Source organism: Euprymna scolopes, chromosome 5 (genome assembly GCF_053919585.1).
Source record: "Euprymna scolopes isolate OS-2025 chromosome 5, ASM5391958v1, whole genome shotgun sequence".
Lineage (NCBI taxonomy): Eukaryota > Metazoa > Mollusca > Cephalopoda > Sepiida > Sepiolidae > Euprymna > Euprymna scolopes.
Window position 1 is genome coordinate 20669068 of NC_136486.1, and position 126399 is coordinate 20795466.

General features: G+C 33.4%; 1 protein-coding gene across 4 annotated transcripts; it reads left to right on the forward strand.

Annotated features, from left to right (window-relative positions):
* Positions 1 to 10892: 10892 nt before the first annotated feature.
* On the forward strand, positions 10893 to 102604 carry LOC145276729 (UDP-N-acetylhexosamine pyrophosphorylase-like). 4 transcript variants are annotated; one of them, XM_080127945.1, is made up of 11 exons: positions 10893 to 11630; positions 37499 to 37809; positions 61045 to 61237; positions 66369 to 66544; positions 68415 to 68587; positions 73766 to 73959; positions 79418 to 79558; positions 87720 to 87911; positions 91342 to 91377; positions 97217 to 97289; positions 101750 to 102604. In XM_080127945.1, exons 1-11 carry the CDS (start codon positions 11383 to 11385, stop codon positions 101825 to 101827), a joined length of 1815 nt encoding a protein of 604 aa, XP_079984071.1. In that variant the 5' UTR covers positions 10893 to 11382; the 3' UTR covers positions 101828 to 102604. The 4 variants fall into 4 exon arrangements, with proteins under 4 accessions (XP_079984071.1, XP_079984072.1, XP_079984074.1 ...); XM_080127946.1 differs by having other exon boundaries at positions 87726 to 87911; XM_080127948.1 differs by lacking the exon at positions 91342 to 91377.
* Positions 102605 to 126399: the final 23795 nt, after the last annotated feature.

Genomic DNA, 126399 nt, shown 5'->3' on the forward strand with positions numbered 1-126399 from the left:
TAAGAGTAAGAAACATAGTGTTTTTTTAATGTGTTACGTGTAAGATAATTGCTAGGGGTAGCTATTGAAAAAAAAAAACTAAAAGAAGTTTACAATTAGAAAATAAAAATATTCTTTGTAAGCGTTTCTGGAGAGATCTACAAATAGAACAGAAAAGTGTTCTTTTTTTTTTTTTTTGAGAGCTCCATTAGGTTTCAAAGTCGAGGTGTTCAAATTTGGAAACTGTAGAAGCTTCCAAAACACATGGTTATAAATAGACGCTAATAGTGTTATAACTTCAGTTATCAAATCAGCTCTGAGGAGGAACGCTAAGTTTGGATGATTTTTCAGCTATTTATGACTATTTATTTTCTCGGACAAAATCTGGTCGTAAGAAATTTACTGAAACAAGCATATTACAAACACTCTCTCAAAGAACTGGACTCTTGGTAAATTTTGATTTTCTGATCTTATATTCTAACCAAAGTAAAATATTATATTTTCTCAAACTCAGTTAAGACACCGCGAAAGAAAAGCTACTTTAACAAACCCTGACTTACCTCCCTTACATCCTTTTTCTTGTAAATATTTGGTTTCATTGTTAATCGGTTCAATAAATTCTTTTTTTCTCTCTAAAACTTCTTTTAGTCTTTTTGTTTTTTTCAATAGCAACCCCTAGCAGTTATCTTGCACGTAACACATTAAAAAAAAATATGCTTCTTACTCTTACGACTTGTCAGCCCAACTGGTCTTCAAAGTACGGGTCGATATGCATGGTTTAACAAGTAAATGAAGAGTTTGTTTATATTCGTGCGTTAATTACGCGCTTACTTCCGTCATATGTGAGTTTCATAATAAAAAATTTATTTATTGCATAAAAAATATTCTGGTGGTAAATGATTAAGCAAAACAAAAGTGACACTATCGAGTATCGACAATATTAAAACCCGATTTTGTGGTAAAAAACAAACAACTCGATTTTATTATATGTATGTTTACAGATGCATCGTGCGTCGAAACTCAATTGGTGTAGACCCGAAGACGTCTCTTTTGTTTTATTTATTTTGTGAGATCCTGAAAGCCTATTTGCTCCAAAGAATAAATTCACTTTTGAGCGCCAAAGATTGGTTCGAATGGGCAGATATATTTTAAGCGGGTTACGTGGTCGCTGTTTCCGTTTTTGTTATTGTTGTTGTTGTTGTTGTTGTTGTTGTTGTTAATTAGCCTCGACATGAAAATGTAATTTATTTTTTCTATAGTATTTTTGGGAGAGGACTGTGTGTGTGTGTGTGTGTGTGTGTGTGTGTGTGTGTGTGTGTTGGTGCACGTCGTTAGCCTATAACTCAGTATCCTGTACCTCTATAAGGCCACCATTCGCCCATGTATCGAGTATTGCTGTCACATTTGGGCTGGTGCATCTGCTACTAGTCTCTCGCTCCTTGACAAGGTTCAAAAGAGAGTCGGAAACCTGATAGGCCCTGAAGTGGCATCTAAGCTTCAGCCTCTGTCCCATCGACGAAATGTTGCATCCCTCTGCTTTTTCTACAAGTATTTTAGTGGTGAATGCTCTGACGAACTGCAATCACTTGTGCTCCCATGACGTGAGCACCCTCGACAGACCCGACAGGCTGCTAAATCACACCACCACACTGTAGAGATCCCTAGACGTAAAAGATCTTTCTACTCCAATAGTTTCTTCCCCAGAACTGCTAGACTTTGGAATTCCATTCCAGGTCCCTGCTTCCCCAACAGTACTGACGTGCAGAAGTTCAAGTGTAACGTGAACCGACATCTTGCTGCCCAAATCCCTACATGGTAACCCAGTAGTTGTTGCCCCTGATAGTAGCCCCCTACACCAAAGTGGCAATTTGCCTTGTTTGGGATGAAAATGTAATTAAAAAAAAGTCCTCTATTTCGTTAAAATTTTTGTTTGTTTGTTTGTTTGTTTGCTTGCTTCTTTATTTTGTTATGTCTGAATGCCGCTCTGAGTGCACGACTAATCGAATATTTATGATGAGAATGAAATTTTTGGGTAGTATTCACTTCGATAAAGATTTAAAAACAAAAGCCGAGGAGTGTAAAATGCACGGAGAATGGGAATTATGTTGTGCTCTTGTTCAACAAGGAGAAAAGCTTCTGATGTTCAAATCCATTTTTCGTGTTCACTAAGATGGCGTCTGTGATCTGATCTGTGACGCATTCACTTAAATAACTCCAATCAACAAAATAGTCCCAAGTGAGGAGGCGGTTATGGTTACGTATGATTGATCGACGGATCAATGAGCAATGTTTATTGCAACATGCAATCAACTTTAAAAACTGAAACGGAAAATAGCGAAATGTTCCATGAGTTTAATTTTTACGAATGCGCTAGCATAGATGATGATGATGATGATGGTCGTTTGTCCAGTGTACTACGATCCCCTCTATTAAAGAAAGAATAATTGAGAAAAAATGCACAGATGGAATAAGTTGAATTTAATAAACAGTGGATAAAAAACATGAATGTCATGCATGGGTCACCAGTTATTTTGCATAGTAATAATGGACGGTCTATGAATTACTACCAACTGTTTTTGCTGGTATATGTTCCCAGAACTTGCTGCTACATTCGATATTCAAATTTTATAGATGGTCCAGTGAAGATATTTACACCCTTCATTGCGTCGCATTATATAGTAGCGGTCCCCCAGCAGAACCGTACAGCTGGATGTTAGGTCATTTACTCTTCCTACTTCTGTGTGACAGAACCTGCACTTACTATCATTATTAAGGTCACTAATCTTCTTCAAAGCATTGGTCATCTTCCTCCTGGATCTTGTGCGGCCATGATAATCCTCCACTGGTCATAATAGAGCGATCCTTTTTTCTTTTTTTTTTTAGCCAGTCTGTAAAGTTTTCTTTATCTGTATAGTACTATTCTTCCAGTTTTTTTTTTTTTTTTTTTTTTTTTTTTTTTTTGCAATAGAAGGTCTTGTTATATTTTTGGCGACCCTTTTAGGCTATTTCCCTTGCAGCCTTTTTTTTTTTTTGTGTGTGTGTGATTCTGCCTAATTTTTAAGACAGTCTTCTTTATATATATATATATATATATATATATATATATATATATATATATATATATATATATATATATATATATATATATATATATATATATATATATATAATAAAATTAAAATAAGTTTATCAAGGTAATCAAAATGGTAAACTTAAAATATATTATAAATATTAAAGAGTTAATATTTACAAGTAATCTCAACCAGATGTAAAAGCTCAATAAAACCGAAAAGGAAATAGAGCTTATAATATATATTATAATAATATAATATTTTCATTTCAAGATGTCTTTTAACATGTTTTATTAATAATTTGTTCATATATATATATATATATATATATATATATATATATATATATATATATAATAAATTCCGCAGCCAAACAACGCCGCAGCTCACAAGAGCCATGACAGTCAACGAACCGGAAGTCCAAGACTCGAGTTTCGCCTCGAAACTCGAGTCTTGGACTTCCGGTTCATTGACTGTCATGGCTCTTGTGAGCTGCGGCGTTGTTTGGCTGTGGAATTTATTATACAATCTCTCACATTCTGAAAATCATATATATATATATATATATATATATATATATATATATATAGAGAGAGAGAGAGAGAGAGAGAGAGAGAGAGAAATTGCATCATATCTTTTTTAAATATATTAACGGCTATATGATGTTAAAAAGTATTACTCTCTTCAAAACAAAATAATTTCTTCTGAATTTCCAACGACTTTTTCCGTTCTGAAATAGAACAATGTCATACATTTCACAAGAAATATATTTTCAAATATTTTAATGGTATTTTATTTTCTTCAATTTAACCATCCAGAAGAAGTCTTACAATAAAGACAAAACGTTGAGGAACATATAACTTATTTCAGGTTTTAAATATTCAAAGATACGAACAAATGAATTTAACGAGGTTTGTATAATAGTGCTCAATAATAAAAAGCAATGTATACCTTTATTTATATTTAAATAAACATTATTTTAATGTCGCTACACAATTAAAATTATGCTTCGGTCTAATTCGTTATAACCCTAACCAATCGACTCTCATCAGATGACAGAAAAGGTTTTTATCTATCTTTCTAATAGTCATATTCTCAAATGAAGACGAAAAGAAACACTGAAGCTGAGAAAATTACGTGTGTTTGTGTATATATATATATATATATATATATATATATATATATATATATATATATATATATATATACACACACATAATGTACTGTTTCATCCTTTCAGGAATCTTCAGTGCAGGGACTGCAGAGTGTTACGATTAATACCAGTCGAACGATTTGAACCCCGCAACACGAGACATCTCTGGCTCGATTAGCGGAGACCTAATCCATTCGGCTACCATTAACCACGTGAAATAACGTTGAATTTAAACATCTTAATTTTAAATGTTCATTTACGTCAGTCACACAGTGATCTAATCGTTATACGATGATCTATGCATAAGAGCTAAATTGACCGACTTTAATTCAACTGAAAGTGCTCAACGATAAGAAACGAATTTCTTAAAGGGGCTTTTTTTTTTCTTTTTTTTTTACATAGGCGTCACCACTTATCAAGGCTGATAGGCCATTCAAGGATAATGGTTAAAGAGTGTAGAGTAGTCAAAAGGACAATATAGTAATCGATAGTAATGGAAGTTCGGTAAACTTGTTAACTTAAGTGGAACGGCTCATCAGAAACTTTTTCACGTTGGACTTGAAGACAACCATATTATAGACAGCTGGAAAGCAGGAAAACGGAAGACAATTCCACAGGCGTGCAGGTCTAAGAAAGAAGCTTTGATCATGGAATCTATGTTTAGGTTTAGGCACAGATAAAGAGTGGGGAAAATTATTGATAATGTGTTCAGCTAGTCTAGTGTTTCTTGTGAAAGTTTGGCGAGGGGGACCATAGATTGAAGCTCAGTCAAACACTTTCCATGAAAATAACGATACATCAGAGACAAACTTGCAACATCTCTTCTGTGAGATAGAGGTTGAAGCGAAGAGAAAAGGACATCTCCCACCAGGCCACGAAGTCTATTTTGAACCCTATCAAGGCAGGACACGTCCTTTCTAGCAGCTCCTGCCCAGATGTGGCAACAGTATTCCATCCTTGGACGTATCTGGCTCTTATATAGATAGAGAATTGCATCAGCAGTGAGATATCTACTCGATCGATAGAAGGATCCGACCATTTTTCCAGCGGCCTTGGCAACAGATTTGATGTACGTATTCCATTTAAGATCAGGAGTAAAGGTCAAGCCCAGAAGCCTGTCAAAACTTCAGGCCTCCCCAAGACGAGAGCCATTCATTTTAATTGATGCCAGATGTGGATCAGAACGTTGATGATGTAAAGATAGAAGCTTGGTTTTAGATGAATTAAAAGTAACCAGCCACTCCTTTCCCCATTGTACAACATGATCAAGATCAGAGGAGAGAGAATCGGAGAGAACTTGGTTTGTCACAATAATTAATTTTTACTATAATATATATATATATATATATATATATATATATATATATATATATATAATGTTATAAATGGAATTTTTAAAAACTTCTTAATGCTGCAATATTTTAAGTTATAAATTTATTAATATTTTTTACTAGAATATTTTGTCCTTTTCTTTTCTATTTATAACAACGAGTTCTTTATTTTTCCATGTTTAAGCTTAACCATATTACTGTTCATGCTCGCAATTTTCTATTGTAATCCATGATTTTTTCAGGCTTCCAATAAATTCACTTACTCTTTGTTTAATTTCAGTCTTATTTTTGCCCCCATAAACATAACATACGCATATGTAATAACAATGTACGGCACTCATCTGCTTCCAATAAAATCCCCCAATTATTTCCCTTTGATTCTTTCATTCTATCTGTTTCACTTGTTACTTCTCGTTTCGCGACAGCAATGAATTGGTAGCAACAGTAGTCACTGAAACGACGCAGTTGCTATGGAAACCAGTCCTAAAAAACGTCGCTCACCTTCTTAAGTTTTTACCATTTTGACACCATAAATTCATCATCACTTTTGTTTTACTGAACGAAGATTGAATTTTTTTTTCTTTTCACAATATAGCTGAGAAGGTGATAATAAATTTAATAATTATAATAAAAATAATGTAATAAATGTGATAATAATTGCTGTAATAATTATTTGAAATTTGGTCGAAAAATGAGTAAGCGGTGATGCTTTAAAGCAGTTTAAATGACTAAAACTGCTACTTAACCGTGTATTCAAGCACTACCGTGTTTAACACACACACACACACACACACACATATTTATATATATATATATATATATATATATATATATATATATTTATATATATTTATATATACATATATTTATATATTCATACATATATATTTATATATATTTATATATATTTATATATATATATATATTTATATATATATATTTATATATATATATTTATATATATATATATTTACATATATATATTTATATATATTTATATATATTTATATATATATTTATATATGTATTTATATATATTTATATATATATTTATATCTTTATTTATATATACAGTGATGATCATATTTATTGGCACGGTAAAATAAAAGATAAATTTTGTCTAATAAATTCTAAAAAAGGGATTAAATTAAAGAAAATAACAAAGTATATTATGTATTTTTAACTGGCTTTCCGATGCAGCAATCGGATTTTAGAAAAAATAAATAACAAAGGAACAACAAACATAATTGCAAAAAACCCTTGTTCAAAATTATTGGCACGATTTATTTAATAATCAATTGTATAGTCTTTGGCCTTGATTACCTTCCTCAGTCGCTTTTCATAGTTTACAACCAAGTTGTTGCACTCTTCAGTAGTAATTTTAGCCCACTCTTCCTGACAATAATCCTCCAATTGAATAAGATTCTTAGGCTTCCTTTGCATTACCCTCAATTTTAATGTTCTCCATAAATTTTCAATTGGATTAAGGTCTGGGCTTTGTGATGGCCACTCCAAAACATTAATATGATTGTCCTCAAGCCATTTCTTAGTCAGTTTAGCCGAATGCTTTGGGTCATTATCTTGCATGAACCACCAACGACGACCAAGTGAGAGCTCTTTAGCAGAGTCTTTCAGGTTTTCATCCAATATTTTAACATAATCTTCCTTTTTTATGCTACCTGTGACCTTAACAAGTCGCCCTGGTCCAGAGGCAGCAAAGGATCCCCAAAACATCAAACTGCCTCCACCGTGCTTCACTGTGGGTATGGTGTTCTTAGGCAGGAAAGCTTCGCCAGATTTTCTGTAAATATAAGACACTTTATTATGGCCAAATAACTCTATTTTCGTTTCGTCAGTCCATAGAACACGTTTCCAGAATGCAACATCTTTATCAATATGACGTTTTGCAAAGGCTAGCCTTGCTTTCAGGTGCATAGGCTTCAATAAGGGAGTCTTTCTCGGACGACATGCTTTTAAACCAGCTCTCTTCAAAACTCTACCAACTGTATGTCGAGATACATTCACTCCAGAGGTGCTCTGTTCATCAACAATCTCCCCAACAGAGATCCTTGGGTTTTGTTTTACTTGTCGAACAATTTTCCGTTCATCTCTTGGGGAAAGAATCCTTTTTCTCCCTCTACCCTCTAAACTCATAACGTGGCCTTGCGATTTGAACTTGTTTATTATGGCTCTAACAGTGGATTTGGGAAGGTTTAGCTTCTTTGAAATCTTATCATAGCCCTCCCCATTGGTATGGCATGCTACAACAAGCTTCCTGACGTCTTCGCTGTGTTCCTTAGTTTTAACCATGGCGATTGAAAATTATAATTTAGTCACTTATAATAGTTTAAATAAATCGCTATCTAAAAATTATCTGAAAAAAATTATTCACTGAATTAGCGTTAAACAAGCATAATATGGCTATAAAAAAGTTCAGAAAGCACGTAAACCGGAAATTGATTGATATTATACTGATACTAAAAGAAAAACAAAGCCGTGCCAATAATTTTGAACAAGGGTTTTTTGCAATTATGTTTGTTGTTCCTTTGTTATTTATTTTTTTATATCGGTAATTGTGTGTGTGTGTGTGTGTGTGTGTGTGTGTGTGTGTGTGTGTGTGTACGCATGCGCGTGCAATTGATTTATTGCACTATTTTTTCTTTATTATGTCTGTGGTTAAGAAATCGACCGTACTTTGGAAAACAAAAGTAACAGCTTGGATTTTTGAATATTAATAAAACTATATTTAATTACATTTCTAAATCTAATTTATTATTTAATTAACTATTTAATTAAATCTAATTTATTATTTGCTTCTTTTTATGTCCTTGTTGTTGCCACCTTTTTTTTTTTTTTTTTTTTTTTACATTCGTTTTTAACCAAAAAAAACAAACGAATTTTTATAATGAACCTGAAAATTGTACCCCGAATGCCCGTTAGTCGCGCTCGCGCTCATAGTTTTCTAAATCCAACGGAGATTTTTACACCTATTTATTGGTAACCGGATATGTCTACAAATACGTTCGTACATTGGTTTTAAGTAGCTGGGCTCGCTATTTACCTCCCACCCACAGCGGAGTGATATGACACAAGGATCGGAAAGTGTAAATTGAAGTGCCATCGCCCTCCCCCTAATAGAAAAGCAAACTGATTCCAAAAATTGGCTGTGCGGGCCTCGTTGGCATTCTCGGACGACCAGTAATAAACTGATCCGTGCTCTATTGTTACTTTTATTGTAAGTGCTCGACTGAGTTCTAATCCATGGTCCCCCTCTATAAAACGTTCGCAACAAATACTTGTCTAGCTACAACAACTGCCAATAATTTCTCTCACTCTCTATCTGTACCTAAAACTAAACGAAAAGTTCATAAGCAGAGTTTCTTTCCTAGAACTGTCCGTCTATGGGACAAGTTACCGTGGGACTACTTCCCGGCTGACTACAACATGGTCGTTTTCAAGTTCAATGTGAATAAGTTCTTGAGCTACGCCCTACCAAGTTCCACCATAAGTGATCATCATAGAATTGTCTCACCAATTATCTAACACTTATTAACCCTTACCCTAGAGTGGTTTCCTGGCCTTGATAAGTGGTGGTCCTTAATTTAAAAAAAATGCGTTCTGAAAGGAAGAAAACAAAGTCTAGGAAGGTGAACCGCCTAGAACTGCACAAAACCAAGGCCATAGTTCAGTCAACAGGGAACAGATCATCTCAACAATACTTCGTTGGCTTTCAGGCCGAGGAAATAGCTGGGCTCATCAGCAGGCAGCACGATCACTTGGCACAATCGCGCTCAGTTTCGCTCACAAGAAGTCAGACAGCAGAATACCATCTTGTTTCGACTCAACTCTATTGCATTAAGACAACATACCCTGATTACTCTCACAACAAGTCTTTTCAACAACATCTTTATTCTTTTACACCAGTCTGATTTTTTTTATAAGTGAGTCACTACTTATCAAGGTCTGAAGGCCATTCGAGGATAAAGGTTAAATTTTCAATACATTGAGCTTCATCCATCAAAGACTTCAAATACAACCAATAACAACTGGCGGTACAAACTACAAATATTTATGTTAATTACTGACTTAGCACTTCTGCTCAGTCATAGCTGACGGAACGAGAACAATCTACCCCGTGGATAAAATAAAGAATTATGTTCAAAATTCCGTACATATTTCTTTTTCCTTTTCTTGTTATTTTATTTATTTATTTATTTATTTATTTTTCAATTAGTTGATTCAGCTTTTGCTCAGCATTTAATACATAAGCCGAATTTGCAAAGATGGTGGGTTCCCTTTACCTGGCTAGAAAACGTCTCACATCTGCTTGTATTCTATATCCATTCGTCATGCATGAGTATTGTTGCCACAGCTAGACTGGTGCACCAACTACCAGTCTCTCCGTTTTGCACAGAGTGCAAAAAAAGTCTAATTTAATAGATCGCTCACAGTCTACCAAGAAGCGCCCATCGCCGCAATCACTGTTTGTTTTGCAAATACTTCCATGGAATGTGCTTCAACGAATACTGCACAAATACCCCTTCAACGTAAATATGTCCGGGCTTGTATTACTGTACATATAGATTTGAAAAAGTTGTCAAAAAACAAATACATAACAAATAAATGTTATCAAAGGCAAGATAATTTACTTTTCTACCTAACTGGATAATTTTCTAGTGTTTTTATTTAATGTAACATGTTTATTCAGCTCGAAAAACATAGTGTTTACCGATGTATTGGAAAATTAAAAATGGCGCTCTTCGACACGGTAAGTTTGGGAAAAGGAGTTAAAAATAAAAAAATATATATATATACACAAAATACTGTTAAAAACACACCGAATATATGTTAGTCAGCCTATGTCACGGTAACATATATTGAGCAAGTTTCTAACAGTATTTTGTCTAGTTTTTTTGTTTTGTTTTTTTTAATTTTTAACTCCGTTTCCCAAACTTACCGTGTCAAAGAGAGATTCGGGCACCATTTTGAATTTTTCAATAGATCGGTAAACACAGTATACAGTAATACAAACCCATATTTCCGACCAACCCGACTAGTAACAAAATCTAATCCCAGCCCTCTTTGCACTTATCCAGCGAAGGTCTGGTTAGTGCTTTCTCTCCTCGGTATTTCCACCCCCTTGACCATCAGCATTACTTATTTGGCGCTTGTTTATAGCGAGTCACGAAAAATGGGGAGGGGCGAAAGGCATGGGCACACAGCAGGGATTAACTTACAATTATACAGTTTCCGTTTTCATGATTTCATGTGTGAAGTTAAGTAATAAGTAATATTGTTTTAGCTTAAAAGGACTTTTTTTTTTAAATTAACCTATTGCTTCTTTGCATAAACTATGTTACACATCAGACAGTTAGGTAGAGAAAGAAGGGGAAAAGTTACGCTCGCTTTTTTTTTTTTTTTTTTTTTTTTTTAAATTTTACTCTTCTATTCATGCTAAGCGAGATCCCGGATAGCTCTGCTTGATAGCAATAAAGAAAAGTAGCCAAACTACGAGAAAAAATGACCAAGTAAATAATTATTAACAAGATTTGATTTTAAAAGTTTTCGGCTTTACAGAATGTTATACCTATGGGCTTCCGTACATTTACGCCATATGGAACTGATATCCCTCCGCATCGTTTGAGAAGAGACAACGAAGTTCGATGTTTACTTTTTAAAAATACAAATCATTTTCATTTTTCATAATTACGCAAAACAAAAAAGAACAAAAAATATTCTAAAACTTTTTATATGATTTCTAGTGGTTTCCCCGTTTTTAATAATGAGTGATATTTAATCGGTTGATTATTTTGGAGGGATTATTTCTTATGTCGGAAGTTGTAATTTTATGAGCACATGTGACACGTGTTACTTCCGTCAACGTGCGTGGTTGGCGGCGGCTTTGGTTTTCTTCTTCTTCTTTTTAAAAAAAAAAAAAAAAAAAAAAAAAAAGCGGCTGGACCGGCTTTTCTCATCAAATAAAAAACCTTTGACTTTTAATTATTTATTATTGCTTCTTTGCTGCGGCTTAGCAGTCGCTCATCGTCGGTCATCCAAACAAGAACTCCGACTCAGCTCTCTCCACCTAGTTGTCAGGTAAGTCGGACCCCGAATACAACAATAACAACAATCATTTTAAAAAAGATGAAGTACTTTCACTTACAATTTAAATTAAAACGATCAATCGTACAATAGTGGCGCGGTTCATAAATATTTTTCCTTTGCTTTAGGAGCAAAAATTAGCTATAAAACTCAATTGTGGTCGTAAAATGTTAATTCTAACAAGGAATTATTTTTAAATTGATAAATTCAAGAATTAAATCACTTACGAAGAAAGTCACTAAAACAACTATTTTTGGTTCTTATCCAAAATTCAACCTGATTTTTTAAAGAATACAGAAAAATCTTATCCGTCACAGAACAAAAGTATTATATTCCAAAAATTACGTAAATTGATCAAGTACTTATATAATATATAAAATCATTTTTGGTACTAGTGCAGTGTAGTTGCACTATCCGTGCTGAAATAATAACGTTATTATTTAAAAAGCCGTTCTTAACATGGGGAGGGTGTTTTGAAACTTCTATACTTTAACCTTACAATTGAATAAAAAACATATAAAACTTTAATTAAACTTGGATATACGATTTAAAAAAAAATAGCGCGGATCAGTAAGTGCACTAGCACATTTTTTTAACGATTTTTACAATTTTGATAGTAAATTGTAGCCTTTACAAGACTGATTTCGATCCCAGTAGTTCGAATTGAGTTGTCTCCTTATTAAACATGGCAGATCAAATTACAAAGTCTGATTTCGTCATAAAATGTGATTTTCTTAGTTAAAAAAAAACTACTTGATCAATTTACGTAATTTTTGGAATATGACATTTTCCTTTCGTGACTGACGTACATCAATATCATAAAGAGTTTTCTGTGTTTTTTTTTCTTTTTTTTTTAGGTTGAATTCTGGATTTGCACTTTATTTGTTTATGTGTTGTGGAGGAATGGTCGTAATCGATGTTTGCTTTTGACTTTCGAAAGTGATTATTAAGCCTTTATTGAAAGTGATACGAAATAATTTGTGCTCGCGTCACTATTGTACGATGGAACTCTGTTTTTCCACTTATGAGAATATGCTATTCTTATGTTCGTGCTTGTATTTAATGTATATAGCCAATGGGGCCCATTGGCAATGAGCACATCTTCTCTACTTGTCCCAGTGCGGCCGGCTTCGTCGCTTTAAAGTTGACATGTCATCGGACTAAGAATATTGATTTTTTTTTTTTTTTTTTTTTTTTTTTTCTTTAAAAATCTTATATATATATAATAAAAAATAGTAACTTGTCTTTCTTTTCTCGTTTTTTTTTGTTTGTTTTTTTTACCAAAACATCTGCATGTTATATATATATATATATATATATATATAGTTTTGATCGAAAAAAAAATGTTTTAAAATAATTTGTTGGTAATAATTTCACCTTTTAAAACAAGTTCTTTAATTCATGAAGCTCGATGTAACTACGTGTGTGTGGAAACATGTTTTTTGTGTTTGTTTGTTTTCAATTATATTTCACATTTTATTTATACCACTCCTTTAATTTATGAAGCTCTATATAATTACAGAACATTCCAAATTTCAAGATGGTGTCCATCTTACAATTTATTCTTTTAAGAATGTTGACATGTTAATTATGCATGTTATATATATATATATATATATATATATATATATATATATATATATAACATGCATAACACGAGTTCTTGCTTCGTGACACTTCGTAGGAAATAGACGGTGACAGCCGATTGGGGTGTCCCCGTGTCCCCCACTGATAAAATTTTCACGATTTGTGCTTCTTCATTTCAATATTGTCTTTAAATATAATAAATACGAATATTCGTAAGCTATTTTTAAAATGTTTATTTACTTTATGAATTTATTGCATATAGTTTTCAAATAAATATGTTTTATTTATTTGAAAATGCGCTTAAAATATTTTGATTAATGCAGATTTCATAATTATAGTGGACCCAATATATAGTAATGATTTAAAAAGTTACACAATAAATAAATAGACTTAGTTCTGCGCTACAACCGAGAATCGAAACCAAAATGTTTAACTTGCGATTTATTTTTTTACACTTTCGCACCGATTTTTCCTGGCTAAAGCCCAAATATAAAGTTTCGCAGTGGTTCGAATACCCTACATATTAAGTTTCAATGTGTATAATGATGACGTTCTACACAACGGTTTGTAGATGCCTAAAAATCAACAGTAAATTCTCTACAGTGCAATGTAGACAATGTATTGTGACCTGTCATTGCGGGGGTGCGGGTCATGTGAAAAGCTTCTTCCTGGTTCACTGCGGTAGGGGGAGGAGGGGTCTCAAAATTAGAGCAGGCAATCAGTCTGTTTGATTAAAAAATGGTCGATTTCACCGATTTCGATGACAATAAAAATATGGGAGAGTGGAATACTGGAACATTTGTTCTTATTCAATCCCAGTCAACGTCAGGTCTCCCTGCAACTAAACAATGACAAGTAAGCTACACGGAAGCGTTCTTGTTTCATTCCAAAAAGAAATCTTTGTTAAGACAGGCGACAGCTCGGTTTTTTTAAAAATATGCCCTTTTAAACAAAAACAAGATTACTTACTGAATTATGAAAATAGTAATATATCCAAAATTACGAAAATCCATCGAATAGAACACGTTCTATTCTGTTTTTAATTTAAAAAGGGGGGGGGGCTTTCGAGATCAGCTGCTCATGTTGGATGTAATCTAAAATGTTTTCTTAATTATGCCCCCTATTTCTGAAATCTTCATCGTCTACTCTACATCTACGAAAAATGCAATTTTCTATAAAAAAAAAATTACTTTTAACTATGAATAACTTTCTATTCGATGAATTTTCGTAAATTTTGGATATATTATTATTTTCGACATGACAAATAAGTAATATTGTTTTTTTTTTTGTTGTTGTTTTTTTCTTAGAAAGACATTTTTTTAAATCGCTGTCGCCTCTTTTTGGATAAGCATAAAGAAATCAGACGTTGGCCTTTTGGCCAATATCAAAGTGTAGTATCTGTTCTTCAGATGCTGCACTTAAGATAATTTGTACCAGTCAATGGAGGGGAAACCCTCTATACTGGGACAATTATTATTTTTGGTAACCAGAGTGCCCCCTTTTTGCCTACTTTTAGGGGAGCTGGTTTTAACCTCACATTAAAAATGGCCTTGTGCCTAATTTGCTCAGTGGGGGAGCAAATAAACACCATCTGTTCTTCAGATGCTGCTGGACTTCCATTTCTTGTTCTCTTTCGGTGGAGGAAAAATCCTTCACGACTCAGACTATTTTATTTTTGTACCTTTTCTCCGCGTTAAAAAAAAAAAAACGACCCTGGTGTCTAACTCTGTCCCGTGGGGAGGCATAGTAAATAGGTACAATCTAAACATGCGTCTGTTCTTTAGGTACCTCCAACGCGAGACGTGTTTTTCGATTCGATGTGTCTGACACGTTATTTTTTTTATTTTTAGTTTACTGTAAATCGGTTATTTATTTTAAATCAAAAATACAATAACAAACTTTTGAAGACTTTTTGAAATTCTTATTTAAAACATTTGATAACGAAATTAAATTGACCAAATGCATTTCGCTTGCTTCGTAAACAAGTCAGCTGTTTTGATTTTTAGTTGGAAGGAAAAAATGAATTACTTTGATTCGCGACACTTCGAAATTTGAAAGTAATTTAGAAGCATTTAAACTGTCGAATAAACTATCTTTAAAAATCTGAACAAACCCTTAAGATGAAAAAACCGGAAGCTATTAAAAATTGGTAAATGTTTGTTTACTTTCCACCTTAACAATCACATTTAAAGTTATGACTTTTAGTAGTTTTCGGGTATGCTGAAAACGAATATCGTATTTAAATTTGCCGCAAAACATAGTTTTTCTGATATTAAGTAATGTAATTCCTTATGTTTAAAGTGGTGGCCATTTTGTACGCGCAAAATTGATTAGGGATTAAAATAACAATACTCAAACAAAATTAACTATTGTTTTATTATAATTTTATTATAATTTAGTTGATTAATGATAATTTAATAAAATAATTTTATTATAATTTGGTTGATTAATGATAATTTAATGAAATTATTTTATTTTCAAAATTCTAACTTGTGCAGTTTACGAACCATACTGTTTTTTATTTATTTACATATTTTAGATAAGATTTTAGAGTCAAATAAAATTTTTAGGGTATATGTTGTTTATTAAATTGTTAGGTGAAAGTACGGTACTCCTTGGGCATTGAGTTCCATGGCGACCAGCAGAATTATTTAATGGTTGCTCACTTAGTCCCCCCCCCAAAGTCATGCGCACATAACATTTTTTTATTTACTGACGTTGGCTTAGTAACTTGATAATTTCGTAAACCTTAAATGCATGCCGGAAGATTTAAATTGGTTCATTATTGTAATGAAAAAAAAGTTTCATTCAACACAAAACCAAAAATACATACTAATGATAAATGATTTATTCTATTCATTGAAATTTACTAATTTTTAAGTGAAAAAAGTTAATAAAAAATAGTTTATGTGCACATGTAAAATGTTTGTAAAAGTGAGAAATTATTTTAATATTTATTTTTAAAAAGTGGTATTTTTATTTTTTTAGATTAGGTCCACCTTAATACCCTCAACCTCATGTTAAGAACAGCTTTCGGAATAAACACCATTTTTGGAGGGGGGGAATATTTGCAAAATTTAACTGATATTTGTTGTCAGCATACCCACCCGCAAATACTATTTAAAAAAAAAAGTATGGGTTCAGTGCCCGTTGCAGAGAAGTAGATTTATTTATCAATAAAAGTCATTTAAAAAGAAAATTGTGGAGGTAGACCTAAATGTAAATATTTATCAAAAAAATTATCCGCTCATGTAAATTAAAAATGTTTGTAAAAGTGAGAAATTATTAATAAATGGGTGTAAATGTTAGTAACTTTTTTTCTTTTAATATTCATAAAGAGTAAAACTTTTTTTTCCAATATTCATGAAAAGAGTTAAGCCAACGTAAGTAAATAAATGTTTGTAAAGGCGACAAACTATCAATAAATGGTTTAGTTACTTTTTTTTATTATTCATAATGAGTTAAGCCAACGTAAATAAATAATGTTGGTAAAAATGCGAAAGGTAACGCAAGTAAATAAATGATAAATGTTACGTGCGTGACGGGGGGGGCTAAGGGAGCGACCATTTAAATAGTTCTGCTGGTCGCCATGGAACTCAACGCCCAATGAGTACCGTTTTTTTAACTCTTTAGTAATGTTTCTTTTTAAATTGAGTAAAAATAAAATGTTTTAATTTTCAGTACTAGTGATCCGGACGTAAATAATATCGTTATTATTTAAAAAGTCATTCTTAACATGGGGAGGGTGTTTTGTACCTATTCTTCAACCTTACAACTGAATAAAAAAAAACATAAAACTTTAATTAAACTTAGAAATACGATTTAAAAAATAGCGCGGATCACTCTCTGCACTAAAAAAAACTAATTTTCTTATAATAAAAAAAAAATGTAATTTTGAAAAAAAAAAACGATTTAATTTTGCGGACAAAATAGGTTGTCTTGTTTTGGGTGTCATGTTTTTGACACGACGACAAATTGGACAGATTTATTTATTTCTTCCCAACAAATGAAGGGTTAATGAAAAAAATTGATTCTCATTCAAATCGAAAACAAAATCGAAAGACTAATAAATATGTTGCATTTTTTTTTCTTAAAAAAAACTATAAGAACAATTAAAAAATATTAATAGCAAAAAAAAAAAAAAAAAAAATTGTTTCGTTTAATATTGCCTCGTTGTTTTTGACACGCACCGACTTTGTCATTTCATGTTTTAGTCACGTAATATGGGCGGTCGCTTATTTACATAGGAATGGATTTCGGCAGGACTTCGTAGTTATCAGACAATTTGTTTTTACTTAAACATATATATATATATAGTGCTTGTGCACTTATTAATTCGCGCTATTTTTTTAAAGTATTTTCCAGATTAATTATTTTATGATATCTATTTTTATTAAGTTGTAAGGTTAAAGTACAGAATAGGTACAAAAGACTCTCCCCCCTCCCCATGTTAAGAATGGCTTTCTAAATAATGTTATTATTTCAGCACAGATCAATAAGTGCACTAGTACAATATATGATGTCACTAAAAGAATACACAATTGCTACTTCTCTTCCAATTTTCGGATTTTTTAATCGTACCCATATTTCTTTATTTTCTTTTAAAGTTGATGAGTTCCTATTCTTCTAAATAGTAAGAGCGGAATACTTTTCAAAAATTGACATAATAACGTGAATGATTCTGCGCTACGAAACAGGTTAAGAATTGAACATTTTAACATGATTAAAGAAATAAACGGTAGGTGCAAGTCCAAAATTTAACCTAATTAATGAAACACAAAAATATTTTTAAAATCCTTATGATGTATACCCGTCAGTCCGTCACTGAATGAAAATTTCATGTTCCAAAAATCAAAAGTAGTTTTATTTTTAACTAAGAAAATCACATTTTATGAGGAAGCAAAAAGGAACTGTCTCGCATCGCTATCTTGAAAAAAAAATACTTAAGGATACATAACTCCGTCTTTCGAGATCAACGGTGACGATTTCACATTAATCGTTTAAAAATATTTTTTTATATAAAAAAAAAAGAACTACTTGATCAATTTACGTGATTTTTGTAATATGACGGTTCTCCTAGACTTTTCTCCCAACTTTTCGTCTGCTTAAATTTTAATCACGTGATTACAGTGTAGCGACAATAAAATAACGCATTCTGAATACGATATTAAAAATCACTTTAGTGGAACTTATGCACTTATGTTACCGAGCTGCCGGGTGTTTTGAAATTATTCTGTAATTTCACTTAATAATTTAATAAAAAAAAAAAAAAATATTGTAAAACGTGAATTTAACTTGAAAATACTATTTAAAATAGCACATTTTGATACTATTTAAACAGCACTTTATTTTATACATGTGTGTTTGTGTGTGTGTGTATATATATATATATATATATATATATATATATATATATATATAAAGTGCTGTTTAAATAGTATTAAAAAGTACTATTTTAAATAGTATTTTCAAGTTTTACGATATCTCTTTTGTTTATTAAATTGTTTAGTGAAAGTACAGAATAGTTACAAAACACCCGACAGCCCGGTAACGTAAGTGCATAAGTTCCATTAAAGTGATTTTTAATATCGTATTCAGCTAAATCCATAACAAGCGGCACTTGAATGAATGGTTTATTTGATTGTCGCGTGATTAAAATTTTAGCAGACGAAAAATTAAAAGATCTAGGAAAATCAAAATGACATTTCCGTTCTGTGTGGATATGGATCCCACAAAGATTTTTTCGTATTTGAAAAAAAAAAAAATATTTAGATAGGATTTTGGGCAAACACCAAAAATAATAGTAAACAAATTTAATTGTTTTCACTGAAATGTGGTCAAAGCAAGACGACCGGGAAAAGAAACATTACTCGAAGTTTTTATTTTATTTTTTTATTTTTTATTTATTTATTTTTTTTTTTTAGAAAAATAGTAAAAAAAATGTTTTTCCTGTTGATTACATCTGTGTTATCAGTGAACCTTATGAGAAACGTCCCCGTGACATTTATTGGGTGGGTTTCTATCAGTATTATGTTTGATTTTCGATTTTTGAGCCATTATCGAGTCTCCAAGATGACCGTCTCATGTCAGCCTTTTTTTCTTGTTCTAATGTAAGACTCGGCACTATTTGTATTTCAATGTAAACAAACACTTTAAAATAAGTTAAAACAATAAATGAGCATAGGTAGAAAAGTAACTTATCTCGCCTTTGGTAACATTTATTTGTAATATATTTATTTTTGACCACATTTTTGTTTTATTGTCTATATGTAAAATGTCACTGTTATGCCTAAATAAAAATGGTAAATCGGCCATATTTCTTTTCCTATTGTCCGCGTGTTGCGTGTACAATTAAACTTACTATAAATTTTTAGTGTAATTTAGATTTTCTTTTACTAAAACATGGTTTAAAAAAAAAAAAAGTCGACTGGGAACAATGAAACTATGCAAAAGCTCGTCTCACTTTCTTGGCCTTCGGGACAAGATCAAAGTGTAGTATCTGTTCTTCAGATGCTGCACTTCTATTTCTTGTTCTCTTTCGGTGGAGGAGAAATCCTTCACGACTGAGACAATTTTTATTTTTGTACCTTTTCTCCACGTTAAAAAACGACCCTGGTGTCTAACTCTGTCCCGTGGGGAGGCATTGTAAATAGGTACAACAACTTTAAATAATTTCCCTTTTCCCTCTGTATCTTGTGGTGTAATCCTTAGCTTTGGTAGAGGCCATTTAGGTTAACAATAACATTTTTGTGTATAGCAGAGAAGCACACTGGCATTTGACATGTATATTGGGTATATAATTCACACTGAAAAAATAATTTTTGACCGACCCTTTAAGTTTATGTGCTTTTTGAAAGCAACGTTTTCGGGGGGTTTTTTTGTTTGTTTTTTTTGTTTGTTTTTTTTTTCAAAAGACTTCAACAGGTAGGAAATAAAAACAGAAAAGATTTTTTTTTTTTTTTTTAATTACATTTTCACCCCAAACAAGGCACATTGTCACTTTGGTGTAAGGGGCTACTATCAGGGGCAACAACTACTGGGGTACTATGTAGGGATTTGGGCAGCAAGATGTCGGTGCACGTTGCACTTGAACTTCTGCACGTCAGTGCAGTTGGGGAAGCAGGGACCTGAAATGGAATTCCAAAGTCTAGCGGTTCTGGGGAAGAAACTACTGGAGAAGAAAGATCTTTTACATCTAGGGATCTCTACAGTGTGGGGGTGGGATTTAGCAGCCTGTCGGGTTTGTTGAGGGTGTTCACGTCGTGGGGGCACAAGTGCTTGCAATTCCAGATATATATATAAAAGCAAGCAAAATCCGATCCCGCATTTTGCTAAATCCTACCCTCTGATGAGAAGGAAAGTATTTCTTCGAAACTCCACGGATTAAGGACTATCCACTTATTCTGTGCTTCCTTTTTAAAATTAAATATGTTTTTAACTCTTTTTCAAAGTGTTTTTTTAACATGTTTTATTAACTACTTGTTCTTATATATATATATATATATATATATATATATTATTTTATGTAAATATTTTCAGTATTTACTTCAGTGCTCAATACATAAATAGAGCTAGGTAGTAAGTTTGGAAAATATATATGACAATTAAACTTCTACCTGACAAATTCTCACAAGAATGAAACTCAGAAAATTCTGTGTAGCTTAATTGTCATATATCTTTTCAAAACTTACTATGTATCTCTACTTACGCTAATGCCTAGCGAATCCTTATGGTGGTGAAATGTGTAAAATTCTGTGTAGCTTAATTGCCATATATATTTTCACAACTTGTGTGTGTGTAATAATAAAATGGAAATAATTCAAATAATAGAGTCACCAGTTAGCAAATGCTACTTAAAACAAACAATTTTGTAAATGCAAAAATTGAGAAAAACTAAATTTATAACCAAACATTTTTATGTAAGAGATAAGAATATAAACGTTATTTTTCAGTCATTTATAGAAACACGAGTTCGAAGATAAATCGATTAGTAGTCACAAGTAAAAATGCTTGTAGTGTGACATTGTATATGTGTGCATTTACCTTGTTCTTGTTTCTTTCTTTTATTTTCCTTCAGTCGAAGTTCTCAGAAATCAAGGGGTCTCCTATCTGGGGTTAACACTTGAACTCAATATGAGATACATAGATATTCAAATATTCCATTAAAGTTCTTTATCTCTCCAACACTGAGTTAGTAAAGAAATTGAGAACATATATATATATATATATATATATAATTACTTAATTTACTCACATAAAATTAATATACGAAAGTATAGATTTATGCGTAAACTTTAAGTATTTACTTCAAAAGTGCTCAATACGTAGGTAGAGCTAATTAGTAAGTTAAAAAATGTATATGGCGATTAAACTACACTGAATATTCCGTGTTTCATCCACTCTAGTACTCTTCAGGCTTATGCCTGAAGAGTCCTAGAGTGGATGAAATGCAGAATATTCAGTGTAGCTTAATCGCCATATACATTTTTTAACTTATATAAGTACATAAAAAATAAGAGGCCATATATGAGGACATTTCCTTCTTTTTTTTTCATTTTTTTTTTTTTTTTCTCAACTTCATTTTAAAAACTTCAATATTCTTGTCTTTTAATATTGATATATTCTTCCCACCTTCCCTCTCTCCTTCTCTTTCTGTTTCTGTCTCATTTTCTCAGATGGGGGAAAAAAACCGCTTCAACAATAAATATATTTTATATAAAATTTTACCCTTTCTGCTTTAAAACACAAAATTGGAATATATATACAGTGATACCTTAGTTGTTGAACAATTCGGTGAACCAAAAGTTGGACATTTTCTTTCCTCAGTAGTCAAACGAAATTTCGGAGTTTGAACCACTGGTTTCACTTCGAATGTAAACGAGCAACAGTGTTTCTTCAATTGAACGTTGTAATTCATACTGATCATAATACTTTTGAATTGTAGTGTAACGATCCAACCTCACTCCGACGTCGTGACATCTGAACTTTGCAGCGAGAGTTATATTTAGAACAGTGTCATCGCAACCCCTTTGACAGTTTAGACAGTGTCTGAGTTATTTTTAGCACATCAGTATGGCACCAGAACCACGCAATTCGATTGGTCGACCCCACTTTTGCATGGGACGACAAAGAACCTTGAGGTGTCCAAAAAGTAAAAACAAACAAAAAGGTCAGTAAACTTCAATACGATGAACGAAGCAGGCATATCTTGGAACAACAGTTATTAATTGCGAAAAAAAAAAAAACTTTGTTCAAATAAGCGGTTTAGCGTCGCGTAAAGACTTTAGAAACAAGAAATTAACATTCTTTTACCGTTGGATAAAAAGAAAGAAAAGAGAAATAAAAGTAGTAAAGCGAGTGCAAAATGGAAAACTGTGCAAGCGATGATCAAATTTAAAAGGAACTGATATAGAAATTTGAAAGAGGAATACGTGTGTCATCGCTTGCAAAGGAATATGAAATGGCAGTGCAATTAAAAGTATAAAATCCTCAAAGTTTGCAGATAAAAAGGGACTTTTAAAGTCTGGAACCAATTAATTCTATTTCAGTACATTTAAAGGGGAAATATCGTTTCGGTTGTCGAACATTTTGGTGTCCGAACTAACATCTGTAACAAATTATGGTCGAGTACCGAGCTACCATTGTATACGTATATAAAAAGGTGATCTTTTTTCGTTCCTTCTTGTAAAACTCTAGTCTAGCTTTGATTTATTCATACAACTGGGGCATGCATGCTTTTTTTTTTTTTTTTTTTTTTTTTATGCTTCAATGTCAAGTTCGAGAATGGTTTTAAAACCTTTGAATTCAAAAGCTAAATTGATCAACTGTGAGCGAAAAGCACAAGCGCCCCCCCCCCACAAAAAAAATAAACAAACTATAAAAAAGCAATCCTCTACTTCCTACAAACTGAGTCTCCAGGTGAGAAATTGACAAAACTGAAAAAAACAACAATCACATCAGCTGCAATTTACTACGTTCGCACACAAAATCACTTCTTCATACTTAAAAAACATATTTCTTAAGATACAATCGCTCGGTAGGCTATTTAACAATTAGTAAGAAATCTCAACACCAATAGCCATAACTAATAACACTAAATGAAAGCTCATCCTTCAAACTCCAGCTTAACACTCACAAGCAACATTAATTGGCGCAAATACATTGAAGGCATTGCAAAGGCTGCTGCAAAAAAAGGTGGGCCCTCTCTATCATACTAGAAAATTACTCACACCTGCGAGTATCTTGTATCTCTACAAAGCAACTATTCGCTCATGCATGGAGTATTGTTGTCACATCTGAGCTGGTGCAAAAAACAGTCTCCAATCTAATGGGTCCCACACTATTGACCAAGCTTCAACCTCAATGTTGCATCCCTGTGTCTGTTTTACAAGTACTTCAATAGCATGTGCACTGTTGAACTCATAGAACTTGCATCTTCTTGACATACATACTCCTGACTAACCTGAAAAAGCAAAATCCCACCCCATTCACTGTTGAGGTCCATAGATGCCACTCTTCCTCTTCAGGAATGGAGGTTGTAACTGGTTATAACCACCTCTCTTTCTATTCTTCTGAGATCTCTTTGGTTCTGTCACATTGTTAGTGGTTACTGTTCATTTACTCTGGGGTTAGCTTCTCCAGACATCTACTGACAATAACCTAAAATCATCTGCATTCTTGGGGCTTACCTGCAAATAACCCGGATGTTGTTTCCCTTACAAAGGAAATCCTTGCAGAACTTTTTCTATTCACTGAAATACTTCTTTTCCAAACAAAGAGGATATCTTTTGAAGTGATCTTCCTGATCAGAGATATTTTCAGCACTCTGCACTCCCACTGGCTAAGCATCTGTCATTGCAACGTCTGCCATTCACATGCATTAACAAAAAAAAATGTACTGCATTATACATTTTTACATGGAGGTGTGCATCTGATATCATTAGGATTAACTTTTCATATTCTGTGTCAACTTATAAACTTGTGTCTGATTTGATTTTGATGTTTAAAATCACAAAAACATTTTTTTTTACTGTTTATTCACCCCAAACAAAGCACAGTGCCATTAAGTCATAAGAGCTAATAGGAACCAGATTTGCTAGTATACTATGTAGGGATTTGGGCAGCGAGATGTCTGTTCACATTACACTTTAACTTCAGCATGTCAGTATGGTCAGGGAAGCAGAGGCCTGCGAGGGAATTCCAAAGTCTAGCAGTTCGAGGGGAAAAAGCTATTTGAGTAGAAGGCTTTACAGCATCTCTACAGTGTAGGGGTAGGATTTGTCTGCTTGTCTGGTTTGTCATGGGTAATTACATTGAGAGGGTACTAGTGCTTCAATTCGTCCAAATATTTAGTATTAAAGAAACAGGCACAAGGATGCTACATTTCAGTGATGGGACAGAGGTTAGAGTTTGACCGACAGTGTGGGACCTTTTAGGTTGGCAACTCTTTTTTGAACCCTATCTAGGAGCGAAAGACTAATGGCAGATACGCCAGTTCAGATGTGACAATATTCCATGCATGGGCGAATAGTGGCCTTGTAGAGATACAGGATACTTTTAAGTGTGAATAATCTTCTAGCACGGTAGAGAGAGCCCACCTTCCTCACAGCAGCCTTTGTAATTACCTCAATGTATTTGTTCCAACTCGTGTTGCCTGTGAATATTAAGCTTAGAAGCCTGAGGAAAGTACTTTCAGGTAGTGCATCATTAGCCATGGCAATCAGTGGTTGAGAGGTTTTTTTTTTTTTTTTATCATGTGGCTGAGTTGCAATCAAGATATCCATAAAACTGAGCCTTCATTTCTTCGGTTTAAACAAGATTAGATGCAAAGCAGCTGATTGTTATTGTTGTTGAGCAAATCTGACTTCTGCACAGAGCCCACAAAAAAAAAAATGCTTCAGAATTGTTTGGTCTGCATAAAGTTTTTCTAGTTGAATGCGACTAATTTTTATACGTGCAAAATTGCAACACTCAGAAGACCAAAGCCAGGTGGCTTCATACAAAGTTGGGAAGGTTTGACCCAAAACACATAGAAATGGCAATTGTACATGTGCAAAAAGCAACGCTGCAATTCGATGAGAGGCTGACACCTCATGGTAGGAGGTCTCATTTACTTAGGATCAACCATGTTATTTAACATCAACTTTGCGTTCTATGATAACTGAGTAAGAAGGGTGATGTTGTATGGCAGTGAGTGTTGAGCCCTCACCCATGCCTCATTTGCCCGACTCCAGAGAAGTCAAGGCAATGATTAGGTGAATGTGTAACATAAAACCTGAACATTAGGTGTTGTCACATCTGGGTAGGAGCTGCTTGGTATATTCTATCCTGCCTTGACTTTAAAACTTAATAAAAAAAAAATGCCCTTTCTGTCTTTCCTGCAACCTCTTTCCCACAGAAGCGACGTTGCAAGCCTGTCTCTGCTCTATAATTATTTTCATGGCAAATGCTTATCTGAACTTCAATCTATGGTCTGTCTTGCTAAACTTCCAAAAATCACCTTCGTCTAGCTACAACCACTATCAACAATTCCCTCCACTCTCTATTTGTGCCTAAATCTAAATGCAGATTTCATGAACAAAGCTTCTTTCCTTGAACTGCCCACCTGTGGAACTCTGTTCCGCTGGCCTGCTTTCCATCTGATTACAATATGGTCGGTCATGTTCAGTGTAAACAAGTTGTTGTTGAGCCGTCCCCTTAAATAATCAAATTCTATCCAATCATAAAATGTTGTCATTGTATTGATCACCAGCACATCTATCCACCATTGAGACCCAGACAGACGGACATAACTTGTGTACTTTATTTTATATGTTTATTTTTGGAGTTATGATGATGGTCGCAATGTCTTTGGAGACTCGATAATCACTTCAAAATAAGAAATAAAACAAAATAGTGGTAAAAATCCATCCAATAAATAAGAGAAATGCTCATAAAGCCTATAGTTTTCAGGACTACTGTTGCTGTTTATTTTGTTTGTTTTTTTTTTTGGGGGGGGGTCATTAAAAAAAAATTTCTATAACCTTTTGACACAACTTTTAGTCTGAACAGTGGCTAAATTGAACATGAGTTTTAAATGTCCCTTAATCACCTTGAGGAGTGTAATTTTTTAGTAGATATATAACATTTACATACTAACCCAGTAACATTAACTATCCACGCAGAGTCGCAGAAATACCTGGATTAGGACCCAGGCGTGCGGGAAAACCCTCTCTGGGCTGATGGACCTATAGATCTACCCAAGTCATCCATCTAGGAGAAGGAAAACTCTGAAACTAAACCTAAGGGGAGGGAGGCCTCTCCAGTCTTGGATGACAACCTTCCTAGAGCTGGTGACTCAAAAAATTACCGGTTTGCAAACCTAAACTGCTTAAGGAGTAGATAGGCACTGTCTATCACCCAGCTTCCATACTCCTTCTTTGCCTATTAGCCAGGCGTAGAGGTCGAATCACAGGGATTCGACAGAAACACTCAGTGGTTGATCTTGTTTTCTGACTAGGGCAATGAACGCCGTTTTCCCTTCTCCCGACACACCCCATCCTTCTTAACTGGGCACTTGAGAGTGCTTGAATGCCAGAATACCAGTACAAGCAGATTGGGTTGACCATCATCTGATGGGTTGAGGGTACCGAATTGACAGTTCCTGGCTGCTATTCCCGACTGGTAGTACAGGAGCCCTAACTCTTTGGTAGTGCTTAGAGCGGCTGCTCCATCAACAGTTGAATACTATCAGGATGTTTGTAGTACCATGTCGCGCATGGGAAGGGACCCTGCACTAATCCCCGGTGGGCTTTCCTGAGGCCACAATCCTAGTAGATGGAAGGTCAGCGGATGGTCTACTTGTGTTGCATGTCTGGTATTCTGCATAACCACTTGTTCAGCACCCCTTACCTAAACTGAAACTCCTAAAAAAAAAAAAAAAAAAAAAAAAAAAAAAAAAAAAACAGTACAATCTAAAATTATGCTTAAACCAGGACAAAACGCATTTACGAACATCCGTAGGACAAAATGCATTTACGAACATCCGTGGGCTTAGAACTAATTTAAATGATATCAAAGCATTTTTCCTAAGAAACACCCCGGATATCTTAGTACTAAGTGAGACTAACCTACACTCCTTCATCCCCTCTAACTACTTTAACATACCCAGATATCACCCACTCTGCTGTAAGGACTCTGACAGACATATGCACGGGCTTGGAGTCTATATTCAAAACATCCTTCCTTTGACTAGAGAAACAAAACTAGAATCAGACGATCAAGCCTTTATATACTTTAGACTTAACATGCAACATAATATTAGTTAATTTTATTTTCTCTACCACTCCCTCGACCCAGGACTGTACTCTAATAAACAGTCTCTGACAGCATAGATACAGTACTTTCCTTCGACACTAGCGCACAAGTGCATGTATTTGGTGACTTCAGTGTTCACCACAACAACTGGCTTGGATTTTCTACTTACATAGACGCAGCTAGTAGCACAACACATAGCTTCTCTATATCCCATTCCCTATCACAGATGGTTACATTTCCAACCCGTTTTCCTGACCAGCAAGAACAACACACATCACTTTTAGATCTGTTTCTGACCATAGTTCCCAATGATTGTGTTATGAATGCCCACAGCCCACTTGGGAATGCTGATCATGTAGTGATAATAGTTGAAATCGCCCTAAACTCTAGAGCCAAAACTGAAGAGCCATTGCTCAAAACAATGAGATATTATAAAAAGGCTGACTGGGAAGCCATCAGGGATCTCATCAGAGATGCCCCATGGCGATATATCTTTTCACTTCCTGCTGAACAGTGCGCAAAAGAGACCACTGAATGATTCAAAACAGCAATTGAAGCACATGTTCCCACACGGAAATTTTATAGCAAGCCCCACTCTCGCCAATGGTTTACTTCTACTTGTGCAGCTGCCATCGCACAAAGGCAGCATGCGTACTGCAGATTTAACCGACATAAGTGCAGTACAAACCGACAGAAGTATATAGAAGCCAGAAATAACTGTAAGAAAGAAATATCGACAGCTAAGAGAGAATTTACTGAAACGCATCGAAGCACAGGAATTTGGAACCTGTGACTTCTGGAAAATCTACAACAGTGTAGAAAAAAATGGGCAATCCACAATTCCCCCACTATCCAACAATCATGAGGTTGTTTGCTCAGCAACCAAGAAGGCTAACATGCTTGCCAGTCGGTTTGCCTCCAACTCCACACTGGACCCTGCTAATCACTCCCTCCCTGACTTTCCTTTGCGAACAGACGCGACACTAAACAATCTGAAAATCACCCCTTCTCAGGTGTATGCTATCATAAAAAATCTTGACACTTCAAAAGCATGTGGACCTGATCTCATCCCAGCTGTGCAATTAAAAAAGTGCTCTGCCGAAGTAGCTCCAGTTCTCTTCAAACTTTACAACAAATGCCTTAATGAATCTTGCTTTTCTGCCTGCTGGAAAACTGCTTCTGGAGCACCAGTTTTCAAGAATTCTGGCTAAAGAACTTACCACCCCATTAGCCTCCTCCCACTTTTCGCCAAAATATTTGAGTCCATAATTAACCAAGCTCTAGTCCAACACCTTATAGATGCTAAACTTCTGACCAACCAACAATATGGATTTAGGCAAGCCTGTTCGACAGCAGACATCTTAACTGTAATCTCTGAGCATATATACCATTCACTTGACAAAGTATGGAAGGGTAGAGCGGTAGCTCTAGATATATCTAAGGCTTTTGACAAGGTATGGTATGAAGGTCTTCTCAGGAAAATCAGATCATACAGTATCACTGGACGAATACTTAACATAATTAAATCCTTCTTAGATAAGAGAAAAATCCAGGTTGTCCTCGATGGTCGTACATCTAAACAATATGATATAACTGCAGGAGTGTCTCAGGTGTCTATCCTTGGACCTCTATTATTCCTAATATTCATAAATGACCTCCCTGACAAAATTGTCTGTGAGATGGGTATATATGCTGATGACACCACGCTCTATAACAGACACGGCAGGAAAACAAATGAACACATATCTAAAGAAATGGTAGAAACACTAGAAGATGACCTCCAATCTGTAGTGGAATGGGGACAAAAATGGATGGTCATATTCAATGCTGCCAAGACTAAACTTGTTTCCTTCAATAATTACAAGAAACCTTCTCTACCACAAATAGCAATGGCCAAAGACTCTTTATCTGAAAGTACATCTTTTAAACTCTTCGGCCTAACGTTCACAGGAAACATGAGTTGGAACAATTGCATTGAGAGCATTGCCAGGACTGCTGCGAAAAAGGTAGGTTCTCTCTACCATGTGAGAAAGCTACTTACGCCCAAAAATATCCTGTACCTCTATAAGGCCACCATTCGCCCATGTATGGAGTATTGTTGTCATATTTGGACTGGTGCATCTATTACTAGTTTCTCACTCCTAGACAAGGTTCAAAAGAAAGTCGCCAACCTGATAGGTCCTGAAATGTCATCTAAGCTTCAGCCTCTGTCCCATCGACGAAATGTAGCATCCCTCTGCCTGTTCTACAAGTACTTTAATGGCGAATGCAATCACTTGTACCCCCCTCGACATAAATACCCCCAACAAACCCGACAAGCAGCAAAATCCCTCCCGTTCACAGTTGAGATCCCTAAATGTAATACTGTTCTCATTTTGAGTGTCATTTTCACAACATTTCGGTCAATGTAACCTCTGACCTTCTTCAGTTATATCTTGTTGAACTCTGGAATGTTTCTATCGAACTCTGGAATCTGCACAGAATTTCAAACAGAACCTTTTATTTAATTCACGAAGGTAGCATGCTCTCATTCTGTCAGCCATGACTGGATAGAGGTCCTAAGTAATTCACAATTGTATTTTTTTTTTGTCACCCACACTGAAGAATATCACTCTACAATTTAATTTTTCCAAGTATCCTAACCACTGTGTCGTGGGTCCTTGTAAAAGTTCAGAAGGACCTGTGGCGCAGTGGTGACCAAAACATTGTGAAAATGACACTTAAGATGAGAACATTAGTTCGAAAAATCCAAACAATACGAATAACCAATCCTCATCTCAAAATTTCAGAAATGGTTTTGTTGTGGTTTTTCTTATTTGTTATTAAATGAGGAATCGTTTCGACTTAAGATCTATTTAGTATTATGCATATAAACTTGAAAAAAGCACGATTAAAATGTGTCAATATTATGTGAATATGCGAAATCATATCTGGTCAAATTCGGTCATTATCTTTCTTGGATTACGCTTCTTCCCATAATGTTGATATGTTTCAAGGATGCGGAATTTTTTTCGCAATCTGCCATAGCTGCAACCTTTTACAATTTGAGTTAATTGGACTACTGTTCTCATCTTGGATGTTATCACTGACTTTCTTCGGCTCCTTGTTACGACCCTGTGGTCTAATGGATAAAGTGCTCAAATAATAATCAGTACTAAGTGCCAGTCTTCTAGCGGTTGAAGGTTCAATCCTCAGTGTGGGCTACTAAGAATAAAATTACAAATTATTTAAGATTTCTACCCGGTTACGGTTGACAGGACGGAAACAAGTTCTCCCCATGGATTAAAAATAGTTCCATTCGAATTTATATACATAATTCAGTTTAATAAAGATTCCTGAATTTGACAGGTTACAACCTGAAGAAGGTCGGAGGTTACATCAGCTGAAACGTTATGAGAATAATATCCAACATGAGAAAAGTAGTTTAAATAATTTAAACAATACAAACATCAATTGTTATTAATTTTGGAACACAACTACTAGATGTAAGGGATTGTAATGTGAACTATATTTTATATATTTTTCTATATTTGAATTTAGTTTTATGCTAAAGGATGAGGGGGGGCAGATAGAAATCATTTGTGAAATTTTTTTTTTAATAAGGTGCCTAAAATAGGTACAAGCTCTCATTTATAAATTCGGATATTTCAGATTTGCATTAAATTTAATCCATAGTCATAGAGCAGAATTTCCTGAATATCAATTGCTTCTTAAGACAGTTTAAGATTAAACTTTAAATTTTAGTCATTTTCAAGAATCAAAATCATTTTTGATAAAAAATTAGAACAAGGATACTAGACATAAGGTTTAGCATCATTACATTTTAATTTTGATCTTCATGGAGTATAAGTGGTGATACCCCTCTGATCAGAAAAGGATGATAATGGCTGTCCAACATCAAGGCTTGATGATACATGTTTTTAAGAAGATGGGTGGTTTCAGCAATGATAACAAATGCAGTTTCTGCCACACAGAAGTAGAGTGTGAGCCACCTCAGATCCAGTTGTAAGGTTCGACTGGGGGACAACTACTATGCAATGGAGTGTGTAAATATCTCCACTAGACCGTCTGTAAAAAGTTGAATATCAAATATAGCAGCAAGTTGTGGGAACATATATCAGAAAGAACAAATAAGTTATATAATAAATATACACCATCCACTATTTTTTTTTTTGTGACGCCATCACTAGATGGGGTGTCTACTACGGCTTAAGAGAGTCCCATCTACCCTCGAGAGAAGGATAGACCACGCTAGTTTCTCAACCTGGTATTTTACCTCACAGTACATACAGCGTCTCGCCTTCCTAAATGGTCACCCACCTGGTACTAGCCAGGCTCAACGTTGCTTAACTTCGGAGATCTGGCGAGAACAGGTGTGTCTATGTGATTGTGGCATATAGAACTAGTGTACCAACGTGATTGTCAGGATAAAAAAAAAATCCCTTTGATAGCCCTGGCGAAGCATCAAGTATTCAGCTACCGACAAGATTTGAATTACGCTACAAACTCGTGTAGTGAGTTCAATCTCGGCTGCGGCCGCACTGGATGATCCACTATGACTACACTTACATGCCTAGATAATGTGCTGTCAAACCAGATATAGTGATATGAGACAAGGAGAGAGAAACAACCCTGGTAGAAGTTAGTGTCTCTAATGATGCGGGGTTAATCTGAGCTGAGAGGGAAAAAGATAACAAAATGCCAAGGTCTTATATACAACTTGAAAAGAAACTAGAATCTTAGGAAGATCTCCATTATTCCAGTAATTATAGAAGCAACTGAATTCGTACAAAAGAATTACAAAAATTATCTGGCAAATATACTCGGTGAACCAAGTGCAAGAGAGATTCAAACAATTGCACTTAAAGGAACTGTTAGAATCTTAAAAAGATCTTTTGGTTGGAATGTCTGAAATAGTAGGTGAATATCTGGCATCCGGTAGGATACCCCACCTCCAATTAGAATAAAATAATAGAAATTTATTTATTTTTTTTTTTTTTAAAGTGATAAATGTTTTTGTTCAAGGAATTAATCTTACCTGTCTAGGGACGGGTATTCTACTAGTCATTTTATGAATACTTTCTACATTTTTGTTGCATAATCATCAAACAGAATATGCCGTCTTTCCCAGGGTCAAGTTTAAATCTGAAAGCTTTTTATGGTGTTAACTTTATTTTTCTTTAAATGACATTTAATCTCCTTGTCGTGACTAATTTAAACAAGAATAAATCCTCCGCTGACCCATTTGTCATACCTTGCTAACTTTAACTTTCTTTTAAATTTTGTTACCTGAAGCTAAAGAAGTTCCGCAACTCTTCATCTTATTATAATGACTCATTTTAGGTGTTTTTGTTTAATGAGCTCATTTTCGAAATTTGCTTAAATTAGCATTCATTATCTGAAATTTTTATCCCTTTCTTTTCATCAGAAAGACATACCACCACCTCCACTACTACCATCTCCTTTTCATCAGTTGTACAGGGTGACCAAAAATAATGGGGCCCCAACTCTAATTAGGCCCAGTTTCTTAGTGTTTTGTCCAAATAAAATGAAATTTTGCTCATAACTAGTTTATTACATTCAAAACATCACATCAAAAGCCAAGTACGTCCAAGGATGGAATACTGTTGCCATATGTGGGCAGGAGCTGCTAAAAACAGCCTATCCTGCCTTGACAGAGTACAAAATAGACTTCGTGGCTTAGTGGGGGATGCCCTTTTCTCTACCCTGCAACCTCTCTCCCACAGAAGAGACGTTGTGAGCCTGTCCTTGTTTTATCGTTATTTCCATGGCAGATGCTCGTCTGAACTCCAATCTCTGGTCCCCCCTCGCCAATCTTTCACGAAAAACACCCGTCTAGCTGAATCCACTGTGAAAAATTTCCCCCACTCTATATCTGTGCCTAAATCAAAACGCGGATTCCATGAACAAAGCTTCTTTCTTAGAACTGCACGCCTGTGGAACTCTGTTCCGTCTGCCTGCTTCCCTCCGAACTACAACTTGGTTGTCTTCAAGTCCAATGTTAACAAATTCCTAATGAACCGCCCCCTTAAGTAAACATTTCAGCAAATCTCCTCACTAACGTAATGTACTTGCAATAACCCTTATCCCTGAGTGGCTTCCGGGCCTTGATAAGTGGTGATCACTGTGTAAAAAAAAAAAAAAAAAAAACACTAGGGTCTTTGGCCTTTTTTTTCTCCTTTCTACAGCATGTTCTAGATGGCCTCCATTTAGCTTTTGTATTTTTGGGGGTCACCCTGTATAAAACATTTCAACCATTTCAGTAGCATTACTTGGAGAAGGTGCATCATTCCTTGTAAAAAAAACAAGTGTTGGTTAGCCATATGGAAAAGATCTAATTTGAACCATTTAATCTTTTGAATATTTAGTCAGTGTTTACTTGCAGGAAAAAGTATCCTCATGCCAGGTTGTCCTGACAGTCAAGGATAGCATCTCGTAGGCATTCAAGCTTTCTCCATTTGTAGCTTATATTATGAACATTCCAAAGTAGCACTTGATGTCTTCTCATGCATTTTTTAAATATTGATTATTTGGTATCACAGAATAAATCGGTTATAGATTGTTTAGATTTGTTTTCATCATGGATCCTATTTTTAGCTTTCTTTAGTTTTCATTTTTTGAAGAGTTTGATTCAGGACAAGTGCAGACAATCACAAAATTTTTGAAGTCGGCTTAAAAGTTAAAACTAAAGTGTACCTGGATGTGCTGAAGAGTGTGGTGATCCTCTGGTGCAATCAGATAGCGGCTGGAGTCGACGCTGGCCCACAAGTCCAAAGAGACCCAGGCTTGGCTTCAGAAGGAGTGCTACTACTTTGTACCCTTCTCTCACTGGTCTCCTCCTCCCCAACTTGAACACACTGGACTACTTCGTTTGGTCACACGTCGTGAACATCATCAACATGACTCCTCACAACACCAAAGCCAGCCTAATCACCACCATCCACTAAGTATTCGCCGAACTTCCACCAGCACTTGTAGAAAAGGCATGCTCCCAGTTCTGGACCCATATTGAGGCTGAAGACGACTGCATTGAATAGAGGTCAGCTCTACTACATAATTAAGTTATCTGAATTGATTTTTTTCAATAAAAGTTTTAAAATAAAGCTGTAGTGTTGTTTTCTTTAAGCGACACTTTTTATTGTACACTCTGTACAAGTTGTGGAATTGATATGTGGACAGACGAACAAGCACGCAAATCTTTATTTTATCATCTTTTTATCTAAAATTTTACTTCAGTTAATTTTCAGAGATTAAGGGGCTCTCTTCTGAAGGTAACACTTCATTTCATTATGATTTGAATTTGTAATTGAAGCCTCTTTTATGGATAGATGTTGTCTCTTTTATGTCTGCTACAACTTGGTCTACCAGGGATGTGATTTGGATCTTTTGAAATCTTTGATGTTTAAAACACCAAAATGGAGGGAAGGTACCAATTTCCACAATCACCGAATTGTTGTGGAATCATCAATCATAAATAAATTAATGATACTCTTTTTCTATTACTCTTTAAAATGTAATAGACAATTCTTGCCTCTGTGATATTGTTCATAAGTAATGAAACAGACTGAATGCATATTTTTCTTTTTGTTGTTTTGCTTTTTCTCACAAATATTTGTACTTTTTTATTTAAAAGCATGATGAAAACAGTTATAAAACAAAAAATTAAAGTGTCTATTTTCTGCTACAAACTATGATTCATAACTGAAGTGGGAATCTGAGAAAAATATTTGTTTCTACATGAAACATTTTTACGACTGGAAAGATATAAAGATCAAAACCATAAGTTTTTTTTTGTTTTTGTTTTTTTGGCACTTCTTCGTTATATGAGAGCAAGAATCAAAATATTGAATTTCAAGTAAAACCAACGGCATCTCCTTAATTTTCATGTCGAATTTAATAACATATCTAAAAATTACGAAAAACGATGGGATAGAAAATAAATTATTAATGAAAATAGTTTTCAAAATAAATTTAAAGTTTATACATAAATAATCAGCATGACGTCAGGGGAAGTAACTAATATCTGTCTTGTTATAATTAATGATGGATATCACAATCCTAGATTCATTTAAGTACATATTTTATGTAATAATATGCAGTAACAGGGCTCCTTCAGTCTTTAACAGACTATGGATACCCATGAAAGGGTGCTTGCGCATGAAATTTTTTGTGGCAGAAGGTGCACAATCTACAACTACACCTCTCCTGAGTTGACATTGTTAAATATCAGTGGCAAGTGAAGTGTATGTACAAGACAACTGGAAACAAATGCCGAGATAAGCAGAGAGCACATACAGAATTTCCTAGAATTTCCAAATGATTACCCATCTTGTACTAACCAGGCTCAACGTTACTTAACTTTTGACAAGAACCAGTAGGCCAACGCAATTATGCCGTATAATATACAGTAATATTTAACTAACTGTGACATGACAATTAAGTAGATAACATTGCTTTTAGTTGAAATTGACATAAAACATAAGTAAATAACATTGTTTTTTTTTATTAAAAATTCATTTTTTAACTTTCAGATTTCGCTCTTATAATGAAGAAATGCTTTAGTTTTTAATAGTCATTAATACTTGTCGACATAAATTATTTTAAAGGTGATATTCAGTTGGAAACTCGTCAAAACAACTTATTTTGTTTTCTTTACACATTTAAAATGTAAATATTTAATCTTCAGTTGTGGTGAATATAGGTGTAAAACAAAGTAGCCATTTTCTTTGGCTACAGAAAAATAAGGTCTGTAACGTAAGCAAATGGTTAAAGAAAATGGCTACTTCATTCATAACCAATATTTAGATAACTTAAAATGCTCATATCTCGTATGCATTTAAAAAAATTAATGAGATATAAGCATTTTAAGTGGTCGTGAATATCAGTTGTGAACAAGTAGCCATTTTCTTTAATCACTTGTTTAACTTTGCCGCCATTAATACAACTGAAGAAATTGTCTACTTTTTTAAAACCTGCATTTACAACTTAAAATATTTATCACATATTAAATCCATTGCTCTTTCTGCTTCTTGTAAAATCTGTTCTCTCTATTGCTCTAAACACTTTCTCACACCTGAGGCTATTCTCTATCTCAACAAATCTACTATCGGAGTATGTATGGAATACTATTGTCATATTTGGGCTGATGAATCTGTGTCCCATTTGAAGTTTCTTGATATTGCAGAAACGTATCTGTAATTTGATCGGGCCCCTCTTTATAGTCTTCTCTGCAATCCCTCTCTTACAGATATTGCTAGTCTCAGTCTTTTCTACAAATGCTGTTATGGCATGTGTTCCTCAGAGTTGTCTGATGTATTCCCTGCTTCCTTTGTTCCAGCTTATATAACTCGTTGGTCTAGTGGTCTCCATCAAGTCACTGTTTTAATACCTCATTGTTATACAGCTTTCTATTCAAGTGATTTCTTTCTAAGAACTGCAACGTTGTGGAACTCTCTTCCTGCTCACTGTTTTTCTTTTGCCTACAGCCTTGGACTTTTTAAGACTAAGATTAATAGTCGTCGCCTGTTTTTGCAGTAATCATCTTTTGTTCTTGTTAGCTCCTTACATCAAATGGCTTCATGCCTTGTCTCAAGCGATTTCCATGAAAAAAATAAATTTAAAAAAAATATTGTTTTTGATTAATTTCCCAACTGCTTTCCTTGAAAATAATTTGTCACTTTTATATACTTTTTTTGTGCGTGTGTTGTTGAAGATTTCTATTTTAGTAAAATTTCTTTAATAAAACTTCGAATGTTGATTTTATGTTTATTGCATCTCATAAAATACTATAAAAATAAGAAAATAAACAGAATTTCTCAAAGTTAAAAAATAGAATTTACCAAAAGTTGGAACTGAATAAAATTACCAAGTGCATAAAAAAATAGTTTGTGGGGGTTCAATTTTTCAAAAAAAAAAATCCAAAATGTTTATGAATTATTTTTTTTTTTTTTCTCTTTCAGAAACATTTCTATTTTATTCTCTTCTCACAAGATGGATGACCTTGACTACATCAAACAAGAATTGGACCACTACAGCCAGGCTCACTTGCTCGATTTCTGGGATGATCTTAACCCCGATCAACAGATAAACCTTCTCTCAGAAATCAAAAAACTCAACTTGAAAGAAATCCTTCAGTATTTTGCTGACGCCAAACAAACATTAAAAGGTCACGTTGACAAAATAGATGACCTTGTTGAGTCTCTTCCAGCTACTGTCTCTAGCAGCATTACACGCTCTAGTCCGCAACAGATTCAAGAATATTATAAACTTGGTAAATATTTGGATTTAATTTTTGTTTTTTCTTTTACTAGGGGGTCAGTTGTTCTCAAATCTGGTACCTAGTGCAGCATTTACCCTGATCAGGTTTAGCTGGCTTCTTTAAAGTTTATTTTTTGCTTTCCCAGACACTTCTTGGTATTCCCAAATAGTCACCCATCTGGTACTGACAAGATTCGATGTTGCTTAACTTCAATGATCTAATGAAAAAAACCATTGTTCCAACATGAAACAGTTTTGTTTAAAAGAGGATTTCAAATTAATAGAAGGGAATTTTTAATTCAAGGATGAAAAAACTATTTCAGAATTTTTACCCTTTGTATGACCTGTTCTGAATTTATACTTGTTGTTCCATTTTTATGGCATATTTTTGGTTTGTTTCCTTTTTGAAAAAGAGAGATATCTCTCAAAATTAACAGACATTTGACTATCTCAGTTCTAGTTAAGTTTTCACATGGACACTTTTATTGATAGTACACACATGAAACTCTAGTTCCCTTCGAAGTAATCTCCTCCAGCTGCAATGCACTTGTTGTACTGTTCCGACAACTTCTTGAAGGCGCCATGAAAGTCCTGTGTGAGCTTGTTAATAACCCTCATCTCAGTCTCTTTCATTTTTTTTTTTTTAATTACATTTTCACCCCAAACAAGGCACAGTGTCACATGTTGTAGGGGGCTACTGTATGGGACATAATTACAGCGACACTATTTAGGGAATTGAGCAGCAAGATGTCTATTTACATTGCATTTTAACTTCTGCATGTCAGTACAGTCAGGGAAGCAGGAACAAAGAAGGGAATTTCAAAGTCTAACAGTTCTAGGGAAGAAACTGTTAGAGTAGAAGTTTTTCTGGCATCTAGGGATAGCTACTGTGTAGGGGTGGGAATTTGCTGCTTATCAGATTTGTCAGAGGTATTTATGTTGAGGGGATACAAAAGTATGTAGTTCGTCAGCATCTACCATTAAAATACTTGTAAAACCGGCAGAGATGCAACAGAAGCTGAAGCCTAGCTGACAGTTCAGGACCTATTAGGTTGGCAACTCTCTTTTGAACTCTGTCCAGCAGTGAGAGACTAGTAGCAGATGCATCAGCCCAAATGTGACAACAATACTCCATCCATGGGCGAATGGTGGGCTTGTAGAGGTACAGGATACTTTCAGGCATAAGTAACTTTCTAGCACAGTAGAGAGAGCCCACCTTCCTCGCAGCAGCCACAGCAATGTCTTCTATGTATCTGTTCCAACTCATGCTCCCAGTTAACATTAAGCCGAGAAGTTTCAATGAGTACTTTCAGGTAATATATCATTAGCCATAGCTATTGGTGGTTGAAAAGGTTTCTTGTAATTATTAAAGGAAAGAAGCTTATTCTTGGCAGCATTGAATGTTACCATCCATTTTTGTCCTCATTCCATTACAGACTGGAAATCTTCCTGTATGGTTTCCGCTATTGCCTCGAATATGTGTTCATTCATTTTCCTCACGTGCCTGTGATAGAGCATGGTGTCATCAGCAAATATACCCATCTCAGAGACAACTCTATCAGGAAGGTCATTTATGAATATCAGGAATAATAAAGTCCAAGGATTAACCCTTGAGGTACACCCTCATTTATATTTTGACGTACAACCATCGAGGACAACCTGGATTCTTTTCTTATTTAAGAAGGATTTAATTATGTTAAGTATTCATCCAGTAATACCATATGATCTGATTTTCCTGAGAAGACCATCATGCCATACCCTGTCAAAAGCCTTAGATATATCTAGCTTCCCTACCTACCTACTTTCACCTGCTTTAACCAGTGCATGGTATATACATTCAGAGATTACAGTTAGGATATCTGCAGTAGGATGGGTTTGCATAAATCCATATTGTTGGTCGGACAGAAGTTTAGCAACTCTAAGGTGGTGGACTAGAGCTTGATTAATTATGGACTCAAATGTTTTGGTGAAAAGCAGGAGGCTAATGGGGCGATAATTTAATGAGTCAGTTCTTTCACCAGAATTCTTGTAAACTGGTACCACAGAAGCAGTTTTTCAGCAGTCAGGAAAGCAAGATTTGTTAAGGCATTTGTTGAAAAGTTTGGAGAGAACTGGAGCAACCTCAGCAAAGATGAGATCAGGTTCACTTGCTTTTGAGGTATCTAGGTTTTTTATGATATCATGCACTTGAGAAGGGGTAATTTTCAGATTATCTAATGTGGTTTCTGTCCACAAAGGAAAATCAAGGAGGAAATGGTTTGCTGAGTCCAATGTAGAGTTTGAGGCAAACCGACTGGAAAGCATGTTAGCCTTCTCGGTTGCCGTGCAAACAACCTCATGATTGTTTTGATAGTGGGGGAATTGTTGACTGCCCATTATTTACTAGACTGTTGTAGATTTTCCAAAAAACACGGGTTCCTAATTTCTGTGCTTCAATGTGTTTTCTGGTGATTTCGGTATATTCTTTCTTAGCTGTCGCTATTTCTTTCTTACAATTATTTCTAGCTTCTATAAACTTTTGTCTGTTTGTATTGGACTTATGTCAGACAAATTTGCAGTATGTATGCTGCCTTTGAGCAATGGCAGCTGCACAAGTAGAAGTAAACCATTGAGGAAATTGGGGTTTGCTATAGAATTTCAGTGTGAGGAACATGTGCTTCAATTGCCGCTTTAAACCATTTAGTGGTCTCATTTGCGCATTGTTCTGCAGGAAGAGAAAATATATTTCTCCATGGGGCATCTCTGACGAGATCCCTGATGGCTTCCCAATCAGCCTTCTTATAGTACTTTGTTTTGAGCAATGACTCTTCAACTTTGGATCGAGAGTTTAGGGTAATTTCTACCATTATCACAGTGTGATCAGCATTCCCGAGTGGGCTATGGGCATTCGTTACAGTCATGGGGAAGCGTGGTCAAAAATAGATCTAGAAGTGAGTCTTGTTGATCTGGGAGACTGGTCAGAAATGTAACTGTTTGTGATAGGGAATGAGATATAGAGTAGCTGTCTGTGTAAGTAGAGAAACCAAGCCAATTACTTTGGACATTGTCTCATAACGACAGCCTCTAAGGTTTCCTTGAGCTTAAGGAATAAAATCTAATTCCAAATGTTTACTTATGTATATGACCGTCGTTCCAAAAGTAAAGCCTCCTAATTTTTTTAACTTAAAAAGTTAAAGAGCTACAAAGATGGAAACGGTATGATAACTAGCAACCTTTTATGCCTCCGAATTTACTTTTTTACATAATCACCTCCATTATTAACGCACTTTTGCTAGGAATTTAATAATGCAATATACTTCTGACACACATCCATGATAGGAGTCTCAAACCATCTGCAATTGAAAGATGAAACTTTCAAGTCATGAATGCATAAGTTCAGTCATCATAACAATGCAATTTGCAATCTCCACTGATTCATTTGGGTAAAACAGAAAAAATAGGAGGCATTACTTGTGGAACACCCCTCATATATTGCTAAACAAACAGTCTAGGACCAGAGGGTTTAGTCTTTCAGTTTAATAAAAACTACAGATATATTTATTATTATTATATATATATATATATATATATATATATATATACACACAATATAATGAGTAAAAGGAAAAATCCAACACAAAGTTAGTCCAATCTCCTGAATTTATTTTAACCCAGTGCAGGCCTCATCAAATGAGACAAACCAGTCAGGTTTATAGATGGCTCAAGTAATTAACTTATAGCATTAGTATGTATTCAATAGAGAGAGGGGAAGAAGTGAGGTAAAGTAAGGGGGTGCAATTTGGTTGAGAGAGGATACTGGAGTTTCGAGGTCAGTCAGATGGAAGGAGAAGATGAAAAATGAAAAACCGGTCATTCTCAACATGAAAACCCATGAAAAGGTCGATCGGTTCAAATATCTTAGTTTTATCAACAGGCCAAGGGGAGGAAGAGATCCTCAACTGCATCGTCTTCTGTCAACTTCGATCGCTGCTCTGATTTCAAAAGTAATAAGGTTGAACATCAAAGTCGTCTGCACCATTCTTCTTTATGTTTGCAAAACTTGGCTTGTGTCGGCAAGTGACCTATGGAAACTGGTGGTATTTGGTCATCATTGCCTATGCAGCGTCTTCATGTTCGCTGGCAACAGTGTCTCGGACAGTAAAGTTTGCACTTGCTGCAAGATCCTCTCTCTCCAAAAATCTCTCCTTGTCAGACGCCTTTGTTGTTTCAGTTATGCCCCTTGACAACACCCAGGTAAGAATCCGTGAAGTCCTTGATCCAGTTCCACTACTTGGCTGGAAAAAACATCACAGTGGTCAACTCAAAACCTGGCTCAAGACAGTGAAGCAGGATGCTGAACTGATTCTGGGCCCTCATCTTTATGGAGTTCATTGCTGGAACCGCAATTGGCTTGCTCTCATAACAGAAGCTTTGAATTGCCATGTCTGGTCAGTCAGTGTATGCCACAACCATCCATGACCAGGTGGTAGTTGGAGAAGGAGCAGGAGTTGACAAGAATGCAAGATGGAGGGGGAATTAGACCATAACGAGTAATTTTAAGTAGAAATTAGTCAGAAGTAGGAGGAATCTAAAAAAATTTATGGTTAAAGGAATACAATAAGACGCAAAGAATTAAATAGGAAAATAAAAAAGAGAAATGATAATAATTAGTAAAAACGATAATAATTAGTAAAAAAAAAAAATAAGCATAAAACATAAATTAATCAAAAATATTGAAAAAAGAAAGATAAAAAGTAACAGATAAATGGATAAACTAGAGAGGAAGGATGAGAGAGGGGGAGACCCCAGAGTAAGGTAACTACAAGTCAATAGGACATTTTTATAGCATTTAACAAAATCTATATGCATTATGAGTTCCCTGCCCCCAACCAATGTTTACAAATCTCCAGAATTAGGAAACCGGGTGTCATATTTCAACCACACAGCCTAATATGTTAAGAAATGATAAAAAAAAAATGATCTGCTAATATTTTACATATATAAAGACTCCTTCATGCATTCCAACATCTTATCTCATTTACACGCATCCACACCCACACGATATCTTAGTATGATTACAGCCGCACTTATCACCCTGCATACCCAATAACACTCCTATCTCATGCCTCTCCACACTCCTTAAAAGCAAGTCCTTCCCGTATACAATGGCAGCCAGGAAAATCATGCTAATATTATGCGGTTAAGACCAAAATACGTGATATAATTTTTCAATTTTTAATTTAGTTGCCCGCTCCGTACCTGTATTTGTATATGCACTTAAACCTATCTCTTTATCTATATATGTCTGTATAATATATATATATATATATAAAGAATTTTCAGAAGTGAGATGATATAACTATTTCTACAGTTAAATAACGTTGCAGCTCACATGAACCATGAAAGTCCAAAAACCAAAATTCAAAGACTCTAGTTTCACCCTACTTGGCTTTCATGGTTTGTGTGAGCTACGACGTTGTCTAACTGTGGAAATAATTGTATCATCTCGCACATTTTGAAATTTCTAATATCAATTTGCTAACTAGGTTAGCTTGTCGGATGATATTGTCCTAACAAGTGTAAAAATCCTACTTGTGAGACATTGGCTTGGGTTCTCAGTTGTTGGAGGATCACACCCCTTATTTGAGACGAAGTAGGTACATTCCATAGTTGTATTTCACCGCGGTTTGCTTGGATTTGTGTTAACTGAGAGACTTGTTTGTGGTGCGGTTGTTGAGGTGGCAAATTACTCGTCTCGCATGCAAGAGATTCTGGTTTCGAATCCTGAGTTCGGATGTGTTCAACTGATGAGTCCAAATGAGGGTGAAACTCGAGTCTTGGAGTTCTGGTTTGTGGGCTGTCATGGCTCTTGTGAGTTGCGACGTTGCTTGACTGGAAATAATTTTATCGTCTCTTCTATTCTGAAAATTATATAACATTCCCAAGTTCGACAAGATACACCTGAAGAAGGCTGGAGTTTACATTGACCGAAACATTGTGAAAATGGCTCTCTTCCAGATGTGGCAACAGTGCTCTATCTTAGAATCTATTTGTCTTTTATACAAGTAGAAGATTGCATTAGAAGTGAGGGTACTTGTACAGTTTAATCAAGACATTAAAAAATGTATATATCGAAAACAAAAGTTATATTGTACATGTCCGTTTTGGACTGAAGTGCTCTGAAAAAAATTTCACTTAATTTGATCGAGTAGTTTGCTTTTTTTTACAGTGGAAAAACATGTTCTTATGACAGCACGCTGACGGTAGCCATGTTTGGATTTTTTAGAACATGCCAGGGGGAGATAACTCAGTTTAAAGCGCCGACACCCTCCTCCCCATCTTAACTAATAGCTTTTCTTCTTAAAAATCAAAACATGGCTACGTTTTAATCGGTATCATAACAAATTGTTTTTATACTGTAAAAAAAAAAAAAAAACTACTTGATCAAATTATATTGTATGTATCCATAACGGATACGTACAATTTTTTTTTTTTTTTTTTTTTTCAATATTTTCATTTTTTAATGTCTTGATTAAACTGTACAAGTACCGAAGTGAGATAGAGGGGGGGGGGAATAATAATCAAGAAATCATTTTTCCAGTGACCTTGGCAACAGACTTGCTTTGACTTAAACCGGAAGTGATATTTCAAGAACAAAAAAATAAGTAAACCTTTCCAAGTACCAATTGATATGACTGATAGCACCTATCTCGAACATTTAAACTCCTTGACCTGAAATTCTCCAGAAACATGAAGTGGAATAAGTACATAGAAGATGCTTCCAAATCTGCTGCAAACAAGGAAGGCTCCCTCTATCTGCCAATATTATATATATATATATATATATATATATATATATATATATATATATATATAAAGTAAAAATGTGTTTGAGAACACTTTTCAACCTGTATATACTCAACAAATTTTTGGTTTTCATCAAGAAAAAAAAGTCAGCTAAGAGACCAAAATTGAAAAATTTGTACTTGGGGAGTCTTTGGATTGTTCTCTGCTAGTCAACTGTTTCACAAATGTGCGTGCATGGCTGTGAAACATGACAGCTTCTTTATGTTAAGAATAAATAGGTTTGAAAACACTTTGTAAAGATTGTGTAAAGCTGGTCTTATGGTTATCATATTTAAGTCATTTCCATTAGGTTTTGGTTTCGATCTCAGCTCAAGTATTTTTTTTTTTTTTACTTACAAAAAATGAACTGTTTAGAAAAAAAACATAATACTCGCATGCACATGTCTCAGTTTCTGTATGAATTAATATATAATATTTATGCATCGGACAGCCTGCTAAAATATCTATAAAAGTATATACTCAAATTTTTTATCTACAGACTTGAAATTTGCTATATAGGGCATTTAGACATGTGGAAAACTGCTTAATCGGTTTCATCCAGAAAAAAGGGCTGTTAAGGAATCAAAATTGAAAATTGGTATGTGGAGAGGGGGGGTCATGAGATTTTTATCTATTGTTCACATAACAAATTACTTGTTTTAAAAATATGTATGTTTGAAAACACTTTTTAAAGATTGTGTCAAGCTGGCCTAATGGTTATTGTACTTGACTCACTGTCTTTAGGTTTTGGTTTCGATCTCAGTTGAAGTATTTTTTACTTACAAAAAGCGAACTTTTTAGAAAAAACAATACTCGCATGCATGTTTCAATTTCTTTCCGTTTTTTTGTTTTTTTTCTTTTACTTCATTTTTTTTTTTTTTTTTTTTTGTTAAAGGAATTTAACATTACATTTAATACCTACAGTATTTTTATTTATAATGAATAATAATTCTTCATTAATTAAAATATAATATTAATACATATTTTATGACCAGGCAACACTGGGTGGCCTGCTAGTATATATATAAAATGTGTGTGTGTGTGTGTGAGGACACTTCTCAACCTATATACTCAACAAAGTTTGAATCTAAAGACTTGAAATTTGGTATATAGGGTATTCAGATATTTAAAAAACTTTTTAATCAGTTTTCATTCACAAAAAAGGGCTGCTAAGGGGCCAAAATTGAAAAATTGGTACATGGGGGCGAAGGGTATCAGATTTTTCTGTTTGTCAACTGTTTCACGAATTTGCATGCATGAATCGTTCACATGACGGCTTTCTTATGTTAAGAATAAGTAGGTTTGAAAACACTTTTTAAAGATCGTTGCAATCTGGCCTAATGGTTATCATACTTGACTCACTGTCTTTAGGTTTTGGTTTCGGTCTCAGTTGAAGTATTTTTTACTTACAAAAAGTGAACTTTTTAGAAAAAACATAAAATTCACATACACGCGTCTTGGTTTCTTTCCAATTTCTTTTTACTTCATTTTTTATTTTTTTTTATGGAATTTAAAGTTACGTTTAATACCGAGCGCATCTTCTAGTATATCTGTAATGCTACCATTAGCCTTTGCACAGAATATTGTTGCCACATTTGGTCGTATACACTAATCACTAGGGCTGTGACAACAGCATATTCTTATCATTGTTTTGACTCTCGAGTATATATCCGACACAGTTAGACAACCAAGAACCACATCACTCTATATAAAAGCATATAAGATATCAATAGATACCACTCGAGAGTTAAAACAATAAAAAGAATATGCTGTTGTCATCGCCCTACTAATCACTTGCCTCTCCCTCATGAATAGGATGCAAAAAAGAATTTCTAATCTAATGGGTTCCACACTGTCTGCCAAGCTTCAACCCCTGTCACATCATTGCAATGTTGTATCCCTGTGCTCGTTTTACAAGTACTTTCACAGAATGAGTTCTGATGAGCTTACCGAATGTATACCTCTGCAACTTAAATAGCCACAAATTACCAATCTAGCAGCAAAATCCCACTCCTTCACTGTCGAGGTTTCTAAATGCTAGAAGATTTCCTATTCTAAGAAGTTATTTCTTGGGAATTCCCTCACTGTTCCCTGTTTCTCTGACCATATGAACTTTCAGAAATTTACATTTAATGTAGAAAAACATCTTGCTATCCAACTCCCCACCTAGGTTCCTTTCCTTTATAAATTTGGTCTCTATTAAGCTTGAGTGGTTTGAGACAATGGATGTATTTTTATAATTATTACTAAAAACTTTTTTACTTTTCCAAGCAATAAAACAAAAAAATAATCCCCCCCCCTTCCATCTGCTGTACAAAATAATTAAGGAATTCTCATTTTGAACCTGTCTTAAATTGCTCTACTGGTAGTCGGTTTAATTCAACTAGTCATTAGCTGTGGTCATAATTGCAAATTAGACAGAAATCTGAGAGCACCATGCTCCTTTTCTAGTGCTATTCTATCATTCTTCAAAAGGCCCACAACTGTCCACATCTCAATCTGTTTTATGCATGCATTTTTTTAAGATTTTTTTCTTTTCTATCTTGCCTGTCACAAGGTAGTTCTTTGAAAATCTCTTCAATCCTTCCACTGTCCTTTCCCTGTCACCAGGTCAGTGTCACAACCAGAATTTGTTGTCATAAAATCCTTTACAAGCAAACATGATTCCTCTAACCCTAACCCTAACATATTTATTCATCACTGTATTGTTTCCTTTGAGCTTTAACGGTATTTTTTTTTATTCCCACGAAGCCACACAAACTCTGCTCTCTATTGATCTGCCCGTGGCTTCCAAGCTTTCTTTTAATTGGAATTAAACAAGTTTGACTTGTTTTACAAGCACCTCGACTGCCATTACCTTGAATCCACTCACTACCACACCCATTCCTGACTCAAACCCATGTTGATTAAAAGAGAAGAAGAAAGAGAACATTAGTTAAGACTGATCATTTTATGATGATTTTTTCACCTTTTTTTTTTTTTAGTTACTCGTTTTCTTCTATGTAAACGTAGACTTACAAGTCAAATTCAGCCGGCCAATGAAAACACTTTAAATTGTCATGTGACTAAATTCAAGTGTAGACTTTATTTTGCAACGATTGTGTGCATGTGCATGCCCCCAGCACCCGCCCTCCCTATTATAGTATATTCTTTTCCCCCACTGACTTGCCATTTACTATCAGAATTTTTATGTCACTATGTATCATGGAATCAACTGGACTATTTTAGCTTTGTTTGACATCGGATTTACTCAAATATTTGTTGCATAATGTGATAACATATTTTATAAGGGTAGATCCAAAAGTAAAGCCTGTAATTTTTTTTGTTTTTTTACTCAAAAAAAGTTGAAAGGCTCCCGAGTGACACCATTAAAACGAACGATCTTTTGTGATCCAGTATTTATTTTTCGACATGGTTACTACCATTCTCAATGCACTTTTGCCAGGAATTCAATGACACATCTCTGCTTCTGACGCACGTCCATGACAGGGGTTGGTTTCTTAGTCTCACACCATCAGTGAATACTTTTATGCTGCAAGTGACACTGATTGTTTATGCTCGAATTTCATAATCTATGGATTTTCAAAGATATGCTCTTTTCATCAACATTATTAAAAGAAACATTAATTTGGAAATCTAATTTATGAAATTTACTATGTCTGTCTGTCTGTCTCCATATTTTCAAACTCTATCTCTTCCGAAACTAAAAGTCAAAGAGTGGCACTAGGGGCCTTAAATGATTGGATTTTTTATGGACCGTTCTTTTATGAGTCTTTAGCTAGTTAAAATAGTTTTAAGGGGTCAAAAAGGAAAAAAAAAAACGTTATACATTTTGTGTATTTATCTTAGTTTATTTTTAATCAGTTTATATGCAGGTTACATTGGTACAGTTGTAACGTCACCAGCTTTGAATGCTACAGTTTTGCTTTTGGTTTCGATTCTAGCTGATGGAATCTGATTTTTTTTTTTTTTTTTTACTTTTGAAGTTACAACTCTATAATGATATATACAAAATTTGGACAAATTGAAATATCATATTTGAGTGTATTTTACGATCGTGTAGAGCTGGGCGCCTTCCCCTCCCCCAGTATAAATGTATATGAGAAATTTTCTTGCAAAAAAATAAAACGCATTTTCAACAGAATAAACAAATTAAAATCGGTCAATTAATTTATTAAAAGCTTCATCAAAATTTTAAAAATCAAATAATTAATAAAGCTGTAATATTCACATTGAAGAACAAACCAACAAAAGTGTTAATGGATTATCGTGTATACAAAGTGCCATCAATAAGTTTCCGGACTTTTTTCGTATGGGGACTTTTATTCGTAGTACACACATATAATTCTAGGCCCCTTTTCAAAATAATCTCTTCCAGTTGCAATGCACTTGTTGTACCGTTCCAACAACTTCTGGAAGGCGCCATGGAAATCCTCTTGTGTGAGAGTGTCAATGTCCCTCATCACAGCCTCTTTCATCTCCTCAATTGTCTCATAATGAAAGCCTCTAAGGTTTTCTTTGAGCTTAGAGAATAACCAAAAATCACAGGGTGCAAACCTACCTATGTCAGAGCTAGGTACATCCAAGGATGGAGTATTGTTGACACATTTGTGCAGGAGCTGCCAGAAACATCTTATTCTGCCTTGACAAAGTTCAAAATAGACTTTGTAGCCTAGTAGGGGATGCCCTTTTCTATTCTCTGCAACCTCTTTCTCACAAAAGGACATTGCAAGCCTGTCTCTGCTTTGTTATTCTCATGGCAAGTGCTCATCTGAGCTCCAATCTATGGTGCCCCCCCCCGTCACCAAACTTTCACAAGAAATACTCGTCTAGCTGAAAAGACTATCAACAATTTCCCCTACTCTTTATCTGTGCCTAAACCTAAACAGAGCTTCTTTCTTAGAACTGCACACCTGTGGAACTCTCTTCTGTTTTCTTGCTTTCCAGCTGATTAATGGTTGTCTTCAAGTCTAATGTAAACAAGTTTTTGATGAGCCGTTCCCCTTAAGTAATCCAATTTACTAAACTTACACTACTAACAATTACAATGATATTGTCCCATTGACTACATCATATCCCTGACAAACCCACTTAGCAACAAAATCTCACCCTTTCACTGAAGTCTCTAAATGCCAGAAAGCTTTCTACTCTAATAGTTTCTTCCCTCGAACAGCTAGACTTTGGAATTCCCTTCCTGCTACCTGCTTCCTTAAATGTACTGATATGCAGAAGTTTAAATGTAATGTAAACCAACATTTTGTTAATCTTTCCTATGCCTGTTCCCAAATAGTAGCCCCTTATGTCCAAGTGGCGATATGCCTTGTTAGGGGTGAACGTGAATAAAATAAATAAATAGATATAAATAAAAACTAAATATTTCATTTTTATTTTTGATATATGTAGTCATCCACGGACACTGTTTTGCTGTATCATGGCTCTTCAGTGCAGCTAGACTAACACTCATTCCAAGCCATGAATCAAATCTACAACCATGTAGTTGATAATCAGGAGCTCTACAGAGCCATGCGATTGGCACTTGTAAATCATATCTATGTCTTGATATAAGCATTATAAAGAGTGAGGGAAATTGATAGTCTTTTCCGCTAGATAAGTGTTTTTCATGAAAGTTTGACGAGGGGCGGGGACCATAGATTGGAGCTCAGATAAGCACTTGCCATGAAAATAACGATAAAGCAGAAACAGGCTTGCAACGTCTCTTCTGTGAGAAAGAGGTTGAACTCTGTCAAGGCAGGACAAGGTCTTTCTGGCAGCTCTTGCCCAGATGTGCCAACAATACTCCATCCTTGGACGTACCTACCTCTTATATAGGTAGAGAATTGCATCAGTAGTGAGATATCTATTGGATCGATAGAAGGATCCCACCATTTTACCAGCGACCTTGGCAACGGATTTGATGTACATGTTCCATTTCAGATCAGGAGTAAAGATCAAACCCAGAAGCTTGTCAAAACATGGAGCCTCCCCAAGATGAGAGCCATTCATTTCAATTGATGCCAGATGGGGATCAGAGCATTGATGATGTAAAGATAGAAGCTTGGTTTTAGATGCATTAAAAGTAACCAGCCACTCCTTTCTCCATTGTACCACATGCTCAAGATCAGAAGAGAGAGAATCAGAGAGAACTTGGTCGTTTACAGCCTTTGATGTGCTGCCATAGATTGTAGTGTCATCAGCATAAATGTCTATGCATGATCTAAGGATGTGATTTGGAAGATCATTGATGTAGATCAGGAAGAGAGTTGGACTCAGGATGGATCCCTGTGGGACTCCAGCATTAATACTATGAGCTGATTTCTGCCCATCAACCACTACTCTTATGAACTTATCAGAGAGAAATGATTTAATAATTGAGAAGACATTTCCAGCTATACCATAGCTGAAGATCTTGTAAAGTAGACCTTTATGCCATACTCTATCAAACACCTTAGATGTGTCAAGAGCAATTGCTCTAGAAAGGAAGCCTCTGTAAAGATTCGCTAATCCTATGAGATATAACCCTAAGTACATCTGCTGTAGATCTAGCAGAACAAAAACCATATTGCATGTCACTAAGAAGGTTATTTTTGTTGAGGTGGTTGATTACTTCTCTATTTAACAGATTCCAGTAACTTAGTCATTACGCATAGGAGACTTATTGGTCTGTACTTACAGGGAGATGAACGATCACCTGAATACTTAAATACAGGACATACTGATGAGATTTTCTAGGGTGTTGGGAAGCAATTCTCCTTAAGACAACACTTAAACAGCTTTGTAAGTATAGGAGCTAGTTCTGGTGGAAATTTTTTCAGCACTATAATTGGAATGCCGTCAGGGTCAGTTGCTTTACTAGAATCAAGATTTTTGATTAGCTTAGCAATATCACGCACAGATATTTGTATGTCGCATAGCGTGTTTTGGTGACCTTGGTCGCATAGGGTAGAATTAGCTGCAAAGTTCTTGACAAAGAGTTTGGCTTTGTCTGATGCCAACGAGATTACTTCACGTCCGTTGATGATAGTTGGAATAGAGCACACGCTTCAGTTCGGGATCCTGTTTGCTATTTGCCAAAACTGGTGGAAACCAAAATGCTGCTCAGCCACTTTGGACTTGACGAACTGAGCATACAACTTTCTCACATTCTTCATTACTCTTTTACAGTGGTTGCTGGCAGTCCTGAAAGCGGTTTTAGTTTCAATATATCTGTTACATTGGAAGCACTAGAAAAAGTGATTTCTGTGCGCAATGGCAGCAGCACATTCTGGAGAGAACCACAACTGGGTGTCAGATTTTTGCTGGAATTTTTTTGAGGGTATGAAACTGTCTATACTTACAATTAACCATTCCGTCAGGTCTGATACTATAGAGGACACATCCTGTTTAAACATGTAACGCAGAGGTAGAGCTGATATAAATGTACAAAAGCAGTAATAAAATATTGATATATTGTATGATGGAGAGGTACATCTGAGGACTTATTACATTTCGTTTTTATCTTAACTGATACAACCGAGTGATCGGAAGATCCCAGTGGAGAAAAAACAGAAGATGAACATAGCTCAGGGCAAGTTGTGAGGAAAAGGTCTAGGAGACTTGCATCAGTATCAGGCATACGGGTGGGTTCTTGAGCAATCTGAGTGAGGTCATAAGCAATACAGAAATTGTGATAGAACCTCCCCTCATCATCTGTTTTGTTAGAGTGGGTTAACCATTCCACATTGTGAACATTGAAGTCTCCACAGACGTGAATGTTAGCCAAAGAATGAGCAGACAGGATGTGGTCAATTTTCTCAGATATGCTCTTAAAGATAGTTACTCCACTGTTGTGGGGCTGATAGAGGGCAAATATAAACACAGTAGTATGAGCAAGTGCTATATGGAAGCACATATAGGGTAAATTAGGGTCTTCTCTGGAGATGTCCCTATCACATGGAAAGCCAGCTTTAATGTAGGCACAGGTTTAAGAGCATCATCCACACTGGTGGGCCCCTGTTCAAATAGCTGCATGCATGGAAATGTCCAAGGAGGTTCATTTGAAGCAAAATCTTTACAGTAATGCCTTTCCTTGGCCAATATTTTTTTGTAATCGACATTAAACGCGTCACAGACCAAGGTCAACAGCCTGCACTTGACCATGTTAGTTGTAATGTTTGTAATGTTGCAAATGTTTAAAAAAAAAAAACAAAAAAAAAACATGAGAAATGAAAGATGAATCGTGAGATCAGGCAATTAAAGTAAAAATTGTGAAACACCTGGCAAAACCGTGAGAGTCGGAAATTTTTCTGAATGCTTCGTTTTTCTTTGTTTTGTTTTTGTTTTGTTTTTTGAAAACTCTATCTATGCCTACTTAAAAATATCCATGAATTTTAGTTTTGTGTTAAACAATTTAAACAAATTGATTCTTTGTGTAAATTGTTCAACAAAGACTTTAATCTTTTCAGTCAAATTAATTAAAAAAATAAAATAAAGTAATACAAAAGAAAGTGTGTTAGTCTGTTTGTTCTTGATAAACATGAATGTGGCTGCACTAAATAGTGTCGCCATTTACTTGCCTCCCCACAAGGGCAAAGTTATACACAGTTGATTTTTAATGTAAAGGAAAAGCCAGGTTTTGTCAAAGTAGGGGTGGGTTCGGCCATTTGCAATGTTATTTATTAGATAAAGTAATTCATTCATCTCTTTTTTTTTTATGATCATTTTCAATAGAAAGAAATGGGTGGAGGTGGGGAAGAGGGTGTGTGGAAAAACTTGGAAGGGAGAAAGAAAGAAAAAAAGATAGACAGGTTAAGAGAGGTAGAGGGGGTAGAAGTTTTAATAATAAAGATGCACATTTTTTAAACTCTTCTATTGTGTTTGTTATAGCCCTGAGCAACACTGAGTAGCCCTGCTAGTTAAAATATGTCCTGTGGGGGGGGGTATGAAAACAAGGGTTTATAAATTCAAATTTATTATAACTGATGAATGTTAAAATGTTTTGTTTTTGTTTGTTGTTTTACAATATTTTTAAGATTATGAAATTGGAAATAATTTATTTTATTACTTGCATGACCCATGGAAATTCCAGTTGAAAGGAGTCTGCGACATTCAATTCTATGGATGTCTGGTACGAACAGACCCCACAATATTACAACCTTTGTTCAAACTAAAACATACTTGTATTGTTTAGATTATTCAAACTACTGTTCTCACCTTGGGTGTTATTCACAAAAAACGTTTTGGCCGGATATGACCTATTACCTTCTTCAGATACATCCTGTTGAACCTGAGAATTTACACAAAATTTCTAATGACACTTTTATTTAATCCATGTTCATAAAAACCTATGATATAATGGTGACCTTATTTATTATTTAGAGGCACCAGACTTTTTTCATATGGGAATTTTTTTTAATAGTACACACATGAAACTGTAGTCCCCTTCAAAGTAATCTCCTCCAGGTGCAATGCACTTGTTGTACTGTTCCAACAGCTTCTGGAAGGCCCTATGGAAGTCCTCTTGTGAGAGTGTATCAATGACCCTCGTTACAACCTCTTTCATCTCCTCAGTTGTCTCATAACAACAATCTAAGTTTTCCTGGAGCTTAGGGAATGACCAAAAGTCACCGGGGGGGGGGGGTCAAGGTATGAACTATACTGTCTTGATGCTCATTTTGGTCAAATAGTCTGTGACTAGGATGGAATTGTGGACTAGTGCATTCGTGCAAATCTCCCGCGTCTTCAATTTCTCGCAAATAATTGTATGTACAGTTGCCACACTGACATCAAATTGTGCACATATTGTCTCTATAGACACATGACGATCCTTATCCATGAAATTCTTTATTTGGCCGATCAACTCTGGTGTTTGGACTTCTTTACTCTTCTTGCACCTCTTATCATCCCATACAGACTCTTTGCCTTCCTTGAATCTTTTATGCCACTCCAAAACTGACGCTCGATTCATGTAAGATGGTCCAAAAGCAGTCTGAAGCATTCCATACGTTTCTGTGGCATTTTTTCCAAGTTTAAAACAGAATTTTATTGCATATCGTTCTTCTAAAGTGTCCTCATGTCTAGATTGCATTTTTGAAATTCACCAGCTGTGGTAATCAGGCTTTAGTAGGGTGTATTCCAATTCATGCTGTAGCTGTTCATTTGAACCTAAAATCATAGAAGTTGATCAGTCATCTCATAAGATGTATAGCAATAACATACTGAATTTTCAAGAGTATATGACAATTTTAAATGTCTGTATGAAAAAAGTCTGGAAACTTATTGAAGGCACCTTGTATAATTAATAGTTCCCATATTGTATTAAATTCTATAATAGGCCTGCTTAGTAGGTAATCGTCGGCCAGCATACATGCTGCTTTTTTAAGTCATCTTTCTCTCCACCATTCTATTCCATCTATAATTTTACATCCCTCCATATATATGGTCATAGGGTTTTTCATTATTATCACTCCTTTCTATTATAGCAGGTTTATCTTAATTCAATTATTTTTGCAGTAAAAAGATAAAGAATGTTTTTGTTTTGAAAAGAATTATACTGTTACAATCTATGTAAATAAAACAGTAGATGTATGCATGTGTGCCTGTATGTAAATATTTAACCAATAAACTCTGAAACTACTGGTCACATAATACGTAAATTAACAGGAAAAAGTAATCCTACACTAAGGATGGTTTCTAATGAGCAAAACCTTTGTCTGAATGGATGAATAACGCATACAGAAATATGACAGTCATTTCATTTTTTTTTCTTATTTTTTTAAACTTTCTTTTTCTTTATTTAAAATGTTTGTTTTTTTTTATTTCCTTTGGCAAAATTCATCTCAAAAGATAAGGAGAAGACTATAATTTAGTGTTATATACAAAGATTTTCTTTCTTCAAGGATTTAAATAGAATTAACTTAAATTAAGACATCTCCATTTGTTATTGCATATTTATATATGCCGCCCCCCCCCCAATCTCCAAATCTTTTCTTCAAAGCTGTCATCTTTCTTTTTTAATATTTCGTAAGACATTCTTTTGAAATAAAGAAATATTAACAATGTCTAGACAGATGAAAATTAATCCTGACAGTAAACCTGTCAAAGCTTTTTTTTCTTTTTCTTTTCATCAAAATATTTGTTTTAATCTTGTCTGTAAATCCATTTGAAGTTTTGGTACTCCTGCAGTATTTTACCCACCGATTTCACGATCTTAGCCGAGCGTTGACGAACGCTTTCAGCGTTAACGCCGACGAAAGCCGAGAATTCGGAGCTACGGTGCAAGAACGCTAAAAGTATGTGAATAGCAACAACATTACAAGGAAAAGATATTACACACACACACAACAAAATGGATAAAATTAATACAAAAAATTTGGATAAAATAAATCACAAACACTTACCGTAAGTTTTTTTTAAAGTAAAATAAATTTATTTTGTTGAATATTTTTTTTTTTTTTTGGTTCATTTTGTTTTCCGATAGCTTTTTTTTTTGGGGGGGGGGGGGTAAGCAACAGTAATAAACACTTCAATGTTTTTTTTTTTGTTTTTAACAAAACGTTATTAAACAGTAAGAACAATGTTTTTTTGTTTGTTTGTTTTTTTCAGTAATGTTTGTAGGGGGGGGGACAACAATTACTGTTTATCTTTAGTTCCGACTGGAAGATTTTCTACTGACTGTAGAGAGGCAAAGTAGGGAGCAAAGGGTTTTCAGAGGATGTGGAAAGAAGCTCCTTCCCAAACCGGGTAGCCTTCCGCGATTTGATTTATTATGGAGACAAAAGGGTTGTGTCCAAATTTTTGTCTCCACATAAATTCGCATAAATATGTTTCCAACAGCTCCCGGTTTTTTTTGGTTTTTTTTATCGCTAAATTAAATAGCTGAAATGAAAGGCTGTGTATTTTTACTTTGAACAATAAAATAACTGAAATGAAACGCTATGTGTGTAATCTCAATGAAAATTATTCGTCTGCTCTGCGCGTTTGTTTGAAGCGCCCTGATTGGCTGATAGAGTATCGTACCGCTCGCCATGTTCCGGCGTTTTCCGACGGATGTCGATCAACGCTCGGCTAAGATCGTGAAATCGGTGGGTAAAATACTGCAGGAGTACCGAAGTTTTTTGTTTATTTTTTAATGAAATAATTTTAATTTGTATTATTTGCATTCTCAAACTGCTGTTCTCATCTTGAGTGTTATTATGTTTTGGCCGATGTAATCTGCTACTTTCTTCAAGTTATCTTGTCGAATTCAGGAATCTTTCTGTTAAATTCGGTAATCTGCACAGAACTTTAAACCAAATATTAGGTTGGCAACTAAGTTCTTGCCTTTTTTTAAATCTACATTTTTTTTTTTTTTTTTTTTTTTTTTAAAGTAAAATAAGAACAAACAACTATGTGTTGAAAGTACACATTTTTTTCAATTTGGCATTCCATTTTGATCTGGAAATAAATAAATTGAAATAACTTTAAGCAAAATAAATGAAATATATCAAATAAATTTTCAAAGCACAATATACTTAAAAATGGAAAGAACTTAGTTTAAGCCACAGGATAGCATACTCTCATTCTGTTAGCCATGACCAGGTAGAAGTTATAAATAATTCATGATTGTATTTTTAATATTGCTCGCATTGAGGATTGAACCTCCAACCTTCAGAAGAGCATCACTTAAAACTGAATTTTACTTAGTACTTTATCCATTATGTCATAAGTTCTTGTGAAAAAGAAACCTAATAGACAATGTGATTTCTTATTTTTTCTGGTCTGTCTTCTGTGTATGGTATATGTGTGATGACGGTTAAGATATCTGCAGTAGAACGGGCTTGCCTAAACCCATACTGTTGGTCAGAAAGACACTTAGCATTTGCAAGATGGTGGACTAATGCTTGATTGATTAAAGACTGAAAAATTTTAGCGAAGAGAAGGGAAAAAAGTGATGAGGCAATAATTGAGCGAATCAGTTCTTTCACTAGAGTTCTTGAATACTGGTACAATAGAGGCAATTTTCCAGCTATCAGGGAAGCAAGACTCAACTAGGCATTTGTTGAAGAGTTTGGAGAGGACGAGCTAGCTCAGTGGAGCATGTCTTAATTAGTATGGCAGGGATGAGATCAACACCATAAAGGTGTCTAGGTTTTTTATGATACCACAGACATGAGAAGAGGTGATTTTCAGATCTACGAATGTAACTTCTGTCAATAAAGGGAAACTTGGGAGGAAGTGGTTTGAGGTGTTTAAGGTGGAGTTGGAGGCAAACCACCAGGTAAGCAGGTTAGCTTTGTCAGTTGCCATGCAAGCAACCGAATGCTTGTTAGTGGGGAATTGTTAATTGTCCATTATCACAGTATTACAAATTTTCCAGAAATCACGAATTCCTATTTTCTGCAACTCTACTTCTTTCCTAGTCATTTCAATATGCCTTCTCTTAGCTGCAGTTATTTCATTCTCTTGATCTATTTGTACTTGTTGCAGACAAATCATCGGAATGCATGCCACATTTATGCAATGGCAGCTGCACAAGTTGGAGTGAACCATTGGGGAAAGTGGGGCTTGCTATAATACTTATGCGGGAACATGTGCTTTAATGCCTGCTTTGCACCATTCAATTATCTCACTGGCACATTGTTCAGTAGGTAAAAAAATGATATTAGTCCATGGGTATCTCTGATGACTTCCCAATCAGCCTTTTTGAAGCATCTTGTCATTTTTGAGCAACAGCTCCTCAGCCTGAGATCAGGGTGATTACAACATGATCGGTGTTCCTGAGTGGCTTATGGGCATTTGTCATACAATTCTCAGGTATTGTGGTAAGGAATAGGTTTAGAAGTGAGAGTGATCTATACAATCTTAGAAACAGTTTGAAAAAAAGATTGTGTTATGGAATGTAATACAGAGAAGCTATGTGTGCTACTACCAGCCGCATCTCTGTAGCTTGAGAAACCAGACCAACTACTGGGAAGGGCCATTAAAATCCCCCTCCCCCCAACTATGTGTACTTGGGTGTTAATATAGATGTGGCAATCTTAGATACTATCAGAGAAATGGTTGATTAGGGTACAGTTCTGATTCAAGGAAGAGTAGTAGAGAAAATATAAGTAAGTAACACAGTGTTGTAAGATTAGTCTGAAGCACATGAAGGCCTGGTCATCTGATTCTACATTGTACTCTTTAGTTAAGGGGAGAGTGTTACAAATATAGACTCAAAGTCCAAGCATATATCTGTCTGAGTCTTTATGGCAGAGAGGAAGGTATCCTGTCATGTTAAAGGGGATTGAGGATTGTAGGTGGTTTCACTTAATGCTAGGATATTTGGGGAGTTTACACGTGTGACAAGGATTTAAAGAACTTTTATCAGAAGACTTTACCGTGATAGACCCTAGGGGTAAACGATTCTTAGACCCCTGCAGAGTTATGGTTTGGAAGGAAGGGAATGGGTTGTAGTGTCCACCTTATGGATAATGAATTCTACCACTGACTATAAAGACCAGAAGAATATGTCTCTTGGCGTTATTACTAAGGTTATACACACTTGGTAGTTAGACTGACATAAAACCGTACTCTTTATTTTTTTTTTTGTCTTTCTTTTCAATATATTTTAAATACCGAGTTGTGTTTTTCTTCCCGACCCCAATACTGACAATAGATCAGAGTGACCCATAGGCCTCATTTTCATTAGCTACGAAACAAAGATTTAGGAAGAGTAGCATTTTTATTCCACTTACCATTTATCCTCTTATAGTGTTGATTGTTTAAGTGATGAGTCATCAAGTACCATTTTTTTTTTTTTTGAGTCTTTGACATAATTCACTTGAGGATTTCAAAACCCAATATAATTTTTATACAGTTTTTTTATATAGTTTTTTAATACAGTTTTTATATAGTTTTTTAATATAGTTTTTATACAGTTTTTGATATAGTTTTTATACAGTTTTTAATATAGTTTTTATACAGTTTTTAATATAGTTTTTATGCAGTTTTTAATATAGTTTTTATGCAGTTTTTAATAGTTTTTATGCAGTTTTTAATAGTTTTTATGCAGTTTTTAATAGTTTTTATGCAGTTTTTAATATAGTTTTTATACAGTTTTTTTTAATACATTTTTTATAGTTTTTTTATACAGTTTGCTAAATAGTGTGACTGAGGTAGATCTCGTGCACATTTTACATGGAATTAGAAAATAAAAGTATAAAAACAGACTAGGTGAAATAATAAGAAACATCGCTAACACCAACCGATATTTCGGTCATGGAACCAACCTTAATCTTTGGTATAAAAAAACAGCTTTTTTGAAAAAGAATGCTGAAAAACGTTCAAGGAAATGATTTGTAAATCACATCGAACTAAAGTTCTCACATCCATCTTCTGACGTTATTCTTGTGTGCTTTTATTCCTTAATGTTATAGATATGGCATGGTCACACCCAGAGTAAGTCTTAGAATCAGCTGTTTGTTCCTTAACTGACAGTGGTCAAATTTTGTACTTTCTTTAAAATATTTGATAATCAAACCAACCGCATCTTTAATATGTATTCTTATTTGGATAATTTTGACTTCTGTTCTCATCTTGGGTGTTATATGTATTAGTAAATACAATCTCATGGAATGAAGATTAGTAATATACAGATTTAATTCACTTAAATATTTCATCAAATAGACGTCAAAAATAATTTTGTAATTCATATTTTACTGTTATTTCTGAAGCCATCTATTTATATTCACAAAATTTTCTACACTATTCAAAATTTTATCCGGATTAGACCATTTGTTCCAAAAATTTATTCTGAGAAAACAAAACTAATTGTTTTGGTAAATAAAAATTAAAAAAAAATAATTTCTTACCAATAAATTACTAGTGTAAAATATTAAAAACCATATGTTCAATGTTTAGAAATCACATCAATTATTTTGAAACTCTCATTTGAGTCATCCTCATTCTTTTTCACTAGTAAAGTAGTTCAGCCTAAGGATTCTGAACTATGTTTTTATATATAATTGAAAAATATTGCCTCTATTTATTAGTTTAGTTACTTTTCTCTGTAAATTCAATTTTTATTACATGTATTATTTGCATTGTTCAGGCTATTGCTCTCATCTTGGGTTGTTATTCTTATGTTTCAGCCGATGTAACCTTTGACATTTTTCAGGTGAATCTTGACAATTGCGTTTTTTGATAAAGGGTGAAAATATGTTTTTGTTCTTTTTTCCAACGAACCATAGTTGTTAAAATTCAAAATGTTTCATGTGTTTATGAAACATTAATATTTTATACTTTCTTTTACAAGATTTAAATTAATTTCCACAATTTAAAATGTCTTGGATTTTATATTTTAATTCTATCATTGTTTCTTGCTTTAAAACGAATCTTTGATTTAATGATTCCCAACAATCATTTTTTTGCTCTACAAACCATTAAATGTTTTTTTAATCCCAACTTTCTTTTTTTCTTTGTTTAGGTTTAGAAAAGATTGGTGAAAATCAAGTGGCTGTGCTGTTACTGGCCGGAGGACAAGGGACACGTCTGGGTGTGGATTACCCCAAAGGCATGTACAGCGTCGGCCTTGCTTCAAATAAGACTCTCTACCAATTACAAGCAGAACGTATTGTTAAAGTTCAACAATTGGCCAACAAGAAATGTTCAGTTGTTTGGTGAGAAAGCAGATTTAAATTTTCAAAAACCACAAATGATAAATATCGATTGTGTCAAAAGGCATTTTCTTTTTTTTTCTTTTTGCAAATGTTTTGTAGGCGAAAATTAAAATAACTGGAAAATGTAAGAAAATATAGTTGTGTGATAATATGGACCCCCCCCACACACACACACACAAAAAAAAAAAAACATGGTAGGAAGTGATTTCAGAAAAAGGAAAAATTATAACAAAAAGAGGAAATAAGTTGATCAGCAGAACAAAAGTATGAGAACTGAGATTAGTAGAAAGACAATTGGAGGATGGGGGGGAATGGTTCACTAAGGAACACAAAGGCCATTTGAAATAGGATTGTTAATCAAGAAGTTGCTGTGACTTAAACAAAGGACCAGACATAAAGGTCAGTATATTTAGAGTTAGTTAACAGACAATTCTAAGAATAGAAGTGAAATTTTTCAACTGTTGACAAAGGTTAAAGTTAAAGGCAGGTTAACTACTAGAGAGAGAGTGAATGTGTAATTAGTATCCACTCTTTTCTCTTCTCTTCACACTCAAGAGAATAAGTATGTAACCAGTTCCCTGCTCCCCTGCATTTGTCGTGTAATTAGAATATGATATTAGGGATATTTCTTCCTCTTCTGCCACCCACTCACCTCCTCCAAAATAATGTTAAGAAGTAAATAAAAAAAACGAAAAATTTTAACAAAAAGAGGAAATAGTTGATGGCAGAACAAAGGTAAAGGAAATGGGGTTGGTGGAAAGACAATGCGGAGCAAGTAGTTCACAAAGGCAACTAAAATAGGATTGTTAATCAACATGTAGTAGTAACTGTGACAAAATACCGTGCAGACATTTATTTTAAAAGGAATATTATTATACTAGCAGGATCTGTGGAAATTCTACAGCAGCATTTTTCATGTGTAATGTATTGCTGCTGGGCATTCTGTTGACGTTCGGCTTGAATGGAGACCTCCACAATATTATTGTAGCCCTTTTGTTAAAACTGTAAAAGTATTTATCTAAGTAATCTAATTAATGTAGTGTCAGAATATATCTGCTTATCATGGCTTATAGACGTCGGTGACATATTTCCATTGCATGGATGCCCGGCGCTAACAGAAACCTCACAATATCATCATACCATCTTTAGACAGAGCAGATACTACCCTTGGAACCTAGCCAGAAAACGAAGAATGTATAGTTTAGTTTCACATACAGCCCAAAAGCAACATTATTATTTTTATTTTTTTAATTTTTTTTTAAATATTTTTTTACATTGCGTCTTTGGTGATTGGGAAATCCTATTTATTAAAAAGTAGGATAGGTGATAACATACTACAAACATTAAATTAGTGTATCTATATATAATAATTTAATGTTCATAGTATGTTATCACCTTCTATTTCCCTTTTTAATAAACAGGATCTCCTGATGAAATAATGTATAATTTGGAAACCGTAACACATGTACGTATATTAAAAGTACTATGGTATTGATATATAGATTGTTATTATTAGCAGTAAATTATACAGATTGATGCAGAAAGTATCTTGCTAGTTTACATAAATTTGTTCATGTAAAAATTCATCTCTCTCTCCACATTAGCTATACATATATTGGAATATGAATCTGTTGTGAGGCCTGAGGACATGTGTTGCATGGACAGAAATGATATGAGAATGATACAAAGAATGTGTAATGCGAGTCTTAAAAACAGGCTTAGATCTGATGACATCAGAAGATTAAATCTGGACAGTATAGTGAAATATGTGAAAAACAGGAGACTTTGTTAGTTTAGTCACATTGAAAGTATGGATGAGAGTTCTGTTAGATGTAGAACAGTCGAGGTAGCAGGAGATGGCTAAGGACTACATGGGAGGAAATGATAAGAATGTATTTTTTTGTAACTAATCTGTACTTTCACCTAACAAATTACATAGTAAAACTTATCGTAAAACTATAATGCATGCATATCAGGTATTTGACTCCAGCAAAGAAAATGTTTTATTTTAAAACATAAATAACTTTCACCATTTCCGATTTGATTAGTTATGAAAATAAGAATTAAATCTACAATTGAAAAGTAGGTGCCTGAGGCATTCGCTGATTCAGAATATGTTTTGTACGAATGGCAATAAGCGTCACAAAATACCTATAAAAGTAATCAAAGTGAAAGAGAAAAAGAAGTAGATTCATTCTCTCTGGGAACCTCCATAGATTTTGTGAATGATTAAAGGAAGTGAATGTTAATATATGGTTGTATATTCTAAAAAAGTAAATTAGAAATCAGAACCATACGATATGTATAAGAATAAACTTGTTTGTTAATTTATGTGAAATCGCCACTGCGAATGGTTAGTATTTTTCATGTTCGAAAAAACGAACTCCTAATCTGAACATCGACTGTTTTGAGTTTTTTTGTAATATGATAGAAATTTTTTAGCGAAGTGGCTGAGGTCGTTCTAATGAATAGAAAATGACAAGTTAATTTTTATTGCAATATGATGGAAAAATTGTAAAAGATAATTGGCAAAAATGAAGTTATGTCCATGTTTGTTTTTGTTTGACTTCAAAAGAAGCATAGTATTTTGTTTTTTGTTGCAATATTACAAAAAGACAATCAACTTACATCTGTGTTTTGTCTTAAATGTATGAAAATAAAATAACAAATCGCAATATGACAAAAATGTTTGGATTGAAATGAATAAGGATGGACACCATCTTGGAAGTAATTCTAAAACTGTTGGAAAATTCATTCTGTTAAACAATGGAACAAATTTGAACAACCAATGAACTTGATGGAAGTAAAGAAAACCGAAACTCAAGTATGTGTCAATTAATGAATGAGTATTAGATGACTGCTAATAAAACTAAACGATAAAATGAAATAATCACGGGCGCGTATAAGAATTGAACCTTATGAAATATTTGGTAACTGTGTGAACTGGGAAAGGAGGAGGACACAACAATGAGTAAGCAAGTATTTTGCTATCAATTGTATAAAGATGACTTGTTTGGGAGAGAACTTCTGCTCGAAATTATTGTAGGAATTTAGTACATTGTATTAAATTGAATGGAAAACATGCATCAGGTATTGGCAGTTAGCATGGCCATTTTGAAATAATGTGTGGGGCCTGGTGTTTCTTTTCCTATGTCTTTTTATAGACAAGAATAACTATCTTTTTTATTACATAGAGAGATATATACTAGCAGACTGGCCGGCATTGCCAGTTATAAAATACACTTAAATATATTTTAATTTATACAGATTTCATATTTACTATTGCCAAGCCAATTCTTTATTGATTATTATATTGTACCCAATATACCACCCGGTGTGGCCCAGTTGTAAAATATGGTTAAATTTATTTCAATTTGTGCAGATTTCATATTTATTATTATAGAACTAATTCTCTATTGATTATCATATTGTACCTAATATATTATAGTAATTTCAAAAGTAAAACAAATCAAAAAAATAAATAAAAATATGACTTGGGTGCCATCAGCTAGAATCGAAACCAAAACACATGGCTCTTCAGCCTTATTTGTTTCATTTTTAGCCACATCCATACACATATAAAAAGTTGTTGTTTATCCTATAAATGTATATTTGCACATGCATAGAAAAGCACTTTTAAGTCGACGTATGCCTGACAAGTTAAAAAAAAATTTAATTTTGATTCCTTAACAAGTATTTTTACCGGCTAAAGGCCAAATCAAATTTGTTCCACAGATCCAAATCCCCTATATATTAAGTTTCAAGCGTGTAGACCAAAAATTGAAAGAGGAGTTTGGTGGTCTTCACACAGACAGACAAGGTCATTTTTATATATATACTAATATATATACTAGCAGGCTGTAAGCCCGGTCATAAATTACACAAATATGATATTTAATTTATGCAAATTTTGTATGTATTATTATTAGAGCCAATCCTCTACTCATTGTTATATTGTACCAAATATAGTAAAGAAGCGGAAAAAATCTGACACGTGTGCATGTGAGTATTATGTTTTTTCTAAATAATTCACTTCTTGAAAGTAAAAAAAAAAAAAAAAATACTCGAGCTGAGATTGAAACCAATAGTGGAATAGTTAGAAAACAGATAAAAATCCAGTCACCCCCCCCTCTCCCTCACATACCAATTTTTCAATTTTGACCTCTTAGCAGCCCTTTTTTCTGGATGAAAACCGATTAAAAAGTTTTCCACATGTCTGAATACCATATATACCAAATTTTAAGTCTGTAGATCAAAAATTTGTTGAGTATATAGGTTGAGATGTGTCCTCACACTCCTGCATTCTCACCTTGATAGATAGATAGAGGTTTGTGTGTGTAACGCAAAACAAAAATAAGTCCATCAAATTTCAAATAGAATATGGATAAATAAAGACAGTTTTTTATGATCTTTCTGTGAGAATATAACTCTCTCTCTCATGTGCATAAGCTGTTCTTGCTAGAATGTGCCGTATGGATTTTATATTAGTTAAGAAGCCAATTTAATATCTCTTACCAGGTCTTTATTTAACCCCTATTGCTCTAAAATCCACTCTTATCATTTCCTCTCCTATTTTCCCTGGTCATCCCCTGTCAAGTGATGCTATCTCAACTGTTCTACATTTATTAACTTGGGATCATTCATATATTCTTTTAATATGACCATACCAACAAAGCTGCCTGTTTTGAAGGCATCTCCCTATACTGTTCAGATATAATCTTTTACTGAGGTCATCAAGAATCCCATTACACATCCATCATATGATTTATCACCATCAACGCATGTACTCAACCCTTTACTTCCATATATCATTACAGTGTACACATCTCTGATAGACTCTTACCCTGGTCAACAATGATAACACTCTGCTGGTTAGTCATGACGGAATTTTTCTACTAAATCTTGCAATCACAATAGCTCCAGCTCCTCCCTGTGCTCCAACGATAAAGATAACAAAACCTCAGTAGCTTTGTCATCCGAATATAATTTCTCCATATTTGAGTTCTCGTCCGTCTCTGTTGCTAATGATGAAATATGCTGTTCATTTTATTTTTATTTTTCTTCACTTTCCATTCTTGATATTTATTTGACAAAAAAAAATACTGACATTGTCCTTTCATTCTTTTGACAGGTACATAATGACTAGCGATCATACAAAACAACGGACGGAGAAATATTTTGAAGAGAACAATTATTTTGGTTTAGACAAAGAAAATGTTGTGATATTTGAACAGTTTTTATTACCTAGCCTCACATTTGATGGAAAGATCATTAAATCAGCAAAGGATAAAATTGCTTTATCACCAGGTGATTATTATTTAAAAAATATTTTCTTTTTTCTTTTTTTTTAAACAGTACTGAATATGACATTGAAACTATGCAGGAATCAATTCACCGTTATGAAATATGGAATACTTGATTTGTTGTATGATTTTTTAAACTTTATAGTATGGTTTTTTACAAGTTTATTATATGGTTTTTTAAAGTGTACTATATGGTTTTTTAAAGTGTACTATATGGTTTTTTAAAAGTGTACTATATGGTTTTTTAAAAGTGTACTATATGGTTTTTCAAAAGTGTACTATATGGTTTTTCAAAAGTGTACTATATGGTTTTTCAAAAGTGTACTATATGGTTTTTCAAAAGTGTACTATATGGTTTTTCAAAAGTGTACTATATGGTTTTTCAAAAGTGTACTATATGGTTTTTCAAAAGTGTACTATATGGTTTTTCAAAAGTGTACTATATGGTTTTTCAAAAGTGTACTATATGGTTTTTCAAAAGTGTACTATATGGTTTTTCAAAAGTTTATTATATGGGTTTTTTTTTTTTAAGTTTATCATGGGATTTTCTAAAAGTTTGTCATGAGGTTTCGCTAAAAGTTTATCATAAAATTTTCTGTAATTTTATTATAGAGTTCTCTACAACAACTGATTACTACTGACTGTTGGGTGTTTATACAGATAATATAAAAAAAACAGGTGAAAATCGTATTCAAAATAAAAACTGTTTAATATACTTATGTGTCAGGTAAAAATAATTATTCTCACCAAAAATTACAAAAAAAAAAATTGAGTTGGAATTAAAGTAAAAATCAATTTTTATGCAGTTTTATATCTTATTAAATAATTTTGAAAAGTTGTCTGAAAATAGGGGAGATAATTCAGTCCATCATTTCAAATCTTTCTCTTAAACTGGATGAACTATGGAAAATTCAATAAAATTGAATTTTACTTTTAATTAAACTTCTCAATAATTCTTCCACATTTTTGTTGAGGATACTTATACACAGTTTTTATTTGGAATATAATTTTCATCTGTGTCTTTATCTGTATAAGCACCGACTTTTCTCTAAAAATGAATTAAAAAGGGGAAAAAGAAACTAGATTTTCTGTGGGCAGAAATGAATGTTACTAATAAATGTAGGAATTCTGTGTATGATGTCTATATCTAAATATGAAATGTGATAATATCGAAGTGTTAAAAAACAAAAATTAATTTCGAATGACAGCATTACGAATATGCATGTGTAACGTAATAGGTATTGGTTAATGTTTTAATCTTTAGTCTTGCAGCAAACATATCTTCATAGCTCAGGCATTAATATTAAAAGAAAAAGTAAATGGTAAGCTAAACGTTTTAGTGTGCTTCTTAATTTGCATTTTGTGTGCTTCTTAAGAAACAGTCAACAGAGCGATTTTTTTTTTTTTTTTTTTTTTTTTTTTTTTTTTTTTTTTAATAAATATGTTGTTTTAAGCAAAAATAATATTACATACTTAATTGTCATGCCAAAAATAGTCCAGAAATTACGAAAAAATCGAGTAGAAATTTATTTCTAGTTAAAAGTAAATTTTACAGAAAATTGGGCAAAAGCACATTTTTCTTAGATGTAGGCAGTAGTAGGCTACACTCGGGAACCTAACTCCAAAAGGAATATTTTAGATTACTTACGTCATGGCATCAATATTTGTTGTCTATAGCGATAGACATTTTTTTTTATTAAAAACACAATAGCAGTTGTTATACTTGATGAATTTTCATAATTTTTGGATATATTACTATTGTCGACATGACAATTAAGTACTTAATATTGTTTTTGCTTAAAACGATATATTTAAAAACATCAATTTGGCGACTATAGCTTAACGCGCACATGATTTTGTGTGATTCCTTTTAGATGGAAATGGTGGCTTGTATCGTGCCTTGAAAGACCGACACATTTTGGAAGATATGAGCAGGAGAAATCTCAAATATATTCATGTCTACTGTGTGGACAATATCTTGGTTAAGATGGCTGACCCTGTCTTCATTGGTTATTGCTTGAGTAAAGGAGCCGATTGTGGAGCAAAGGTAAAAAGAAATACATGCATAATTCCTTCTAGATTTTCCTTTATTCATCTTAGTTTATTAATGAATCCTTGCTTATCAAGACCCAAAAGTCATTAAAGGATGTGTATCTATAAAACAAATTAATCTTTAAATCTGTGATCATGTTAATAACTATAAGCATAAAATCTATTTCCAAAATCACTGGATTCGACATTATATGACCTAAAATGGGTTGATATGACATGCTTTTTTGTTAGAATCAGTGTTATTTTTTACACATATATATATATATATATATATTATTTTAAAAAAATGATTTCGTTTGAGAATCTTAAGTAGGACGACCCCTGGTATGAATGTGGTATTATGGTGACTGAGAACTCTAACTAGGATTAGCTTAGTCAACAAAGGTACAGTGACAAGTATAACCATAGACCCTCCCCCATCTCCATTTTTTTATTGGTCTTGTACCTAATTTTTTTTTGTAAAACTCTTGTTTTTCAAAATCTATACTCCTATAAAAAAATTTTGTGTGTGTGTTGATATTCATATTAAAACCCTTTTTTCTATTTATTTAAAAAGAAAATACAACTTTATTATATATGGGTTGTGGAATTGCATTCATCTGCAAAAAATCTAGCTAATTTGCATATTCTTTTAAACATTCATTTTAATTCCTTATTAGTTTTTCGGCTTTCTTATGGGATGATCATCTGTAGTTAATTATTACGTGTAATTATATTCATACAGATATTCTACATGATTTATATTTGCATAAAAAGGTTATAGTAAACACAAGCTTCTTTCTATATATATCTTTATATATGCATATATACATATTTGTTTTAAAAAATTTGCCTACCAAACTCCTGTTATTTTTTGGTCTACAGACATGAAACTTAATATATGGGGTATCTGGACCCATGCAAAACTTTATATTTGGGTTTTAGTTGGGGAAAATCAGTGCAAAAGTGTGATAATTAAAAAAATGGAATTTGCCAGGTGAAAGTCGAATGACAGCATTACGAATATGCATGTGTAACGTAATAGGTATTGGTTAATGTTTTAATCTTTAGTCTTGCAGCAAACATATCTTCATAGCTCAGGCATTAATATTAAAAGAAAAAGTAAATGGTAAGCTAAACGTTTTAGTTTCGATTCTCGGTGGTGATGCAAGAGTCATTTTTTTTAACTTTTTAAATGGAGTCCAATATAATATAATAATATATACAAAATCTGCATTAATCAAAATATTATATTTAAGCATATTTTACGACTGGCCAATGCTGAGTGGCCTGCTAGTAAAGTATATGAATCAAAGTATAGTGTCTGTTCTGTCTTCAGTCGATGAAGGAAAGGTTCTTTTAGACTGAGGCAATTTTTATTTTTGTCCCAATCTAGTCTGTCACCGTATGAGGAGCTGAATTTTTTCCATATTGTTGTGGCGATGTAAGTTTTGAATCTCTTGTTGCCAATGTTGTGGCCTTACAAGCCAGTAATAATCAAGGCAAACTCAGTGGTATAGTTAACAAAAAGTGTATTGACAAGAGTATGTTACACATTTAGATGTAACATTATTTATATATATGGCACAATCACGTTGACACACCAGTTCTCGTCAGATAACCAAAGTTAAGCAACGATGAGCCTGGCTAGTACCAGAGGGGTGACCAACAGTAGGCAGCTTGGGTGAAGAGGCGTTAAAATAAAGAAAAAAGTGGTAGTAGGCAGGCAGGCTCGAACCCGTAACGTGAAGGAGAAAAAATGTAACGTCTTAGCCGATGTCTCCATCGCACAACCTGAAGTGAAGAGCATTAAAATTAAACGTAGTCAATCCAACGGTGACGATGACTTGCTAAATATGTTAATAATTAAAAAAAAAATGTTTTGGTAGGTGAGCATGAGAATTGAACCCGTACCCTTGAGTTGGAAATTAATGTGTGAAATAAAAACCGGGCGACATTACCCATTAGGCCACCGCGACATACAACATACACAGGTTTGAATTTATTTATTGAACTGTAAAATAGGTGTGCACAATAAAACTCTGCTGCTTCCATTTGACCTAATTAAGAAGGGTAAATAGAAGTCTCGCAGCGTTTGGGTTTGTTTACCGAAATTTGACTGTTTTTTTTCCCCAACAGATGTTGGGGAGGGGGAAAGCAGCTCCCAATGATCCAGATTGAATAGCAACTGTCTGATATACAAGATTGATCAAAGCTGATTGCTTCTAGACGTTTTTCCCGGTGCAATGCCGCGAACACGTCCATTTGAGTTTAGTTTCACTTTATTTATACTAAAAAGTCCAATCAACACGCACGAAGCCAAAATAGCAATAATTTTGTAAAAATCGACGTAAATAAATCTATATGCTACGCGCTTTCCTAATTCCTAGATATTATTATATAGGACCTATATAAAGTTTTAAGCGATAGTAACGAACCCGGGACCGTGTGCGAGAAAAGCCTTTGCCAGACATACACGAAATGGTCACACACATTTTGCCTTTTATATATATAGACTAGCGGGAGTACCCGGTACCCGGCATTGCCCGGGTGTTTGGAGGTGTGTTGAGCACAAAAAAAAAAGAAAGTGATAGTAGACAGGCAGGCTCGAACCCATGACTCCCATTTCCCGGGTGTTTTAAAAAAAAAATTTTTTAAGTGTTAGTAGGCAGGCTCAAACCCACGATGAACATGTGACGCGAAGGCGGAAAAGAAGGTGAAAGAAAACGTGATATCTTACCGCTACGCTAACACGACATAGGAAGTGAACAGCGTTCAAATTTAACGATATCAATCAAAAGTTGACTTGCTAAGTGAATGAGTTCGTGCAGGTGCAGAAATGTTGGTGGAAAGCCAGTTCAGCTCTCCGCTGATTTGTTATGGAAACGAAGCTCCCCTGAAAAGGGGAACTCTCAAATGAATAGAAATTGTCTGATATTAAGGGTTTTCCCCACAGTGATAAAAGCTGATTGTTTTCTAGACGTCCCGGCACGAAAGGCTGCTGACGCCTTTGCATTGGTGACTTTCGCTTTATTTATACGAAAAAGCTGAACACGCAACAGAACAAAATAGCATTAATTTTGTAAAAGTCACTCAAATAAGATATAGATGATCTCCGGTCGCAAATCATAGATATTACAATCTAGGGAGTATATAAAAAGTTCTAAAATATAGTAACCCTCCTCACAAAAAAAGCCTTTGCTGGACATACAAAAACGCGCACGGCCGTTTTGTCCTTTATTTATATAGACTAGCTTGAGTGCTCGACATTGCCCGGGTGTTTGAAGGTGTGTGGTGAGCAAAAAAAAAAAGAAGTGGTAGTAGGCAGGCAGGCTTAAACCCATGAATGTGGAAAGAGGTTTTTAAAAAAAATTGTCATAGCACGGGGAGGGAATCAAAACAACATTAGGCAGCCAGGGTGAAGAGAGGTGTTAAAAAAAAAAAGTGGTAGTAGGCAGGCAGGCTTGAACTCTTGACACGAAAATGGAAAAGAAAGTGAAAGAAAATCTGACGTCTTAGCCGATGTCTCCATGACGCAACCAGAAATCAAAAGTGTTGAAATTAACCAAAATCAAACGGTGATGATGACTTGCATGATGACTTGCATGATGATGATGTCAGCGAAAAAAATCGACCCCTCCTTGTGCAAAACGGCCAAGTTTAGGGTGAAGGAATTAATGTTTTTTGGCCAATTTTTCAATATTTGTCATCTGAGTCATCGAGTTTCAAAATGATACCGATCTTTTCAAGTTTTTGCGAGACATACAAACATACATACATACATACATACATACATTTAAACAGACAGATGAAATTTATCTTCTATATAAAAGGTTAAAGCGGTGCACACATTTTTTTATGTCCAACCAAGTCTTTTTTTCTCCGGTGGGGGAGCGGAGGGGAGGGGGGACTATGTCTTAGAACTTTTTATATACCCCCTAGATCATAATATCTACGATTTGCGAACGGACATTGTGTCTAGATTTATTTTGATCGACTTTTATAAAATTCACGCTATTCTCTTCTGTCCCATGTTTGTTCAGCATTTTTATATAAAATAAAGTGAAACTAATCGAAGCGAATTCCTGCCAGGGACGTCCAGAAAGCAGTCAGCGATCAATGCAGTGAAAACCTGTCATATCAGACAATTGCTATTCATTTGGGCACTCCCCTTTTTATGGGAAGCTGGTTTTCCCCCAACACCTTGGGGAAACAAAATAAAACCAAAAGAACTGACTCACAGCCAAGTTAAGTGCGGGATTTAATTCCCTTATGACATGATGTTTGTGTGAACTCCTTCACTTAACTTTTTAATCGTTTAATTTCAACCATTTCCCCCTCTCTGCCCTCTTAGCGTTGTGGTAAGATGTCAGACTTTGTTTTTTTCACCTTCACCTCAAGGTTTCGGGTTCAAGCCTACCTGCCTACCAAAACTTTATTTTATCTTTTGCATCTCCAAACGTCGGGCACTCCCGCTAGTATTATAGATATAGATAAATTTTTATTTACAGAAATTAATACTGAAAAGTAAAATATGTATTTTTTAATATAATAAATGGAAAAGAAAATAATCATGACATAGCAGCAAAGATTGTAGCCGATTAAGTAAGGAAACTCAATGTAGTAACACCATTTACTTCCAAATAGTTTCAATATCGAAAGTCGCTTGAATGAGTAAATACACAAGGTAACCCAATTCATTCTTTCAAAGATTTTTCTTTTTTTTTCAGTTTATTAATTCATACATCTATAAATTACAGAAATTTTTTTTTAATATGTTTATTTTCAGAAAATTGTTTTTGATAAATACGTTTATTTAAAGAAAATTATTTTTTTAATAAATGTTTATTAATAGAAAATATTTACAAAAATAATTAATATTGAAAGTAAAATATATTTTTTTTACTGTAATAAATTAAAATAAATAAATGGAAAAGAAAATGAATGTAATACAGAGTTTCAAAACCTGAACTTACTTGGATTAGTAAATATGCAATGTCACCAAATTCTTTATTCCAAAGATTCTTTTTTTCTTTTTTCTTTTTATTTTTTTTCTTTCATAAAAGATGGACAGATTTTCTTTGACGACAGAATTATTTCTAAGTTTTTTATTGGATTTAATTTTTAGACAAGAATGAAATTTTTTTTTAATTTGTTTTTCTTTCTGTTCATTCTACATTCATTGTCGCAACAGGTCGTGGAAAAAGCCTTCCCAACAGAACCTGTCGGTGTTTTATGTAAAGTTGGCAACTACTACCAAGTTGTCGAGTACAGTGAGATCACGTTAGCGACAGCTGAGAAACGAAACGATGACGGTCGACTCATGTTAAGCTCTGGAAATATTTGCAATCATTTTTTCACTCTGGAATTTCTCCAAAATATCTCAAAGTAAGTTTGCTTTTTAATTCATTTATTTTTCTTGTTTGTTTTTTGTTTTTTATGTATTTTTGCTTTTTTTATTTATTGTGGTTTTATCTGTTTATTTTTTGTTTTTATTTAGTTTTTTGTGTATTTATTGTTTTTTTAATTAAAAAAAAAATTTATTTTTATTTCTTAAAATTAAAAAAAATTTTTTACTATTTTTATTTAATTTTTAATTAAAAACTTTTTTTAAATGTTGAAATCGAGTTTTATTAGCCGAAGATTGCCAGATATTGAGAGTAGATATTAACTATAATTTTAAATTAAATTCTATGTTTTTTGTAAACTGAGTATTAATCCTTGATTATTAGCATTACTAATGCATATAGAGTAAATTATGAAAATATATATGGCAATTAAACTACACAGAATTATCCATGTTTTATCCTTGAAGATTCATCAAGCTATATCCTTATGAGGATCAACTCTCACAAGAATAAAACCTGGAAAATTCTGCAAAGCTTAATTGCCATATTTTCATAACTTACTACCTAGCTCTACTCTCATATTGAACACTGTCGAAGTAAATACTGAAAATAGATACATAAAAATTTTATATAGATATATGAAATAATATATATATATGAAATTTATTGCTGCGATTCCAGAATGAATTTACATATTGTTTCCGCTGAAGATGAGGAGAGATTCAACCAGCTTCGTCAGAATTCATAGATGGACTGTTTTTTTTTTTTCACCACTGATGAAATAAATATATATATATAATATAAAGCTGAATGTCTGTGTGTCTGGTTACGAATAGGCTCCTATATGGTTGACTATTTTAAAAAACTGATTACATATAATGATAGAAGATGTATCGAGACACAGGAATAGGTATGTTTGATCTGGCAGAACGGTGGTTCATTAAAATTGTGGGGTCTCCGTTCGCGCCTGGTCCACAAAGTATGGAAATAAAAAATTTTAAAATTAAGAGAACGTTTACAAGTGTTTTTGATATAGATGTACATAAGAATACTTTGATAAGTATGTTTTAATATGATGATATAATAAAATTGTGGGGTCTGCGTTCGCGCCTGGCCTCCATAGGCACAAACTTTAATAAAGACTTTTCATATCTATCTATGTAAGTATGCTTTGATAATTATGTTTCAGTTTGAAGAAATATGGTATAATAAAATTATGAGGTGTTCGTTCGCGCCTGACCTCCATAGAATGGAAATATGTCACAAAGTTTAACAAGGCTTTTTAATATAGATCCACAGAATATTGTGATAAGTTTTTCAGTGTGAACAGGTATGGTATAATAAATTATGGGGTTTATCTATTTTATTTTTAGTTTCATCATATTTTGCTTTGGTTTTGATACCCCTAAATTCGAAGCTATCTCTTTACAACCCTTTCTTTTCATAACCCATCATACTTTCATAAATCAGAGTCCATTTTCTGTAGGCTGTTTTTGAATCCAGTCAACGACGGGTACTTTTGCTAGTATATGTATATTGTTGCAATATTTTTGATTCATAATGGGGGTAAACTAAACCTTGCACATATCTTTTTTGTGTCAACACAACAAGGATCTTTTCCTCTTTGGCTGCAAAATTATGAAGTCTGGAACCTGTACAGAACAGCTGTCCACTGAGAATTCGTCATCTCCAGGACGTGTACAGAATAACTACCAATTGGAAACTCTTCTGAAACTAAACATGGCTTACAACACAAGAGATTATGGGCCCAGCAGGAGACTTTACTTCGATAAATCAGAATCAAAATTCGAATTATGGCAAGTGAAATTTTTAGGATATTTATGAATCCAAAAGTTATACAAAGTAATTCAAGCACAATCTGAAAACAGAAACAACCTTAACTTTATTGAAAAGAACACAACTGTCTTTACAGAATTAATACAGTGCTTAGATGATAGAAATCTATCACTGGTAATGCAAGAAGCCCTGGATGATGGCTGCAAAGCATTTAACATATTAAGAGAGCATTATTTATCAAAGAAAACTCAAAATGATCTCTTTATATACTGAACTGACATCTCTAAAACGTATGGAAGCCGAGACGATTACAGATTATGTTATAAGGGCCGAAACAATAGTAAATTCATTAAAAATGCCTGGCGAAGTTATTAGTGACAGTGTTAATCTCTATGGTCCTTAAAGGGTTGCCGAGTGATTTTAAGCCATTTACCGCCATGATAACTCAAAAAGAAAAACCCATGACTTTTAGTCAATTCAAGGTGGCACTCGGGAGTTACAAGGAAACTGAGAAAGTGATCACAGAAAAAAACGAATCTACAAATATCATTAAATTAAAAAATGCCCACTTAAGAACACTAAAATTAAATTATAACTTTACCTCTAAGAAAATCGCAACTTTTCCAAAAACAACTTTTCTCTTAAGAAAAGTATGAAAATTATTTGCTTTAATTGTGAGCGACCTAATCACAAGAATTTCCAATGTAGATACAAAAATTTCAAAGGGAACTCTATTAAAAATGTTTAGAGCTCCGTTAGTGAACATACCTTTTTATTTTCAAGTACGTTTGACACTTTAACGAACAGTAAGAACTTTCTTGTTGATTGTGGTGCAACAACACATTTAATTACGAAGGAATCGGATTTTATCAATTTTGATCCTAACTTTAACCATCAGAGTCACTTTGACGGCAGTCGAGTAAACAATATCGTTTTGAAGAGAGATGCTAAAATCTCACTAAGGAACAATAAAGGTGAACTTTGTTTCTGTATTCTGGAAAACTCTGTTCTAATCCCGAAATTTAAACAAAATATATTTTTTGTACAAGCCGCTATTAAACAAGGTGCAAATATAAGCTTTAGCTCCAATAAATCAAAACCGGTGTACCCAAATGGAACTGTATTCAACATTAAAGAAAATGGAAATCTATATTATTTAAATAGCGTAGTCCTATCAAAAACTGCCTGCCATGATTTACAGACATGGCATAAAATTCTTGGGCACTGCAATATTCTAGATATCAAAACGTTGCCAAATGTGGTTGATGGAATGAAAATAAAAACTTCAAAAAATCTTGACAAACTGCAATGTTTGTCATTTTTTTTCACTGTATACAAAGTATCAAAACAAGATACCAGACAATAAGGCCACGAAAATCCTACCACTGGTACATTGTGACTTGAACAGCCCTGTAGAACCAATGGGTAGAGAAAACTTCAGGTATACATTAAATTTTGTAGACGATTATTCCGGTTTAATAATGGTCTATTTCTTAAAGAACAAATCTGATACCTTCCTAGAAATTAAAAAATATTTATCTGACATGGCCCCAATGGTGCAGTAAAGTGTATTTGCTCATACAATGGTACAGAATTCACTAATAAAGATTTCAAACTTTTATTAATTAACCATCGTATCAAACATGAAAAATCAGCCCCTAATTCACCTTACCAAAATGGAACTGCAGAAAGATCATGGCGAACACTTTTTGAAATGGCAAGATGTCTACTCATTGAATCAAAGCTCCCAAAAACCTCTGGACGTACACATATATGGTTGCTGCATATATACACAACCGGTGCTTTAACAAAAGACTATCTAAAGCGCCATACAAAGCTTTCTACAGTAGAAAACCAAATTTAGCAGAATGCATGTATTTGGTTCAACTTGCTTTGTATTTATAGATAAAGAGCAAATTAAATATTTAAGCTGGTAGCAGTATATTCCTTAGGTACGATAAAAACAGCCCAACCTATTTAGTATTTTTTCCAGACAAAAATAAAATAAAAAGAATCCGATGTGTAAAATTCTATGACCTGTTTAATTTCAAAAGCAAAAATCCATTATATAAAGAAGATGAATTAATATTTCCTCAAATTCATAAACAAATGACAACAATGAAGTCACCGTTAACAGGGGCCAGAATATTAATGATAGTGATGATGCTGATGTTAAAGTCGAACGTTACCTCAAAAGAAGTAGTCAACAATTTGAAAGATTATCAGATCGACTATTGCTATTCCATGGATAATACGCCAAAATGAAGCAATTAATTCAGAATATTTTCAGCAATGGAAAGTAGCAATGAAAAACGAAATGGATGCTTTAACAGAAAATAATACCTATTTGGTAGTACCTCTCCTGGAGGATAAACATGTCATTTCTACAAGATAAGTGGGGGCACCCAATGTTGCTAGAGTGTTTGGAGGTGTGTGTTGAACACACAAAAAAAGTGTTAGCAGGCAGGTAGGCTCAAACCAGTGATGCGTAGGCGAAAAGGAAGTGAAAGAAAACGTGACATTTTACCGTTACGCGATGAAGCCATAGTAAGTGGAAAACATTCAAATTTAAAGATGCTCAGTGAATGCATAAATGAAGCCTAGTTTAGCTTTCCGCTGTTTCATTTATTTTTTTCCCTCCAATGTTGGGAAAAACCAGTTCCCCCCAAGAAGGAGGAGCTCTCCAAATGAATAGCAATTGTTTGATATGAAGGGTTTGTCCCCACATCGATCAAGGTTAATTGCTTTTCTGGAGGTGCTGGCTGAGAAGGGGGGCGAATGACACTTGCTTTTGATTCAGTTTTGCTTTTATACGAAAAAGCCGAACGAACACGTGACAGAACAAAATAGCATGAATTTTTTAAGTCGCTCAGATAGAAGATATAGATGATCTCCGTTCACAAATTGTAGATAATACAATCTGGGGAGTATATAAAAAAGTTCTAAAGAATAGTACCCCCCCCCCCGAGAAACCTGGTGAAAAAAGCTGTTGCTAGACATACAAAAACGGGCGCGGTCGTTTTGTTTTTTTACGTAGATGGGTTTTTTTTATATATTACATAGATGATTTTTTTTATATATTACATAGATGGGTTTTTTTTTATATATTACATAGATGGGTTTTTTTTATATATTACATAGATGGGTTTTTTTTATATATTACATAGATGGGTTTTTTTTTATATATTACATAGATGGGTTTTTTTTTTATGGAATGAAAATAAAAATTATAGATAGATGGGTTTTTTATATATATCATAGATGGTTTTTTTTATATATTTGATGGAATGAAAATAAAATTTTTTTTTTTTTTTGATGGAATGAAAATAAAAATTTTACATAGATGGGTTTTTTATATATTATATAGATGGGGTTTTTTATATATTATATAGATGGGTTTTTTTATATATTATATAGATGGGTGTTTTTATATATTATATAGATGGGTGTTTTTATATATTGCATAGATGGGTGTTTTTATATATTGCATAGATGGGTGTTTTTATATATTGCATAGATGGGTTTTTACAATAAGACAAAGCTAGATTTGTTGCTAAAGGATACTCTCAGGTATAGAATATTTTTCTACATTTTCACCGACCACAAACCGAACAACTATCAGAATTTTATTGTTGAATTATTTTGAACTAAAATCAAATTTTTACTAAATTATTTTTCGTTCTTTTTTGTTTTTAATGTAGAAAACATGAACATGAGCTGAAACACCACGTGGCGAAGAAGAAAATTCCTTGCATTGACACTAAAGGAAATAAAATTTCTCCAACGGAACCAAATGGTATTAAAATGGAAAAATTTGTCTTTGACGTTTTCAGGTTTTGCAAGTAAGTTCACCAAAAAACCAAAAGATTGTAACAATTTCAAAATGTGGTAATTAACGAAAATTTCTTTTTTATCTTAATGAAACAAAATACAAAAGTTTTTTGATAATTATCTGAAAAAGTTGAGTCTTACAAGAAAGAGAGATGCTCATCAGCTGTGACCTGTCAATTTTGCAAGACAGCACAAAATACCTCCCCTCCTCCGTCATTAGAATTTGTTGTCCAATGAAAACGCCATTAAATCAAAACTTCATGCAAAATGTCTTCAAATCTCCATGAAAACAATATTAAAAAAAAAGTAACAGCGAAATGGAATTGACACACATGTAGTTTTCATGGAAATTTGAAACCTTTTTGCATGACGGTATTTGATGGTGCATGGTTTTTATTTTATAACTAGCAGGACCCGTTAACCGGCGTTGAGAAAAATATGATCTACTTCCTTTGTGGATGTTGAGATTGTGATCGTGGTACTCCTTGGAAATAACATAACATTTTAATCTCACACGTAGATGTGTATGTAATGTCTTTCTAAAATTACATAAGATAGTGGGTAATAGGCTAGACATAATAAATGCGCATGCACCATGTGCAAACCTAGTGTAATTTGATCCAGAGGGGAAAAACTGTGCATCTTTTATTATATACTAGCAGGGGTAACCAGTGTTGCCTGGATGTCTAGAGGTGTATGCTGAGCACAAAAAAAAATAAGTGATAGTAGGCAGGCAGGCTCGAACCCGTGTTGCAAAGGCGGAAAAGAAAATGAAAGAAAACCTGACATCTTACCGCCATGCTATGACGTGACAGGAAGTTAAAAGCGTTCAAATTTAGCGATGACAATCAAAAAGTTGACTTGCAGAAATGAGTTCATGCAGGTGCAGAAATGAACGTCGGACTTAAGTTAAGAATCACGCACTTAACTCTGGCTGTAAACCAGTTTCTGCCGTATCTGTTTTCCCACGATGTTGGGGAAACCAGCTCCTCTAAAAGGGGAGCTCTGGCAGCATCCAAATGAATAGCAATTGTCTGATATGAAGGGTTTCTCCCACATTGATCAAAGCTGATTGCCTTCAAGATGTGCCGGCCCAGAAGGCCAGGCAATCGACTTTGCTCCAATTAGTTTTGCTTTATTTATACGAGAAAGACAAACAAACACTGGAACCCAGGGATTTTTTTAAAACTCACTAAAAATTAAGGTAGAGACAACGTCCGTTCTCAAATCGGAGATATTACAATCTAAGAATTATAAGACTATTTCTTCAAAATAGTAACCTTGTCACGAACCCCCACCAAAAAAAGCCTTTCGTGAACATACACAGACGCCCATTTTGCCTTTTATATTATAGATGGGGACAATTCTCTGACAATAGTTTTTGTTTAATGCTTAAATTTGTTCAAGTGTCTTTGGAATTCCTCTAGAAAAACGTGTTAGTTTTTCTCAGTTTAAAAACTGACATTATATCGCAGTATGATATAACTCTGAACTGCAATTTTATTTATTAACTAGCAAGGGCACCCGGCATTGCCTAGTTGTAAAATACGCTTCAATGTAATATTTTAATTTATATTTCTTATAGAGTATCGATCATTTCATATTATATTGTACTTAATATATAGTCATGATGTCCAAAGTAAAAATAAAATATGATTTGCTTGAATCAAAACTAAAATTAATAATGGAGATTGTTTGAAAAAGAAAGAAAAGGGAAGAACAGAAAAAAAAAAGAAAAAGGTAAAAAATAGAAAAGGAGATAGAGGAAAGAGCAGTAAAAAAAAGTAAGTAATATGGAGATACATATAAAAATATGGGTGGGTAGGCGGGTAAGTGACAGATGGTCCACAGAGTTATATAAATTATGTATTATATAGATATATATTTTAAATTTAATTCATCTCGAGGAAACTAGTGTTTAACTTGAAGAATTAATTGGATATATTTTTGTGTGGTTAGAGACCTGTTAATTACTTACCTAAGAAAAAAATGTTTTGTGTGCGCATCTTCCCAAAAACAAATTATGATAATTATTAATATTCCCTCACCACCCAATCATAAATATTTATTTTGAATAGAATAAAGGCTACTCATAGTTTTTGAGTTTATGAGAGTCGTTGGTTAATGGTGCTAATGAAATATTCTTTAGTTTTTCTTTTTGCCATTATTTATTTTTTATTTTAATTTGAACTTTGAGTCCAGATTTTCAAATTTTGGATTTTTTTCTATTGATTTGCAAAAATTTTTTCATTTCAGAAAATTTGTCACTAAACATAAAATAATCATAAGGCAAATTAGACACAAGGCAACAACTTTTATCTTACAATTTATTACAACTTAAATAGAAAATTGTTTTATCATTTTTTACAATTTTTATCAAATGAATGTCTTTAATGTTACTCATAATTTGGAAAAAGATAATTTGTATTTTTGTAAGTTCTTAACCATTTTGATTTTTAATGTTATTTTATCATCTGTCAAATAATGAATGTTAGAAATCTTGTCTTCTCTTTAAATGATTTTTCGATGTTTGTGTAGATTAATGGTTAAATCGAAATTCGTCTAAATCTCAAAAATTACAAAAAATGATCTGGTAGAAAAATAATTACAAGTAAAAATTAGAATTTATCAAATTATTGAATTTTATCATATGTTCTTATATAGAAGAGTTGTTTGATTAATTTAGAATGAATTCTGACTTATCTCCCTTGATTTAAGGGTCCATCATTTTTAAACCAACCCATTTCAGAACGTAATTTGGGATGATTTTATTCATTTTATTTTTTATTTTATTTTTTATTTTTATTTTTTTGTTTAAAATACATTTAGCTTATCTTTTGATGGATCATTTTTCATAATTTATAGAAGTTATACTAATTTCAACATGACATGTTAATACATAATGTTTTCACCTGAAATGCGTTGGTTTAAAATATCCTTGATTTACACAAATACTAATTTTTTTTTGAGAAAATATAAACTATCTTTACTTCCTCTAAAAATGAAATCTGGAAATTGTTTTGGAGTTTGTTTTTGTTATCATAAATTTTTCTGCATTTTCAGAAAAGTAAACATTTTTTGTATAATATAAACATCTTAATTATGATCATGTTTTCTTTTTTTTTTACTTTTGATATCAGTTTTACTAATTATATATGACAAAGTAAGACATGACAAATGTACAACAAAACATAATAACTGCTCCTACTGATTCTATATTCATACACTTATGATATTTAGTTCCTGCTGTTTTTTGTTTTTTGATAAAATCCTTTGTAAAAAATAAACAATTTTGTTTTATAGACTTGGAGGAAATATTTTTAAAAAGTATGAGTCAAACAAAAAAAGAAAAAATGTTAGAAAATGTTTTAAATCATAAATAGTTTTTTTTTTTTTTTAATGTTTACCAAAAAACTGACAATGAAAAGTAAATATATCAATAACTTATTTAATTCCCTCAAATCTCAGCCGAACAGTTTGAAAAAAATTTATAATTTTTTGTATATATTTTTAGCATGCCAGTCCAAATTTAAATCCATTGCTTCTCATAGTTTTTGATTTAAGAGTCTCAGGTTGCTCGAATGACATGTTTAAATATCACACAAATAAAGATTCTGCAGGAGCGGTTGTCATACATTTATTGTGCATAATTAGTAAAAAAAAAACCCTTTTAATTAATACTTACAATAAATTAATTCTTATTTTAAAGTTTGGCTTATGAATTGGGTTCTCCCTGCTCTTTAAAAACAAGTTAAACATTTTGCCTCTTACTTCCAAGTTGCTCATAAGTTGCTTATGGTTTCTGGTGAATGCGATCATTTTTTAGACCATGTTACCCCTCTCCTCCCCTCAATTCCCATTGTCTGAGATGCATTTGGTGATGGTTTTTTTTTTAACTTTTAATAGGATTTTCATCTTTTAATAAAAAAAATAACGCAGTAAAATTATTTTATGACTTTTCATCAAATCTGTGCATAAAATAAAATCTTCACCAAATTTTGAATTTCAACTTATAATTATTAGAATTATTTAAATATAAATTTTGAAATCATTTTATGCAATTGTTTATTTATTGTGTAAAATAAACTTTGATTGTCTCAGTTGAGTTTCGTACAAATGGTGTCTATAAATGTTAAGACAAGCATATTTTGGTTTGTGATACTATAGGTGCCTCAGTCCAAGTGTAAGGAAGTAAAAGAAAAAAATATGAAAAAGTATAACAAGAGAAATAATAGGAAATAGGGTTTACCAATAGACAATAGATAGAAAGGTAGACAAAAGAAACTTTATATGGAATTATTTATTAGGGTGGAGCAATAATTGTAACAAAAAGACCGAACAATGGATAGATATATTTAGTTTTAAATTTTAGGGGTGGTTTGCAACTTGGCCTTTTGGACAAGATCAAAGTGTAGTATCTGTTCTTCAGATGCTGCAAGCTATGACTAGCTATGACCAGATGTGGGGGCAACCCCACATGCCTGACCATTAACCAGCTCCCATTTCCCACCTCTCGGGAGCTGGTCCCCTTTTTCCCTTCCCCCTCCCTTCACTCCTCACATTAAAAATCGGCCTTGTGCCTTATTTGCTCGGTGGGGGAGCAAATAAATACCATCTGTTCTATCAGATGCTGCACTTCTATTTCTTGTTCTCTTTCGGTGGAGGAGAAATCCTTCACGACTGAGACAATTTTTATTTTTGTACCTTTTCTCCACGTTAAAAAACGACCCTGGTGTCTAACTCTGTCCCGTGGGGAGGCATAGTAAATAGGTACAACAGTGCCTGGTTGACGACAATTGGGAGTGTTTTGCAACAGTCGATGACTGAGTTGAGAGTTCAGTGGGACACTTGAGGACAGTTAGTTTGGACTCGAGGAAGGCAGTTGTGAGCTGGATATAGTCAAGGGCAGTTGATAACTCAGAGTTCTTCAGGAGAGATCATAGAGATTGGATTCAAAGCTAGATGAGAGTAGATTGGGAAGAAAAATCACTGGAAACTGAAGTGACCAGACATCAGTTATCAATGGACAATGTTGGGGTTCCTATTTCTATGCTATGCGACAGTATCACACACATACACCTATGCATACACAACCAGAGCTTAACCGATTTACTTCAAGAACTCATCTTGTGTTATCATAGCACGATCCTGAAGACGATCGGACACTCCCACCATCATAGGTCTTCAAAGTTTTAATTTTTTAGTTAAAAATAGGAGAGATTACTTTTAGAACAACCCTTGTATATGTTTATATTTTAATTTTCATAAGGGAACATAGAATTTGTGTAAAACTGTTCTGGTTATGAAATTAAGTTTACCCGCTGGGACAGGTACTCTTATAGTGTGTGTGTGTGTGTGTGTGTGTGTGTGTGTGTGTGTGTGTGTGTGTGTGTATATATGTATATATAATGCGCATATATTTTTTTTTTCTATGGATAGGATAATCTAAACTAATGAACGGTCCCTTATGAATTTTGAAATCAGGTTTAAAGATGATGTGGATTATATAGGTAGTACAAATCAGAGGTTGGAGTACAGATTTTGTCAACATTCAGAAGGATTTCTAAGGAACAATCTAATCATCTTTATAATTTATCATTCATACACAAATCTGATATTCCAAGGCATTTAATGATAATAATTAACAAACAAAAACATTGTGTGTGAAAGAGTATACTGGAGATATGTTTTTACTTGAAGCCAAGTTTGTTCTAGCTTTTACCTTAAAATTTTAGAAATGATTTCAATTATGTCCAGTTACTCCTTTCTCTGTAAACCGAATGAGTGATTACTAGAACTTAATATAATAATTTTTGTTCAATGTATTAGTTCTTTATCATACATACTATTGCTTATGTCCGATACATATATATCTATAATAGTCATTTCAGAGAGATTGTAGAGATTGGAGTCTAAGCTAAAGCTAAAGCTAAACAAGAATAGATCGGGCTGCGAAGAAAATCATTGGAGACTGACGTGATCAGATAGTTATCAATGGACAATGTTGAGGTTGCTATTTCTATGTTATGCGATGGTATCTTACACACACAACTTAACTTAATTAAATTAAGTACTTGCGTTGTTTATCATGGCACAATCACGAGAGTGATTGGACTACAGGTTTGCAACATTTTGTCTTTTTAATGATGACTACTAGATTGTACTATGAACCATATGATGAAATTAGAAACCTATTTGTCATTGTCATCAAAATTTAAAAAAAACAGAAAATAATTTTTTTTTTTTTTTATAGGATTTTAAAAGTTAAAGTTAATCATAAAAGTATCATTTTGGTATTAACTCATGAATTGAACTAAATTAATATAAAGCTATAACTAATGCTTTAAGATAATTTTTATTTATATTAATTTTATTTATACGACATAGTAAATATCTTTCTACAAGATAATCATTTAATAACCTTTATTGATTTACTAAAAAGTAAACAAAAATTTTTCGGAATGGTTTTCTCTAATATTTCAGGGGTGGGGTGTGGGGTTGGGGGGGGGGGATATATCCGCAAAAAAAAGTAATTACGTAAAAAATTTAATGTTTCACATTTTAAGATGTGGGATCAGTTTCCACGATTAATTCAACCTAAAATGATAACTGAATCGTTTCTCAAGTTTGGAACGGGAAAATGGAGGTGGTGGCATTTTTGCTTATTCATCAGTCAATTTCATTATTTCTTTTTTTTTTTTTTTTTTTTTTTTAAATATAAATGAGTGAGAGGGGGAATTTCTTGAATTAATTTCCTTTCCCAGACGATGCTGGCACCCTGGTCAGCTAATAAATATATAAACATATACATATACTTAACTTTATATAAATAGATGAATTGTGTATTTTTTCTTTTTTTTAATGTTGAATTGAGAAAATAATAAAAAAGGAAATCTGCCCAAACAGACATAACGGTTTTCTTTTCTTTTTCCTCTTGTTACGCTCGCATTAATGGAGAATGGTTGTGTAATGAAAGAAAAAAAAAAATTTTTGTACTCGGATTCGAACATACATGTATATTGAACAAGAGAGGAAAAGGGAAACTCTTCCCAGACCCACAAAATGCAATATATAGACAGAACACGGTGAAAGAAAATGAAAGACAAACACAAATGTAAATATTTGAAAGGAACAGAATATATTATGCAATAGATATGGGGCAAGATAAGATTTTTTAAAAAAAAATCAAAGATATTATGGTCGGGGGTTTAACAAACTTAAAAGGAACTAAAGGAAAACACACACACACACACATATATATATATATAATGCAGAATCTTAGCTTGGGAAAGAAAGAAGAGTTTTGAGGACTTACAAGTCACTTTTTTTTTTTTTTTTTTCTTTTTTTTTTGTCGTTTTCTTTTTTCTTTTAGATGTCTTCTTTCTATTTGTTATCATTCCATCTCACCGTGTGGTTGGCTTTCAATGTCTTTCTTGTTGCATTGGGTATTCTATATGTTGTTGCGTGGATCTCGTCGTTTGTCAGTATTTGATGCCATTCAGTGTGCTGAGTATTTGCACATATATTCTTTCTTTCATTTTGCCTATTGTGGTTCAGTATCCAACTGTTGACTTTTTGGCATATCATGCCAAACTGTCTTGTGTAATAGTTTCTTTCCTCTTATTTTTTAATTTTTGGCGGGAAAAACAGATTCGTACAGCAGCACTCCATGACATAAGGTTTGGAAACAGGGTGAGGGTCGGTTTAGGACCACACTTTGAATTCCTTTAATCTTTCATTGTCTTTCATCTCTCTCTCACTTTTTGTTTAAATTTTTTTTAATGAATATGTCTTAACTCTACTTATATTTTATTTTCTTCATTTTATGTATTATTATATTACTTGTTTTTTTAACAAAGTAACCTAGGCCACATTATTCTGAAAGAATTGTTGATTTCTTTTCTGTCTTTATGAAATTAACGAAAAAATAAATAAAAAGAAACAAAACTTAATCTAATAAAACTTTTTTTCTTTTTTCTTTTTCTCGGTGATGGTGTTTTGTTTATCTGCTGCTGCTGTGTTTGGTGCTTCCACTAACCTCAACAACAATCAACTGGCCTTTTTCTTTCCTTTTTTTTTTCCTATATCAACTACATATTTTTTTTTTTTTTTGTACAATCTTTGTCATTTGTGTCGGCTCGTTGTTTTGTTTGTGGTTTTTGTCCTCAATGTAACAGCAACTTTGCCGTCTGGGAAGTTTTGAGAGAAGATGAATTTGCACCGCTGAAGAACGCTGAAGGCAAGCCGAAAGACACGCCATCCGCCTGCTTGCATGCTATGCACAATCTTCACCATCGATACGTTCTAAATGCTGGCGGGAGATTTACACAAAAAAACGGCACACCCATTCCCGATATCCCCAGGTAAGAAATGAAAAATCTTTAGGTTTTGTTTTTCTTTCCGTTTAATTTTTGTTTGATTTCTTTTTTTTTCCTTCTATTTTGTTTTTAGTTATCGCGAATGCATTTTTCTTTTTTCTCTCCATTTTGGAAATTCTTTTGGTCTGTCATTAGTATTTGTAGTGTTTAGTCTGTACTAACCGTAACTTAGTCTATGACACTGTCGTTCAATATGCATGTAGAAAATACTTGTGTCTGCATAACCGATACATAGTTACGTTAAAAGAAGATCAAATTAAACTTTTATTTCCCTTATTTTGTCCTCTAGTCCTCGTATTCCATGAGCAGTGTTTCTGACAAGGGGGAAAGAATTGCTATTTTCTGGGTCGGAATTCTATCCATCTAACACTTATTATTGGCAAGTTTTTAATCTTGAAGTATTTTATTTTTTTAGCTCCTTACATCAAGTTGCTTCATACCTTGTCTGGAGATATTTCCATAATTAAAAAAAGAATGCTGTTAGAATGTGAAAATGGACAAAGAGAAACCCCCGAGAAAGGAATCCTCGAGAGTATAGATTACATAGAAGCATATAAAAAAAATTAATTTCACAAGATGCATGTGAAAAGTTTACATTGTCAGAACAGTAGTTCAAAAATACAAAAGAGAAAACTGATCCCCCCCCCTTTTTTATCACTCCAAACAAGGCATATTACCATTGAAATAAAAGAAATTACTGTGATAGAGGTTAGATTTATAGGAGTAGTAATTTAAATGGGGAGTTGAGCAACAAGACCATTATGTTAACATTATTACATTGAAATTTTATGCATGTGCAGTCAGGGGGAGCAGGGAAAAAAATCTAGAGGTAAGCAGCTTGAGAAAAGAAGCTATTAGAGTAGAAAGTTTTCTGCTGTCAGAGGACCTTTACAGTGAATGGGTGGAACTTTGCTGCAGATCTTTGTAAGGTTTTGGATGTATTTGTGTTAAGGAGTTACAAGTAAGTTGATTAGAGGACATTCCATGGGAGTATTTGTAACAGAAGTACAGGGTTGCAACGTTGCAGTGATGTGACAGTTTAGTAGACAATGTTAGACATGCTATTAAATTAGAAACTTTTTCATGCACTTTGTCTAGGAGGATGTGATAGCAATACTCTATGCATGGGTGAATAGTGACTTTATATTGATATATAGGATACTGGCAGGTGTGAGAGTTTCTAGCCTGGTAGAAGGCACCTACCTTCTTTGCAGCAGACTTTTTTTTTCCCCGCCTATTTTCACCCCAAACAAGGAACATTGCCACTTTGATGTAGGGGGCTACTATCTGGGACATAAGTTGCAGGGATATTATGTAGGGAATGAGCAGCAAGATATCTGTTCACATTACACTTGAACTTCTGCATATCAGTACAGTTGGCAAAGCAGAATCCCGGAAGGGAGTTCCAAAGTCTAGCAGTTCTGGGGAAGAAACTGTTAAAGTACAAGGCTTTCTTAAATCTAGGGATCTCTACTGTGTAGGGATTGGATTTAGCTGCTTGTCGAGTTTGTCGGGGGTTTTTACGTCTAGGGGGTACAAGTGTTTATAGTTCGTCAGAGCATTCACCTATAAAATACTTGTAGAACAGGCAGAGGAATACAACATTTCATCGATGGGACTAGCATCTTCTATGAATTTATTCCAAGTCGTGTTGCCTAAAAATTTAGGATAGATATGCCTTAAAGATGAAAAGTCTTTCCACCACCTTAGCATACAATGTTTCAATAGCATCTAATCTATTATCAGTCGTGTTTTGACATCTGACATTCAGCAAGCATTGTCAAATCAAAAAGATTAATAGGACAAAATTCTGCACTTTGCACACTAAATTTCTGTGATGTAGGCTCAAGCTTGACTAGCAGCTGACGTGAACCACTGGAATATGCCAAGCATCAAATTTAAAAACTCTAGGAAAAAATAGCATTTATCAGATACTAATTACAAATTTTGTAAAAAGGAAAACAATTAAATAAAATATAACAGCAACCTACCATAAGTTTCATGAATAAATATTTTTTCTTTTTTGTTTTAAATAGAAACTTTTTTTTTTTTTTTTTTTTTTTTTTTCAAGAGAATTTTAAGGAAATTTATTTTTTGTAAGGTTATATATGATTAAAAACTAAAATTTTTTAGGTTTAGACTGATTATAAATGATGAATAAAGAAAGTTGTATTAATCAATATGATGGTAGAATTTATTATCACTTTTGTTGGACTCTGCCAAAGTTTTCTATGCTTTCGACCAATGCTGGGAATTAAAATCATGGAAAACTCCTATGCCATCCTACAGAATGTTTGAAAAGTTTATGTAACGCTAATATTTATAGAACATTTTTATGAGAATTGGATTTTCTGAAATCAGAGACTGCTCAAACAAAAAAATGCAAAGTATGTAATGAACTTTAAAAAAACAATTTACATATCTGACCATTTTTATAATTTATTCTCCGAACAGAACAATTTTGCATTTTTGTTTTCTTCGAAGATGAAAATAAAGATATAATGCAACTGCACTTTATGTCTAGAATCCTTATTCTAATTTAAATTTATTACATAATTTTGATTGTAGAAAATGTCTAAAATTTAGGACTTAAGTGTAATGGGTTTTATGTTTAAATTAAGGGAATCTTGTTTAATTGGTATCGAATGACAATGGACAAAATTCAATGTAAAATAGCATTTTGTAAATAATTTTAAAATGTTTTCAGTCAATTTGACCTATATAACACATGCCAACCTTCATTAAACTTGATCAAGATTTTTTTTTATTTTAAATTATCAAAATTTATTGAAAAGACTAAAGTATGACCGACCAACATAAAAATTGAAGACACATCTAAAAAAAAAAAAACTAGTTTTATTTTTATATTACTTGTTCTCATCTTGAGTGTTATTTGTGCAACGTTTCGGTTGGATTGGTCTTCAACCATCCTCAGGCATGTTGATGGTTGTTTGGAAAAGAAAATAGAAAAGTTACTGGCTCCGTAGATATTTTCCTATTCTTTGAGTTAGTCTTTATTTTATGGTTATTGTTTCATATTTGTGAAAAAATTGGTTAACAGGGGGTGGGGCAACTCCAATAAAGATTGACATGAGATTATTTCCCTTTAATCAGCCTGATCAAAAAGTTGCACAAATAACACTCGAGATGAGAACAATAGTCTAATTAATACAAGTAAAACAAACAATCAGTCCTCATCTCAAAAATTCAGAACTTTAGTCATATTTTCATTTGCTTTTTCTTTCTGTTTGCTTTTCGCAATCTTGTAAGAATGGCCAACTTCCTTGTCGTCAATCCGTTTGTCCGTTAACAATCTGCTTGCCTCATCAAAATGTCCCCGACATTTTCTCTTTTGCTACCCATGCATGTTCTAATTTCCCTGTCTTTCTTTTTCTTACTACCTTGTTTTTCACAGTAAAAATTGCCACAGCCGTTCGGCTACCATCAACAGGTGCGTATCTCCATTGAGCTTCGTTGACGAGCAACGTTGAAAAAAAAAAAAAGCCTGACTTTTCTTAATCTTTCCACCTGCTGCACTTTATGGAGCAATGTGCAAAAGTTTACGGCCGACTTTCAAACAATTGTGAATTCAAATATGTACCATTTTATAATTTTCAAGTTCATTTTTCATGCCACATTTTCTACACATGAAACAGGTGTTCAATACTTGACGTCATTTCCATACCAATCAGCATTATTTAAAGTGAGGAAAGTGGCCATGCAAATTCTCCATCTATCGTATGTGAATTCCTAGGCACAGGTGTTAACAATCATGATACTATATAAAAAGTCACTGCAAAACATCAACAGCTAGTTTCAACACTTGCTGATTTTTTTTTTTCAATCGATTAAGTGTTATCAGTTTTAACAAACTTTCTTCATTTTGTTTTGTTTGTAAAGAATAAGGCAATATGAAAAAAATGACAGTTAATCAATATAAAAATATTTAAATTTATTATTATATGATCTCGTAGAGTATGGAGTCCTGGTCTCTACTCCATATCTAATAAATCATCTATTGTATAAATGTCACCTGTCTGTTTAAATGTTTGTATGTCTACCTAAAACTTTCAACTGCTGACTTCGATTGAATCAAAGGAGGACCACTTTCTCAATCAGGATTCCTAGACTTTAGAATCCAAGGGAGGTAATAAATGCATCAACAATGCAGCAATTCAAGACGAAATTGGTCATGTGCTCATCTACTGTACTCTCTTTTGAGTGAATTTCTACCACCCTTTCTCTACATGGCAACTGAAGCTTATTTTATTTTTTGCCAAATTTATTGCATTGAATCGACAACTTGTTTAGACAATCAAAATTAAGATAATGATGTATTCATTTTTTTTTTTTTTTTGCGGACTTTTATTCTCATCTTCATTGTTTTACCACGTTTTGGCCAACTTCTGCTCCGAATTTGACCAAAACATGGTGAAACAACAACCATGAAGATAAGGATAACAGTCTGCAAATAAATAAATAAATTATGAACCCCCATCTCAAAGGATTACAAAAAATTTAAACTATTTAGAAATGTTCCAAATCAGAAAATTGTTTTGTTAATAAGAAGTTAAGCAGACTTGTTTGTTTCTGCTGCTGGCATGTGAATTTGCATGTGTGGTTTCTGTAGGCTAGACTGGCAGTGTATGCATGAACATGTGTGCGTGAGAGTTTGTGAATGTTACTAGTTATGTCAACCAAGAGTCTTTGACCCAGGAGTCTAGGCTGAACGTATAACCTACTCACATGTGTCAAGTTTGAAAGGAAAAAATTGAAAGCGAGGAAGAAAGCTATATGTTAGGCTTTTATATTATGCGCAAAATTATGAAGTGAATATTCCTGCACTTATGATTGGCTGAAAAAAAAAAACGCTGATTGGAGATTTTGTCCAATCAGGAGCCAATACTTGAAAACAATATTCGCTTTTTTCATAGTGAAGCTAAAATGAAGAAATAGTCAAAAAAATTTGTATGTCCAATTTTTTATCGTCTTGAAGTTTCCCTCCTTTTTTATTCACACTGCATGCAACAAAATCTCATGGAAATGATTCCAAAATAATTCATCTGTTTAAACTGCAATTTAAATATCAATTGAAAATTATTTAAATCTTTTTAAAAGTTTCAGATGGTCAAAAACTTTTGCACATTAATATGCAAATAACTTCTTGCTCCTTTTTCAACTAACAACATTTAATGAATGAATAAAATATTTTAACAACCTTTTTTCAACTTATCTACAAAAAAAAAAATTCTGTGTAATTTTATTTTACTTTTTACTTTTCCATTTTTTTTTTTTAAATTTTATTTTTTTTTTTTTTACAATTTATTTTGAAATTGTTACATTTTTTTCTTTTTTTTTTTTTTCAATTTTTTTTTAAATTGTTACATTTTTTTAGCAGTCTGGATCCCTTTTCTGATTCCATGATTAAAAAGAATTGTTTTCATTCTTAACGGGATTTTCCATAGTTAAAGTCAGTTTTCACAGCAATTGTCATTTTCAAAAATAAAATGTTGGCAAATTAAATCTGCATTACAATTTTGTTGACTTGTAAAAATACAAAAACCATAATGAAAATAATTGCATTAAAAAACCGGAGATGTAAAACTGATTGAATTAAGATGTAGTATTCAGACTGTTAATTTTCACCTGGTGGTGGCAATGGTTTTGACGGTGGTGGTTTTGGTCGTTGCCTTTTCTTTTCTTTTTTTTTTTTTATTGGCTCATCAAGTACGAATAAGATTCATGATGAGTCTTATTTTTTTTATTTGTAATTTAAAAAATATTCAAAAATTTTTTGTCTATCAAAATTTAAGATAGATTCATTTATATTTCCCTGCTAATGATCTGCAAGTCATATTAACTGATATTAAATGATCCACAAAAATTGTAATTGTAAATGGTCATCCGTCTGTGCTTTATGTTCAAATTAAGTTTTTGATTTTAAGCGAATTTAGTTTTTCTTAAATTGTTTAGTGATCCCTCTTTTCATTTTTGGATAATTTTTATCAAGAAACACTGTAAAAACTCTGATTTTGTAATGAAGAGCAAAGGAATTTGACATATAGCTGTTTGTTTGTAAGAATGAGGAGGATTGTCTGCTCATCTTGGGGAGGGATGATGGATGGCACATACTAAATTATGAAGCAAGGGTTGTGTAATCTCTAACAATTCCTCTCCTGAGTTACACTGCTTGATTCCAGTTGCTAGACGTCCAGGACAGCAATGCCAAGTTGAGCGGAGAACACACACAGCACCTGGTAATTTCTAAATGGTCACCCATTTTAGCACTGATCAAGTTCAATGATGCTTAACTTCGGTGATTTCACAAGAAACGGTGTGTCAACATGATTATACTGGATAAGGGAAGTGTGAAGACATGAACGTTATTTCATTTCAATTTCATGACTAAAAACGATTCCATCACAACTTCTAATCATTTTTTTTAATGATTTTAAACAACATTTATTGTCCGTCAACTTTTTTTTTTACAGATTTTTTCCTAACAAATATTTTACTAAGCTTGACTAAAAATAATTTAATTATGATTTTTTAATATGCTTGGTGATTTTTGTTCTGCGTAAAATGCAACTTTTAATAAAATCATTTATTTGAAGATTAACCAATGAAATTCACTCTTTGAGGAAAATCTTTCATTTTTAATCGAAAAAACATATTAACCAGAATTAGAATTATTGATTTTTTTTTTAATAAAATATAAAATTGTACAAATTTCATTCCGATTTTAAATTAATTTTTTTTTTTAAGAAACTGATTAAAATATATTAGAGCTTTACAATCATTTGAAGGGTAAATTTTTAAAAGATTTTGTCAATGAAATGCACAAAGATTCTAAATGTTTTGGACTTTTAGAATAGTTATACCCTAAAATTGGACATATTAAAACATCAATAATAAAACGATTTTTGGTGTTGTCATAGTATTACCTCTTTATGACCTGAATTATGATGTAGATGATTAGCAAAATATTTATTGTTCCCCTTAAAAAATATATATTGTTCTCCTTGGACCTGGTCAGTACTAATGGGTGACCATTTGGGACTTCCAGGTGCTGTATGTTCTCTCCGCTTATCTTGGCATTGTTTCCAGTCGTCCTGAACTTCTCCTTGCCACTGGACTCAAACAGTGCCAATTCAGGATAGGTGTGGCTAGGGATTGCACAACCCTTGCCTCATATATACAGCCTTACATTGTAGGGATATGTGCAGCTGTCCCTACAGGGGGTATCCTTTGTCTTTCAAGACTGAATGGAGGCATCAATTGTTAATTTTAGATGGCGACATACTGAATGTGAGCAATGGACAGTTGCAATCTGGAGGTATCTGCCATTTACCCAGATACTGAACCAATATGTAGAAGACCTGTTTGAATCAATTCCCACTTTATTTATGCTGTTATATTCATTTATTTATGACTGAACAAATTAGTTCAACCAGGTCATAAAGGGTTAATTACTATTTAGTCACATTTCAAGTAAAAAAAAAAAAAATTTACTTAGAGGTTACGCTGAAATAAGTAAAATAACCAAAAAAATCAAATAAAAATGATCAAGTAAAAAATTGCATGGAACTTTTAATTAATTTTATCATATTTTCTTGATCCACCATTGATAACAGTAGAAGTAGCAGAAGATTTTTTTGTAAACCAAGGAAGATAAGTCATTCTTTCATTTAAGCAAATATACAATAAAGCTGCAATTTATAATAAAATTGATTTTTACTTATAATCAATCTCCTACTCAATAATTTTGATCTAATTTTTGGTAAGGATACTCATTTCAGTGTGACACATTGTACATCAAGGTGTTTTTACTTGAAATATGGTTATCGTTTATGACTAATACTATAGAGACACAATTTTTTTTCCTTGGGAAATGGTTGTAAAAAAAACACCAAAAATTGTATTAAATTTCTTGGTACTTGTGCATATACCGGGTTTTCAAACAAATGCATTTCAGGTAAAAACATTACTTGTGTGTCATGTCAAAATTAGTATAAATTCCAAAAATTACGAAAAATGATCCAGTTGAAAAAATAATTATGAGTCAAAATAGATTTTATCAAATTATCAAGTTTTATTGTAAGCTTTAAAGTATAAAAGTTGGAAAGTTCTTAAAATCTTGCTATTTATAACAAACTGGCTTATCTCTTTTGCTTTACTTGTAATCCGACATTGAAGAAAAATAGAAAATGTTGATCGCTAAGTCTGTACATTTTTTTTTTCCAAAAAATAGATCTAGCACATTTTCTACTGGATCATTTTTTTTAGAATATATATTAATTTCTATATGACATGAAGATACATAATAATGTTTTCGTCTGAAATGCAGTTGTTTGAATGCCCGGTATATTGCTTAAGATCTAATTTCTAAAATTAGAAATTTCACTGTGAATGTTTTTTTTAACTTTATTTTTATTTTGTTAAATTAAACAAATCTTCATTTTTTTTTTTAGAAAACTTAGACCTTTAAGTAAAAGAAAATGAATTTTATATATTTACAAAAACAAAATCGGAATTAACCATTCTTAATGAAAACTTTTTCAACTTTCATGAAATTTTATTAATTTTCTAATAGTTGTTTTTGTTAAAGCTTTAATTAAATGATAAATTTTAAAGATTTTTCTTACATTATTATTTATTTATTTTATTTATTAATTATTTATTTTTGTTTATTAAAATATAAGAATTCAGAAAATTCTAAATCATTTTTTTCAATAATTAAGACTGTTATTTTTTTTTTTTTTTTAGTTGAAAAATCTGTTAAATTCTTACAAAAACTGAATGGAATCTTTTTGTTTACAAATTTACAGCAAATCAAGCAAAGAAATTGTCAAAAAATTTTATATTTTAAGCTTTATCAAGGCTGCAAAATGCTAACGCCAGCAACATACATCAGCCAGAGTCGGAGATGAGCCAACATTTTTGATTAGATTAGTTTTTGAGACTAATTTGCATAACATGATTCATTTAATGTTGGAGAGAGAGGGGGGGGCAGGATTTGTTCCAGATATCTGGTGTGAAATATGGCAATGGAAATGGCAACATTTTTGCAAATAAAAAATCATTGTCAAAGTATTTAAATCAGAAATCTCAATTATGTATTTTAAAAAAAATGTATTAAGATTTATTAAATTATAAAAAATTGAAACCTCACAGACTGCTGCCTGACAGATTGATAAATACGCTAACCTCCTCCTGTGAATGTAAAGACACATTTAAAATATCAATTACTGATTCCTTTTTATATAATTTTTTAATTTTTTTTATTTCAGCCAAGCAAATGATTGTGATGATTCAGAGTCGGTTGTGTGTGAAATCTCACCACTTGTTTCATATGCAGGAGAAGTAAGCAAAATTCTAAATTTTTTTTTTTTTTTTTTTATCTTAGAATTTTAGAAATAATACAAATAATTGAAAATTATAAATTTTTGGAAAATATTTTTAAAAGTTTGTTTTGGAAAGTTTTTAGATGAGAATCAATACACCTGAAGAAGGTCAGAGGTTAGATTGGCCGAAATGTTATGCAAATAACACTGAAATGTTATGCAAATAACACTGAAATGTTATGCAAATAACACTGAAATGTTATGCAAATAGCACTGAAATGTTATGCAAATAACACTGAAATGTTATGCAAATAACACTGAAATGTTATGCAAATAGCACTGAAATGTTATGCAAATAGCACTGAAATGTTATGCAAATAGCACTGAAATGTTATGCAAATAGCACTGAAATGTTGTGCAAATAACACTGAAATGTTGTGCAAATAACACTAATGATGAAGATAGTAGTTCAAATAATTGAAATGACATAAATTTAAAAAAGTATCTTCAGTCGATAAAACGCTATCATGCTAAATTTACGCTAAATATTAAGGCAATATTTAGGCCATTTATGCACACAATGCCGTATCATGATAGCAGTATGAGTAATATGTCAGTTTTTAAAATTTGGACCGTTCTGTTAAGTGGAATTGTTTTGATTTATTTTACAATTGCTTTAACAAGAGTACTTTCTAGATACTTTTTTTTAAATTCGTTTTTCGTGAGGACTTCAGCTTCCATTATAATTGGGATGATTTTGATCGATATTTTTTGTACATTCTAGTTTTTTTTTTTTGTTTTTGTTTTTTTTTTGCTGAGAACAGACCATCTGGTAGGATGACAGACATTCGCTATTTCAGAGATTCCAACCTAGAGATCCTTTTAGGATTCTAACCATCCTTTTAAGCACAATTGTTTTATCTTTCTTGTACTTTGTTCACAGGTATATTCTTGAGGTAGTTTTTTAAATTCTTTTTCATGAACCCGGGTGTTCCTATGATTACTGGAATTCTGGAGATTCTCCTAACATTCCAGTTTCTTTTCATGTCATACACAAGACATTGGTATTTTGTTAACTTCTCTCTTTCGGCTCTGTTTTAAACCAGCGTCATTAGGGATGTTGACTTCAACTAAAGTTGCTACTTTTTCTCTCTCATTCCATATCACTGTCAAGTTTAGCAGTTCTGTTTTCTAGGTATATAGCACTAGGAATTGCACAGTCACAATGGATAGCTTTTACACCATTTTTTAAGTTTTTTTTAATTTATTTTAATTAATTTGAAGAGATCAAAGGGCTTAATTTCGTTATAATTTAAATTTTTAACCAAGGATCTTTTTAAGGATAGACGGTGTTGCCTTTTTTAGGGCTGCTATGTGTATTTTGCTAGTTTTGTTTAGGGATTATGTCTTAGTATTTTTTAAGATTCCTTTTTTTCATTAGGTCAGTTTTTCTTACCACAATCAGTATAATTTCTTATTTCTTTTCATGATTTAGCTCAAATAGTAGCAAATAATGCTGCAGAGTTAAATGTTTTGGTTTCAATTCTAGCCAATGGCACTCAAGTCATATTTTTTTAACTTTTGAAATCACTTCCATATATTGGGTACAATATAATAATCAATAGAAAATTAGCTCTATAATAATAAATATGAAATCTGAATAAATTAAAATATCATATTTAAGCATACTTTACGACCAGGCAATGATGGGCGACCTGCTTGTTTGAACTAAAATGTGTTACTAACCACCAGAGTTAGGAGGAGGACTTGTGTATGTCAGATCCTAGATAAAGAAACGATTTTTTGTTAATGATTTCATTATTATCAAGTTGACAAGAAAGTTTTGTGGTTTTCAACTTTTAAATTCAGATGAACATATCTCGGCTCAAACAAAAATTTATTGATCGAAATAAGCACCATCAGAATCAACACACTTTTGCCAACGCAAAACAAGTGTATTTATGCCAGTAGCATAAAAATTTTGCTGAAAGCGTTGTTGATATCGCTTAGGTTTTTTTTTTTTTTTTTTTTTTTTTTTTTAGTATTTCTCATGCAGAAATTTGTCGAGATGCTTGAAAAAGTGATAGTTAGTAGGTGAGAGGTCTGGAGAGTATGGTAGATGAGGCAGGGTTTCATAGTCCAATTTATTCAACTTCTGCAGGGTCAGTTTAGCAACATGAGGTCAGGCATTGTCATGGAGGAGAATTGGGCCTTTCCTATTAACTAATGCTGGATGTTGTTGACAAAGTTTTTGATCCATTTCATCCATTTGTTGACAGTATTTCTTCACCGTAATGGTTTCGCCTGCATTCAAAAAACTAATGGATGAGACCTGTTAACCAAACAGTCTTGATGACCTTCTTTTGGTGTAACTCTGGCTTCAGGAAGTATCATGGAACTTCGTTAATGTCTAACCACTGAGCTTAACCTCGCCGGTTGTTGTAAAGAAACCACTTTTCATTGCAAGTCTCAACCTGATCAAGAAATCGGTTGTTCTTGTTGCGTAAAAGAAGGGAAGATGACACTTCATGACAGCATTTATTTTGGTTATCATTCAATTCACGAGGTACCCATTTATCAAGTTTTTTGTCTTTCCAATCTCTGAAGTGGTTGGAAATCATTGTGTGCATTAAGTTTAATTCAGAAACAAGTTCTTGAACAGTTGTGCCTGGATTGGCTTAATTGATCATTGTTAGCATCCAATGGTGGACCACTACGCTAATCATCTTCAAGGCTCTCATTGGTGCCACAAAATTTTTTAAACCATCACTGTGCTGTGCATTCAGTAGTGATGCCTGGGCCAAATGCTTCATTGATATCGCAAGCTGTTTAGCCTAGCTTGAATTAAAATATGAAAATTGTGCGAATTTGCCTTTTTCAATCTTGTATTCAAAGTTCTGAAAAGAAATAATTGTTTTAAAACGATTGTAATTTAAACGATTACATAGAGCAAAAAATGCTCTTTAAAATGATATATAAAGTAAAGGTATTATATCGAAAACTTATTTGAAAATACATGATTTGAATCAAAACGAAAAATTCTGCAAGAATTTTCGCCTCAACCTAATAGTTAAGCTAAATCTATATGCCTATAATGTTGAGTTTTTTTTTTTCTTACTCTGACATTTTTTCAATTTAAAAATTAATAAAACAAACATTTTAATATACTCAACCATAGATATGCGAGCAACTTCATGAATTCCATTTTGAAAAACGAACGTTAATTATTTATTTTTTATGGTTTCTTATTAGATGATTCGTTTCGTTTCACTATTATGCTGAAATTTTTTTATGCATAGTTTCTACATTCTGCATAACTGCATAGAATTTAAAATGAAAATGTTCTAACACACAGAAATATATATAAGTTACTTTGTTGGTATGTGTGCAAAAACTCTCTCTCAAACTCTTTATCTGTGCCTAAATCAAAGTGCAGATTCCATGAGCAAAGCTTCTTTCTTAGAAGTGCACGACTGTGGAACTCTCTTCTGTTTGTCCGTTTCCCACCTGACTACAACTTGGATGTTGTCAAGTCCAACATAAACAAATTCCTGTTGAACTGCCCCTTTAAGTAAAACACTTTATCAAATCTCCAATACTAACGATTACTACGATACTATCCCATTGATTACTGTACACACAATAACCCTTATCCCCGAGTGGCTTCAGGGCCTTGATAAGTGGTGACCTCCATGTAAAAAAAAAAAAAAAAAAATCTCCTCTCCGAATATTTGGTTTATAGAGTTGAAATTTGATATATAGAGTATTTAGTCAGTAAAATAGCTGCTAACAGATCAAAATTGAAAAAACAATATTTATTTTGGCCTGGTATGAGTCGACTATACCTGTTTGCTCATATATGAAGCTGGAGAGCTGTATGTTTTGGTTTCAATTCTAGCCGATGGCATACAAGCCAATGGTTTTTAACTTTCAAAATCACTAATATATATTAGATACAATATAAAAATTCGATAAAGAATTGGTTTTATAATAGTAAGTACGAAATTTGTATGAATTAAAATATCATATTTAAGCATATTTTTTGACTGGCCAATAAAATATATTTCAAGTAAAAATGGCTGACTTGTCCTCCTTTTTTATGAGATTCTGGCTAGTTGTGTGAGAAACTCACCAACACATCAGTTTTATTGTATTATGTAAACTCGGGGAATATAGTGTCATTAGTCCATACAGTTCAATGTTATTTGAAGGCTGTTCACCACCAGGTTTTCAGCTGATAGGGAAAGAACTGGGTGCCGCATTTTTCACTAGTCGACTCCCCTATTCAGCTTTGTGCAGGAATCCTGAGTGAAAAATAGCAGACAAACATGTTAAATGAATACGAAAAGAAATCTTTTACTCTATTTCTATAATGAGACTTTTTTTTTCCTTTCTATATTGATTGATATTTTTTTTTTTTTTTTTTTCATAATAAATAAATGTCTTTTAATTGTCTCCATTTTATATCTCTTTTTTTAGGGTCTGGAAAAGATTGTGAAAGGCAAATCTTTCGTTCCTCCTCTGCTTATCACTGAAGACATGATGAACAATGCGTAAACATTAATCTTTCTTGGGATTTTTCATTCGCTGAGGGTGTACAAATCGTGGAGATTTTTTGCTACATTTTTTTTTTTTTTTTTTTTTAAACATACAAACGCTGAGACTCTGCCTTTTGGGTAAAAGTGACACAAAGTTTAAAAAAATCTTTGAATTAACAAATCCTTAAAATATTTCTAAGGATTTTCAAGGATTGTAAATGGCTTTTTTTTTTTTCTTTTTTTTTTTTTTCTTCTTTTTTTTTTTTTTTTTTCGAATTTGGAGGATCATTATTTTTATTTATTTAATTTTTATTAAATTGTTAATTTCTTTAATTATTTAATTATGAGTTAAGTAAAAAAAAAAAACATTAAAAAAAACGAAACGATATTGGTCGCAAGAAAAATTAGTTTGATTTTTTTTTTTTTTCTGCGATAAATCATCTTTTTTTTTTTTAAATAGCAATTTTTTTTTTTTTTTAGCCTTTTGATCAACTCATTCGATTCCTTGTCATGCCATTCGTATTGATTCATGTTAATATTTGAATTCAATTTGAATCCACATGGATCGTTCTGCAATCCAGCTGTTCCTTATTCATCATATTTCTTGATGTGCCTATCTTTAAAAGAAAACTTTAAATGAAATGCTCAGTTTCAAGTGAGTTTTTTCTTCTGTCATTTTTATCAGGTGTGACGTCATTTATTTCAATCGACTACATTGCGTCTGTCATCGAAAAATAAATGTAAAGAAAAGATAAATGAAATACCAGAAGCTTGGAAAATTAAAATCTAAAGTTTTTGTTTGTTTTTGTCTCCTTCATTTTCTCTTAAAGAGCAATTTCATGTGAATAAAGTGTTTGGTAAAATTCAGTTGTGAGTTACACTCTTCTGGAGGTTGAAGGTTCAATCCTCAGTGCAGGCAACACTCAAAAAATGCAACTGTTTAGGATTTCTACCCAGTGATGACTGAATGAACAGGAGCATGCTACTTCTGTGGGTTAAATAAAGGGTTCCATTCGAAATTCCATGTAGATTTTCAAGTACGACAGAAAGATTGCTGACTTTGACAAAATACACCTAAACGTAGATTCCATGAACAAAGCTTCTTTCTTAGAACTGCATGCCTGTGGAATTATCTTCCATTTTCCTGCTTTCCAGCTGACTACAATATGGTTGTCTTCAAGTCTAGCATAAACAAGTTCTTGATGAACCGTTCCATATAAGCTAACAAATTTACCGAATTTCCATTATTAACGATTACTATATTGTTCAATTTCTACTGTACACTCTTTATCCCTTATCCGCGAGTGGCCTCTAGGCCCTGATAATTGGTGATGCCTATGTAAAAAAAAAAAAAAAAAAAAAAAAAAATACACCTGAAGAAGATTGGAGGTTACATCGGCCGAAACGTTGTAAAAATAATACTTGAGATCAGAATATCAGAGTTGATATATGTTGAAACAAGTAACAGCTAGTCTTCATTCCACACGCAAACACCATAGACAAACGTGCACCAATAAAGAGTTCTGCATTCTGTCTCACTATTCTTGGCCTCGTTTTTTGAGTTGGCCATCTCAAGTTGGAGCGGATCGATGGCGTCTCTGATGAACTTGCCTTATGGGGATTAAATGTTACGTTGGTTAAATGATATAATTATTATTATCTCTGCATTTTGCAGATGCAGTTTGCATGGTTTACAACTGTGTGTTCACCTGGTCATCTTCCTGCTCCACCCTCCTAATTATTTTAATAAATCATGGATTTTAACAAAACTACATCTTTTTGTTTATTTCTTCTATTGCACCTTCTGCTTCTATTCTGCACTAAAAAGAAAACTTAAATTTTATACATTTAAGTTATTTTCCAAAACGTTCATGAACAGCAACCAATTATCATCATCCATCTGTTTCCATGCTAGCATCGATTGGATAGTTTTATCTGATGGCTTTTCTCTAGGCCTTCCCCATCTTGTGCAACGCCTGGTTATAATCTCAACTTCCTAAGGACATACTGAACTAATGTACTCCATATCTTACATAGTCTACTCCTCCCTCAATCAACCTACGTCTGATGACTGTTGTCAATTAAGTTTTTTTAGTTTATTATATCATTTATATGTCAAATGTTGTTTTGAAAACTTGAATATTGTCTGGAGAAGGCCTTAAAAAAAGTCCTTGAAAATGAACATTAAAAATGTACTGTACTAACAGTTCATTTGCACCTGATAAGGTGGATTTCTTAGAATTATTTTTGTCTAGCTGAAACCATTATCAATAATTTCCCCCATTCTTTATCTGTGCCTAAACCTAAATGTAGATTCTATGAACAAACCTTCATTTTTAGAACTGCCCATCTGTGAAACTCTGTTCTGTTTTCCTGCTTTCTAACTGACTACAATATGGTCATCGTGAACAAGTTGTTGATTAGCCATCCCCTTAATTAATCCCATTTTACCAAATTTCCACTACTAACGATTACCACAATATTTTCCCATTCTTCCGTGCACTCATTAACCCTTATCTGCAAGTGGCCTCTGGGCCTTGATAAGTGATGACTCCTTTGTTTAAAAAAAAAAAAAAAAAAACAGGATTAAGAAATGTTCTCTTTCTTGATAACTTGTTTGCATTTAATTGTATATGGAGATGTGAATCCCCTGCTTATTAGTGGAATACCCCCACCCCACCCCCACCATCATCGCCATCATTGATTAAGATCCATTTCCATGCTAAGATAGTTTTACTCCAGGTCTCATGGTCTTGAGCAAGGCCTGGATGAACTGCCAAAAGTGCTTGTCGGCATTCCTCAATGAGGGCACCTCAGGCGATTAGCAATCTCCCACCACAAAATCAACAAACAAGATCCTTACAGGGTGGAATGATAAACTTGTCACCCTAGAAAAGACGATATGATTCCATTTCCGTTTGATGAAAACCGTTTTCTTTTTGTTTTTTTTTTTTTGTTTTTTTTTTTTGTTGCAGACTATCTACTAGTTGGCCAGTGGTGTACAAAATCTAAGATCAATAGGAGCCTTCTATCATGTCTGAAAGTGACACAATGTTTAACAAGTGAGATCGGAGATGCGCCACTGTACAACTCATGCTCTCTACCAATCCAAGTTATGACACCAGGACCATTGCCAGCACCATCTTGCTGGATTGCCACAAATAACAAGGACGTGTCCAGGGTGATGAAAACAAAGTTTCTGGCCACGGTTATGTTTTTTTTTTTTTTTTACAGTGGTGTGGTTTTAAGTGACAGCCACATCATGCCACCTCACATCTTTGAAGCCGGCTTGAAAGTCAACATCAAAGTGTAACTGGATGTGCTGAAGAGTGTGGTGATATCCTAGTGCAATCAGGTGGCCACTGGCAGACTCGGCGTGTGGCAGCAAGACTCAGTGCTGGCCCACAAGTCCAAAGAGATGGGCTTGGCTTCAGGAGGACTACAACTTTGTACCCTTCTCTCACTGACCCCCTCCTCCCCTGACCTGAACCCACTGAACTACTTCATTTGATCATACATCAAGAACATCACCAACATGACCTCTCACAGCACCAAAGCCAGCCTACTCATGGCTATCCACTGAGTATTCGCCGAGCTCCTGCCAGCACTTGTGGAAAAGGCATGCTCCCAGTTCCAGACCCGTATCGATGCAGTGATTGAGGCTGAAGGTGGCTACATTGAATAGATGTCGGCTCTACTATGTAATTAAGTGACCTGAATCGATTTTTTTAAATAAAAGTTTTAAAATAAAGTTGTACTGTTTTCTTTAGAGTGACACTTGTATCATTCCACCCTGTACAGGAATGGTTTACTTTTAAAAAAAAAATTTTTTTTAGTAATTAGATTTGGTAACTTTATTTTGACATTGGAATCGCTTCAATATGGCGGTGTTAAGTTGCTACTGGTGATCATCCAATATTGGCAAGTTTTCGTACTTTGCTGATCTACCTTTGATTTAAATGCAAATATCCGTAAAGCAGGGGGAGCATTTTTTTTTTTTTTTCTACTTGGGAGTCACTATTTGTCAAGGCGGCGAAGGCCACTCGAGGATAAAGGTTAATGAATGTAAGGTGGTAGTGTAGTAATCATTAATAGTGTAAATTGGGTAGAATTTGATTATTTATGAGGACGGCTCAACAAGAACTTGTTTACATTGGATTTGAAGATCGCCATGTTATATTCAAGTGTTCCATGGGCGGGCAGTTCTGGGAAAGAAGCTTTTTTTATGAGATCTGTGTTTAGATTTAGGTACAGATAGAGAGTGGGGGGAAATTTATATATAGTGGTTGCAGCTAATAGAGTGCTTTCTTTCTTTTTGCTTTTTTTTGTGAAAGTTTGACAAGGGAGGACCATAGATTAGAATTCAGTTGACCACTTGCCATGAAAATAATAATAGACCAGACGCAACATCTCTTTTGTGGGAGAGAGGTTGCAGGAAAGAGAAAAGGGCATTGCCTACTAGGTTTTGAAGCCAATTTTGAACTCTATCAAGGCTGGATAGAGTGCACCGAGCAACTCGTGCCCAGATGTGATGACGACAGTACTCATTTTAGGGTGTACCTGGCTTTTATATAGATAGAGGATTGCATCGGCAGCGAAATACCTACTCGAGCGGTAGAGTGATCCAACCATTTTTCCATCGATCTTGGCACCAAATTTGATGTACGTATTCCATTTCAGATCAGGAGTGAATATCATGGTCCCAGAAGCTTGTCAAGACAAGGAGCTTCTCCAAAACGAGAGCCATTCACTTCGGTTGGAACATGATGGGGTCAGAGCAATTATGATGAAAGGATGAAACTGTGTTTTCGATGCATTAAAAATAACCAGCCACCTTTTTTCTCCATTGCACCATGTTTTCAAGATCAGAAGAGAGAGAATCAGAATAATCTTGGTTATTGCTGGTCTTTGAAGTGTTGCCATAGATTGTGGTGTTGTCTGCGTAAATGTCTACAAATGATCTAAGAATGTCACTCCATCATTTAATCAAGTAATAATTGTAACAGAGCTGTTAATGGTTGTAGCAGCAGTGGCCACACAACCAGTGGCGTAGCTAGACCTTTTGCCGCCCGGGGCGGTAGTAAAATTTGCCCCCCCCCCCCGGGCATTTGGGTGCCCGGAAAATTCGTCCCTTTTTGCTAGGTAGGAAAACTGGTCCATTATTATTAAGTTAACATTTATTCTGTAGTTGCTTAATTTTCATACCTTCGAAAATTAGTTCTACGGTATCTAATTTTCCTAAATTCAATTAAAATTAAAATATGAAAACTGATTTTTAATATTTTTTATTCATTTGAGATTTTATCTGTATTCCTTTTGTTTTAAGTAGATGGTGGGGGTTGCCCGGAGTTATTTTGTCCGATCCCCCAGCTAGCAATTGTAAAGTTTACAAGGAGTTATAAAAAGTATGCTACAAAAACAAACGTTTGATACTTTCAAAGTCTTAGCCTCATGAATTGGACAGTAATAAAATTAATGAATTCAAACTTTCGCATCTAATGTTATTTCCTCTTTGATGTCGGTGTATATACACCCAAATATCCAACTTTCTTTTCACACTTATTCGATAAAAATTTATATGAATGTTCCCCTTTAAGTATGAAATCTTTCTGAGGTCATTTTGTTTTTTTGGTGCTTGGCCGAAGCCTGGGCTTGGCCCTATCCTGTTGGTCAGCCGGTCACTGAGTATATCTCCAGAAATAATTAATGCTTGCATTTTTTAAACTTAGTGATTGAAATGAATTAAAGCAATTTATTCACAATTAATGGAAATTTTGAAAACTCCAAACTGTTAAACTATTTATCAAGTAATAATTTACAATTGCGTTTGGAGTTTTCAAAATTTCCATTAATTGAGAATAAATTGCTTTAATTGATTTCAAGATCGGTTTTTAATGTAGAGAAAGTTCAACCTAGATTAAAACAAAAAAATTGCCTCAATCTTGAAGGATATATTATATATATATATATATTTGTTTATATATATGTGTATATATGTATGTATCTACACACCGAATCTAACACCACTAGATTAATTACGATAAACCATCCTACCCCACCCCACTGGCAATTATAGTGTTGTCCGGTATATACTCGATAATAACTACTTTACGATTTGTTGTCCGAAATCTAAGCTAGGCATATATATATATATATATATATATATATATATATAATTTTTTTTTTTTTTTTTTTTCCGAAGTACCTGGTTTATCCAAATTACTTATAAATAAATGAGATAGCCTTAAGATAATAATTTTTCTCTGCAGATAATACATTAGTTATTAAACTGAGTTAAGTCAAAAAGACCAAATACTAAAACTAGATATTATTAGATTTGATACAAATCAACACAAAAATATAATTATTTTACTTATTTCTTTATGCGTGCATGAGAATAATTTTGTTGTACGGAGTGAATAAAAGTATATATTAACCGAAACTAGATACGTCCTATCGAATTGGGGGCGATCAATATTACAATTTCCCACTTCTTAATCAATTAAGAATTGAAATATTAATTACAACGACCGCTATAATCACCAATAAAATTATTTACATGAAAATATATAAAATATTAAATACATAAGACTCAATTTTTAAATTCATAGTATTATATTACAAATACAATATTTAAATGAATTATAAGATAATATTTATTTCTAACTAATTTTTACATAATAACATACAGATAGTTTTAACACTTTATATATAATATTCTTTTTATTTTTATTTTCTTATTTTTATTTATTTATTTTTTATTTATTTTTTTTTTTTATTGATTTATTTATCTTTTAATAGACCTACTTTCCATGACTCAATTAACTATAGGACGCGTGTACAAACATCCAGTTTATTTCCCTTACGTTTCTCAGAGTTTCTAGACTAATATAACAGTTAACATTAGATCACTGTATCCTCTTCTTTTCTTCCTCTTTTTTTCTTCTTTTTTCCATTACGCGCTGTTCTATTTCTTTCACTATATATCCGTATACTTTCGCCCCTTCTTCCTAGGTTAGTAAACGCGTGTCAAGACATTTACATGTCAGAACGTACATCTTAGAGGCGCGTGTGTGTGTATGTGGGTGTAGGTGTATGTGTTGCGTGAGTGTGTGTGTGTGTGTGTGTGTGTGTGTGTGTGTGTGTGTGTGTGTGTGTGTGTATCTATGGTTACATCGAGCTGCCGCTTATAAGTGTCTAATCTAATATTTTTATTTGTTATTTTTAATTTTTATTTTTATTTTTTAAATCCCTACCACCCTCTCTATAAATGTATTAAGTGGATTGCTACTACCACCACCTTTGGTTTTTTGAGGGTCGAAGCCCGATCTTTTCTTTTCTTTTTCAGTATCAAAAATGTAATTGTCTGATTTAGATGCTTGATAATACCATAAGGTTGAAATAAATTATTGCATCGACAATTATGTAATTTCCGTGTTATAATTTTTATCTTATTGCTCTGTTTACCACATTGAGCTCTCATACCCGGATTTCCTCTGGATTTATTCCATTATAACACTATATATATATATATATATATATATATTAAATAAGGGAGTAGTCACCAATAATGTGTATTTTTTAACATTATTTTATTATTCCGTGTCTTGGTTTTTCATTGAGAATTATGTTTGGATCATTGTAATAATGTTTTTTAAGTCATTGAAATCGTTTACGCGCGTTTCAGACGGTCTGTGATGCGTCCTTGTCAGAAATTATTTTCAAATGTGTAAAAATGGCGATTTTCGTAGTTAGTTTGAAGTTTTTCCAAGGGGTGGAGGCTTGTAAGTGTTTATTATACATTGGTATGCTGAATTTTTATTGCTTTTTTATTTGGTTTGTCCAGGGAGCTGTTGACCTCGCTGTAGTCAGTCCCGATCTCTTTCTGCTAATGTTTTTTTCTTTTCCTTTAGGGTGGGGTAGCGTGTGTGTGTGTGCGCATGTGTGTGTGTTTGCTTTTATTGGTTTGGGAATGTGTATATTGTTATAGTATTTTGGGGTTATTTGCTTCCTTAGGAAGGCGGCTGTGGTCCGAGGTCGTTACTAATGTGTATGTGTGGGGAGGGAGGGACTGGCTCTTCTGAAGTAAGGGTAGGGGTGCTTTCATTCTATTTTGATATTTATTTTTTGGATTCTTGGATTTTAGTATTGTGATTTTTCGTTTTAGTCTTATATTATGTTTGTTTAGAAAGAGGGGTGTATTTAAAATAGGGGATTTTTTAATGTTTCTATTTATTTGTCTCCCCATGTGGGTATGGCCAGACCTAGGATCGGTTCCTAGTGTGGGGAAGATTTTGTTCCTCAGAGGGGGGGGGGCATTGGAGGGGGTGTAGTTATGGGAGGGGGATGATAGAAGGGAAGATAGTCGTTTCAGTCATGAGGGGGTTCTCCTCCCCTGACTGAGGAGGGAGCGAGGTGTTGGAACAGATATTATACTATGGTTCTAGGTGTCTCCTAGTGTTGTTGGTTTCGAGGTTAAGTAGGGTTGGTATTGTTCAGTGTGTTGTATTAGAGATAGGGGTGTTATGTCTGTGTGTGTGTTTTAATGTGTCGGTTCTGATTTATGTGTGGATGTGTATATGTGTATGTGTATGGGTGTGCATGCGAGTGTACCTTGCATTTCATGTTTTTGTGTGACGGTATTAGGTTCTGTTCAGTTCAGTCTGTTTGGAAGATTGGCATTATTTTGAAGCTGTTACCACTGCATGTGTGTACGGGTTTTGAAACATAGAGGTGTCTGTTATCTGCAATTTTGATGTTGCTCTCATGTAAAGCCACTCTATTGCTGAAATTTTTGGTGGCGCCTATGTAGGATTTGTTGCATGTTGTGCATCTTAGTGCATATACTACATTTCTGGAGGTGCAATTTAGATGTATATGTATGTATATATGCGTATTTATATATATGTATGTGTGTATATATGTATATATGCACGTATGTATGTATATATGTATATGTATGTATAAATATGTATATATGTACATATATAGTTATAAAATAAATACGTATTTATTATAATGCTCCCATAATGTTGAGCATAATGAGCCGAAAATGGCAAACGGCCGTAAGCGAATATAGCAATGGTCTTGTTTAAAATTAGATCTTGTGTACAATTAGAGCTGAGGTCGGTTTGGCAACGACTGCCGATTGTTCCCATTTACTTGCCTCTCCACGAGGGCAGAGTTAGACACAAGGCCGGTTTTTAATGTGGGGAAAATCCAGCAAATCTTACGATCGCCGCGGGCTGCAAAGACTGTTGCTGTTTAATTTTCAACATTTTTCAGAACATGTAAAGCAACTGCTTTCTTTGAAAGGTTACATAGAGAATTTATGCAATTTAAAAAAATTGTTTTACAAATAAAATAAATTTACATCGTATTTTGAGGTTATTCTCATTTTAGTTTTAGTGATAATTTAAAAATAATAAATATTTATAATTCTGATTCCGATACCTCCAATACTTCAGATTTTTACAAACTTTCGGTATAAAATTTCAGATTTTTTGTTAGCTTTTATATATTTTTTCTATTTTCTATTTTTATCCTCTCAAAATGCCACCCCTGACATGTGCTGCTCATAAATAAGAGACACATTTTTTTGATTCTGATACCTCAAAAATTTCCGATTTTTTACAACTTTTTCAGTATAAAATGTCAGATTTTTTGTTAGATTTTGTTTATTTTTATTTATTTATTTCTACTTTCTATTTTTACTCTCTCAAAATGCCGCCCCCTGACATATGCCGCTCACAAAATAGGGACACCTTTTTGCGATTCCAATAACTACAAAAGTTCCCATTTTTTTACCTTTTCGATATAAAATTTCAAATTTTTTGTTAGCATTTTTTTCGATTTTCCCCTTTTACCATCTCAAAATGCCTCCCCCATGCCGCCCCCCACCCGACGCTCAGAAAATAGGGACACATTTTTTCTGATTCCGATACCTCCCAAATTCCGATTTTTTTACAACTTTTTGGTATAAAATTTCATATTTTTTGTTAGCTTTTGTTTATTTTTATTTATTTTTTCTACTTTCTATTTTTACCCTCTCAAAATGCCGCCCCCTGAGGTGTGCCGCCCGGGGCGGCCCGCCCCCCCCCCCCAGCTACGCCAGTGCACACAACGCATATGCAAATGACCAAGCCAGTGCATGAAGTGATGTCACAGCGGAGCGAAAGAAAAAGGACAAAAAAAGCACATAAGATGAATGTGTGGCCTGCGGCAACGAGACTTTTAAGCTTGTGTCAGGATGGCAGGGTTTTGTTAATGAATGAACAAAGATGACTTTTAAGACAAAATACAATGCGTGAGTTTGGAAAGTGCTATGAATAAATGCATTACATTTTAACTGAAAAACCTGAGTTGAATTTCTTTTTTTTTTTTTTTTTTTTGTTTCTTTGCGACTGTTGTGTTGAGTCTGAGTGTTAAAATGTCACAACACAATTGTAGAAGTTTAATGACTATGTTACATAATAAATGATGGATCCACGAAATACGAAAACTGATTTTTATCTTTAATTAAAATTCTACTCAATAATTTTTCTTTGTTTGTGGCGAGGATATTTATTTTTGCATGATACATAAGTATATCACAGAATTTTTGACTTGGAATACAATTTTTATTTGTGCCTCATACTGTATAAGCACCCATTTTTCTTTGATAGAAGGTTAATTCTACTGATTTTTATGTTTTTCATTTATCAGTGTCCCTGATAGTAATTCCCTTCTCAATCAGAAACTTGAAGACACACTTCATAGGTTGGGTGATATTCTTATCACATTCCTAAGTCTAAGAGTTAAAATATTTTTAAAAATGGAACAAGGGTAACTATAGCAACTTCCACTAATAGTATTTACTCACACTTCTGTCTTGGATAATTTCCTTTGCCTCTTCATGGGATATAAATTTATTGTATTCCTGTTCAACTAATATCTTCAGAATGATAAAGTGTCGCTTTTTATTTGCAAGTTTATTTCAAGTCATAATTCTTGCATCCTCAGGTTTCACCCTCAAAATCGAAAATTATAAAATTTGGATTATTCTAATTACTGTTCTCATCGTGAATGTTATTTTCACAATGTTTCAGTTGATGTAACCTCCAACTTTGTTCAAATGTTTCTTGTCAAACTCGGGAATCTGCACGGAATTTCAAACAGAAACCTTCATTCAATCCACATGGGGGATGGGGGTAGCATTCTCATAGAAGTATTAGCTATCAAGTCACTATGCAGTTAATTGGCATAGCTAATAGAATCTGGTAGCTACGATTAAGTAAAAAAGAATCTGACTTTGAAAACAGAGAGGAAATCATGCACAGATCCTCAGTAAGAACAAGGACCTAATACCGCCTGCAAAATACAGACAGCTAGTTCAGCATTATAGCAAGCTACTACACTTATGTGGCCTTCCTAAGATTTAGCATGCTATCCATTAAGCTGATACATACAATCACATCAATTATAAGCAAATCTCCAACATATGTCAAGAAGAAACTCTGTGATACATGGATAAACTGACTTCAAATAGTTCACTGAAGGAATGCACTAGCATTCTAATCTATGTATCTATAAAAGTGAACGTGTCTGTGTACATTTTTCTTCGACATAATTCTGTTAATTTTCAGTCTACAGATTCGAAATTTGATATACAGGATACTGAAATTTAGGAAAATTGATGTGATCGGTTTTCGGCCAGAAACTTGGCGACAAAGGGGTCAAAGTTCAATGATTTGACCTTTGAGAACTCTACCAAACTCCTCCGATAATTTTGGGTCTAAACACTTGAAATTTTAGATATACGTTCCTTGGACATGAATCTAACTTAATAACTTGATTTGAGCCTAAAGCAATAAATTTTAAGTGGTCATAATAGGAGTCAAAGTTTTAAAAAATTTGACCTCTGTGGTCTCTACCAAATTACTCAGACAATTTCTGGTCTAAACATTGAAATTTTACATAAAGTGTATTCAAGCATAGGAAAAGCTTTTTAATCGGTTTTTGGCCGAAAATTTGCCTGCCAAGGGGTCCAAGTTCAACTGATTTGATCTTTGCGGTCTCTAGCAAACTATTCAGCCAATTTTTTATCTAAACATTTGAAATTTTACAGAAAGAGTATTCAGACATTCAGCAAGCTTTCTAATTAGTTTTTGGGTGAAAATATGGTTGCCAAGAAGTTAAAGTTGAAAGAGTTGACATTTGAAGATTCTACCAAACTCCTCCGCCAATTTTGGGTCTAAATACTTGAAATTTTAGATGGGGGTTACCTGGACAGGAGTCAAACTTTTTAATATATATACATATACACATAAAGTTATGAACAGTACATAGGACCCAACTACTAGTTGACAGTAAAATGGAAATGTTGACCTTCTGTGTACAAACTACATACTGCGTGATGGGATCTGAGATATATCGGCAGGAAGGTCTAATAATGGGATCACCATTGTCCCCAGTACTGGCCAATGTATGCATGGAATACTTTGAGGAAATGGTATTAGAATCAACACCACTTAAGCCAACAATTTGACTCCGATATGTGGATACTCTAGTTTCACCAGCAAAATGATCTAATATTACTGGACCATGTGAAGAACTCTATCCATCTATACAATTCACGATGGAAAAAGAATATAACAAATTATTATTCCTTGATGTACTGATTACCTGCACTGGTCAGAGGTTTATGTCATCTGTATATCAAAAGCCAACGTTCATCAGACAGTACTTAAACTTCAACTCTCACTATCTATATGATGCAAAGAAAATAATCGTCCATTGCCTACAACACGGAGCAAAAACAATATGTATTAACAGCAATACATATCCAGAGGAGATGGGCAGTTTAAGAAAAAAAACCTCTACTGAAGCAACTAGCAACAAGATTTGGACAAAACACCAAAGTACACCACACGCAAACTTACAACAATTTATATACCATACATGAAGGGCTTGTTAAAAAGAATTCAAATAAAAATTCAAAGTTGATGCTATCTTGGTTAAGCCAATCTGGTCCATAAGCATTATTAAACACTTGTGCAAACTTAGAGATAGTAATTGTTTTATTTAAAAGATCTGCTGGATTATCCGGCGAAGGCACATATTTGAATTTAGAAAGCATACCAAATTTGAAGTTAATCTCCTCCAAGGCTTTATTAATATCTGATATATGGTTTTCCACAAAAATATTTTTTTTTTTTTAGCCCTTCCCATTTGGAACCCACAATAGGACTACTTGCACATCAGACACAAGGAAAAGACCCTGGATATTGACAGGCATTAAGGCCTACAAAACCTTAAAGAGCCAGATATATTGCCATCAATTCCAAGGTAGGGATTGATTTCCCTTTGATAGGAGCCATTTTAGCTTTGGCGAATATCAAGGAACACTGGGTCCCTTGTTTGGCATATAAAAAAAATCCGTAAGCATGCTTAGATGCTCCACAGAAACAAATGATTCCAACTAGGGAGTCCTCCAGGAATACACATCTGGGGAATTCAAGGCCCCATAATTTATTTAATTCTTTGACATGCATTTGCCACAAGGTAAGAAAACTTTCAGGGATCTGTTGATCCCATGATAAATTGTTTTTCCACTAGAATCTTCCCCTGAATAGTAACGGGGAGAAACAATGACAATGGGTTGTATACATTCGAAATCTGCGATAGTATGCCACGTTTAGTTTTGAAATTATCATCTCTGGCTGTGAGAGTAAGTTTAATAGTATCTCAGTGTGGGGAATATTGATAACTCAACATCTTTTCATGGGTAGGAAATGGAGATGTAATACAATCATCTTTCAACATTTTACTTTGCAAGTTCGCACAATTGGAATTGCAGAACTGAAGCTCGAACCCTGCTTCGCTTAACCTGTCACAGACATTGCTATAAACTTAACCTGTCACAGACATTGCTATGAACTTAACCTGTCACAGACATTGCTATAAACTTAACCTGTCACAGACATTGCTATAAACTTAACCTGTCACAGACATTGCTATGAACTTAACCTGTCACAGACATTGCTATGAACTTAACCTGTCACAGACATTGCTATAAACTTAACCTGTCACAGACATTGCTATAAACTTAACCTGTCACAGACATTGCTATAAACTTAACCTGTCACAGACATTGCTATGAACTTAACCTGTCACAGACATTACTATGAACTTAACCTGTCACAGACATTGCTATAAACTGAAAGCAAACAATCACAACTAGTGGTGACCAAATTGTCAACATAAAACTTGTTGGAAATAGTATCGGGAGCCAAATCCGCCATATATTTTTCTGCATGGAACTCAAGATAAATAGACTGGCATTGAAGCCAAATATAAATATGTTGTGTCTGAAGGTGTACAATTTATCGTCCATCTTCAGGAAAAAACAAAATCTATTATTATCTTGAACAGATTCCAAGCGAATGTGAAGAAATGTTTTATATAAATCGCCCAAGAGAACATAATTTTTCTTTTTAAATAATTGGACAGTCAAGTTGACATCAGAGTAGGCAGTGTCATTGATGGAAGTGCCCCCTTTATGTTTCAACGAACAGTTGAAAACAGGGCGAATCTTCATCGTCACCCCAGACCCTCCTTAATAACAGGTCAGTGGGGAGTGGATCCAAATATAATTCTCATATCTTCCAGGTGGAACCGAAAATGATTCAATTATTTTGCAGTCTTCATATTCTCTGAAAACTTGCAGATAGTCATCATACAGACCCTTATTATTCAAGAATTGTGCCACCCTCTTCATTATTCACAGAGAGGGCACATAATTAGATTCTATTTTAGAAAGTTTCTCAGAGTCCCACGGCAGATCAATATAATATTTTCCGTCTCTGAGGACGACAGACTTTTTAAAATTATTCATTTTCTCTTCATCACAAATAACATATTGTTCTCATCAACTCCAATGGAATCCAGGGAGAAAAACTTCTGGATTCCACGCTCTACTGAAGATTTGTTAAAGAACAGTTACAGTGCATCCTCATAATTAACAGTAGGATTCAACACGCTATCATTCAGAAAAGAGTTGCAAGTGGGGAGAACATTTACAACCTTATCAAAGGCCGGTAACTCTTCCTTACCGTTTGCATTAAAATTTAAAAATTTCGACCCTTCACCGAAAAGAATTATGTACTTGAAAATGTTCCAAGCAGTACCTCTCAAACATTTAATTAAACGGAGGTTATTTATTTGTTGAATTAGATCCAGACCTATTATTCCATGAATAACAGAGCCATTTAATTTGGCGTATCCTGGACAGAGACAGAACCCTTCACTAGTCAATTTTGACGTGATTTCGTTGAACCTATCCATGTGAAATTTCAGCTTTAGGTCGTTTGCAAATAAAGCAGAAAATAGAAAAGGTTTTTGATATCCCAATTTAAGGGAGACTTCAACTTCCTTAAGTTTCAAAGAATCACACCCAATAAGTGTTTACAGGCATCTCAATCATCCCTGACTTTAATTTTTTTCCAGGACAATTAGTTTAAAACTGTCTGTGAAAAAAATTACCTGTGACTACCCATATCTAGCAAGCAGTAAAAATTAGAATTCCAATATTACCCAGGAATGAATGAGGGCTTCCTGCTTCCAGCCTTGAACTCTACTTTACCATTAATATTATTATTATTTTTATAATTTTCAAATATATTTTATCACAAAATTTTGAAAATTTATTGCTCAGATTGAATAATAACTGTGCAACACCAAAAAAAAAAACTACAAAATATCTGTGGCCATTTTTCATATGAACAATGACATAGAAGATCTATTTCCGACCTTCTTTTTGTCGAATAAGATACAGTTTTTTTAAAAATTGTCAGTTTAAAAAATTTTGCTGAGAATCTTAGTGATATGAGTGATGAACATGGCAAGAGATTCCGTCAAGAAATTTCGGTGATGGAGAAACGTTTAGAAAAAAAATGTAACCCTGGCATGTTTGCAAACTACTGCTGGAATATAAAAAAGGAAGGGTGACACTTAACAGAATAGGTTTAAGAAGACAAATGTTGTTTAAAGTGACAATTTTGTGTTTTTTATTTATAATCAATAATAATAAAATATGATTTACAGTACATGAAAATGGTGGCTAATCTAAAGAAATAATGGTTAGATTTAGTATAAGGATATTTTTTACACCAAAACAGATCTTATGTAGCATTAACTTTTTTTAACTTGAAATTTGTTGCACAGTGAAATTGAATTATTAAAGTATTTTTTTTATTTATTTTTAACTCAACACACACAATGTTATCTGAGAAATTCTTTACATTCACTGAAACTAAATAATATTTTAAATCTATGAAAAAATAATGCATATGTGTGTGTGGGGGATATGTTGCATTTAACAATTATCTAAAAGCTGCTGTGATGCTAGTGCATTGTATGAACCGGAAGTCAGTAATTGTGCTTATTATGAACCGGATTTCTCATAAATTTCCGCTGGGGCTTGACTGGCACTTGACGTCGCTGCCAGAATATACCAAGTACCGTTAAAAACACTCGGAAACCTGTTCAAAGTATTGTTCAGTTGTTTTTAAATAGTATTTCGAAGTTCAATTTTTATGATATTTTTGTTTATTAAATTGCTAGGTGAAAGTACAGAATAGTTACAAAACAACTTCCCCTCCCCATGTTAAGAATGGCTTAGTAAATAATGTTATTTCAGCACAGTAACACAGATGCAGAAGTACCCGCCATTGTTGGTTCAGCCATACCAGACATTTACAAGAAATCTAGTTATGATATTTTTGTTTATTAAATTGTTAGGTGAAAGTACAGAACAACTTCCCCTCCCCATGTTAAGAATGGCTTAGTAAAAATGTTATTTCAGCATGGTAACATAGATGCAGAAGTACCCGCCATTGTTGGTTCAGCCATACGAAACATTTACAAGAAATCTAGTTCGTAATATGCAACAGTAATGACATATGAGTACCGCGTGAGTATCACTGATGTTTTTTTTTCTCTGGCAAATTTTGTGTTTTTTCTTCCTTATTGTTATGGGGTAAACTGATCTACCCATTTCTAGAATAATGGACTTACCCAGAGAATATATATATATATATATATGTGTGTGTGTGTTCTCCATCGAAACGACGAAGACCATCTGATCCTCCTGTAGGGTAGGGTGAGAGGAGTCATCATCGATGAGTACAGACATGACTGATAAGCCCAATCCTAGCTTGAAAAGTTCTATTGCAGTGGGAACAGAGAATCATAGCGGATGTCGAGGATTTCAAAACATTGTCCTTCCTGTCCTTTCTGCGCTTCTCTGCAGTAAGCTTTCGGTAGCTTTCATGTTTGCAGGCACCATCATGAACAGCAGCCCGCCACTTGGTTCTATCTAAAGCTGTCTGCTCCCATGATGACGGATCTACGTTGAAGACCTTAAGTGATGTCCTCAGAGTGTCTTTAAATCGTTTTCTTTGGCTGCCATGGGAGCGCTTGCTATGTTGGAGCTCAGCAAACAGAAGCTTCCTGGGTAGTCTATAGTCTGGCATGCGGGCTACATGACATACATATATGTATATATATTTATTACAAGGAAGTCACCACTAACCAAGGCCCGGAGGCCACTCGAGGATAAAAATAAAACCTTGTCTTTTATGTTTATGGATGCTTTGAATGAACGCAGACTGTAATATTATTGCACAGTCTTTAACCCTTTAGAGCCGCCCGTGCCATATATGGCACAATCCTAATCAGGAAGATTAGAGCCCGAGGGGACAGATATGGCACATTTCAAAATTTCAAGTTTTTAAATGAATTCACTCTTTTTGTTCTGATTCATGATTCTTGAATCCAATAAAATCTATAATTTCAAATTTCAGAATTTTTATTAATATGTATTAATAAGTATTAATATGTTCAGGCCCTAGAGGGTTAATACCACGTTTGGATTTCAGTGTAAAAAATTTGACAGCACCCCAAAGCGTTTCCTGGAATCAACAAAGAAGGACATCATTTCTCCTCTTTCCTGCCTCTGCCATCAAGTGAAACTATCTTCAATGGAGATGGAGATATATTTCCCCAAGAAAGCATTAGCAATAGATAGAGGCTGCTAATCTAATTAGGGAATGCATAAAATTTAAGAATATCATAATAGTTAGCCAATACAGAACTTCTTTCACTTTCTATCTATGCCCAAAACTACACGAAAATTCCATGAGCAGAGTTTCTTTCCTAGAACTGTCCGTTTATGGAACACAATACCATGTGTCTGTTTCCCGACTGGCTATAACATGATCGTCTTCAAATCTAAGGTGAATAAATTCTTATTGAGTTGTCCATTTAGATAATCTCGCCCTAACCAAGTTCTATTATGCGGCCTCATTATTAGGGCTGTGACAACAGAATATTCTTTTCATTCTTTTGACTCTCAAGTATATATCCGACACAGTAAGATACGGTCAATCAACCGAGAACCACATCAGTCTATATAAAAACATATGAGATATTAACGGATACATACTCAAGAGTCAAAAAAATGAAAAGAATATGCTGTTGTCACAGCCCTACTCATTGTCTACCTAAAACTTAACCCTTATCCTTGAGTGGCCTCCATGCATTGAAAAAAAAAAAAAGAAGACATTATCCAGCTTTCCTCCATCTACACCGAATGGTATAGGTAATTAAATATATCCTTTTGTTGTTATTATAAAAGAAAGGTTTTGTTCGTCCTTTCATGCAAAGGTTTTCAATTATCTATTATATATATATATAAACGTGAACGTGCGTGTGTGTGTATATGTGCATTTTTCCTACACAATAACTCTGTCAATTTTAAGTCTACAGACTCGAAATTTGATATACAGGGTACTGAGATTTGGGAAAATCTTTGTAATCCGTTTTCGGCCAGAAATTTGGCTGTTAAGGAGTCAAAGTTCAACGATTTGACCTTTGTGAACTCTACCAAACTCAAAAATCGATCAGGTAGAAAATTCTTTATTAAAGAAAATAAAAAATAGAATTTGATGAAAACGATCATGACACACAGGAGAGTTCCAAAGGGAGGTAATTTCCCATTTTGATTTAAACAAGATGGCTGCATATTTTCACCTGCTAACACGATTAAAGTTGGGTTTTTTTTTTTAATAATCCAGTAATATTCAGATAATTTTGCTTGCGTACTTTGGAAGCTACTATTGTAACTTATTAGAATTGACAAAAAAAAATCAGGTGAAACCATTGTTTTTTATCTGAAAACTCCATTTATTGACAACAAAATTTTGTTCTAATAGTGTAGAAGCGTCAATCTTGCTTTTCATTTCATGCAACGTTTTTTGTTATATCCTACAAATGCATAGAATTTGGTCTTAACACCTCCCTAATAAGGCTTACTCTTATACCTTTTTATTTATCCAACTTTGATGATTGGAAATATCAAATATTGAATCACTTCCTTGTGAAAATACGTTCTTTGTTATCCTTGCCTTCTGAAATCTATTTCTGTATGCGTGCGAAAATTATTTTTTTTATAGACTTAGATATAAAATTCAATTAAATATATTTTAAGGGAAATTGAACAAACTTTACATTTTATTGTAAAAAAATAAATGAGTACTATATTTGTTTTACAGTCATTTTTTTATTTTTTTAATTTGAAACTAAATTTCCAGTAAATTTGATGAAGAAAGTGGTCATGCAGAAGAATAAGCGACTCAAAGTCCACAGCAAAAAGTGTCAGATAAAAAATTCACATTATACTCAATTATTTTTTGCATAAAATAGCAAATAAAATGTTATTGTTTTTAAATTGTTTTTAGTATTATAAAATTTATATTAATTTATGAAATATTTATTGATATCTTTCAAATTTTTTTAGAAAAATAAAATGATTTTTTATCTGACACTATTTGAGTCGCTTATTCTTTTCCATCACCAACCTTATTAAAAAAACAAAAATTTTTATTAATGTATGTACCCATCACGGAACAAAATGTTATATTCCAAAAATCATGTAAATACATCAAGTAGTATTTTTTTGTTGTTTTTTTTTCTTTTATATCTAAGAAAATCAAATTTTGTGACCTAACGAGTCAGAGTTTTGGTCTGCTATATTTAATAAAGGGAGACATCTTAATTCAAACTACCGAAGTTTAAAAATTAGGTACGGGCAAAAATAAACGAATAAGGATAGAGGGACCTAGTTTTGAAAGCCGATTTATCATAATTTTTTTGTAGGTTTCCGACTACTTTTTGATTGCATTTGAAAGATTAAGGACTAAAGTTAATTTTCCGAAAAGAAAAAAATATTTGTACACGTGAAAAAAAAAAAAAAAAATTATGAAAACTGTTTTCACAGCGAGCTAACCAATTCAGCTGAATTCATTGTAAAAATCCTTTAAAAGATAAATATTAGTTTTCTGGGTCTATTTCAAAGATAATTAGTAAAATAAAGTCCTAAGATAAATAAAATAAAAAATAAAAAACATCTTGATTATTTTTCTATGTTCCTGTTTTTAAATTAATTTTTTTTTTTTAATTATTGTTCAATGTTATATAAAAATTATGTTACGCCAAAAGTTTCATATTCATTTAAGCGAGAAAATATTAAAATCTTACATATAAAAATTATGCGAAGCCTGTAATTTAAAGAAAAAAAAGTAGAAATACTTTTTGTTATTATAATTTTTTTTGTGTGTAAAAATATTAAATACACAATGCTTAATTCAATGATAATATCGGTAGTTCAAGAAATTCATTTTTTTTTTTTTTTCAAGTTATATCGAATTCATTAATACAGACTTTAGAGGCTTTTATCGTAATGTTCTTGTAAAAATTATTTTTTTAAAATATTTTATATTTTACGATGCTTTATTCCGATAAAAAAGCAAAAATAAATTCAATCATTTTTTTTTTTTTTTATTACTGAACACCATAACTTTAGTAAAGGTATTTTTTGTTTAAACAAAATAATACATTTTCACTCAGATTTAAATAAAAAAATAATAATAGGTTCAATATATTCCGTGATCATTATTTGAAAAATACTGAAAATTTCATTAAAATTGGTTAATTTTCTGATTTTTAGTGAATTTTTAAGTAAAAGGAGGGGTCAAAATGTTTATTCATTTTGAGCATTTTAATTCATTTTGCACGTACCTAGTATGAGACGAGGTAAAAGGAATAAAATATTGAAAAATTTCAATAATTTTCAATTCTAAAATATTTATTTTACCAACATCTTTTTCAGTATAGTATCTGTTCTGATACTACACTAAAAAAATTTATCGGCAATAATCAATAATGATTTCCATTGCGAATCATTGAGTTTGCGAGAGTTATCTCCCTTTGACTGGATCAACACACTAAGCGGTTGAATCGTTTCAAACAATCGTTGAAAACAATTTGAATGTAAATTCGTTTATGAAGAAATCATCATCATCATCATCATCATCATCATCATCATCATCATCATCATCATCATCCACCACCACCACCACCACCAATTACTGTTTGTTTTACATTTTTTCCTATGTATTGGACATAGAAAAAAAACGTTAACTATTTTCTTAATTTGATAAACATCGACAAGGGGGGGGGGAGAAACAGAAGAGAAAACGCATAAATGTTACAAAAACGTAGAATCCTTATTTACTTGCCTCCTCACGAGGGCAGAGTTAGACACAAGGTCTGTTATTAATGTAACAAAAATCTAGCTTTTCCGCAAAAACTGCTCTTTGGATTGATACAAAAATTTAAATTACCTCAGTCAAGAAGGATTTCTCCTCCACTGACCGAGGACAGAAAAGATGAAGTGTAGTATCAAAACAGATACTACACTTTGTTCTTAGCTAAAAGGCAAATTGTACAGTTGTGATGGTTTCGAAAATCTCTGTTAGTGTTGGTGACAATAATCCGGGTAAAATGGCGTGGGGGGCTGATGCTTTGAAAATAATTCTACTCTGAAACGCGATCATGATACCGTTGTCTAAAGTTCCGATTTATTCCTGTAGACTTGATTGTCATATTGTGAGTACATTACGTGTAGAATAGCAAAACAAAGTTTTATTCTAACATTTAAAACAATTGCTGCATATTAGTGATTCTATGCCAATAGCGATTACGTTAGCTAGTGTGACTTTTGATAAGGGACACATTTGGTGCATATCATGATAACCTTAATCTGCAAAACAGAATCGTTCCCAGAGACGAGTAACATACAGGTGAAGTAAGGGGCAGCAGGTCAAACGGTAAACAAACCAGAGCTACACACTGACCAATCAGTTTGCAGGCTACATTGATTTCATTTGTACACTTGTAGGGGAATATGGGCAAAAACACTGGAGAGTTACTTCCCTTGAAGACAGACTCACAGTGAGTCCCAGCCTTGACAAGGAAAGGTACTTTTTACCCCTCGTGGGAACTATGCCCGTAACCTTCTAAAGTGAGTACCGAATTATTGTTGTTCTGTGATATTGTTTTATTTTTTATATTTGTCAATTCGTAATAAATATTTGTGTTTATATACGTGTGTACTATTTGTGTTTATAGCTGTGTTTGTCTAAGTTGCAGGTATTAAGCTAAGAAGAATTACCTTCCACGGGAAGATTTTCTTATTTGTATTTACTGTTTGTTAAGTATATTTTGTTTCAGTGAATCGACCAACTATGAGGCCCCAATACGTACAACATGTTGAAGAACTACTTCAGCTCTTTTGGAAATCATGGTCAATCAGCAGAGAGAATCCGGAAAGCAACAAAGAAGAACGTTCTCCCTCTCGCTTTCTTTTCTGTCCCTGTCCACTGGACGCTCAAGCATTGGCTATCTTCACCTAAAGTTAATTGCTAATAGACATTCTGCAATTGAAAGAACTTTTCGTCTTTCCTTTTTTTCACTTGTCCAAGTGTTCACATCCAAGTTTCTTCCACCTATCCCGAACGGTGTAAGTAATTAAATAAATCCTTCGTTGTTGAGTGAAGAAAATCTTATCTGCTATTTCCCGTGGAAGGTAATTCTTCTTAGCTTAATACCTGCAACTTAGACGAAGAGAAAGAAATATTCATGAGAATTTAAAAAAAAAAAAAAAACTTGGAAGAAATGATCTTTATTGAGGTGAAAGTCCTGAGGGGAAGGAAAAAATGTGTAACCTGCTGGCTACCATAACCCCACCCATCCGCAGGCATAAGCAAAACAAGACAAAAAACAGGGGTGAATGTTAACCTTCCCACCCCTCCCAGCACTGCCCAATGGAGAAGCAAATAAAATTTCCAAACATGGTCAGTCAGAAGAGAGAATCCTTAAAAGCAATAAGACGTTCCCGCCTGCTTTCTCTCCTGTCCCTGTCCACTGGACACTGAGCATCGACTATCTTCACCTGAAGATAACTACTAGCAGACTTTCTGCGACCGAAAGAATATTTTCTATCTTTATTTTTTCACTTGAACACTGTTCAAGTTTCGTCAACCTATCCCGAACGATATAGAAAATGAAATAAATCTTTTTGTCCTGACTATAAAAAAGGTTTCGTTTTTACTTCATTATTTTAGCGAAACAAATAATATCTAAAATAAGTTTTAATCTGACTCTGTTTGCTGCGGATTTTGAGCTGCTTATTTTTCTTTTTTAAAGAAAATTTAGTTCAATTCCAGGATTTAACATAATTAAAAAAAAAAAAAAAAAATACAGAAAAATCTTTATGGTGTCTGTCACGGAACGAAAATGTCATATTACAAAAATCACGTAAATTGATCAAGTAGGTTTCTTTTCTTTTTTTTTCAGCTTTTTAATTAAAAAATTCAAATTGTGACATAACGAGACGTTGGAGTTTTGATCCGCTATATTTAATAAAGGTAAACAACTTAATTCAAACTACCGAAATTTAAAAAATCTGTCCTATAATGACTACGCCGTATTACTATTAATTGCTAAAAATCGTAAAACAATTATTTGCTACTAAAAAAAAAACTACTTGATCAATTTACGCGATTTTTGGAATATGACATTTTTGCTCTGTGACTGGTACGTACACGACAAAGATTTTTCTGTATTTTTTTTTTTTTTTTTTTTTTTTTAATAAGGTTGAATTCGTGATAAAGACCGAATATTTTAAAAATTACCGGTAATGACTTACGCGAATTTTTTAGTTTGTGAAGAGTTATTTCCCTTTGACTGAGTTTACACGCTAAGAGGTCGTTTCAGATGAAAACAACTTTAATGTAAATTCAACACCTTTACTTACTCTGAAACGCTTGGTGGCGTAAATAACTTCCTTTTGCTACAAACATTAAAAAAAAAAAAAAAAACGATCTCTTTGTAAACATGGGTTTTTAAGCTCCGGTTGTTCTGATCGGTGCCTTAAGTATCTCACCAGTCACCACGCTGTCGCCGAGGGCATTTTCTAGGGTCAATAGGCGCTATTGTACAAGTTGAGGGACGTCACAATTAATTCAGGTTTGACATTCGAACATTTACAATGTAGGTTGTCATATTTGCGCTGTTTTTTGCTATCTACACAAATAAGTAATTATTATCTACACAAATATATAATTATTATCTACACAAATAAATAATTATTATCTACACAAATAAATAATTATTATCTACACAAATAATTATTATCTACACAAATAAATA

Coding starts and splice junctions, on each gene's coding strand:
- LOC145276729 (XM_080127945.1), top strand. CDS start 11,383: ATGAGCACATGTGACACGTGTTACTTCCGTCAACGTGCGTGGTTGGCG. Junction 73,960..79,417: donor TTTCTCCAAAATATCTCAAA/GTAAGTTTGCTT, acceptor TTTTTAATGTAG/AAAACATGAACATGAGCTGA. Junction 87,912..91,341: donor CCCATTCCCGATATCCCCAG/GTAAGAAATGAA, acceptor TGTTTTTCACAG/TAAAAATTGCCACAGCCGTT.